Source organism: Nicotiana sylvestris, chromosome 3 (assembly GCF_000393655.2).
Source record: "Nicotiana sylvestris chromosome 3, ASM39365v2, whole genome shotgun sequence".
In the NCBI taxonomy this organism is placed as follows: Eukaryota; Viridiplantae; Streptophyta; class Magnoliopsida; order Solanales; family Solanaceae; genus Nicotiana; species Nicotiana sylvestris.
Window position 1 is genome coordinate 11,668,770 of NC_091059.1, and position 144,179 is coordinate 11,812,948.

A 144,179-nucleotide genomic window follows, 5' to 3' on the forward strand; every position below is an offset into this window, starting at 1 on the left:
TAAAATATTTTAAAACATACATGTTGGTTAAATAATTAGTTTGGATGATTAAATCATCATAAAAATAATTTGAAGGATAATTATTGAATATGTATACAATAAAAATGCAGAAAGAAATTAATTTAGGGCTTCTAAAAATTATGGAAAATTATGTAAAATGCTTGTATAGGTTTTTAAACTAAATGATGCTGCAAATATACTATTTTGAAAGTATATATGTACAATTTAAAAATATGAGGAAAACATTGGGTATCAACAACGGTACAATCGGAGCAGCTCTAGGATTCCCTCATCCTGAACTAGGAGTTGTGGCCCTCCCTCGACCTCTGCCTCGTCCTCTAACAACAAAGGGAACCACTCGTCTGCCACCGGGTACAGCCGTAACACACCTTCTCACCATCTGTGAGAGAATAGAAGATACTTAGTGCTCTGATACCAAGCTGTCACGACCCCGAGCCCACAATAGGCCGTGATGGTGCCAAACATCGCTGTTAGGCAATCCAACGGTGAACTATATAATTAATTACTCATTTTATTGCTTTTGAAATCATAATTTTTTAATTAATAAAGAAATTATTTATAAAAGATCATGGTGATTGTATACGGCTAAAATCGGAGAGTCCGATTTTGGGATCATCATGGCATTCCATAGCTCATTGCCAGAAGCCTCGAGGCACAACTCGAGGTTTGATGAACCAGAAGGCTCGAGGCAAAGCTCGACCTCGGGGCAGTACAAATCGGTGGCTATGATGAAAAACTGGGAGATTTCCAAGGTGAGTGGTTAGAGCTGACCAAGTCCATAAGAATACTACAAGCCTGTACCATGGCATTAAATGGATGTACCAACCGCATAACTTTGTAATAAATGCATATGTAATATGTTGGGATTCCCTCTCCTATATAAAGGGGACCCTTGTTAGTTTTTGCACACATGATATTCAATACATGAACAAGAACATTCTCTGCTCTCTAACTTAAACACTCTCTATTGTCTTTCCTTTGATTTGTTGCTTATATTTATTGTGTTTCATTGATTGTTATTCATTTATTACTCATCATTGATCACAAAGAGCCCTCATTAAAGCTCTTAACACTATTAGTCCTTCATCGACTACCCACAGTCTAACGTTTAGCTCGACCTCGAGGCACAGTATAGGCTAGCTCGAGACCCCAATTCTCGGCTACTCGGTTTGCACATATTTCGACCTTCAAGCTCTCATCTTATTTTCTAGTCTCACACTTAGCATCTACTGCCTAAAAATTAGAATAAAAATAAATTACATATTTTTAGAACCACGAAATCAAATCTAATTGTAATTACCATATTTGAGGTAAATAGTTTGGCGCCCACCATGGGGCTAAAAATAATAGTGACTGTTTTCGTGCTGGTTTACTGAAAGCACAAAGTTATTCTTTACACTTTTCTTGCCCAAGAATCATTGAATTCAGGTCAAAATGTCTAACTCAGTGAATGCACATGAAAACAACTATCTTGAACACCATGGAGAGAATGATGTAGCTGTTCCAAGCGTCGGTGTACCACTGTGAAACCCTGAGGATGCACCAGAGCCAATCCCCGTGGATGTGGTCTCACGCAATGCTCAACATGTCGATATAAGCTCCCACATTAACATGAGTATACGCCAAGAAAACCAACAAGAAGCTCAGAAAACCCCATCTCGGGGGGAACAAGAGATTAGCCTTCACGTCATTTTTGAGATGTTGCAAGCACAACAACTAGCGATTGCTCAACTGCAAAGCTACCAAAAAACTCCAAGCACAACAGCACCAGAAACGGCCCCTTAATCCGAACAGGTGCTGAAAAAATAGAGCAACAACGGGTCAACAACTGACTCCACTATTATAAAGATGCTCGAGGACCTCACAAAGAGGATTGAATCGGGCGAAAAGAAGATAGAAGCTAATGATAAAAAGGTGGAGACCTACAATTCAAGGGTCGATAAGATCCCGAGCACACCCCCAATCCTGAAGGGTGTCGATTCAAAGAAATTCATACAAAATCCATTCCCATCAAGTGCGGCTCCGAAGCCCATCCAGAAGAAATTCAGAATGCCCGATCTCCCGAAGTACAACGGAACCTCAGATCGCAACGAGCACGTCACTGCCTATACTTGTGCCGTAAAGAAAAATGACATGAAGGTTAACGAAATTGAATCTGTCCTGTTGAAGAAATTAGGGGAAACACTTTCAAAAGGGGCCATGATGTGGTATCACATCCTGTCCCCGAATTCGATAGACTCATTCGCCATGTTGGCAGATTCTTTTATTAAGGCACATTTCGGTGCCATCAAAGTTGCTACAAGGAAGTCAGACGTCTTCAAAATCAAACAGAGAGAAAACGAGATGTTACGGGAGTTTGTATATCGCTTTCATATGGAGCGAATGGATTTACCACCAGTCTATGATGACTGGACAGTGTAGGTGATAATACGCAAAATCTAGGTGATTTAGCTATTGTTTATGCTTCCGCTTGATTATATTCCAATGACATATTATGGTTAATAGATGAAAAATAGGCTCTAATTGTGATATGTATACATTGCAGGATGAGGAGCCTATATGCTGCTTTCAAGAGGATATTGGAATGATTTATCAGCAAGAACAACCCCTCGGAGTCGAGTGTGCGCAAGGACGAGACGAAAAATGGACGAAATCAAGTGTCAGACGCGCGAAGAAACGCGTGAAGTCGCGCAGTAGTTCGCGCATAAGAAGAGTTGAGGCAGAATCATGCGCGAAGAAACGCGCGAAGTTGTGCGCGAGCTCGCGTGTGTTCGATCCGAAAAAGGTTATTTAGGGGTAAAATTGGAAATCTGGGGAGAAACCCACTTAACCTATATAAAGTCAAGCTCGCCCAAGGTTAAAAGAGGAAGTTTTTCATAGTTTAGTGGAGGAGATAGAGAGGCAAGAGGCAAGGAGGACGTTTTTAAGAGAAAAACACAAGCATAGAGCCACCGTGGAGGCCGGAATTCATCGGGTTTCATCTTTATTCCTCCAAACTTAGTAATTTTTATGTTTCTTTGTCTGAGTTGATGTTTTGCTACCATGTCTATGTAGAGCTAAACTTCACATTCTAGGGTTGTGGTTCTTTCATGACTATTGTTATTCGGATATTGAGTTTGATTTCTTAGTTTATAATATTGGTTTATTTATTCAATCATGCACTTAGTTATTTGATTGCTTGATCACCAATTGAATACTATCTACGAATCTTGAATTGAACTCAAAAGTGGGAATTCTAGATTGCATATAAGATTGAATAGATCAAGTTCTTGAACTTGGTCATCAAGGAATGGATTCGCGGTTAGGATAGACATTTACCTAATTGTCTTGCTTGGTTGATTTACAGGAATTATAAATGCATTCTTGTTGATTCTAACTCCATAGACATATAGGCATTAGGTTTGCTTGAATAGGCGAGTAAGAACTCGACAGATTCTTATGAGTAATATTAACCCTGTCAACCAATAACTAGATAAATTAGTGAGTCAATTCAATAGAAGAATACAATAGGATTGTTAGATAGCCCATAAACCTAGATCATTTTCATTACATTGATGTCATAAAAATCTGCTATCCTTTGGCTCAGAGTTCATTATTTATTTTCTTTTTATTTTAATTAGTTTAGAATCAAATACTTCTAGGTTTCATTCTTGTATAGATAATTAGGATAGTCTAATTTAGTTAATAGTTAATCACAAGTCCTCGTGGGATCAACATCCGACTTTTAGTCACTTTATTACTTGACGACCGCGTATACTTGCGTGTGTGTTTGGTCGCAACAAGTTTTTGGCGCCGTTGCCGGAGAATTAGAAATTAACTATTCTTCTAGATTAGACATTGAATTTTTTTTATTTATTCATTTTTTTGTGTTTTAGTTTAGTTAATATTTTTTATTTATTTTAACATGGAATCTTGGAGTGAAAGTTATTCGAATGATGGTTATTCTTATTTTGATGATCCTTGTCCATATTTTGGAGGACCGCAGTAGTGGAAAAATTGTTAGAATGTTCCCGGAAACGAGTTGTGCGCACAATCTCAATCCTTTGAGTGAAATATTTGTAATATGTGTGGTGGTCAATATGGCCATTGGGATGGTTGTCCTAATTCTTTTCATCCTTCTCTGAGCCCTTATTATGATCATTCTAATAATATTTGTGAGTTCGGTAGGGGCAATGAAGTAAAAGATATGAAACCTGATGCATATATTAAGGATATTTTAAAGCAAGTAGCAGAGCAACAGGATGAACTCAAAAAATATATAAAAAGAATGAGGGCAACAATCACAAGAATGAGGCCAATATAGAAAAATTGAATGAAGATAGTGAGTACCAGCAAGAGGAAAATTTTGAAAAAGAGGAGATTTTGAGTCAAACTTGGCTGGTGCAACAAGCTGAAACATTGGAGATATATGAGGCTCAACGTGAGAAAATTACAGATCGGATACAAGACCTAATAAAAGGAAGAGCTAAAATAAGACAATAGATCGAAAAATTTGGCACTGCTATTCATGACTTGGGAGCTCAATTGATTGAAAAGGTTGATGCGTCTAATGCCCAACAAAATAGTTCAGAGTTGTGTGAAACTGAAAAGGAGCTTATACGCCAATTCGAGGAGCTAAAATTGGAGAGTCAATCATTCGAGCGTACTTTTATTAATGATGTCCATGTTGAGGAAAACACTCTAGAGTCATGTGAGGAAGTAGATAATGTTATATTTGAAGACTCTAGTGTGTGTACATATGTGGATGTAACTAGTGATACAATTCTAGAGTTGGGGCGTACTGCTCTTCTTTCCATACATTTTTCAACATTGTGTTTGGATGATGACATGGAAATCGAGTCATCTGAGCCTTTGGGGGAGCCAATGTACGAGGACCTGGGTGCTTATATCCTGGAATTTATCATGCTAGAGAGACATAATTACATACCTCATTTGAAAGCCAAAAAGTGTAGAACACGATATTGGTTGCTTGGCCCTATTAAATTTGTCTCACCACCCCTAGAGCATAGCAAAAAGCTTGAAGCCAAATTGAGGGCTCAATTTATAAGTTCGAGGTGGAGGCAAAAAGTGGTTCACGTCGTGCCGCGATCTTAAATTAGGCGCTTGTTGGGAGGCAACCCAGCTTTACTGCTTTCTTTTATTTTTATTTATTTTTGTTTATTTTAGTTTTCTATCTTTGTAGCATTTTTTTGTAGGATTATGAGCATTGAAGAAAAGCCACTGAAAGTGTGCAAATGCGAGCCAGCTGGTTGGAACTACTGTGAGGTACCCGCACAAAGGACCATCTTCGGGAGAAGTCTGAGTACCCCGTGAGCTGCTAGTGCTTCGGCCTTTGGCCTTTCAAGGAGTTTTTTGTCCACTCTTGTTATTTTTGCTTTATTTGTGCATTTGGGATATTGCACTCTTTTAAGTGTGGGGTGGGAGAATTCTTTTGGATACTTAGCTTTTTAGTAGTTTAGCTTCTTATTTATTTTCTTCGTAGTTGTGTAGTATTTTCGTAGATTAATTTTTTATGTGGAAAACAAGAAAAATCAAAAAAAAATTGAAAAAGGTAGAAAAATTAGACTTTTCCCGACGATGGATCTCTTAGACAGTTTTCTTGAGGGACTGAGTCGAGAAAAAAAACTAAAAAAAATTGTAGGCTCTTCCTGATGACGGATCTTTTAGATGATTTTCTTGAGGGAAGTGAGTCTAAAGAAAACAACAAAAAGATTTTTTATTTTTTCTTAGGTAGTGTAGCAATTTCCCCTTGGTTTTTCTTTAAGCCGCGGTTCTTTTCCAAGGGTTTAGCTTGAATCGGGCATAGGTAGTTTTTATTCTGTTTTCTTTTTGATTTGTAGATTAGGAAAATGGGCTACGAGCTATAAAAATTGAAAGAGAACCCATAGCGTTGACACACCTGAACACAATAGACCCTAGAGTGTAACGCTTAGTCCTAATTGTTGAATCTCACTGAAAACGCCTTAATTTGTATATTTGTACTGAATTGAATGCTCGTAATGGAGCATCTTGGTGAGCTGATATGAATGAGTCATATGCTATGTGTGGTGAGTATTTGTGTAGTCCATGTATGGTACTTGTGTCTAGAACTTGCCCGGTATGTGAGTTGAAGCGAAATTTGAGGTGACGCTCGGTTTGAAAAATGATGTTAGGCTTTCTTTGACCTTTTTGAGCTTAATTGCTTATCACAAAAAAAATTTGTCCCTAGTTAACCCTTTAGACTTTTGTTTGGCACCCGCATTACAAGCCTATACCCTTTTGTTCTTAATTGACATTGTTTTGATCCTTTTACCTCTTAAAGAACTTTGATTGTGAGAGGAGTGCTAAAAGAAGTAAGAAGGAAATAAGGGTGGGGTGGCTTTTGAGTGGAACCAATAAAAGGATGAAAGGTGCACTTATGTTGTAAACGAATACACCACTAGTAGAGATTGAGTGACAAGAAGAATAAACTAATTAAAAAAAAAGAAAAAAAAAAGAAAAAAGGAAAGATGATTACATTGTGTCTTGTTCCAGCTAGTGGGAATGAATTAATAGAGTGTTTAAAGAAGAAGCGAGTATTTGTGGGATGATATTGTGTGTGAATAAGAAGTGGGTTGAAGAATTTGCGCAAAAACAATTGCTCATGTGATGTGTTAAAGTGCTTAGGGGTTGAGTTACTATTCCTAAATGCATCCTACCCGTCCCTTAGCCCACATTACAACCATGAAAAAGTCCTAATTGATTTTGGATCGAGCTAACCTGCATTAGTAGAGATTTACATTAAGGGCAAGGTTATGGTACCAATTGCATGCATGTGACCTCTTTTGTGAGAGTGAGTGATTTCCTTGATATATGTGAATATATGAATTGAATGTAGTGGATTGAACTCAGTTTCTGTTGGTGTAATTGTGAGGGCATATGATTCGTGATGGAAAAGCAAGTCTTGACTTCTATGTAGAGTACTTTGAGGAAGTGTGAATATTGTGTGGCACTTGAGAGTCGATTTTGGGCTAGGATTGTTCACTGCTAGGCGTAATACATGTACATTGTTGTAGGTGTAATGCGTTAAGGGAAATGGTTGAGTGAAGGATTCTCTAGAGAGTATAGTTGATTGCTCGAGGACTAGCAATGAATTAAGTGTGGGGTGTTGATAATAGGCGAAATCTAGGTGATTTAGCTATTGTTTATGCTTCCGCTTGATTATATTCCAATGACATATTATGGTAAACTGATGAAAAATAGGCTCTAATTGTGATATGTATACATTGCAGGATAAGGAGCCTATATGCTGCTTTCAAGAGGATATTGGAATGATTTATGAGCAAGAACAACCCCTCAGAGTTGAGTGTGCGCAAGGACGAGACGAAAAATGGACGAAATCAAGCGTCAGACGCGCAAAGAAACGCGCGAAGTCGCGCAGTAGTTCACGCGTAAGAAGAGCTGAGGCAGAATCACGCGCGAAGTTGTGTGCGAGCTCGCGCGTGTCCGATCCGAAAAAAAGTTATTTAGGGGTAAAATTGGAAATCTGGGGAGAAACCCACTTAACCTCTATAAAGTCAAGCTCGCCCAAGGTTAAAAGAGGAAGTTTTTCATAGTTTAGTGGAGGAGATAGAGAGGCAAGAGGCAAGGAGGACGTTTTTAAGAGAAAAACACAAGCATAGAGCCGTCGTGGAGGCCGGAATTCATCGGGTTTTATCTTTCTTCCTCCAAACTTAGTAATTTTTATGTTTCTTTGTATGAGTTGTTGTTTTTCTACCATGTCTATGTGGATCTAAACTTCACGTCCTAGGGTTGTCGTTTTTTCATGACTATTGTTATTCGGATATTGAGTTTGATTTCTTAGTTTATAATATTGGTTTATTTATTCATTCATGCACTTAGTTATTTGATTGCTTGATCACCAATTGAATACTATCTACGAATCTTGAATTGAACTCGAAAGTGGGAAATCTAGATTGCATATAGGATTGAATAGAGCAAGTTCTTGAACTTGGGCATCGGGGAACGGATTCGCGGTTAGGATAGACATATACCTAATTGCCTTGCTTGGTTGATTTACAGGAATTATAAAGGCATTCTTGTTGATTCTAACTCCATAGACATATAGGCGTTAGGTTATCTTGAATAGACGAGTAAGAACTCGACAGATATTTATGAGCAATATTAACCCTGTCAACCAATAAACTAGATAAATTAGTTAGTCAATTCAATAGAAGAATACAATAGGATTGTTAGATAGCCCATAACCCTAGATCGTTTTCATTACATTGATATCATAAAAATATGCTATCCTTTGGCTCAGAGTTCATTATTTATTTTCTTTTTATTTTAATTAGTTTAGAATCAAATACTTCTAGGTTTCATTCTTGTATAGATGATTAGGATAGTCTAATTTAGTTAATAGTTAATCACAAGTCCTCGTGGGATCGACATCCGACTTTTAGTCACTTTATTACTTGACGACCGCGTATACTTGCGTGTGTGTTTGGTCGCAACAGTAGGCCTTCACCCAAGGCTTGAATGAACAAAGCTCGGTTGCTTCAAAGAAGCTAAATCAGAACTTGGTTGAATATCCCGCCATGACTTAGGCGGATGTCCACAACCGATATCAATCAAAGATTAGGGAATGTTCCCGATGGCCCTGAACATTGGGCGGCTTCTCTAATGTAAAGTTCCTCCTTGATACAAAGCATCTCAAGGTTAGCCCACCGGACGCCGGCGGTGTACCACCGAACGAGCGGGAAGCAGAGGCGGAACTCTCCTCTTCTTGGTGGACAAATTTGGGCATAGCAGCCATAACTATGGTGAAATAAGAAGAAGGAGATGAAAACTTAAACGAAAACTTTGAAGTAAAACGATGGAAGCACTAATGCAAGGAAGAAAGGCTCTACAAAAATAGCAAAGTCCTCAAAAAAGGAAAGTAAGCTCATATATAGAGCAAGCGGCAACTAATCGCGTACCGTAAAGGCCAATTAATTCTGACTAGGCCATTATTGCTTTTGGGGAAGTGTACCCGCGGGACCACCTCGGCTACTTCATGGTCATGTAATACGAACGACGCTGTCATATGGCATTCGAGGGGTCAAGATTCCCGTATCAATCTAACCTCGAGATGGTGCCAAACTCGAGGAGCTCTGTCACTACAACTATAGGCTCTAAGGAGCCATCAATATCAATCTAAGCCTCTAGATGGTTCCCGATCTCGAGGATCTCTGTCAAAATGAAAACAAGCTCAAAGGAGCTATCAACATCAATCTAGTCTCGGGATGGTGCTCGATCTCGAGGGTCCCTATTATACCAAGTATGGTCTCTAAAGAGCCGAACATCAAAATTCAAAAGACTAGCTTTGCATAAGCACTGAAAAATAAAATAATTGAAACAAAAGGGTCTCTTTGCATTTCCAAAAAGTATATTTACAAATTGTATCTTTACAAAACATCCCCGAGGAGCCCATACACAACAGGAAGAAAAGAGGAAGCAGAAAGGACAATGTGAGACTATTCCTCACCCTCACTACCATCTAAATCACTTCCAGAGTCCTGATCCGAAGTAGTTGAATGTGCTAATCTTAACTTTAAAGTCCTGGCCTTCTCAATCTAAGTAGAGATATCGACACCTTCGGCATTTTCTTCCTCGAAAACCTGCCTCCGAGCTTGCAGACGAGCATAAGCAACGGCCTGAGCCAACTTCTGCCTGGCCTTCTCGTATATCTCCCTGGCTCGAGTGTTTGTAGTGGCGGCATCTATCTTGTATGAGGATGCATTTTCATCGGCCCAGGCCTTGGCCGCAGATAATGTAGTGAACTCCTTCTGAACAGTTCGAAGAAGATCCTAGGTCGAGGCCAACTCTCCTTGTAAAATATCTCTCTCCGAGGTCACGATCTCATTCTGCCTCTTCAGGTCGAGGATCTCTGGGTCTCTGGATGCAACCTCTTCCTGAAGTTGCCCTACCAGGGCATCCTTTTGCCCAATCTGCAAAGGCAGAACAAGATAGTAAGCATGAAGTCATAAGAATGTAAAATATGAAAATACGAATGTCGTATTACCTGCTCGACAAAGCTAGTCCTTCCTTGGTGTACCCTCTCCAGGCTTGCTCGAAGATCACCTAATTCCTCTTCCTTTTGGGCGGAGGAAGCCTCCGACTTATTTAGCTCCAAGGTGAGCCTCTCAAGTTCCTTCTCATGGCATGAAAGCTCTTCATGGAGCTTAGAAAAGGCATGGTAATACAACTTCTTGACCTACAATAAAAGCAGAAAAGTTGAGAAGATTAGCTAAAACCTTGAAGAGCAAATGGTATATCTAGAATATTACCTACTGTTAAAGCTTCTCGGCCTCCTGTAGAGCAATGGGGGCATCGAGGTATGTGTCGATGTCGATGCCGACGAAGTAGTCCTCAAGCATATCTTCCTCTCCATGAGAGGCCCCCACACTGGGAGTACCCGTATCCTGGGGATCCCTAATTTCCCTTGGTGAAAATGAAGGGCCCAATTTAAAGCCACCCAGGGCATCTATTTATGTAAGGGTTTCGTATCGACCCCGAGAAACTTCGGGTCCAGGCCCTCCGAATTGCCAGTCGACATTTCATCAGTACGGGTTGTACCATGTCTGGCTTGAGGCTCGGGAACTGCGCCCAAACCCTCCTCGAGTGTCTTTCTAATACGAGTTTGGTCCACATCAACCATTCCTGACCTAGAGGCTTTCTGACCAACAACTTGTGGAGCATCAACACTCTGTCTTGACCTTTGTACCAAAGGGTGATCATCATCATCATCATCCTCACAAAGACTTGCCGCAGTTGTCGAAGTCAGGACCACAGCCTCAGTCTTAGTTGGAGACTCGGTCGAAGCCTTCTTCTTCCTCTTCTTACCCTTGTCGGGTTTCGAGGTTCCTTCTTCACCAGGAGGAGGTGGCCTCATCGACACACCTTTCTCAAGGACTACACAAGTATGATGTATTACACTTACTGCCACAATGAGTACTTATAAAAAATGGCAACGATAGTAAGAAGTGCTTACCATGGTTCTTATCCTGCCACCACGTCTTGGCCAAATCACGCCAAGCACGCTCGCTGTAAAGAAAGGTAGAGTCTAGCTGTCCGGTCCACCCCGAAAGGTTCTAAGCCACGTCAGGGTACCAAATAGTAGTTGTATAGTCAAAAGAAGATGATTTCAGAAGGGGAAAGAAGGAGCAATAAAATGTACTCGAGGTAGGGACACTTACACTTCATGTTCCATTCCTTAGGGAATGGCATCCTATCAGCCGTGATAATGTTCGATGGACTTACTCTGATAAACCGACTTATCCACACCCGGTCCTTGTCCTTATCGATGCTTGAAAAGAACATCTTCATGGATCAAGGATGAAGCTTGATCAAACCTCAGAAGACACGAGGGCTATACAACCTGACCAAGTGATCGAGGGTGAAGGTCATTCCCTCGACCCGATTGGAGAAATATCATAGCATGTAAACAATCCACCAAAAAGAGGGATAGATTTGACCGAGTGTCACTCGGTACTCACGGAAAAAATCAAGAATCACCGGATCTATCTTCGGGGAAGAAGGATCTACGGGACCTAGAGTGAATGGGTATGTATATACATTGAGGAAGCTATCTTCGTGGTCTACAATGCTTTACTCAGGTTTGGGGATCTCTACTTGCACTGCCTCCCCCCATCGACAATCTTCCTTTACCCTCTTCGTGTTGGTCACCACCCTGATGTACCAAGCCACGAGCTCGCATCGGCCCGGTGTAGAAGGGGAGTTTTCTATGGTGAAATCGAACACAGTATCGAAGTGGTCAGGGGTACACTATTCGATGCTCGGAGGTACTTTTGGTTTGCCCCTAGACGGGCGTGATAATTAAGCAGCTCCCTCTTTCTGAGGTACCGTTCTGGAGGTTCTAGCCATAACTATAAAAAAAAGTTTATAAGAAAAAGGATGAAGAGGCAAGCACATAAAGTAGATGAATGCAGAAGATGGTGAACTTAGCCCTAAAAACTTGATGTTGTTAAAGTGTGAATGGCTAAACAAATTCAAGTATTTATAGAAGCCATTTGGGCAATGTTTGAGGAGCGGAAAGGTCGAACCAATGATGGCTTGTGGGATTCTCAATAATCATGCTAGTAGCAACCTCTGTGCAGCCTTTGAGTCATGGCATTTAATGCTCTAATGGGCTAACGTCATAGTGGGAATATCGAAGAGGCAAAAATTCAAGACCGTTTCTTATCATTTCACTATAAGAAACTCGGGGACTATCTGTATATGGCTAAAATCGGAGAGTCCGATTTTAGGATCATCATGGCATTTCACAACTCGTTGCCAGAAGGCTCGAGGTATAGCTGGAGGTTTGATGAACCAGAAGGCTCGAGGCACAGCTCGACCTCAGGGTAGTACAAATTGGTGGCTATGATGAACGAGTGGGAGATTCCCAATGAGAGTGGTTAGAGATAACCAAGTCCATAAGAATAGTACAAGCCTGTACCATGACATTAAATGGTTGTACCAGCCGCATACCTTTGTAATAAATGCATATGCACTATGTTGGGATTCCCCCTCCTATATAAATAGGACCCTTGTTATTTTTTGCACACATGATATTCAATACAAGAACAATAACATTCTCTGCTCTCTAACTTAAACACTCTCTATTGTCTTTCCTTTGATTTGTTGCTTATATTTATTGTGTTTCATTGATTGTTCTTCATTTATTACTCATCATTGATCACAAAGAGCCCTCATCAAAGCTCTTAGCACTATTAGTCTTTCATCGACTACCCACAGCCTAACGCTTAGCTCGACCTCGAGGCATAGTATAGGCTAGCTCGAGACCCCGATTCTCGGCTACTTGGTTTGCACAGAGTTCGACCTTCAAGCTCTCATCTTATTTTCTAGTCTCACACTTAGCATCTACTTCCTAACAACTAGCATAAAAAATAAGTCGCGTATTTTTTAACCACAAAATCAAATCTAATTGTAATTACTATTTTTTGAGGTAAACAGTGATATAACGCGTAAACAAGAAAAAAAAGGAAATGAAATGGTAACAATGTTAGGCAAAACCATAAACCTCTACTAGCAATTCCTAAAACCTGGTGTCACAAGTGCATAAGTAATCTAGTAGAATATACAAAATTCCTATAACTAGTGTTTGAAATAAAATAGACAAAAATAGTAAATACAACAAGGAGGAGACTCCGGGTGCTGCAGAATGGGGCACGGGAAGAATCTCACCACTAGGTCTCTAGATAATATGGATGATCCCCCAAGCGGATACCAGATGTACCTGCCTTTATACCTGGATAATTTGTGCCGAAGTGTAGCATGAGTACATAAATCAACGTGTACCTAGTAAATATCTAGTTTAACCTCGAAGAGTTAGTGATGAGGGATTGACATCGACACTTACTAGTGATCAATAAATAAAGTGCAGGAATTATAAAAAGTCATGAAATACAACAATAACAAAGGAATAAGAAACAATACATAAGTAATTCTTTCACAAAATATCAATTTAAAATTTCTAATTATCATGCCAATTTCAACAAATAAGAGTCATCAAGTAATTATCAATTCTCAAGTAATGAAGGAATATCAAGTATAATCGGACTCCTAGCAATATTACGCATGCGTTATGCCGAGGTTGTACGGCCTGATCCATGGATGCATTGTTTGGCGGTGAATGACATGAGGACCCATAGGACAAGAATGTTCGTTGTGGGGATCGACTGCATAATATGGGAGTATTGGAGTCTAACTGGGTGGACTTCACCGCATTTCAGTTAGAGGGCAAGGCCTATAGATGGTGGCAGCCTTATCTCTGTAGCAGGCCAGAAAGTTTACCTTCCTTGTCTTGGGACTAGTTCACACATCTCTTTTTTGAGAGATATATTCCACCCTCTGAAAGGGAATAGTTACAGGATCAGTTCGAGCAACTCCAGAAGGGTCAGATGTCGGTGACCGATTATGAGGCGAGATTCTTTGAGTTGTCTCGCCACACACTTATGATGCTCCTCGCAAATGCAGAGAGAGTTCAGAGGTTTATTGAAGGCTTGCATTATGGTATTCAGGTTACTATGGCCCGAGAGGTTGAGATGGGACCTCTTGCAGGTTATAGAGATAGCTTGGAAAATTAAGGGTATCTGTAGCCAGGGCAAATTGTATATGATGGGAGAGAAGTAGCCTCAGCATTTTGGTAGATTCAATGGCACCCTATCTGGGGGCAAAGGTTAGTTCATGAGGGACCAACCTTGTAGGCTTGCGTATTCAGCATAATCGCTTGCTCGGAGTGCTCCAGCACGACCCTACTTCAGTGCCATTCCAGAAAGTACTACCGTCCATTAACTATTCAGGGTTCCTCCAGTAGGTATTCAGGTCATCAGGGTTAGACTCAGGGTCAGCAGTCTTCCGCACCGAGAGGTTGTTGCGAGTGCGGGGAGCTTGGACATATGAGGAGGTTTTGCCCCAGGCTTTGGGGCAAGGCAGTACAATAGGGCTATCATCCCATGATCACCACACCAGCTGTTGCACTGCCCGTCCGACTAGCTAGAGCCTGAGGACAAGTGGGTAGGGGTCACCTTAGAAGTGGAGGCTATCTAGATGGCACTCCAGCTAGGTTCTATGCCTTTACATCCAGACCAGATGTAGTAGCTTCAGACGCTTTGATCACAAGTATTATTTCTATCTGCAGTTAGGATGTTTTGGTACTATTCAATCCAGGGTATACATATTAATATGTGTCTTCTCTATTTGATCCTCTCATAAGTCTTTGGATGTTCATGTCTATATGTCCACGCTAGTGGGTGATTTTGTTGTTGTGGATCAGGTTTACCAGTCTTGTGTAGTGAATTTCTATGGCTATGAGACCTGAGCAGATCTTATGTTGCTTTATATGACTGACTTTGAGTTTATCTTGGGCATGGACTAGTTATCTCCGTACCATGTCATTCTTGATTGCCATGCCAAGACCGTTACCTTGGCGATGCTAGAGTTTCCTAGATTTGAGTGGAGGGGTTCATCTATCACTACATCCAGTTAGGTTATATGTTTCTTAAATGCTTGACATATGGTCGAGCAAGGTTGTTTGGCCTATTTGGCTGATATTTGGGTTACTGGTGTGAAGACTCCTATGACTGATTCAATGTCCGTGGTGCGGGAGTTCTCCAATGTTTTTCCTGCTGATCTACCAGGCATGCGACCAGATCGTGATATTGATTTCAGTACTAATTTGGCACCAGGCACCCAGCCTATCTCTATTCCACTGTATCGCATGGTTTCTAAAGAGTTAAGGGAACAACTTGAGGAGTTGCTCACGAAGGGGTTCATCTGGCCGAACGTGTCACCTTGGGGTACACCAGTATTGTTTGTGAAGAAGAAGGATGGGAGTATGCAGATGTGCATTGATTACCACCAGTTGAACAAATTCACTATCAAGAATAAGTACTTGTTGTTGTCCATTGGTGATATGTTTGATCAGTTACATGGTGCTAGAGTGTTCTCTAAGATCGACCTAAGGTCAGGGTATCACCAACTAATGATTCGTGCTTTGGATGTTCCGAAGACGACTTTACGGACTAGATAGCATTATGAGTTTCTAGTGATGTCCTTCGGCTTGACTAACACCTCAGTGACATTTATGGATTTGATTAATTGGGTGCTCAGGCCATATCTTGACTCATTTGTTTTCATTGATGACATAATGATCTACTCGCGTAGTAGGGAGGAGCATGAGCAACATTTGAGGATTGTGCTTCAAACATTGCGGGAACATAAGCTATATGTTATGTTCTCTAAGTGCGAGTTCTGGTTAGATCCTTTGGCGTTCTTGGGGCATGTTATATCAGGTGAGGTTACTAAGGTATATCCCGGGAAGATCGAGGCAGTTTAGAGTTGGCCTAGTCCTACCACAGCAACCCAGATCAGGAGTTTCTTGGGGTTGGTAGGATACTATTATCAATTTGTGAAAGGTTTCTCATCCATTGCAGCTCCTTTGACTAGATTGGCCCAAAAGAGTGCTCCATTCAGATTGTCTGATGATTGCTAGGCAAGCTTTCAGAAGACTGAATTGTTTACAACACCGATGTTAGTGTTGCCCTCCAGTTCAAGGATGTATTCTGTTTATTGTGATGCTTTACGTGTTGTCTTGGGTAGTGTATTGATGTAGGAGGGGCGATCTATTGCATATTCTTCACATCAGCTGAAGCCCCATGAAACAAATTACACCGTACATGATTTAGAGTTCGCCATGATAGTTCATGCTCTCAAGGTCTGAAGGCATTATCTTTTTAAGGTGTCGTTTGAGGTCTACATCGATCATTACAGTTTGTAGCTTCTGTTTAATTAGAGGGACCTTAATTTGCGGTAGCGCATGTGGCTTGACTTACTGAAGTATTATGGTATTACTATCCTCTATCATTCACGCAAGGCAAATGTGGTTGCGGATGCATTGAGCAGAAAGGCCGAGAGTATGGGTAGTTTGGCATCATTTCAGTAGAGGAGAGGCCATTGGATTTGGACATTCAGTACTTAGCTAACAGACTTATGAGGTTGGATATTTCCAAGCTCATTCGAGTTCTTCCATGTGTTGTGGCTCATTCTTCTTTATTTGAGCGTATCAACGCCTGTAAGTATGATGATACACGCTTGTTGGTTCTTAGAGAGACAGTGCTTTGGGGTGGTACAAAAGAGGTCGCTATCGGTGATGATGGTGTACTACGACTCCAAGGTCGCCTATGTGTTCCTAATGTTGATAGCCTAAGGGAAACGATTCTAGAGGAGGAACACAGTTCATGGTATTATATCCATCTAGGTGCTACAAAGATGTATTGTGACCTGTGGCAGCATTACTGGTGGTGGCAGCTGAAGAAAGACATATTTGAGTATGTGGCAAGATGTCTAAATTGCTAGCAAGTTAAGTATGAGCACTAGAGGTCGGGTGGATTACTTCAACAGATGGTTATACCGAAGTGGAAGTGGAACCGCATCACTATGGACTTCGTAGTTGGGTTACCACGGACGTTGAGGAAATTTGATGTTGTTTGGGTCGTTGTCGGTACACTAACCAAGTCAACACACTTTATTCCAGTAATGACTACGTACTCTTCAGAGAGGTTGGCCCAGATTTATATTCAGGAGATTGTCTGGTTGCATGGTATGCCTATTTCTATCATTTCTAAAAGAGGCCCTCAGTTCACTTCACATTTCTAGAGAGCAGTACAGAATGAGTTGGGTACTTAGGTAGAGCTCAGCATAGCATTTCATTCCTAAACCGACGGGCAGTCAGAGCGAAGAGTTCACATTTTGGAAGACATGCTCATGGCATGTGTGATTGAGTTCGGAGGGCAGTGGGATCGATTCTTACCTTGGTCGAGTTTGCTTATAACAATAGTTATCAGTCCAGCATCGAGATGGCTCCATTTGAGGTCTTGTATGGCCGACAATGTCGTTCCACCATTGGTTGGTTTGAGTTTGACGAGGCTAAATTATATTGGTATAGAATGCCTTGGATGAGGTAAAGTTGATACGGGCGACTTCTCACAGCTCAGTCCAGTCATAAGAGTTACGCGGATCAGAAAGTGCGTGACTTATCATTTATGGTGGTAGAGAAGGTTTCATAAAAGTCTCGCCGATGATGGGTATCATTAGTGTTTACCATGAAAATAGTAACAACAATTAGATTTTTAAATGGGATTCTAAAAATACGTGATATATTCTTGAGCTAGTTTTAGAGCAGTTGATGCTAATAATGTGAAGTTTAACGATGAAATGCAAGCTAAAACGAGGCAGTAATCAAACCGAGGGGCCTCTTACCCGGATGCAGGACTGGTCGATGGAAGATATCGGGGTCGATGTTCGGGTTGAGCTCGAGCTATCGGGGACGGCTGGGAATGAGATAACAATTAAGATATGATTAAATAAAGCTCTTTATGGCCAATACCGAGCGATAAGATGAAGAACAAGTAAGAGAACGATGAATACTAAAGTGGCCTCGGGCCAGTGAGAATGAGCAATTTAGAAAGAAGAGAGAGAGAGAGAGATTATTTCACTTGTGGAAAAAATGGAGCAACATCAGCCCTTTACAAAGTGGCATAGATTCCCCTTATATAGGAGAGGGAATACCATATAGTACAAAGCGCATTGAATGTAAAGATACGGGGATGGGACGGCTAGGCATGGTACTAGTGTTTACTGATTCTAGCTGCTCGCCTCGGGAATCCCCCAACCTCGGAATCTTCGTTGGGTCGCAGACAAATTCCCTATCCTCAAAATCTTTGCGGGGTAGCGGACAAACCCCAAGGTACGGAGCTCGATTGTAATCCTGCATACTCGATATGCCGATATGACTTCCCGAATGCACCTTAACGGTGAGAAATAGACTTCCCTGATTTCATCGCATATAGATAGTCTCCGCATTTCCTAGAATGAAGTAATAGGAAATGATATTGAACCGTCATCTCGAGGCCATTATTTCCATGACGTCAACCGTCTAAGAGCATGAAATGCCATGCCCTAGAGAACCATGCAGGGCCGCCGTCAGATGCGGTAATCGAGAAACCCACAAACTGTCATCGGCTTGTCTCTTCTGCTTCCCTAGTGATTCCTATAAATGAACCGGTTGGTAGATACTTCCCATCTTCACCCTACTTACAAGCCCGCGAGTCAGAATTTTGTATTTGACATTCTTTCCTCTTTTCACAGAAGGGTTTTTACCATTTTACATGGCTAGCACTTCTAGGATGGTTCCCCTACTGGAACAACACTACATCGCCGTCCCGATTACTTGAGGAAGAAACCAGATCTGTTCCCACTTTGGAACAATGTACCCCACCCGATCTTGACACGTCGAAGGATTTTGACATCGAGACTCCCTCGTCTATGCCAGACTGGTGTAAGCACGTGTCTCAATACGTTAGCATCGTGACCGATGTTAGAAAGGTGAGGGAGGACTATCGATGAACCAAGGCATTAGAAATGGAGATTCCCAACCCCAACAATAATATTACTGACTTCAAGGCTGGCTTCCTTTATGTATACACTTACCCATTCACCATGGGCCTTGATAAATCCATCGAATCTCCTCCCTTGGAAACCGACACGGTTATTCTTGACTTCTGCGACCGATATCAGGTGACACTTGGTCAGATCTACCATTCTTTTTGGAGGATAGTGTTGATGCTTAGACATTTCACCGAAGGGGTTGAAGGTGAGGTTTTTACCCTTAATCATCTGATCAGACTGTACCTCCCTCGGCTGTATCGATGCTTAACCAAGCTCCACCATCTGTCCAAAAAATCATTTTTCACGAGCATTGATGAGGGGAAGGACCGAGGATGGATGAACAGGTTTATCCAAGTTAAGACCTTGGAAATCATCCCGGCCCGGAGAATGCCCTTTTCGGAGCAGCGGAACGCCCGACGTAAACGATTTTCCTTTTAGCCGCTTTTCGACTACTATTTCGTTCGTCATAATAACCTCTTTGTGCTTTCTGAAGCCGTTGCTTGGCATCCGAAGGTGGTCCCAGATTTTTCGGGATGGATTAGGCGGCTGAGAGAGAAATTCCCGTACTACGTTCGGTCTTGGACCGTCCTGTCTAAGAAGCGTTGGGTGGCCAAGAATCATGGTGAGGTTCCTTTACCGCCCGTGCTTCGCATTTTGTGTTTCCTTCTGAGCTCTTAGCGAAATAGTATCGTGGTTATTGTGTTGGTGCATGTCTTAGTGAGAATATGCAAATGAGGCCGCACCCTGATGGTGAAGTAGAGGCCTTGGAGCCTGGCATGAACAAGAAGAGGAAAAGCAGGGCAACTGTTGCCCGTCCTAATGGGACTCTGCTCTAACCTCCAGATCGAATCCTGATACAGAAAAGGAGGGCAATGATGGAAGTCTGTTAAGAAGGAGAACAAGGTCCAGTGCGAGAGATTTGCAGGCACCTCGGTCGGAGGCTGCTGAGTCCGGAACTGCTGGCTCTGGCAGGGCTCGTGAGTCGGGGATCCTTGAAGAGGATGCTGATATAGCTTTGAATTGCATGGCCGAATTCAGTGTAGCTTCTTCTAGGAAGATCGTTGGCATTGATCCTGAGGGATCGGAGCTCGGGGCCTTCCAAGAATGTGGGTTGCCACTTGGAGAAATTGATGAACTGAACGACTTCATTTTGAACTTTCCAGTTTCATCAAGGGAACTGAGGGATGCCGAAGGGATGATTGGCGCCACATCTGGGACTCCTCCCAAAGGGGGAAACTTTATTGCCAACATTTTTGATGGTGTAATCGACAGGGCTGATCTCGATATTTCTGGCGCTGTCAGAGCGGCGGAGAAGTCCATGCATCAGGTGATAGTTTTCCCTCGCATATTTCTTTCGTTCTCAAGCATTTTTCGTTGTCTTTCTAACTTTTCCATTATGCTGCAGTGCAAGGAGATGTATGACCATGCCATTCTTCAGCTCCCCGGGGAACATTATTGCCATAACAAGGAGCGTAAGAAAATTGCTTCGAAGCTACAGGATTCGGAGGCTCGCTCTTCCCGAAGGGATAAAAATCTGGGAGAACTTTGGGTCGCCTTGGAGACGGCGCTCCGGGAGAAGGCCAATCTTGCTGATCATGTATTCTACCTCGCTCATACTCGACCTTTTACCCCGTATTCACATATGTTTTTGGATTCATATATTCATCGACTTGCCCTTCTCCTGTAGGTCGAGCAGAGTAACTCGCGGATTAGTCAGTTGAAAGTGGAGATCTCCGGGCTGAAAGAGCAAAACGAGATTGTGGCCAGGGAATTGGTGACATCCCAGGATCTTCTATCGGACACTCTTAGGAAGATTGTTGCTTTCGCCGTAGCTAAGTCTGAGGCCGAACGAGATGCTGCCACTTATCAGGAGGATGCAACCATAGCACATATAATGGTTCGTGACATATCCATGGTAGTTGAGTAGAAACTAACCCGAGCTGTAGAGCATGCCAAAGCGGAGGCAAAGAGGGTGACCCTGGAAGAGCTCGAGGCCAGAGCTGTGAGTTATCTGCTGATTTGAAGGAGGCTCGTGTGGCAGAGGAAAGATTGGCGCTCTTGATTGCCCCTGACAAGGGAGAAGATGATAGTGAAAAGGAGTAGTCTCGAGTCCTTTTTGTATGCTTTCCTTTTTGCTTCAAGTATTCCCCCCATCGGGAAACAAATAGTGTAAAGATGTTTTTTCTCTTTGTCAATGTATAAAAGGAGATTTTATTCTGTCAACCCTTCTTCCTGCTTTTTTGATTTTGCGTTCCGGCATCGGCCTTTCGGGGCCTTTTTGTAGGACAAAATGGGGGCCCCGAGACTGGCCAGATCCCGAGGTTGAATTAATAGCTACTCCCGAACCGATATTTATGACGTCGGGGATTTCCTGAGGTCTCACGGTTTTTTGAGTTATGTGGGAGCCTAGAGTGATTCTACCAGTACACTCCCCAAGGAGAGGGTGACGTTAACACAACCAGAATTGATTGGCCCTTGGGCAAACGAGCAGTTGTCGCTTAGCCTCTATATATTTGCTCATCCGCCTCTTAAGCGGCGATTTTGCAGTTCTTGATAAGCCTATCTCCTCTGCAGAGCCTGGCGCTTTGTGCTAGTCCTTCCGTTTCCCTGTTTCAGAAAGTTTTTTCCTGCATCCTCATCCTCTTCCCCTTACTCTGCCGTAATCATGGTCATCGCTTCGATGCCTGATCCTCGGACAAAAGGGAGTCCCTCCTGTGTTTTGCCTTTGGTCGGTACCAGCGGCTCGCCTATGATAGCGGGAGAGCAAGGCTCGGGCGCCCTTCCTTGAAGAGGGCTGTCATACGGGGGAGGCCTCCAAATGTTCTGGGCCATCGAGAGCATGTGTCGAGGATTATTTCATCAGTGAAGGAGGAAAACCTCGAGATGATCAGGAAAGAATGCAGATTAGAGGAAGGCATGAGTTTGCAAGCACCTTCCCCCGAGGAGTGTGTCATGAAATACGTTGAGGGATTCTTGAGTGTGTATATTCATGTTCTTGCGCCGGGTTCTCCGGACTGGGCCATGCTTGATTTCTGTAGAAGATATCAAGTAACCTTGGTGCAGGTTCATCACTTTCTTTGGAGAATAGTGCAGTCGATGAGATATTTTGCTGACAAGGCAGGGACAGAATTCACCCTCAGCCACCTCGTGAGGTTGTGCTGCCATTGTTCTATTGGGGCCTGATTGCTCTTCAGCGTAGATCCACCCGAGCTCCTGTGATCGGCAGCAAGGAGAATGAGGAGTGTGGATGGATGAATCGGTTCGTTCGAATCCGGACGACCGATGTTATCCCTGGAGAATTTTCGCCGTTTCTTGAGAAATGGAACATCACATGTAAGTGCTCCGTTCGAACTGTCTTTATCTTAACATGAGGTTGGCCCCCTAATGATATCTTTCTGTTCTTTGTTTATAACAACTCATTGGTTTCTCGGCGAGGTCCCTGATTTAGCCAAATGGTCTCATAAGCTGGCAGCTTGTTCAACTTACGATAGGCACCGGTGGCGAGATCTATCAAAAGGGAGATGGGAGGCGTAGCATCACGGTAGGTGGATGGCGTTCTGCCCCCATAAGAGATGGCTTCCTTCTTGCTGGCTCATCTGATTTATCTATTGTAGGTGCTGGGAGTCCTTTCGAAGCGAGGTCGAGTTCCCCGAGGGAGGAGGAGAGATTGTTGGCCCCAGTGTTAAGGAGCGATTGCTCCGGAGTGCGAGAAGGCTTGTGGTGAGGTGACTTCTTCGTAGCGGTTAAGGGGAAGCGATTTGGTCGACCGACAACCTTCAGGGATTGGTGCACCGTCGGACGTTGCTTCGGCCTTCGGCGAGGCTCAGTGCTTTGGCCTTATGGTGAGTTTCAGCCGCTGTAAGGATGTTCTGGCCCTACGCTCCTCTCTTTTCTTCTTATTTACCTGGATTTCTTTCTCAGGCTTTTGATAGGCTCAAAGACAAACTACTTCATTGTGAGGCCCAGTTGCGGGAGGCTCGAGATAGGGAGAAAGCCCTCAAACTTCTTTGTGCGGCAAAGGAAAGCGAGCTCGTCTCTTTACGGCGTGAGGTGGACTAGACCCTAGCGCAGGAGGCCTTTTTGGAGAAGCAGGTATCCTGTATTTCGCACTACCCTGTATTCCCTTTTTGTCTCGCCGCCTTGACGTATTGCTGTTTTAGTTGAAGGATAAGGCAGATGAGCTGGGACAACTCTGGGGAGAGGTTGGAAAAGCCAAGCGTGAATTCACCGAGCTGTAGGAACATGTGAATGCCCATTCTGTGGCCAAAGAGAGGGCTCAGGCCGGGGCTTCCACTCTTGAGGTGAAAATTCAGGCCGCACGTGTGAAGATGATCGTAAGACTCTCATCTGAGCTTTCAAGGGCAAAAACCGAGGTGGTGAATGTCGGGCCGAGATTGTGATGAATAACACCAGGGCGGGAAAGAAAATGGCGGCTTATTCAAGAAGTGCTGCCGCTGCTAAAACTGAGCTGAAGAAGACCTTCGATCGTGCAAACAATAGCAAGGAGTACGTGAGTTGCAGATCTCTGAGGGAAATCCTCGAGGAGATTCATGCCAGGGGCTTTGATCTCTCCAGGGAGATTGAGCAAGACAAAGGAGAGGAGTACGATGCCAAGTTCCTACTGTCCGCAACTGAGGACGATGAGGAGGAGACTGCCGGACTATAGTTGTTGGAAAAAGGAGGAATGGCTACTCCCTACCTTCTTTGTTGTGTATATAGCTTTCATTATATGACGTAGGCTGAGATTGCGCTCCATCGTCAATATATAGAAATAAGAGGGGGAACCCCGCAATTTGTATCTTCTGTATTTCTACTTGTTGAGTTTCAACTGGGTGGATTCGACCTCAGATTTGCCCTTAGGCTTGCGTTCTTTAACCGTCTTCAAGTTTAGTCTCCGAGTCGGGATCCTACTCGAGCTTAATTTACCCTCAAGTTTTGCATTTGTATGGGCTGGCGATGACGGTTTTTATTTCTCGCCCTTGGATGTTTTTTTAGTCCAGTCTCTGAGTCGTGTTGCGACTCGAGCTTCAATTGACCCTCAAGTTTTTTCGATCTTCAAATTGGCGATAGTGGCCCTTATGCTGTTTGGTTGTAGAGACCTTTTGATATGTGGCCCTGAGGCTTTTATAGTTAACTATTTTGAATTCGATCTCCGAATCGGGTTACGACTCGAGCTCATTTTAATCCTCAAATTGCCAATTTTCAAGTTGGTGACAGTGGCTCTTACGCTGTTTTGGTCATTGAGACCTTTTAGTGTGTGGCCCGGAGGCTTGTTTTGGTTGGCGACAATGGCTCTTAAGTTTTTGCCCATGAGCTTTTTGTAGGCTTTGTTTTCCACTCGTTAAGGTCTTTTGAAATAATTTTGCCTGACCCATTGTCGGTTCCAGAAGAACCTCGATTTAAAGTCGTTGTCAGCGATGTTTGAGCACCTTGAAAGGTTTTTCGCTCGTAGGTCGAGTACATCGATGCATTGCAATTTAGAGTCGATATGGTTGAAGCTCATTTTTTGCCTGTTGAGGGAAGCCTATTTTAACCGGTTCTTTCCGAAGTATATGCGAAGTAGTGGCCTGCGATTTTGTTTAGCGACGATCGGGCGTACCTGAGTTGCATTAATTTGGTTGTATCAGCCATTTTGACCGTAGTCATATGTGTTTGGCAAGAGCCATTTTTTATCTTGACTGATAGTTTAGGCGTCTACACCGAGGGTATGCCCTTTTGGGATTCTTACAAATGCGATGTATATCCTAAACTTCGGGATTTTCATGCATGATGAGGTCTTACAGTTTGTCATGCCTGTTGAGGTCTTACAGTTTGTCATGCTTGTTGAGGTCTTACAGTTTTTGTTGTAATTTAGAATAGATCTGTTTATGCCGAGTCAGTCTGTTAGGGGTCTTATAGTGTCGTGTGGGTGCTGAATTGTTGACGCTAAGTCTCCGAGTATCTCGAGATGCGTGTGGTAGAGAGACCTTCGCCATGAGCATGTCGAAATCCCCCTTTTTAGAGTACAAGATGCCGAAAGATATTCTTTATTGCTTGGCATAGATATATGCTGTAAATACATGTCATTTTGCTGTTGCGAGCTCGACCCGCGTGGGCGCGACTCCTTGGATAATCCGGTCTGGTGCATTATTCTCTATTGGGGCTTCGTTCGTCATTTTCCAGCGCGGGGCCGGTTGTAAAGAAAGTCCCATAGTCTTGTTGAATACTTCTTGGGAAGTGCGTCAATGTTGCCTCGGTAAAAACCTTTGCTGGTAAAAACCCGTTTCGGGATAAAAAAATCCGATCAAAGGAAAAGAGTGGAACAGACACTTTGAAGCCTCAAAATCTTTGAGGCGGGGTATCGTTTGGATTACCTTGGTCGTTGTCCTGCACAAGAGTAGCCGTGAAGTAGAAGATAGAAGTGAGATGGGCAATTATACCTTGGTGGCGACATCTCTTCTTGAGTTTTGGCGCTTATTTGGCGGTTGCTAAGTGGTCCTTTCTTTGAATGCGTTCGGAGCGATTATCAAAAAATCGTGTAAACGACATGTTGAGGCTCATATGTTTTGTTCCCTTTTGCTATCTCTCTTTCTCGCAATTGATTTTTAGCCCGGCTGCTGAGAAGTTCCCGAAGGTACCCGTTGTTGAGCAATCGGGCCACTTCTTCTCAGAGCTGCCTGCAATCTTCGGTTCGGTGCCCGTGCGAGTAATGAAACTCGCAAATCAAATTGTAGTTCCTATGGGAAGGATCTGAATGTAACGTTCTGGGCCATCTAGCATCTCTGATTTTACTAATGGCGAACACAATGTCTGATGTCACACATCCTTTTTGCGCGCCCTTCCCAGAGGGTAAGATGCGCGAGGGGAGTTTTTCCAATTTAAGTGACAATATTCGAAATGGGATTATTTATTTAATTCAGAGTCGCCACTTGGGAAAGGTTTGGCTTTTTGGTGTCCCAAGTCACCGGTTTTATCTTGAATCCCAAATCGAGGAAATTTTCGACTTTTCCAAATGAAGTCTGTGAACCAGAAATTCTAAGTAAGGAATTCTGTTGACCCGAGGGAAGGTGTTAGGCACCCTCGAATCCCGTGGTTCTAGCACGGTCGCTTAAATTGTTATAATGGCTAAATATCTGATTTAAATACAGGTTGTGACTTATGTGCTTTTATTAAGTTTAAACCGCTTTTATTATTATCATTTATTTTATAGAATTACAACGTCGTGAAAATGCATCTCGAACCACGTCACAATCAATGCACCCGTAGTTGTTAACACATTTTGACTCCGTTGGGACTTGGACTTGGGTCACATCAATGTGCACCCGATTTTTAAGAATATAATTTACTAAAAGTCGCGCCTAAAGAATCTAAACGCGTTATTATCTTTGTAGAAGGCCATGAAATTTATTAAATGGCCTATCTTGAATTCTAAATAATTATCATGGTTATTTATTGAGGGCCCCGCAATTTTGCATCTTTATTTGGCGAGGCTCATCTCTATTTTAGAAAAGGATATCCTAAAATGGCTACATTTCTAATGCATTTGTCTCTAAAACTAGAAGAAAAGGTACATGCTAATTCAATTATAGGCTTTGGCCTAATCCGGATTTTTGTCAGTTTCTGATTAACTACTTATAAAGTAAAAACGTCATGCCTTGCGAGGATGTTTCAGTCGAACAAAAGACTACATATGAGATTGATGAAATGCAATACCTAATCCGAACATTTTTGAGTTGAACTTAACTGAACTTATTTGGCCTAGATTAAAGGATAACTGGCAAGTAAAATACTTTAGTTTGGCAAGGAATCATGTACGAGCTAAACGAAATACAACACTTAATCCGAACACTTCTCGAGTCGAACTTAACTAAACTTGTGTGGACTAGTCTTAACTAAACAAAAACCAAATGAAACAAGAACAGTATTGTATAAGGCCGAAATATACATGCCCCTACTGACAAACAACTACAGAGTTAAAATACAACAGGGTAAACTCAGTCAAATATCAATACATACTTTCGAACTGTTGAATCATAAACTAAATCAATTTTCACAGGCCTGTTAATGTACTATGAATATTACAACAAATACTTGAACTTCTTCAACCCTTTTTTCATTTCATGCTTTCCAACTGTTTTAATTACATCAATATGGGACTTGAAATGTGTACCTGGAAATGCTGAAAATGCAAAGGAGAAGAAGAAGAAGATGTGGAAATCAGCAGCAGAAAGAAGCAGGACTAGTAATAGCAGCAGGACAGGGCAGCAACAATAGTGAGCAGAATAGCAACAGCAATCAGAACAGCACAAAAGAAAAGGATTCTGATGCGAGGTGGAACTAGAGTTGAAGGAAAAAAAACAGCCAAACGAAATAGCACACAGTGTGATGGCAACAATGCTCCAGACAATCCAATTCCGGAATATACCAAATGCCACAAAACACTAACAATAATCTCGATTGAATTTTAGGAGGAGCAACACTGCCTAATGTATTGACAATAGATGAAGTTCAGACAAACGAAACCAAATTTCTGATTTCCTAATCTGTTTTATCTCTTTCTTGCTCTCTTTCTATTTCTGTCAACTCTCTCTTTTTCTTTTCTATTCTCACAGTGTATGTATATCTTCTAATCCCTCTGCCTCTAATTCTGTCTCTCTCCTCAGTCAGATGTTTGCCCCTTTTATATGCCTTCCTTAAACCTTTAACAGCCTGTTTTTTAGAGTATCCCAGTACCCTCCCATGTGCCTTTAACCTTTTTCCAGTTCCACTTTAGTTAATTAAGTATTAAAACCCATTCACCTTCCCTGGCAGATTCAACTTTTCCTTTTATTATCTAAAAGCAAGTATGGGCAGTAGAATATATTGACAGCATATGCTGTCAAACCATTTTAAAATTAAACAAGGACTTTTATGCAGGCCCCAGGCTGTGCACAATGCACATGCGGTGCACCAATGCACATGAGGTGCACCAATGCAAATGCTGTGCAAGAGTGCACATGCCCTCCAATTCAGCATTTAAACCAAACATCCCTTTTACATTACTAATCCAAATCAACAGCTATAAGTAAACAAAATTGGTTCTTAATTGATTTAACAAATGTTCAACAGAAGCCAATCGATTTACTATGCTCGGACAGTTGAAACTAATTGACGACTCATGTCGACTCGACTATATTAGCATTAACGTACACAATCGTAGCCAAAAATCAGACATTCAGAAGTATGGGACACATGACTCGACTTATACTGATTAAAATAGAATGGTACTTCGAGGAATCAGTTAGTCAGTACAAATTTGGAATACAACCAATACGCATGCCGTATCAGAATAGGAGGAGAGGGATTCAGACAAACACAGATGTTCAAACAAAGTGGACAAACAAAAGTTGATAAAAAATTAAAACAAATATGAACAGTCTTTTAAAACAGATCATACGGACTAAAAACAAATAAAGGAAAAGAAAGCAGACTTACCTTAAAACTTGAAAAGTTAAAAGTTTGAACTCGGATTGGGACAAACTTTCCTTAAGGCTGAATGGACTTTAATCGAAGTGTTTCTCATATGAGAAACACTTTGATTAAAGTCCATTAGACCTTAATCTCTTCGGTTGAACCGGTATGAACCAGTGACGAAGAACCACACAATTTTTCAAAACTCAGATCCGGGATTCATGCTTCCCTGGTCAGATTCGGACCAAACCAAGTATGGTTTGGTCACGAGGAGGATCTGGGGAGTATCTGGTGTGAAGCTGGGGTTGAACCGTGTAGATCGAGTTTCGACTCGAACCTTCAAATGAAGATTCGATAAGGTGGGGAGGGATTCGAACTACAGGGTTAATGGATTCATGTTCAGGATGGCAAGGGGGTTCTAGGGTGTTAAGGGGAAGGTCACCGGCGTCCATGCCGCCGGTTTTCATGGTGGAGGATACAGGGGCGGCTCTAGGGTTTGATGGGGATGAGGTTGAAGACGGGAGCTGGGGTATCTGATGGGGGGGCAGGGTAAGGTTATAGGCTTATATATGGAATAGGCGGCTGATCTCAGCCATCGGATTAACTGAATCAATGGCTTGGATCTAAAGGCCTCGGGGAAACGATGTCGTTTCAACTAAAGGGGGTTTGGGTTGGTCCGGGTGGAAACGGGTCGGGTTCTGTTCGCGGGTATAGGAAATGTGATCTTGGCCGTTGATCAATCTGAGATCAACGGCCCAGATCAAACTGTATCCATACGACGTCGTTTGGACTCTCTCTAGGCATCATCTGGACTGGACCGGGCAGGCCTGGGTCTTGGGCTGTTTGTTTGGGCCAATTTTGTTAAAATTGGCCCAAATCCGGAAGAATAAAGGGACCCTTTCTTTTTTCCTTTTTTTTTGTTTTATTTTATTTATTTCCTTTTTTTTATTTTAAAACAAAACTAAGCCAAAAATCAAATTAAAATTAAATACACTTAATGCAATTATTTGCACACTAAAATATTTCAAACAAGTAAAGTTAAACAAAATAAAATCACGGACGAAGATGCCTACTCATGATTTTCTAGTTAACGACCGGATTACGGTTTGAATTATGCAGGACACATATATTTTTTGAATTTTATTTTTAATAAAGTAAATAAATAAAAATGGGCCGAAGTCACAAATAAATCAACAAGGTGCCGCACAAAAATTAAAAATTGTACAGCGGGGCCAATTATTATTTTTTATTTCTTTTTGGAGCGATTGTCATGCGAAAAACAAAAATCACGTGCTCACATCTGACACATCGATGTTGAAGATATACTCTGATAGGCGGGGCACCCCCATTGGCCCTGCGTATCCGTTGAAGCCACCCCGATTGAGAGGTCCCCGAGGGTTCTATCCTTGGTTCACCGGTCGGCTGTTGTGGGGTAGATTATGCTTTGGAGCGTTTCTCCTATCATCGGGGTATGGCTGGTACTTTTTTTTATTCGATCTTGACTCCTTCGCAAAAAGCATGTTCGGGTATACTGAGCTTGAAGGGGCTCCCATCTGGTCATCCTCGGCCCTGATCTTTGACTGGTATCAATTGTGGACATCGGACCAGGTTACAGTGGGATACTCGATCGAGTTCTTTTTTATCTGCCTCGATGCCACCGAGCTTCGTTCATTCAGGCCTTGAGTAAAGGCCTGTACTTCCCAGTCGTCGGAGAACGAGGGCAGCTCCATTCGTTCTGTCTAAAAACGAGACACAAATTCTCGCAGTATTTCATTCTCCCTTTGCTTAATCTTGAATACGTCGGAATGCCTTGTTGCTACTTTGATGGTGACAGCGTGCGCCCCTATGAAGGAGTCGTCCAGCACGATGAATGAATCTATGGAATTGGGAGCCAGGATGTTGTACCACATCATGTCCCCCTTCGAGAGCGTTTCTCTAAATTTCTTCAGCAGGACTGACTCGATCTCATAGTTCTTTATGTCGTTGCCCTTCACTGCACACGTGTAAGTGGTGACGTGTTCGTTGGGATCCGTGGTCCCACTGTATTTAGGGAGTTCTGGCATTCTGAACTTCTTTGGAATGGGTTTCGGAGCCGCTTCCTCTGAGAACGGCCATTCCACGAACTTTCTCGAATCTACACCTTTAAGGATTGGGGGTGCTCCCAGGATCTGATCCATTGTAGAGTTGTAGGTCTCGACCTTTTTATCGTTGGCTGCAATCATTTTCTCACCTGATTCGATCCATTTGGTGAGGTCCTCGAGCATCTTCACTATGGCAGGGTCGGCCACTGACCCGTAGTTGCTTGACCTTTCGGGTACTTGCTCGGCAAGGGGAGTTGTCTCTGGTGCTCCTGTGCTGGGAGTCTTCGGATGGCTTTGCAACTGGGCAATGACCAGTTCTTTCGCCTGCAACATTTCAAAATAACATGAAGACTAACTTCCTGTTCTTCCCTAGTCGGGGTTTTTTGAGCTTCCTATCGGTCGCTGCGCTGTGTGCTTCTATCAGTGTGAGCTCGACCTGTTGTGCGTCTTGTGAATCCGCGTCCGCTAGAATTGGTCCGGGCGCATTATTGGGATTCTGTGGTGGTGCTCCAGTGGCCGGGACAACCACGCCATTTTCCCCATGGTTTTCGAGGTTGTCATTCTCGAAAGATAATGTGCGTTTGTGCAATGAAACCAGCAAGAAAATAATCACTATTATTTTTAGCCCCACGATGGGCACCAAACTGTTTACCGTGAAAATGGTAACAACAATTAGATTTGTAAATGGGATTCTAAAAATACGTGATCGATTCTCGAGCTGGTTTTTAGTGAAGTTTATGCTAAGAATGTGAAGTTTAACGATGAAATGCAAGCTAAAACGAGGCAATAATCAAATTGAGGGGCCTGTTACCCGGATGCAGGACTGGTCGATTGGGGACCTTGGGGTCGATGTTCGGGTTGAGCTTGAGCTATCGGGGACCACCGAGAATGGTATAACAATTAAGATATGATTAAATAAAGATCTTTATGGACAATACCGAGCGATAAGATGAAGAACAAGTAAGAGAATGATGAATATTAAAGTGGTCTCGAGTCATATTATTTCACTTGTGGAGAAAATGGAGCAACATCAGCCCTTTACAAAGTGGCATGGATTCCCCTTATATAGGAGAGGGAATACCATACAGTACAAAGCTCATTGAATGTAAAGATACGGGGATGGGATGGCTAGGAATGGTACTAGTGTTTACTGATTCTAGCTGCTTGCCTCTGGAATCCCCCGTCCTTGGAATCTTCGTTAGGTTGCGGACAAATTCCCTGTCCTCAGAATCTTTGCGGGGTCACGGACGAACCCCGAGGGAGGGAGCTCGATCGTAATCCTGTAGCCTCGATATGCCGATATGACTTTTCGAGTGTACCTTAACAGCGAGAAATAGACTCCCCTAATTTCACCGCATACAATTAGGTTTGGAAAGAAGGGTAAGATGAGTTTGAGGTTCATCGGTGCATTTCCAGTGTTGGAGCGTAATAGAGATGTTGCTTAAAGGCTTGCTTTGCATCCCAATCTATCGGGAGTTCATCCTGTTTTCCACGTGTCTATGATCTGGATGTACCAAGCCCACAAGGCACATGTGTTAGATTACAACACAGTTCAGCTAGATAAAAAGCTTGGGTAATGTGAAGGAGCTAGTTGTCATTATTATAAGGTAGGTCTGCTAGTTGAGGTCTATGAAGATTTTAGCTCTAAGGTCCAGGACAACCAGTCGAGGAGGCGTATTGGGAGATTGAAGAGGACAGGCGGAGCAGATATCCACACTTATTCAACACTCCGGATATGATTCTAGACCCATTCGAGGATGAACACTTGTTTAAGAGGTGGAGAATGCAACGACCCCACCGGTTATTTTTCTTAGTAGATCCTCATTACCCTATTTAAGACTTCCTGTATTTAATTTTACTATTTTATGACTTACGAGGATATGTGGTTTGGTTTTGGAAGGGTTCGGGTTGAATTCAGACCACTTAATTCCTTAATAGTGGCCTAAGGTATCCAAGTTTGACTTGATTCAATATTTAGAGTAAACAACCTCGGAACTGGGATTTGATTGTTCCAATAGGTTCGTAAGATGATTTTTGATTTGGGCGTGTGTTCGGATCGAGTTTTGGGTGATCCGGGAGCATTTCGGTGCTTAATGTTAAAAGTTGGCACCTTGACGATTTAGAGCTTCTTACATTTGGTTTGAAGTAGACTTTGGTGTTATTGATGTCTGTTTAGGATTCTGAGCCTGTGAATAGGTTCGTATGGTGATTTTTGACTTGTGCGCAAAATTTAGCATCATTCTGAGTTGTCTATGTATGATTCATCGCGGTCAGAGCTGGTCGAAAAAGTTTGTTCATAAGTTGAATTATTTTTTTAGGGTGTGATTCTTAGTTTTGATGTTGTTTTATGTGTTTGAGGTTTCGAACACCTCCGGATTATGTGTTTGAGCTTATTAGTGCATTTGGATAGGGTTCCGGGTTGCTCGGGTATGTTCCAGGTACTATAATATGTATCGTGACCTGAGGCAGCATTACTGGTGGCGATGAATGAAGAAGGACATAGTTGCGTATGTGGCAAGATGTCAAAATTTCCAACAGGTTAAATATGAGCACCAGAGGCCATGTGGCTTGCTTTATCAAATAGTTATACCATAGTGAAAGTGGGAGCGCGTCATTATGGACTTCATAGTTGGGTTGTAGCGGATGGTGATGAAATTTGATGTTGTTTGGGTCATTGTCGATAGGCTGACCAAGTCGGTATACTTTATTCCAGTAGTGACAACATACTCTTCAAAGAGGTTGCCCCAAATTTATATTCAGGAGACTGTCTGAATGCATGGTATGTCTATTTCTCTCATTTCAAATAGAGTCCCTCAGTTCACATCACATTTCCGAAGAGTAGTACAAAGTGAGTTGGTTACCCGGGTAGAGCTCAGCACGACCTTTCATTTTCAAACCGACGGGCACTCGGAGCGGAGAGTTTACATTCTGGAGGATATGCTCATAGCATGTGTGATTAACTTCGGAGGGTAGTGGGATCGATTCTTACCTTTGGCTGAGTTTGCTTATAACAAAAATTATCAATCCAACATCGAGATTGTAATAACCTGACTGGTCATTTGAGCTTTAAGGTTTTGTTTAGTGGTTCGAGATCTTGAGTAGCTTCATATTTTTTATTATGACTTGCGTGCATGGTCGGATTTTATTTTCGGATGACTCGGAATGAATTTGAATGATAGATTCTCGCTTTATAAGCTTAAGTTAAAAATTTTGATTGAGGTTTCGTGATTTTTGACTTGGGCATATGCCCGGAATTGAATTCGGAGCTTCGTATGTTGATTTGTGTTGTTTTGTCGAAAGTTGGCAATTCAAAGGCTTAGAAGTTTGATAAGTTTGACCATAGGTTGACTTCATAGCTATCATGTTTGGATTTTTTTTTGGGTCTTGGAATAGGTCTTTTTTGTCATTTGAAACTTGTCTGCAAAGTTTGGCATCATTCCGAGTTGATTTGATAGGAATCGGACCCGCGATTGTGTTTTTAGAAGTTCTTAGGTTTCATGTTGATTTTACGTGTTTTGGAGGTTTGTTTCATGGTTTCGTATATTATTTTTATGGTGTGATTGCACGAGCAAGTTCGTGTTATGTTTTTAGACTTGTGTTGATGTTGGGTTTTGAGCCCCTAGGGATCTATTTCGGACGCGTTGCGAAGTATTTGATAGAGTTTAAGTTCTGTTGGTTTTTGCACAGAAGCTTCAGGTCTCGCATTTGCAAGATATGAGTCGCATTTGCGATGTTTGGCTTGAGTATGCTCGGATCGCATTTGCAAACCCTGTGTTCACATTTGCAAAGGGCAGCTGGGCTTAGCAGTGATCGCATTTACGATCATCTTGATCGATTTTGCGATGACAGAAGGGATGTATCGCTTTTGCGATAATTTCTTTGCATTTTCGGGGTTCGCATTTGCGACTGGACAAAAAGCTGAGGGACAGGATTTATAATGTATGCATCGGGTTACATGCTGCAACAATGAGATGTTTTGTATGATTCCTTATAATATTTTATGTGTTTTACTTCCCCTCTGTGGGATAGATTCATATAATTTTATCGGTGGCTATATCCGTCAAGCGTGCAGGATACTTTTATACCTGGGTTTCCTATCCTTAGTGGTCATATTCGTGTTGTGGCTTGCTGGACGAACGAATTGCGTCGTGTGAGATCTTAGATGGAATTTAATGCGGCTTGTTGGACGCACGAATTGTGCCGTGTTAGGTCTTGGATGGAGTTTCATGTAGCTTGTCGGCCAAGCATCTTGTACTGGGAGAGACGAGGTTGTTAGACCTGGAATCAGTTCAATCGAATTTGTATAATATATTTGGAGAGGAAATGTCGCTAATCAGTTCATAATGCTTTAGTGGTTCTTGTCGAACGGAAGAACTCAATGATTTATTGAATTGACGGGTGTTATGAGATTATATACGTCTCTTTCATCGTTGTAGTGTTGCAATGGTTAGAACAGGGCCTCGTGTATTAGGAGGCCCCATGTGTAGGCGTAATATGAATGTATATTTAACACCAGATCGGGTATGATTATTCAGCACAACATTGTCTATGGATGAATCTTCGGGCATGGTGCCTATTATTCCTATCATCATCTATTTCGAGTGTTACTTTCATGCTATGAGGGTTGTGAGGCAACTTTATTATTCACCCGCGCATTGTGGTCCTGTGTAAGTTGTTGTGTTATATGAGCGAGATGGATCTCGAGATGCTTATTGTTTGTTGCACCTTAGTCGTGCTTAGCCTCTTTCTTAGCGCATTATGCTATCCGTCTCCCCTAGATTATGTTTATACACTTGTTGTGCTTGTTATTGATGTACGTGTGTCTAGTGAGTGTGAGCATTTTTGGGTCGATAGGTGTTCCCATATAGATTATTATGTGTGGATCATGTGGCACACCACAACGGGTATGATGTTTGCATCAGGTTGCATGTTCCAACGGTCAGATGTTATGTACGATTCCTTATACTATTTTGTTTGTTTTACTTCTCCTCTGTTGGATAGATTCATAGTATTGTATTCGGTGGTTATATCCGTCAAGCGTGCATGATAGTTTTGTACCTAGGTTTCCTTTCCTTAGTGGTCATATTCGAGTTGTGGCTTGTTGGACACATGAATTGCGTCGTGTGAGATCTTAGATGGAATTTGATATGGCTTGTTGGACGCACGAATTATGCCGTGTGAGATCTTAGATGGAGTTTAATGTGGCTTGTCGGTCGAGCATCCTGTACTGGGTGAGACGAGGTTGTTGGACCTGGAGTTAGTTCAATCGGATTTGTATAATGTATGTTTGGAGAGGAAAATGTCGCTACTCAGTTCAGAATGCGGCACTGGTTCATGTCGAACTGAAGAACTCCATGATTTATTGAGTTGATGGGTGGTTATGAGATTGCAAGGGTTGGAATAGGGCCTCATGTGTCAGGAGATGCATTACCGGATTTGGAAAACTTACAGTTATTATGGTTCGATAATACGATTATAGGCATTTGAGTGATTTGGTACATCGTGGTAACAACGTGAGTGTATATGTATATTTTGGTACAGCTTGTGGAGATTGATACATGTGCATGTATGCAAGAATCAGACCTTATAGGAAATTCCGGATGTTGGAATTTGGTTCCAAGGCTAGCAGGCTAAGGTAGCAGAAAGGATCTTCAGTCTCGGTTGAGCTAATGTGCTCATATGGATTGTGGTGGCAGGGGTAGGTGCACGATGAGTTATACAGTGATCTTGGAAACTTTGGAATGGTTCTTGGCACATTTGAGGATGAACATATGTTTAAGTGGGAGAGAATATAATGACCTAACCGGTCGTTTTCAGCTTTAGCATGTTATTCGGCGGTATGAATCTTGAATAGCTTCACTATATGTATTATTACTTGAACGTGTAGTCGGTTTTGATTTTTGAGAAGTTTAGAGTCGACTTGTAAGAATAATTCTCAATTCGAAAGCTTTAAGTTTGAAGAGTTGACCAGGGTTTGACTTTTGAGTAAACACCCTTGGAATTAGTAATTGAAAGTTTCTATAGGTTCGTAAAGTGATTTTGGACTAGGTCGTATGTCCGAGTGGAGTATTGGATGGTCCGGGAGCGATTCGGCGCTAATTGTTGGATGTTTGAATTTTGGAGGTTTCTGATTTTGCTAAGTTTTACATGGAGTGGACTTTGGTGTTATCGGACTCCGGGCGGTATTTTCAGGACCTTGGACAGGTTTAGTAGATTGGAACTTGTGTGTGAAATTTGGTCGTGATCCGGAATATCTAAGTGTGATGCGGACGTGTTCGGCGAAGTTTGAAGGTTTGAAACATAAGACAAAGATTTTTATCGACGATTCGTGGGTTTAATGTTATTCATGGCATTTTGAGCCCTTGGATAAGTTTAGATAAAGTATGGGAACTTGTTGGTGTGATTGGACGGTCTCTTGGGGGGCCTCTGGTGTGTTTCGAGATGGCTTCGGACCATTTCCCTTTGTTTTGTCATTGCTGGTTTCTAGTGTCATGGGTGTGAATTACAATCGTGGAGAAGGACTCATGATCGCAGAGTGTTGTATGGAGCTGTGAAGAATTTATTCTTTGCGAATGCGGCTGCAGGCTCGTGATCGCGGTGTTTGATCTAGGCGAGTTTCGCATTCGCGTGGTGAGGATCGCGAACATAGTGTATTGTAGGATTATCCTGGTTTGGAAGGATGTTAATCGAGATCACGTAGGAGAGTCCACGATTGCGGAAGGTAAATTTCTGAGGCTGAAGGATTGGCCTTCGTTTTCAGGAGTTGCGCTCGCGTTCGCGTAGGTATGGTTGGATGAGGGTCGCGATCGCAAGAGGACCTCGCGTTCGCGAAGGAGGACTTAGGGCAAGACTGATATGGCCTTCGCGATCGCGAGGTTGCTTCCGCGATCGCATAGAACAAGGCTTGGGCAGAATATAAGTTAGCAAATTGGGAATTTGCTCATTTTCATCTCATTTCTCTTTTGAAGCCGATTTTTACGGAGATATTGGAGAGCTATTTCATCTACCTATTGAGGGTAAGTGTTTCTTACCCACTTCTAATTATATTTCATGAACATGTATGAATTTTAACATGCAAATTGGTAAAAATTGGAGGATTTTGGAAAAAAATCCATAAATGATATTTTTGGATTTTGACCAAGAAATTAGTCATGAAATTGGAATAAATTATATATTTGAATTCGGGGTGTTATAGGTAATATATATCTTAGAGAATTTTCGAAAGTCGGGCGCTTGGGTCCGGGGTTAACTCTGATGGCTTTTCATATGGAGTTGGGAATTTTTTCTAATTGTTAAATTACGAGTCTTTGAGTGTATCTTGATTGGCTTACATGTTATTTTTGACTATTTTTGGATCGTTTTGCTTTGGTTTGACGTGCTAGAGAGGCATTGGAACCGGTTATCAGACTCGGAGCGAGGTAAGTCTCTTATCTAACCTTGTGAGGAGGAAATTATCCCCTAGGTTTTTTACTTGTTATATGCTATGTGTAATGGGAGCTACGTACGTATAAGATGACGAGTATCTGTGCGTATGATAGAATTTCTGATTATGATCGGGCAGACTTAGACTCACACCATGCATTAATTGTATTATTTTAGTTATTCTTACCTGTTTACATGCCTTAATTATTATGTTTAGCCTGAGACTGGATTTGTATAGAGTATCGAACCTTGCTATTTTAGATAATTGACGTGCTACTTGTTTAGTCGTGGAAATTATACTTCTATTTATGAATTTCTCTAGTGTTGTGCGTATCCGTTCGAAATTTTCTTAAATTTCATAACTCATACGTATATTCGTAAATGGGGCCAAAGACCCATCAAAGTGATAACAACACAATAGTGGTCCAAAACTACTAAAGAAAAATAAAAAAATCAAGAAACGTGCGGAAGCTAAAAAAATAGGTAAACAAAAAAAAAAGACAGAGATTAAAGATAGATTGAATTCAAGAAAAAGTTTCTTGAATTCAAAAAATCTATTCCAGAAGACAAAAATTAAAGATAGATTGAATTCAAAAAAGAGTTTCTTGAATTCAAGAAGTATATTCTTAAAGTTGAATCCTAAAAACAACAATAGGTAACGAAGAACTAATCGCCTTTGATAGAGAATTAAAAACAAGAGATAGATTGTGAAACCCGACTCTTTAAAATAACATGAACAACAATAAGCCAAAACTTATCACCTTTCTTGAATACCTAGAAATTATCTAAGATTTCGAAAAGAGTTTAAACTTACCACCTTAAGTTGAGTCTTGAAAGTTGAAGAATAAATCCAAGAGTAGCCACACACAAGAGTGCAAGAAAAATCTCACAATTTATATTGATAATAATTTGCAATAATCTAAGCCTAAAAACAAAGAATAAACCCCTTATATGTAGGAAGGGGTCACGAAATGAAAGCTAAAAAATAAGGAAATAAAGTCCTAAACTAATTTGGACAACAAGTCCAACTACCTTAAGAAAAGGAAAAATACTAGGAAATAGAAACCAAGTCAATCTTGATAAGTAATTCCAACTATCTTAGGAAAAGGAAAACACAACCTTAACTAATTAGGAAAACAATAAATCTAGTACCAAAATATATGAAAATAAGTTAAAACTAATCTAGGATAAAATCTTGCAAGTCCCAAAATATCTTGGATAGGTTCTTGGAAATCTTGAAGGCAACTTGCAAGCAACTTGGCACCAACTTGCACCAACTTCTAGCACGCCTATTATACCCTTCTTGGATATCAAGTAAGTTCTTTTTATGTTATAAAAATATGGCTTAATGTAGGACTTCTTGGGATGAAAGTTTGGACACATTTTAGCTGCCAAATAGGTCCAATAGTGGTCTGATTTGGACCATCTTCATAGGATGCTTCTTGGGATCTAATACATCTTTTCGTGGACATGAATTTGTGCTATAAAATAATTATAACACCTAGATAACTCATATCCTTTATCCTTGAGCTTTTCCTCCCAACTAACAACTTCTTTGTTCGCTCCTGAAATCCAATAACCTTGTTTTGTAACTCTTTAGCTTGACATCTTGTTAAAGGCCCTCTTTGAGATTCCAAAGCTTCATCTTTTTCCTTGAATTAGAGTTGAGCTTCCTAAAATGCTATCAATTTTCTTTTAGCTTCAACACGTTTCTTGATTTTCTTGTTTTCTTTAGTAATTCTTCGACTCCTATCATGTTGTTAGCACAAAGTTTCATATTCTTATGCGATCGGGCTAAATGCCTCAGTAGTATTCTTATGGGATTGGGTCGTTCGTCTCGGCATTATATGTAACACACTCTTATGGGATCGGGTCATTCGCCTAGGCAGTATATGTAACACACTCTTATACGATCAGGTCGTTCGCCTAGGCAGTATCATGTAATATATTATTATAGGATCGGGCAGTACACCATGACATGATATTGTACTACCACTCTTATAGGATCAGGTCTTTCGCCTCGGCAAAATCGTGCATGATATTCGATAAAAACTTTGCATACGTATGAGTCTTTTTGACTTGAGATATGATATTTTATTTGGTATTGATCCTCATGTACCCCTTACGAGGTAGTATCTGAATTTTTTATGAGGTTTTAGTATTTTCTGGGTCATGTTATATACATACATTTGCTTTATTATTTTTACTTACTATACTTCATATATGTCTACTTTCATTTTACTTGATTATCTTACCACTAGCAAGTGTCGATGTCGATTCCACATTACTACTTCGTCGAGGTTAGTCTAGATACATACTAGGTACGCGTTGATTTATTTACTCATACTATATTTATGCACTAATTGTTCAGGTACTAAGACGGTATATTTGGTGGTCATCTGGGTGCGTGGGCGTGGTTGCTGACAAGACTTTGTGGTGAGTTGCTCTCTATGTTACGATCCACAGCACACAGAGTCCCCCTTCTATTCATTATTGTATGCTATCTATTTTCTATTCTAGACAATTGTTGTTGTAGTATTGTATATTCTAGTAAATGCTCATTCACTTGTGACACTGTATATTTTGGGTTTCTAGTAGATGCTCATAGATGTACCTAATATTATTATCACTTCGTTATATGTATTGTTCATACTTGGTAATTTGGTAAAGAAGAACGTATGTTTCCATGAGTTTATTTAATTTAATTTATTTAATAAAATTCCTAATTTTCAAAGTTAAAATGGATAATTAAGTTGAAGGTTCATGTGTTGGTTTGCCCAACGGTATTGTTGTATGCCATTACGGCCTATTATGGGAATTGGGCCGCGACAATCTTTTTCGTTGTCACTGCTATTACTACAGTAATACACGCTAGCCAAGCTTTTCCCTTTCCGTTTTGGGAACTTACACAAATGTCCCAAATAAATCTCAACTTACCAACCTCTAGCCATTAATCATAGACTTACCAAAACTAGCCAACAAAAATTGAAAAACCAAATAAGAGGGTTCTTTCTCTCAAAGAATAACATGCAAAAATCACCTTCCATATTTTTAAGCGTGATTAGTAATACTAGATACAAGACATAAAGGAAATTTTATGAATGAGGTAGAAAATAAGGTGATGAAATACAAAAAATATATATAATATTCCAAATCTAAACAAAAAAAGGAACTTTTTCAATGGGTATGGTTGAAATTCATCGAAAATATATAGATAAGTCAATATACATAATTTGAGGAAGATTGGAGGTGATTTGGACTGCTTTTGTATCAAAATTCGTAATTAAATCGAGTTCAAAAAAGTCTTTTGTGACACATGTATCAAACATGTATCACACATGTATCTCACACACAGGTATACTTGGATATACATGTGATACACAATAGATACAAATATGATACATATGTGATACATAAATGATACATAGTGTGATACACATATCATTTTTTTCATGTTCAGTTTTTACCGAATTTTCAATTCAAACCACCTCAAAACTTCATCTAATCATCCCACAACTGAGATTCAAGCTTCTTAAGTTGTGCCCAATCTATTCTAATAACACTCACTCAAAACAAAACAAAAATTTGATAACTTTTTGCTACAAATAACTAATTGACTAATTTGGATAATATTAGTAATATTTTATCAATTGGCCAATTTTTGTAATGAGCTACCTATAAATGGACATAGCTGGTAATTTCCCTTCCTTTTTCTCTCGTGTCACAAGCGAAACCCCTCTTTATCTCCCTCCTTCCTCCCGTTCGAAACTATTATCATATTTGGTGATATAATTTTTTGCACTGCTGAAAAATATCCCATTGAAACTCTTATTTAGTGGAGTCTAAATTTCAAACCCAATAATAACACTTATAAAATAACAAAGGAATTTTGAATAAACAAAAGAACTATGAAGAAGTTATGGCTGATAAAAGAAGCAAAATTGAAGGAGTGGTTGGGGGATAAATTTCACAAATGGTTATATAATTATGATTTTTTTTATCAAAGTTATCTAACTATGTTATCTAACACAAAAATTATAAAATTTTCACCTACTCACAAAAAAATTAGAACAGGGGCGGCCCGACGAGTTTTGTAGCCTAAAGCTAAACTTTACTAGGGGCCTTAACTTATATATTTTTTTTAAAATTATTTATTTATTTGAAATCTATTTTTCTAACGTTTCTTAGATACAGAGTTATTAATAATTTTCTAATAATCAATAACTCCTAATAAATCTTTCTTAATTGACTATATAGTTAATCCATCTAACCTTTATTAAGACATTGTTGATCTTCGGTGAGATTTTATCAATTTTAATTTTGAAAATTTCTTTCCACTAAAACGACGAAAACAAGAGTTATTAATATTATTCCATATGTAATATAGACATTGGGAAAAGAATCGAACTTTTTTTTGACAGAGTGTATCAATTAAACTGCTATTTCTAATTGTACTATTTTTCTTAATATTTTAATTCTGAAAATAAGTCTAAACTATCAATATCAAATTGATTATTATGCTTTAGGGAACATTCAACATTAAGGTAGTATTTTATCAAATTTTCATCATCTAGTGATCTTAATTTTTATCGCTAAATAGAAAACCAAAAATATTTAAATATGCTTCGAATTTGTTCAAATCTATTTTGAAGTGAAAAAAATAGTCTTGTCTATTATGTATTTTATTATCAACATTCTCATCAAATTGTTATTTCCTATATATCATACGTTTCTTACGAAATTTGGGTTCGATACACATTTTAAGTGCAATTTTTTGGCAGAAATTGTGCCAATTGCAAATCCTTCTTCTCTCTACTTGCTAAAGAAAGAAATCAAATTTTTTCACTTCACATAACTTTTTTTTAAACTTATACATAGCATATAAGGTGTAACAAAAAATGGGCCCCCCATAAATATAGGGCCTAAAATAGTTGTTTTACTTGTTTTATGGAAGGACCGCCCCTAATTCAGAATTACAGGAAAACCTAACTTGTGAAGCAATATTTTTTATACCACTTTCTTTATTTTTTATCTTTAGTCTAATAAGTATTGACCCAATGAATAGAGGACCGACCCCACGCAACCCAACATGAATGATACTTTTTTTTTACGGAATAGTCTAAATGACACTTATACTAGTGCTGCTTTGTCATCCTTGTCCCAAAACTTAGCATTTTGTCAATTGAACACTTATACTCGTTCAAATCGTATATAATAGACGAAGCCACGCATTTTGTCAATGCGTGTAATACAATCTCCTATACGTACGATGTTACGTTGCCACATAGAAAAATAAACTATTGACTTTGTCTTTATTTTTTTCCCTACTCCACCATCACTTCTCCTTAACGTCAACAACTCTACCATTGCCATCGCCGAAAAATTCCTCCGGCCACCGGAGAACACCATTAAAATTTGGAGATCACTCTTCATTCTCCATTGATTTCTTATTATTGACAAAAAGCACACTTCATTCCTAAATAAACTGAACAATTTCTTTTGGCGCTGAAGATGAAGTACTCAGACCCGACATTTTCCATTTCAAAATTCATTACAGATATTAGATCCCACCCACGACTACTCTATACTTTACGATTTCTAGGTATTTACTTTGTTATATTTTTCTACCATGCTATCCCTTCTCCCTTTCTCTAAATACAGTACTTATAACTCATAGATTTGAGCCTTGCCCAACATTTTAATCTTGGAAAATAGTACATTAACTGAACAATTTTTTATTTTTATTTTTTCAAAAAAGCAGATTCACTTATCCATTGAAATCGAAACCATCCTTTGCCCTTTAGAAAAGTGTTATCTAGAAATTATAATAATTTTTGTTGGATGAGAATATATAGGTTCAAGGTAAAATAATTGGGAAATTGGGAGGGAGAACGGGAAAGGGAAGGGGGTGCAGGTGTGGTGGGGTGGGGTGGGGGGAGGGTGCAAAAAGGGAAAGAAAGAGAAAAAGAAATAGAAATGGGAAATGGGTTTTGGGGAAGAACGGGAAGGGGAGTAGTTATAGAAGCGGGGGAACGGGAAGGGTAAGAAAGAAATAAAAATAGGAGATCGGTTTTGGGGATGAACGGGAAGGGGTTTAATTTACTTTCTTTAAATTTAACTATTTTTTTCATTTTATTATTTTTTTCTCCTTAGTTCAATCATTTCTTAGGCTAATTTTTTATGTTCACGCTAGTTGCAGTGGCGGACCCAGGATTTTTATCAAGCGGGTTCAAAAAAAAAATTAGAGGTATATGTGAATAGCTGGTTTCGAACTCAAGATCATGTGGAAAATTTGAACCCTCTTTACCAACATGTTAGACATTTTACTTGTTTCAAGTGGGTTCAAAATTATATTTATACCTTTACTTGTCTGAAAACAACAAAAATATACCTATATATACAGTGTTATTTTTCGATGAAGCGGGTTCATATGAACCCACTTGACTCCACGTGGGTCCGCCCCTGGCTAGTTGTACGCGTGAATTACATGGTGTCACACCTCCTTTTTGCGCGCCCCGCCCCGAGGGGTAAGATGCGCGGGTGGAGTTTTTCCAATTTAAGTGACAATATTCGAAATGGGATTATTTATTTAATTCAGAGTCGCCACTTGGGAAAGGTTTGGCTTTTGGTGTCCCAAGTCACCGGTTTATCTTGAATCCCAAATCGAGGAAATTTTCGACTTTTCCAAATGAAGTCTGCGAACCAGAAATTCTAAGTAAGGAATTCTGTTGACCCGAGGGAAGGTGTTAGGCACCCTCGAATCCCGTGGTTCTAGCACGGTCGCTTAAATTGTTATAATGGCTAAATATCTGATTTAAATACAGGTTGTGACTTATGTGCTTTTATTAAGTTTAAACCGCTTTTATTATTATCATTTATTTTATAGAATTACAACGTCGTGAAAATGCATCTCGAACCACGTCACAATCAATGCACCCGTAGTTGTTAACACATTTTGACTCCGTTGGGACTTGGACTTGGGTCACATCAATGTGCACCCGATTTTTAAGAATATAATTTACTAAAGTCGCGCCTAAAGAATCTAAACGCGTTATTATCTTTGTAGAAGGCCATGAAATTTATTAAATGGCCTATCTGGAATTCTAAATAATTATCAATGGTTATTTATTGAGGGCCCCGCAATTTTTGCATCTTTATTTGGCGAGGCTCATCTCTATTTTAGAAAAGGAACCCTACAGTGGCTACATTTCTATTACGTTTGTTCCTAAAACTAAAAGAAAAAGAACATGCTAATTTAACTATATGCTTTTGCCTAATCCGGATTCTTATCAATTTCTGATTAATTATTTACAAAGTAGAGAAAACACTACACTTCAATGGAAAATTGCTTTAGTTTGACAGAAGAAATCCGCTTAGTCTAATGAAACACGACACTTAATCCGAACAAACATTTTTAGGCCAAAGTTAGATTAACTTGTTTAAACAGGGTTGATAGAATTCCTTAGTGAGGAATACCCCCGATAACATTCAAAACTAATCCTATAAAGGCCTAAAGAAATCGAAAACCGGGCAGTTCAAAACCACATTATGTTTGGCTAGGTTTCATAGCCATTTGCCCTTACTTATTCAATACATGCTGAAAAAGTGAATTTAATTTTAACAATCACATTAAATAATTTCTCATTTCAAGAGTTCTGTTTACATCCTGTATGCCACTAAACGAATCGAACACCACAGTTCAAATCAGCATAGTACAAGCTTAACAATGTATTCCCTATCAGCTATAAACTACAATTTACATAAACTTGACAACATTTATGAAAAGGCAGTCAGTAAACGGGTGATTATAACTCTTTCAAATCTTTCTATTCATGCTTTTTCAATGTTACATTCAGCTACACCAATGTGAGACTTGAGATGTGTACCTGGAAACAACTGAAAATGCCAAAGAGAAGAGGAAGAAGATAGGGAAATCAGCAACAGCAGGAAACAAAATAGCAGCAAGCAGCAGGGCAGGATAGCAGCAGACAAAACAATACAGCAAGAACAGGCTCGAGTGCAGAAATGCAACTATGGCCAATAGAAAGCAGTAGCCAAATGACAGCAACACCCAGTGGAGTAGAATCAGGACTCCAGACAGACCAAACTAGTAGTAAACCAATGAAAACACTCGACTAGTAAACACAACTGGAACTTCAAAGAATCAGAATTGTTTTTGAACAAATTGAACAGCTGAAACCCAAACAATAATAGGAGGAAACAGTTTCTGATTGTTGACTGTACACCTTCTATCCCTTAACCTCTCTCTATCTGTGTTTGTGTTTTTCTTTTTCAGCTCTTCAGGTTCAATCTCTATCCCCCTCTGTGTATCTATTTGTATTTCAGCTCTCTCTTTCAGAAATTCCTCACAGTCTGTCAATTTTCTTTTTTCTCTCCCTCTCTGATTCTGTATCTATATCCTCTCTTCTCCTTCATTCTGTATATCTCCCTCCCTTTATAACCTCAAAACTATCTCTTTTAATAGCCTGTTTTCAGAAATCACAGTACCCCTCCCATGTGCCTTCCATTTTCAATTCCAACTTTAGCTAATTAAGTATTAAACCCCATCAACATTCCCTGGCAGATTCAACTTTTTCATTTTATTATCTAAAAGCAAGTATGAGCAGTAGAATATATCTGACAGCATATGTTGTCAACCCATTTTGAAATTGAAAACCCTTTTATGTAGGAAAACAGGATGTGCACAATGCACATGCTGTGCACAAGTGCACATGCCACCAACTCAGATTTCGGTTACAGACCAAACCTTAGGTTTCTGAAACCATATTCACGACTATAAGTAACAGGGCTTGGTTCTTAATTGATTCAGGCAAATGTTCAACAGAGGCAAGTTGATTTGTTATTGTTCGGACAGTTGAAACTAATTGACGACACATGTCGACTCGACTATATTAGCATTAACATACACAATCGTAGCCAAAAATCAAACATTTAAACAGTATCGATACATGGTTTGAATTATACTGACTAACAGAAATGCACTCGAGGAGTTAACTAGTCAGTCCAAACTCGGAACACAACCAATACACATGCCTTATCAGAATAGGAGGGGGGGATTTAGACAAACACAGAGGTTTAAGTAAAGTGGACAAACAAAAGTTGATAAAATCAAAACAAATATGAACAGACTTTTTAAACAATCACACGGACTAAAACAATAAAGGAAAGAAAGCAGACTTACCTTAAAACTTGAAAAGTTTAACAGTTTGAACTCGGATTTGGACAAACTTTTCTTAAGGCTGAATGGACTTTAATCGAAGTGTTTCTCAGATGAGAAACACTTTGATTGAAGTCCATTAGACCTTAATCTCTTCGGTTGAACCGGTATGAACCAGTGATGACCTGGTTAGATTCGGACCAAACCAAGTATGGTTTGGTCACGGGGAGGGTCCGGGGAGTGTCTGGTATGAAGCTGGGGTTGGTTGGTGTAGATCGAGTTTTGACTCGAATCTTCAAATGAAGATTCGAGGACCTGGGGGGTGATTCGAAGTGTGTGGTTGGTAGATTTAGGTTCAGGATGGCATGGGGGTTCTATGGTGTTCAGGTGGAGGTCACCGGCGTTCAGGCCGCCGGGTTTCTGGTGAAGGTGTGCAGGGGCGGCTAGGGTTTGAAGGGGATGGGTTTGGTGAAGACGAAGGCGGGGGTGTTGGCTAGGGGGGGCAGGGTATGGTGAATGGTTTATATAGTTAGTGGGTGGGTGAACCTCGACCGTTAGATCAATCTAGATCTACGGTTTGGATCTGATGGTCTTAAATGAAACGGTGTCGTTTTGAGGGTTGAGGGTTGGGGTCGGTCCGGGTGAGACGGGTCGGGTTTATTGGTGGGTTATGGGGAATTGATCTTGGCCGTTGATCAATTTGAGATCAACGGCCCAGATCAGGCACGACTCAAACGACGTCGTTTGGACACCCTGGGTATCAGGTGGTCTGGACCGGGCAGGCCTGGGTCTTGGGCTGTTCGTTTGGGCCAATTTTGTTATCCTCTTTATTTTTTTTATTTATTTATTTCTTTTTCTCTTTTTTTTTCTCATTTATTTTAAAACAAAACTAAGCCAAAAAATCAAATTAAAATTAAATACACACTCAATACAATTATTTGCACACACACTAAAATATTTCAAAACAGGTAAAGTCAAACAAAATAAAATCACGGACGAAGATGCCTATTCATGATTTTCTATTTAACGACCGGATTACGGTTCGAATTATGCAGGACACATATTTTTTAAATTTTGTTTTAATAAAGTAAATAAATAAAAACGGGCCGAAGTCACAAACAAATCAACAAGGTGCCGCACAGAAATCCAAAAATTGTGCAGCAGGGCCAATTATTATTATTTTTATTTCTTTTTGGAGCGATTGTCGTGCGAAACAAAAATCACGTGCTCACAGCTGCCCCTCTTTGTTCGGAAACACGAAGAGTTTTCGTGCAAAGATAAAGTGAGCGTGTATGAGCGATTTTTGCCTATGGACCACTCCGTATGAAGCATTTTTTTTTGAAAGATCTGACCGAATCTTGCTTCAAAGATTTCCTACATATCCTGGGCTAAACAGGAATCAGGTCAATGTAGTTCGAGAAGTTTTGGTAGCTGGGACTACCATGGGACTGCAATGCTTGCTGCTACTGCTGCTGCTGTTGTCACTGCTACGTCACTGACCGCCTTATTACAACCAAACGAAAATTAGAAACTGAACTAACTACTTATATGTATGTCAACTGCTAGTTACAAGATTCCTATCTATGATTCTTTTACGACTTGATCTTGGGTCTTAGCTGATTCTGCTTGTAGACTCCGATCTGAATCTTGATGCTTGCGAGTTGCGGCGACTTGTGTAACCTCTGGGATACTGAGTGAGACGCGATTGGCAAGGTTCAGGCCCTTAATTAAACGTTGGAGTCAATCCGCTCTCTATTCACTCTGATATCCGGAATGTCTTCTTTTGTCTTTTTCTTCTTTGATTCTGAGTTGAGATTCATCTCGTAGGTCATTTCGATCCGTGTGGCTCGAGGTTAGACCTGCGGGAAAAAACAAACAAACGAACGAAATTTTCTGCCCCAGTTTCACTAGGAAAATTTCGTTAATTATTCACCAGGAAGTTCATAAAATTGATGAAAGAGGATATGCATGCTCAGTTCAGGGTTGGAGCCCTAACACCGGCTAGCTGGGGAGAGGTTCGGTTTGGGGTTTAAAACCCTAACGCCGAACAAAGGAAGAATTCAGTTTAGGGTTTAAAACCCTAATGCTGATTGCATGGAAAAGCTCAGTTTAGAGTTTAAAACTCTAATGCTGGCTGAAAAGGAAAAAGTTCAGTTTAGGGTTTAAAACCCTAATGCTGACTAAAAGGAAAATTCAGTTTAGGGTTTAAAACCCTAATGCTGATTGCATGGGAAAGCTCAGTTTAGAGTTTAAAACTCTAATGCTGGCTGAAAGGAAAAAGTTCAGTTTAGGGTTTAAAACCCTAATGCTGACTAAAAGGAAAATTCAGTTTAGGGTTTAAAACCCTAATGCCGATTGCATGGAAAAGCTCAGTTTAGAGTTTAAAACTCTAATGCTGGCTGAAAGGAAAAAGTTCAGTTTAGGGTTTAAAACCCTAATGCTGACTAAAGGAAAATTCAGTTTAGGGTTTAAAACCCTAATGCTGATTGCATGGAAAAGCTCAGTTTAGAGTTTAAAACTCTAATGCTGGCTGAAAGGAAAAAGTTCAGTTTAGGGTTTAAAACCCTAATGCTGATTGCATGGAAAAGCTCAGTTTAGAGTTTAAAACTCTAATGCTGGCTGAAAGGAAAATTCAGTTTAGGGTTTAAAACCCTAATGCTGATTGCATGGAAAAGCTCAGTTTAGAGTTTAAAACTCTAATGCTGGCTGAAAGGAAAATTCAGTTTAGGGTTTAAAACCCTAATGCTGATTGCATGGAAAAGCTCAGTTTAGAGTTTAAAACTCTAATGCTGGCTGAAAGGAAAATTCAGTTTAGGGTTTAAAACCCTAATGCTGATTGCATGGAAAAGCTCAGTTTAGAGTTTAAAACTCTAATGCTGGCTGAAAGGAAAATTCAGTTTAGGGTTTAAAACCCTAATGCTGATTGCATGGAAAAGCTCAGTTTAGAGTTTAAAACTCTAATGCTGGCTGAAAGGAAAATTCAGTTTAGGGTTTAAAACCCTAATGCTGATTGCATGGAAAAGCTCAGTTTAGAGTTTAAAACTCTAATGCTGGCTGAAAGGAAAATTCAGTTTAGGGTTTAAAACCCTAATGCTGATTGCATGAAAAAGCTCAGTTTAGAGTTTAAAACTCTAATGCTGGCTGAAAGGAAAATTCAGTTTAGGGTTTAAAACCCTAATGCTGATTGCATGGAAAAGCTCAGTTTAGAGTTTAAAACTCTAATGCTGGCTGAAAGGAAAATTCAGTTTAGGGTTTAAAACCCTAATGCTGATTGCATGGAAAAGCTCAGTTTAGAGTTTAAAACTCTAATGCTGGCTGAAAGGAAAATTCAGTTTAGGGTTTAAAACCCTAATGCTGATTGCATGGAAAAGCTCAGTTTAGAGTTTAAAACTCTAATGCTGGCTGAAAGGAAAATTCAGTTTAGGGTTTAAAACCCTAATGCTGATTGCATGGAAAAGCTCAGTTTAGAGTTTAAAACTCTAATGCTGGCTGAAAGGAAAATTCAGTTTAGGGTTTAAAACCCTAATGCTGATTGCATGGAAAAGCTCAGTTTAGAGTTTAAAACTCTAATGCTGACTAAAAGGAAAATTCAGTTTAGGGTTTAAAACCCTAATGCTGATTGCATGGAAAAGCTCAGTTTAGAGTTTAAAACTCTAATGCTGGCTGAAAGGAAAAAGTTCAGTTTAGGGTTTAAAACCCTAATGCTGACTAAAAAGAAAATTCAGTTTAGGGTTTAAAACCCTAATGCTGATTGCATGGAAAAGCTCAGTTTAGAGTTTAAAACTCTAATGCTGGCTGAAACCTGCTTCTTGCATGGTTGTCTTGGATCAATCCTGTTTCAACTTTTCAGACAAAGAAAATTTGTTAGTTCGGAAACGACGGTTGGTTCGGTGACCTTGATCGTTCCCAATTGCTTTGTTGCGTCTCTATTTCTGTTGCGAAGTCCCGCCATTGATTTGATTCGAATGGCGAAACCTTTAGACTGCTCAGGCTTGTATTTCCGGATTCTGTGATGATTTGCCTCGTAAGGCCTCTTTTTTCTTTTGTCCCGTTTTGATTGAAGGTTCTCAACGGGGATTTTATTGGAGGTGTTCTGTGGGAACTTGTACAAAAGGAAGCTATGTGGGGGGGGGAATATTTACAAAGTGGATTCTTTGTGCGGATTCCGTACAATGGGGTGTGCTGGGTTTTTGTTTCAAAATGGGTTTCCCAGGGTTTGTTAGGGTAAGCTTGTTGGGGAATATTTACAAAAGGACTCGCCGGGGATGTGCTGATGAAATTCCAACGGGGATTTTTTTTTTTTTTTTACTGGGGAGACTTTGTGGGAGATTGTACAAAAGGAGAAACTCTGTGGGGATTTGTACAGGGGGAGACTCTGTGGGGATTTTTCTGAAGGTGGACTTGCTGGGGAAGACTTCAAGATTTCTCTCTTTCCTCTTTACTCCGGAACAACATCAAACGTCATGATTCATCATGCTTGGGTAATCATATCAACGAGATGAGGCGCTTTCCTTCATGAGATGGGATTCCGTGCAAACAAACCATGCCACCTGTCCTTTCCGGCGTGTCCTGAACTCGGGGTTAAAATGCGAAAGGGATTCGAAAAGAAACAAAGAAAGGGGAAAATAAAATCAGAAAAGGAACACTCTTTTTGGGACGAGAAAAACTTATCTGAGGAAGATAACGCTGGCTTTAAATGACATGACATGCTCTTTGGACTGGACGTCTGACCTTCTAAGAGCTTGCGTTTTCCTGAACCAGAACGGATCTGTGATTCCAAACTGGTGGCACTCCGCCGAAACTTTCTTGGGATGGAGTCATTCTTTTCGGCCAACAGCGCCCTTTTGCGGGTTTTCGCTGGCTGACCTCTCTCATTTCTCTTCCTGTCATCGCTTGATAGCACTCTTTGCGAGTTTTTACTAAACAAGCTCTCTCATTTTGGTTTCTCTACTCCCGTCGCCTCAGGGTGCCCGAAGGTTTTCACCGCCGAGGCTCTCTCATTTTATCTCTCTCAATTCAAAGTGTGCTGGTCTCCATTCGTGACGCTTATTGGTTCCCCATCATATTTGGTAATTGATTTGAAGTCTTGTGCTTGGTAAAGAGAGGTAGATGATACTAACTTCTAAACTGTTCGACGTGCCCCAGTTTCAATTTCAGGGTGAATGGGATTTTATTGTTGGTGTGACTGAACCTCAGGGAGAGGCTGCCTACGTATCCTTTCGGAATCAAGTCAAACGTAGTTCAGGCTTCAATCAATTTTTTTTTGTTTTCTTTTTTGTTTTCTTTTTGTGGAGAGGGTTGGGTAGTGTTTGGGGAGTAGTGGGGAATAAACACCTTCGCCCTTTTCAACGTGTCAGGACCACTTGGAGTATGATCTAGACGTAGTACCTCTTGACTGCATCTGCATTCACCGCTGTGTCAGGGTCATTTCCTTCGATATCACCTAAATACAATGCTCCTCTTGGCAATATTTTCCTTACGATGTATGGGCCTTTCCAATTTGGGGCAAACTTTCCTTTTGCTTCTTCATGATGCGGCAGAATACGCCTCAGTACCAGCTGACCTACTTCGAAATTCCGGGGTCGGACTTTCTTGTTGTAAGCACGGGCCATCCTTCGTTGGTATAACTGTCCGTGACAAACTGCAGCCATCCGCTTTTCATCAATCAACGTCAATTGCTCTAACCGAGTCTTAACCCACTCGCTGTCCTCGATTTCTGCTTCGACAATGATTCGAAGCGAAGGAATTTCTACCTCTGCCGGTATTACAGCCTCGGTCCCATAAACCAAAAGATAAGGAGTCGCTCCCACCGATGTGCGTACCGTAGTGCGGTACCCCAATAATGCAAAAGGTAACTGCTCATGCCACTGTCGGGAACTTTGTATTGTTTTCCTCAAAATCTTCTTGATGTTTTTATTTGCAGCTTCCACAGCACCATTGGCTTTTGGCCGATAAGGAGTGGAATTCCTGTGTGTTATCTTGAATTGCTCGCACACATCTCCCATCAAGTGACTGTTCAAGTTTGCTGCATTATCTGTAATGATAGTCGCAGGAATACCGAAGCGACAGATAAGATTTGAGTGTACAAAATCCACTACAGCTTTCTTGGTGACCGACTTGAGAGTGACAGCCTCTACCCATTTTGTGAAGTAATCGATGGCAACCAGTATAAACCTGTGTCCATTCGAAGCCTTTGGTTCAATGAGTCCAATGACGTCCATGCCCCAAGCAACAAATGGCCAAGGCGCAGACATGGGATGCAGTTCTGTGGGAGGTGCATGAATCAAATCACCGTGCACCTGACACTGATGACATTTCCGAACGAAGCTAAAGCAATCCTTTTCCATGGTCATCCAGTAATAACCTGCTCTAAGGATTTTCTTCGCTAAGACATACCCGTTCATGTGAGGTCCGCACACACCTGCGTGTACTTCGTGCATGATCTTTCTCGCTTCCTCGATATCGACACATCTTAGGAGATTGAGGTCCGGAGTCCTCTTATATAACAAATCACCGCTCAAAAAGAAACCACTTGCATGTCGCCTAATGGTCCTCTTTTGATCTCCAGTAGCGTGCTCGGGGTATTCTTGTGTCTTCAGGAATTTCTTGATGTCATGGTACCAAGGCTGCGTATTTGATCCCGCCTCGATTACACTGCAGTAACCGTGTCTTTCCTTGATTTGGATTTCCAAAGGATCGACGTGGGCGTTGCCCGGGTAGGGTAGCATTGAAGCCAAAGTAGCAAGTGCATCTGCCAGTTCATTGTGACACCTCGGAATGTACCTGAATTCTATTGATGTAAAGCGCTTGCTGAGGTCCTCCACATGTTGTCGGTACGGGATAAGTTTGACATCCCGAGTTTCCCATTCGCCTTGAGCTTGCCGGATGATCAGGTCAGAATCTCCCATAATCAGTAAGTTTTCGACATCCTGATCGATTGCCATATGCATGCCCATAATGCAGGCTTCATACTCAGCTGTATTGTTTGTGCAAAAGAAACGCAGTCTAGCTGTGGCGGGATAATGCTGACCGGAAGGCGAGATCAAAATTGCCCCAATCCCTACACCCTTGGCGTTCACGGCTCCGTCAAAGAACATTTTCCAAACATGCGCTTCCTCCGAGATTACTTCTACGGTGTTTACCTCTTCGTCTGGAAAGTAGGTATCCAATGGCTGGTATTCCTCATCAACCGGATTTTCGGCCAAATGATCTGCTAACACCTGGGCTTTCATTGCCGTGCGGGTGACATAAACTATGTCGAATTCCGTAAGCAAGATTTGCCATTTAGCCAGTCTCCCAGTAGGCATTGGTTTCTGAAATATATACTTCAAAGGATCCAACCTGCTTATGAGGAATGTAGTGTGGGCTTGGAGATAATGTCTCAGCTTTTGAGCAACCCATGTGAGAGCGCAGCATGTCCTTTCCAGCAGAGTGTATTTGGCCTCGTAGCTGGTGAATTTCTTGCTCAGGTAGTAGATTGCTTGTTCCTTCTTTCCGGTTATGTCGTGTTGCCCGAGGACGCAACCGAAAGAGTTCTCCAAGACTGTCAGATACAAGAAAAGTGGCCTCCCTGGTTCTGGAGGGACCAAGACTGGGGGATTCGAAAGGTATTCTTTGACTTTATCAAAGGCTTCTTGACACTCCGTTGTCCACTTAATCGCCGCATCTTTCCTTAACAGCTTGAATATGGGCTCACACGTGCTTGTCAGCTGGGCAATAAACCGACTGATGTAGTTCAACCTGCCCAACAGACTCATTACGTCTTTCTTCGTTCTCGGGGGAGGTAGATCTCTGATGGATTTTATCTTAGTTGGATCTAGCTCGATACCTCTCCTGCTTACGATGAAACCCAAAAGTTTGCCCGACGGAACTCCGAAAGCGCATTTGGCTGGATTTAGCTTCAAGTCATACTTCCTTAGCCTCTCGAAGAATTTCCTCAAGTCTTGGATGTGATTATCCTGCGTCCTGGACTTGACTATCACATCGTCCACGTACACCTCTATTTCCTGGTGCATCATGTCATGGAAAATGGCAGTCATGGCCCTCATGTAAGTAGCCCCAGCATTCTTCAGACCAAATGGCATGACCCGGTAACAGTAGGTGCCCCAAGGCGTGGTGAAGGCGGTTTTCTCGGCGTCCTCTTCATCCATCAGTACCTGATGATACCCAGCATAACAATCTACAAAAGACTGTATCTCGTGTTTGGCACAATTATCAACGAGGATGTGGATGTTGGGCAGCGGGAAATTATCTTTGGGACTTGCTCTGTTCAGATCTCGGTAATCTACGCATACTCGAGTTTTCCCGTCCTTCTTTGGTACTGGAACCACATTCGCCAACCATGTTGTATATTGGACTACCCGGATCACTCCTGTTTTCAGTTGCTTGGTGATCTCCTCTTTAATTTTGTCACTGACCTCGGTTTTGAACTTTCGTTGCTTTTGTTGAACCGGAGGACAATCAGGATGAATCGGCAATTTGTGAACCACTAGATCGACACCTAGTCCCGGCATGTCATCATATGACCAAGCAAACACGTCTTTAAATTCAAGAAGAAGTTGAATTATCGCCTCTCGCGTTTTCTTGTCCGTGTGAATGCTTATCTTGGTCTCCCGGATTTCTTCCGGGGTTCCTAAATTTACCGGTTCAGTGTCATTCAGATTTGGCTTAGGTTTATTCTCGAAATATTCCAACTCTCGGTTTATCTCCCTAAAAGCCTCTTCCGCATCATATTCTGGTTCTGGGTTCATTAATTCGCAGTTAAATAGCTCATTGTGATCTGGGCGTGAAGTCCGCAAGCATGTCATATTTAAAGCCGCATTATTAGGACTGAAAAGGAAGATGAAAGGAAAAGTAACAAAAATCAGAACAAAAGAAAGAATAGGAAAGCAAAGATGATTTTTTTTCGTATATTTTCTTTGGAAAGTTGGAAGACAACAATGTTTACAACTAGGAATTCAAAAACAACAATTGAAAAGAAGAAAACGTTCAAGTTATGCCCCGGAGATAACTTGTGATACAGGAAAGGTGGCAGGACAGGTCTACCCGGACTTTCGTCTAGTCGGGAATGGCGTGGCCTCCCAGTTTTGGAGTTTGGCGTTTGGCCCCATGTACATCATCTCAGCAGTGCTTGTGCCTTCGCCTGGTTGAACCATGTGGACCTCGTAGAGCATTTCCCTCATTGCTCCACATATTTCCTCGATTTCCTCAGCTGTGAAGACCTCATCATCTTCTTCTTCAGCGTACCTTGGCCTGACGAAAGTCGCATATAAACCCGGCAGTGGTTGAGGCAACTTCCAACCCTCATTTCTCCTTTTCTTTGCCCATTTTTCGTCTGTCGGAGTAGGTTTGAAACCTAGTCCAAAAGGTTTCTTGACGACTGGTAAAGTAATGGGCTCTGTTATTCCCTGAAGGGTTCGTCCAAGTCCCTTCCCTGGCCTAAATCCGTGCCGGATCATCTCTTTGGCCACCATGACCGAAGCGTTAGACAAGAAAGGCTGGGGGCAAGGTACTCCCTCTTCGTGCTGCTCTGCCAGTACCACCTCGAAAGCTTGATAGACCGTATGTTCGCTCCCTTCTCTCGGTTCAAGATACGGGATGGATGGGTCCCGATAAATGGCATGTTCGTCTTCCCCATGGACCACGATCTCTTGGTCTTCGTACTCGAACTTCACCATCTGGTGAAGAGTGGAAGGCACGGCTCCTGCCGCATGGATCCAAGGTTTGCCAAGGAGGAAATTGTAGGATGTGTCCATGTCGATCACTTGGAAGGTTACTCGAAATTCGACTGGTCCTATGACCAGCAGCAGGTCTATCTCTCCCATGGTATCTCTTTTGATGCCGTCGAAAGCTCTTACGCAGATGTTGTTGGGTCGGATTCTTCCTGCCCCAATTTCCATTCTTTGTAGCGTGGAGAACGGGCAAATGTCAACACCTGATCCCCCATCCAGCATTACCCGCTTGACATAGTAGTCCTCGCATTTAACTGTTAAGTGCAAGGCCTTGTTGTGTGCTGCTCCTTCCGAGGGTAAATCATTCTTGCTGAAAGAGATTTGGTTGACGGCGAAGAATCTTTCTGTCATCCGCTCTAGTTGTTCCACCGAGGTTTCGACCGGTACATATGCTTCATTCAGGGTTTTCAGCAGGATCTTTTGATGCTCGGTTGACCTTATTAATAATGACAGCATGGATACTTGCTCAGGGTGCTTGCGCAGCTGATCTATCACTTCGTAATCCGGCATCTTCATTTGTTGGAAGAACACTTCCGCTTCTTCAACACTCACAGGCTTCTTTGGAGGGAAGCGCCTTTGTGTGGCGTTGTTCAGTTCTTGGGTATTTGAGTACCCTCCAATGAAAGTATTTTCTGGAAGTTCTCCCATGACCTCTTTACCTTTGTACATTACCAAAGTCTTTTGATAATTCCACGGCACTGTGGACGGGTTGGTCATTGGCTTTTGTGGCACGCGTCCGATAACCACTGGCTCATTCAGCCGAGGTGGTTGAATCGTCCCCCGGACCACATAGGCCCCTTTCGGCACGTACTTAGGTTTTGTCTTTTTGATCCCGAAGTTTTGCGCCTTCTCAGCTCCACCTCGTGGTATGTAAAGAACTTCATTTTTTACAGGTACCACTTTCTTCTCTTCCTTCTTTTCGGGCTTGTTCTTTATAGCCTTGACCACTTCCCCCATTTCTGGTTTCTGGTCCATTTCGGGCCTTTTCCCCGTGTCGACAATGGCGATTATAGCTTTCAAAGCAGGATCGAACTCTTTGTCTTCACAAATCATTCCGATCAGCGGCCCATTATTGTGAGCAGGTAATGGATTGTTAGTTACGTTCGGGACTTCCTCGTCCCTTAGCACTATTTTCCCTTGCTCGATCAAATTTTCGACCACTCTTTTCAATGACCAGCAGTCGTTTGTATCATGTCCCTCGGCCCCTGAATGATAGGCGCATCTGACTCCGGCTTTGTAAGAAGGCGATGTTGGGTTTTGCCTCGTTTGGGGAATTGGTTGCAAGAAACCCAACTGGACTAGCTTAGGGAACAAAGTAGAGTATTGTTCACCGATGGGCGTGAAAGTCCGCCGTCGAGGTGGCTCCTGGGGGCGGTAGTTATTCTGCGGGGGTTGTGGGTTATAGTGGTTGCGGTAAGGAGGCTGATTTCTGGGAGGTGGAGCTGGGCCTCGGTTGGCTTGTTGTGGTGGATGGTTATAAGGTTGGGCATTCATGACCATATAAGGTTGATGAGCATATGCCAAATTTGAGTGGGGGTAGTAGTGTTGTGGGGCTCTTTCCGGAAAATGGGGCCTGGGATGACGATACTCCCTTGCTTCAGAGGCTGCCATAGCCGTTTCTTCCTTCTTCTTCCCCCTTGTCGTTCCTCCAGACCCGCTTTGGACGGCCTGAGAGGTTGCCCTTATGGCTGCTTGACTCAAAATCCTTCCCGTTTTCAACCCATTTTCCACCATCTCTCCAATCTTGATCGCTTCCGCGAATGGCTTACCCATGGCCGACATCATGTTTTGGAAATAGTCAGACTCTTGAGCCTGGAGAAAGGTAGTGACCATTTCCACTTCATCCATGGGAGGCTTCACTCTCGAGCGAACCTGGTTGGTTCCATTGAGAATGACGGGGCTTGGAATGTAAAAGATGATGAGTCAAAGCTTGGCTTGTATGTGGTAGGTTGTGCCGTAACCGGGCAAGGCGATGCAGTAAAGATGTTCATGCTTGCATCAGTGGCCGACATTCGGGGATGAGGTTCAGAAGGCGATCCAGCGGAGAAGGCTGAGGTGGCTGGGTACCCGAATGGGGTAGCAGGATAATTTATGGGGACATTAGAAGTCCCACTTGACCTGGAGAATAATTCAGGGAATCCGGGGACGACACTTGGCGGTTCTTTCCCATTGTTCCAGTCGTCCAGCATTTCCAACATGCGGAGCCGTAGGATTCTATTTTCCTCCGCGGTTGCGGATTCAGGTGTGAGGACGGCTGAGATTGAGCTTTCCTCAGAAACAGGGATCGTTTGCAATGGAATTTCTGAAGACATTTCCACACTTCCTTTTGACCTGGTGAAGTAAGTGTGAGTACTGCTTCTGGCCCTAACAACAGGTAGTTGAACACTTCTCCTTGACCTCGTGAAATATGAGTGCGAGGCCAGACTTTCACCAAACCAACCGTCCTTTCAAAACCCTGGATATACTCAACGACAAACGCACGGTTAATTTGTAGCAAATAACAGATAGTTAATCTCACGTTGGGCATGATGCACCTATACAGTTAAGTGGATTACTATATGTTTGCTACGAGAGCATGCGTCATTCCGGCATTTTTCCTTTTATTAGTTTTTCCTTTCTTTCCTTTTCCTTTTTTTTCTTTTTTTTTTTATGTTTTTTTTTATTTTGCAGTAAAAGAAATGCGACCGGATCCGATGAGGATTGCCTACGTATCACGATGCCTACGTGAATCAGATCATTACGTAGTTCGAAAAACACAAATGAGCGTGAAAGAAGCAAACTCTTTATTATTGAAGCAGTCTATTACAAACTACATTTTGCAAAAGAAAAAGCAAACTTTGAAAATAAACCTAGACTCAAAAAATAGACTAAAAATCACCCTGATGAAAAAACAGGCAGAAGATGCTAAGATACAGATTTGACCTATGAATGCATTATGGTTTTAAAAATTGGTTTCCGCGGGGCGTCGTTCGGCCTCGCCGCGGTCCTAGGCGTGAGATCCCTCTCAAGTTGCTCTAGCTCGTGCATAGTCTGCTTGACATAAACCATTACTGCCGAGAGGAAGGTAACACTAGACATGTTCTCACATCGTAGACATCGTCTGGTGATGGCGTGGGCAACGGCTTTGATCCTATCTCTGGTTTGCTTCTTCTCTACAAGCAGGTGCTTTATCTGATCGCTGCATATCTTGAAGACTTGAACATCTTGCACGTGTTGATGCTTCAATCGCCGTACTTCCAATTTCATATGGGCTATTGTGTCATACCAGTATCTGCTTTCCATTTGGAAATCCTTGGCCTGACTAACTGCTTTGATCTCAAGTGAAGCCATATCTCTCTTTATCTTAGCAACAGTCTTCTCGTGGTCGCCTTCCAATTGATTCAGGTATCGACGATGCTTATCTGCTCTTGTATCCCACCGTGCTCTGAGCTCTGCTATGACGTTTTCAGATTTCTCCAAACCATCTTGCCATTCTCTGATCTCGCCTTTCAGCCTTTTTATCAGGTGCTCGTCTGATCGACGCCTTGGCTGTTTATCTGCATTCAACCTTATCTGTTTGATCTGGGCTCTGAGCATTTCATTTTCTTGAATTAACCTGTTCCGCTCTCCCAGATTGGTAGCATCTTGCACGTTGTGCTCATATTTCAAACTTTCCACTTGTTGCTTTAACCTGTTGATTTCGGCGCAATAGCCTCTTTCCTTTGCTAACCAATCCCAATGCCTTTGCGATGACTCGGTGAAATCCCGGATGTGGGGTCTCTTAGCTGGCCTTTCATGCTCGAGTTCCCTTCTATACCATGCAAGGTAACCTGGCGCCGTTTCTCCCTTGGCTCGATCCCGCACGCAAGTATCTGATTTCAAATATTGACCCTCATTCCAGATTTGGCGAATCTTCGCTTCTGGGAACTGTCCGTTAGGACTTATCTCAACTGTTTGAGCGCTGAGATCTTCTTCATGAGGTACTGTCTGGCACCTTCCGAACTGTCTCAACACTCGTCCGGGTGCGTAAGGTTGAATGCTCTTAAGCCCCATCAGCAAGAAATGAGTTTTAGCCGCCGACATATATAAGATCTCATCAACAGGCAACCATCCCAACGTCCATTGTATTTGGCTGGCAGTAAGAGCTTGCAAGAACGAGGTCCATGCCAGGACTCCTTTGGGCCAAATGATCTCTCTGGTTCTCGTGTAAGATTCTTCTACGCGGGTCTTTTCATATGCACATGCTGTGCACAAGTGCACATGCCACCAACTCAGATTTCGGTTACAGACCAAACCTTAGGTTTCTGAAACCATATTCACGACTATAAGTAACAGGGCTTGGTTCTTAATTGATTCAGGCAAATGTTCAACAGAGGCAAGTTGATTTGTTATTGTTCGGACAGTTGAAACTAATTGACGACACATGTCGACTCGACTATATTAGCATTAACATACACAATCGTAGCCAAAAATCAAACATTTAAACAGTATCGATACATGGTTTGAATTATACTGACTAACAGAAATGCACTCGAGGAGTTAACTAGTCAGTCCAAACTCGGAACACAACCAATACACATGCCTTATCAGAATAGGAGGGGGGGATTTAGACAAACACAGAGGTTTAAGTAAAGTGGACAAACAAAAGTTGATAAAATCAAAACAAATATGAACAGACTTTTTAAACAATCACACAGACTAAAACAATAAAGGAAAGAAAGCAGACTTACCTTAAAACTTGAAAAGTTTAACAGTTTGAACTCGGATTTGGACAAACTTTCTTAAGGCTGAATGGACTTTAATCGAAGTGTTTCTCAGATGAGAAACACTTTGATTGAAGTCCATTAGACCTTAATCTCTTCGGTTTGAACCGTTTTGAACCAGTGACGAGGGACCTTGTGGTTTCAAAACTCAGATCTAATATTCGTGCTTCCCTGGTTAGCTTCGGACCAAACCAAGTATGGTTTGGTCACGGGGAGGGTCCGGGGAGTGTCTGGTATGAAGCTGGGGTTGGTTGGTGTAGATCGAGTTTTGACTCGAATCTTCAAATGAAGATTCGAGGACCTGGGGGTGATTCGAAGTGTGTGGTTGGTAGATTTAGGTTCAGGATGGCATGAGGGTTCTATGGTGTTCAGGTGGAGGTCACCGGCGTTCAGGCCGCCGGGTTTCTGGTGAAGGTGTGCAGGGGCGGCTAGGGTTTGAAGGGGATGGATTTGGTGAAGACGAAGGCGGGGGTGTTGGCTAGGGGGGGCAGGGTAAGGATCTAGGCTTATATAGTTAGTGGGTGGGTTGATCTCAACCGTTAGATCAGTCTAGATCTACGGTTTGGATCTGATGGTCTTAAATGAAACGATGTCGTTTTGAGGGTTGAGGGTTGGGGTCGGTCCGGGTGAGACGGGTCGGGTTTATTGGTGGGTTATGGGGAATTGATCTTGGCCGTTGATCAATTTGAGATCAACGGCCCAGATCAGGCACGACTCAAACGACGTCGTTTGGACACCCTGGGTATCAGGTGGTCTGGACCGGGCAGGCCTGGGTCTTGGGCTGTTCGTTTGGGCCAATTTTGTTAAAATTGGCCCAAGTCCGGAAGGGAAGGGGTCCTCTTTTTTTATTTATTTATTTCTTTTTCTCTTTTTTTTTTCTCATTTATTTTAAAACAAAACTAAGCAAAAAAATCAAATTAAAATTAAATACACACTCAATACAATTATTTGCACACACACTAAAATATTTCAAAACAGGTAAAGTCAAACAAAATAAAATCACGGACGAAGATGCCTATTCATGATTTTCTATTTAACGACCGGATTACGGTTCGAATTATGCAGGACACATATTTTTTAAATTTTGTTTTAATAAAGTAAATAAATAAAAACGGGCCGAAGTCACAAACAAATCAACAAGGTGCCGCACAGAAATCCAAAAATTGTGCAGCAGGGCCAATTATTATTTTTTTTATTTCTTTTTGGAGCGATTGTCGTGCGAAACAAAAATCACGTGCTCATACATGGTTGTTGTCCAACTCAGTCATAATATTGCCACATATGATCGGTCAACGGTAAGAGAGTTTTAAAATATAAGTTTTGATAAAGTAAAAGAGTTTGGATAAAAACAAATTAAGTAAAAGGACCGGAATGACAAAGTAACACAAGTATAAGTGTCATTTAGGCTATTCTGCCTTTTTTTTTGTTGTGAAAGTTATGTCTCTCAGTAGAGCTTTGCTTCTGCCATTATTTATTATCTTTGTACTAAAAAATACAAATCTTAGAAGAGAGAATTTAATAGTAAGGGAAACATAAGAGAAAGAGTTCTTTACTAGAGAGAGAGAGAGCTGACTTTGATGGTTTTGATATCTAAGCATGCTTTACAAGCTTACCCTTTCCAACAAGTAAATTGGAATGTATATAAATATTATTATTTTTGTCATCAACTGAATGGGAAAATTTAATGAGCAAGATTTACTTCTATATAAAAAAATTGTTATCTCTTGAATATCATCATAGGTAGAAATGAGAATTCCAACTTATATGGAAAGTTGTCAAGTGGCCAACGTGGAATTGTTTACTACATAGATTCAAAAATTAAAATAAATAATACGTAAAGAAAATTAGAATGAACCCCTTTCGGCCCTATCGATGGTAGGAATTCTAACTAGATAGATTATTCTCATTACTAAAATCCTGACCATTATTTGTTTCCAATAAAAATGCTCAGTATTTTTTCTGCTCCCTGATAGATATAATTGTAGATGTTAATTGTTTAGGAAAACAATATGAATGTTAGAATGGGATACTTAATATTCTCTCTATTTAATTTAGTGTTTTACTTTTCTTTTTAGTTTATTTTAAAAAGAATGGTACTTTCTATATTTAGTAACTCTTTAATTCGAGCAACCCATATGACATGTTTAATACCACAAGTTTTAAGGATATTTTTGTATATTACACATATCTTTAATTTAAGACCACAAAATTCAAAAATCTTTTTAAATTTTTTTAAATTTCGTGCCTAGTCAAATTAAGACACATAAAATAACATGGAGAAAGTACCTTTCATGAGCAAGACTAGTCAACAATAATATTGCTAACACATACTAACTAAAAAAAAATAGTAGAATAATGCATGAAATAGTATATATATATGTATGTATGTGTGTGTACTAAATACAGAATACATAGACGACCCTTAAACTTATCAAAACAATTTTATTCAGATATTTTCAGTTCTTGCCATAACTTATTAGCCATTGAACCTCTGCTCAAAAGAGAAAATGCGTAAAAAAGAACAAGAGTTTGTAGAATGAAAACGGTAAAAATACAAATATAAATTACTCAAGGGAGTTATAAAGATCCCCTTCTGTAATGACCCGACCACTCATTTTGATCTTTAGAATTCTGTTAGATGATTTGAGTTCTTGAGGCTTCATATTATGTATTATGACTTGCGTACATGGTCGGTTGTTTTCGAGTGATTCAGGGATTGATTTCGAAGAACAGTTCTCATTTTAGAAGCTTTAAGTTGGGAGAATTGGCCAAGTTTGACTTTTACGTATTTAAACTTGAAACGGTATTTTGATGGATCCAATAGGTTCGTAATGTAATTTTGGACTTGGGCGTATGCCCGAAATTTAATTTGGAGGTCCCTAGGTTGATTTGACTTGTTTTGGCGAAAGTTGGCAATTTGAAGGTTTAGAAATTCCTTAGTGTAACGACCCGACTGGTTATTTTATGTATTTTAATCTCGTTTCCCTATTTATTGCCTCCTCAATGTTATATTATGGTTATGTGACTTACCGAGGTAGTTGTCTCAGTTTCGGTTGAGTTTCGGAGTGAAATAGGACACTTAGTCCTAAAGTTGGAGGCTTTAATCGAAAGGGTTGATCGGAGTTTGACTTATGTGAAGATAATCCCAGAATAGAGTTTTGACTATTCCGATAGCTTTGTATGGTGATTTTACACTTAGGAGCGTATTCGGATATTGATTTGGAAGTCTGTAGATCGTTTTGGCTTGAACTGGCAAAAGCTAAAATGTTAAAGGTTTGGAAGGTTGAGAAGTTTGACCGATAGTTGATTTTAGTGATATCAAGGTCGGATTCCAATTCTGAAATTTGGAATAGGTCTATTATGTCATTTATGACTTGTGTGCAAAATTTGAGGTCATTCGGAGTTGGTTTGGTATGAATCAGCGTTTGTTTTAGAAGTTGGATGTTCATGGTTTCAGTAGGTTTGAATTGGGTTGCGATTCATAGAATCGATATTATTTGATGTGATCTTAGGTTTCAAGAGGTTCGCTATAAGTTTTGGGAATTGTTGTTATGTTCGGAAGGGGTCCCGGGGGCCCCCGATGTGATTCGGATTGAATCCGAAATTTATTTTGGACTTGGAAGAATTTTGTTCAGTTATGGTTCGGGTGCAATCGCACCTGCGCACTTTGGGCCGCAACTGTGGTACCGCATAAGCGGACAATGAGCCGCAGAAGCGTGGGTTAGGCTGGCAAGCTGGGACCGCAGGTGCAGTCGTGCACTGCAGAAGCATGCTCGCAGGAGAGGTCGATGCTCTATAGAAGCGGTATCGCATGAGCGAATTTGGTCCGCAGAAGTGGAAGTCTCTGGGTCTTAGTGGAGGCCACATCTACGATGAAATTTTCGCAGATGCGGAGTAGCAGAAGCGAAAAATTGGCCGCAGAAGCAGTAATCGCTGGGCAGAAATAGTGAAATCGAGGGTTTTATTTCATTATACATATTTTGAGTTAGAGAGCTCAGTTTTGGACGATTTTGAGAGAGATTCTCAAGGAGTTGATCGGGGTAACTGATTCTAACTTGTATTTGTTTATTATACATGAATCCATCATTGTTTTTACTATTTGATTAGTGTTTTGAGTTGGAAAAATTGAGAATATTTGTGATAACTTCATAGGCTATATTTTTGGGATTTGAAAGTCAATTTTAGGCTGGAATTGAATAATTTTAGTATGGTTGGATTCATTATTGAATGAGCGTACGGATTTTGTAAGTTTGGTCGGGTTTCGAGACGCAAGCTCGCGGTTGACTTTTTGATTTTCTTTAAAGATTACAATTTTATTATCCGAAATAGTTTCTTATGGTTTGTATTTATGGTATAAAATTATTTTGCCTAAATTCGAGCCGTTCAGAGTTGGATATTCGCGGAAAAGACTTACTAGTGGATTGAGTTAGCGTGTTTGAGGTAAGTATCTTGCTTAACTTTGTATGGAAAAATTTTCCCTTAGGATATTAGTGTTGTTTTGTGTTAATTGTTGTATGTGAAAGCAGTGTACGCAAGGTGACGAGTGGGTACACAGGTTATACGTGGTAATTGACCGATTTAGGCTATTTAACTTCTTTTCATGCCTTTAATCATATTGTCATAATATGTTATATCTTTCATCATTAATTATTCCTTACATATTATTTGACATTGTTAAACGCTTGTCCCATCTCTAACTTGTTATTTTCTCTTACATGCTTAGTTGAAATTACTGTTTCCTTATTGCCTTGTTAAATATTTAAATATTGAGTTACCTTACTAGAAGTTGTTATTCTTGGAATATCTTATTGTTGAGTTTTGGTGTTAAAGTTGTAAAAGTCGTGGTCACATTGAGGCAAAGTTGTAAATTGTTGAAATATTATTCTTGTTGAGCTATTCACTTTCAATTGCTATTGTTGAGACTTTTATGTTGTTGTTGAGTCATGGGCTATTTGTTGTGGAAACATTGTTAATATTGATTCTTTTGGCAAGTTGTGGTATTTGGGCACTTGAGGTGCGAGTCATGCTATGTTATGATATTGATATGCATACAATGGTATATGAATAGGGGTTGATATACATGTGTTGAGATAAGATGAGCTTGTTACGCGTGTTGCTAGTAGGAAAATTACTTGAAGCCATGCGATATGATAAGGTAGGCTAAACTGCGGGTAGCTAGTTTGGAAAAATGATTTTCAAAATTAAATGTAAGGCTCCCGCGGTGATATAAGGAAACATTGTGATTTTGATAGTGAAATGAGACTACGAGGCGGTACCTCGGTAGTGATCCTTATTGTTATCCTTCATAACATCACTTGTGTTTTGTCTGCATCGTTTCTTTGGTATTCCTATTATGTGTTCCTTCCGTGATGCCTTTATTGCCTTACTTTCAATGTAGTTATTCGTGTTGTATTTCTTTATTGTATTATTTCCTTGTTTCCATTATTATACTATACCATACCTGTTCAACTTCATTATTTATTCTAGTAGGTATCTTGACCTGATCTCGTCACTACTCTACCGAGGTTAGGCTTGATACTTATTGGGTCTGTTGTTGTATACTCATATTATGCTTTTGCACATCTTTTTATGCAGATCTAGGTACCTCATACCAGGCTAGGAACCAGTGAGTTGAGCTTTCGGATTGGAGACTTCAAGGTATACCAGCCGGTGTTCATAGGCCTCAAAGTCACCCTTTATTTGTCACGACCCGGATTTTCTACCCTCGGGAGTCGTGATGGTGCCTACTAATGTGAGCTAGGCAAGCCATCTATTTGAACAAATTACTTCTTTATCCATTTTATACTCTTTAACAATCATAAAGCCAAAGCGTGTAGACAGCGAAAATTTCAATAAGCGGAAGAAATGCAGTAAATTATCTGAATATGTATATCTAATACAACTGTTTGAACCTCGACCACCCATAACTGGTGTCACAGTACCACAGACGATCTAAGAAGGCTGCATACAAAGTCTGAAAATAAACAATACACTGTTTCTGAATTAAGGAAATGAAACAGGAATAAAGGGATATAGGGAGACATCAGGACCTGCGGACGCCTGCAGGTCTACCTTGGATCTCCGCGTGGACTGAAGGCAGCCACCCAATCTACGGTCCAAATGCCACTGCTCCGGGATCTGCACATAGTGCAGAGTGTAGTATCAGTACAACCGGTCTCATGTGCTGGTAAGTGCCTAGTCTAACCTCAGCGAAGTAGTGACGAGGCTAGGACCAGGCTACCAAGTAAACCTGTGCAATTTAACTATATACAACGGAAAGAAAAACAGTAATATACAGTCAAGTATGGGAGGGGTAACATGCTGCGGGGAAGCTATCAATTTAGATCAGAAAGACAATAGGTAATTTCAAGAAACAACATATCTCAGATATCAGCAAGGAACCAGAAATCAATAAGTGCACGACATCACCCTTCGTGCTTTTACTCTCGTCCTCACCAAAGCAATCAAGTAATGAAAATGTGCATGGCATCACCCTTCGTGCTTTTACTCTCGTCCTCACCAAATAATTAATATAGTCATCACAGAATGGTACATCGTACAGCACAACATCACCCTTCGTGCTTTACACTCTTTCCTCACAAATCATACACGATATCACCCTTCATGCTTAAACACTATCTCACAAAAACAATACACGATATCACCCTTCGTACTTTAACACTCTTCTTCACCCAAACAACAATCACAAATAATGGGGCAAGGGAATAAATGAAATTACAATAAGAATCCCGGAAAAGGAACAATAGTTCAACAATCAAGTTCCGGCAAGGGAATAACATCAAAAGAAGCATCAACATCCCGGCTAGGGAGATAATATCTTCCACCAACAAATTCCCTGAAAGGGAGATAATATAATGATTCTATTCTCTTTTTCACTTTTACTTCATGACTCACTTCATAACTTATACTTTCACATTTCATTGTACAACTCGAGTCAATGCTCCTCAATGTTCAGATGTCACAATTACTTCCACAAACTTTGCCCAACAATAGAGATCATCATCAAAGCATGAATAATACAACGACGCCATAATAATTACAATATAAGACTCACGTGCATGCTTGACAACGTATAGATACTCGTCACCATGCCTATAGGTCGTACTCGACAAATACCACATAGCAATTAGGACTCGACTCCTAATCCCTCAAGCTAAGGTTAGACCAAACACTTACCTCGATGCCACGAACACAATTCAACCCTCTACTATCGCTTTACCTAGTGATTCCACCACCAATTCGCTCGTATCTAGCCACAAGTTACTTAATTACATCAATAAACGCTAAATGAATCAACTCCAATGCATGAAAATGAGTTTTCAAAAGTTTTACCCAAAACGTTAAAAATCGCCCTCGAGCCCATATGGTCAAAACCTAAGGTTCGATCCAAAACCCGATTACCCATTCCCCCACGAACCCAAATATATAATTTGTTTTGAAATCGGACCTCAAATCGAGGTCCAAATCCCCAATTTTTGAAAAAACTATCTGATTCACGTCGTTTCAAGTCCGTTTCTTACCAAATTTCACAGACTTGCCTTAAATCACATATAAGACCTGTATCGAGCGCCAGAACAAAAATACGGGCCCGATACCACCAAGTTTTAAACACTTTTCATTTCCAAAACTCAGAAATAATTTCAGAAAATAATTTTCTTTAAAAATTCATTTCTCGGGCTTTGGACCTCGAAATTCGATTTCTGGCATACGCCCAAGTTCCATATTTTCCTACGGACCCTCCGCAACCGGCAAATCACGGGTCCGGGTCCGTTTACCCAAAATGTTGACGGAAGTCAACTTAAATCCATTTTACAGTCAAAATTCATCATTTTTCACAGATTTTGACAAAATACCTTTTCGAACACGCGCCCGAACTGTGCACGCAAATCGAGATGATGCCAAAAGAGGTTTTTAAGGCCTCAAAACGCAGAATTCACTTTTAAAATAACTGATGACCTAAGGTCATCGCATTATCCTAGTTTCTATTGCATAATCCTATTATAGATATTAATGTATTAAGAATGTTTTAGTATACTGGTGCAGAGCTTATGACTCGGTCTCACCATATTTTGGAGTTATTGTCGGATGTGTTGTGGAATTATTTTACGATAGGCTGTTGATTTAGATTGATGTTCTTTTATTATTACTGTTACTTCTTCAAGTATGCCAGGCTCACCTAGTCTTAGAGACTAGGCACCATCACGACATCTTATGGAGGGAGATTTGGGTCCGTGACACTTTGGTTTGACCTTAGGGTGACTTTATGGCTATCGAGTTCGAATTTTGGTTTCGGGACTTGGAATAGGTCCGTTTTGTCATTTGTGACATGTCTGTAAGATTTAATGTAACGACCTGACTAGTCGTTTTGCTTTACAGATTCCATGTTTCCCTATTTATGACTTCCCATATGTGCTTTTTTTATTTTATGTATTGTGGGGATGGTTGGTTTGGCTTTGGAAGGGTTCAGGTTGAAATCGGAACACTTAGTTCAATAATAGTGGCCTAAGGTGGCCCAAGTTTGACTTGAGTTAACATTTTTAGTAAACGGCCTTAGAGTCAAGATTTGAAGGTTCCAATAGTTTCATATGATGATTTTGGACTTGGGCGTATGTTCAAATTAAGCTTCGGGTGGGCGGGAAGTATTTCGGCGCTTATTGTTGAAAGTTGGCATGTTGAAGGTTTAGAATTTCCTAAGTTTGACTTGAAGTGGATTTTGAGGTTATCGATATGAGTTTGGGATTCTGAACCTTGGAATAGGTTTGTATTGTAATTTATGACTTGTGCGTAAAAGTTAGCGTCATTCTCAGTTGTCTAAGTATGTTTCGACGTGTTCGTAGTTGGTTGAAATGAGTTTGAAGCTTAGAAGTTGAATAATGAGGTTTTGAGGTACGATTCTTGACTCAAGTGATGTTTTATGTGTTTCAAGGCTTTGAGTAAGTACACAATAGGTTTATGAACTTATTGGTGCATTTGGACAGGATCCCGGGTGGCTCAGGTGCGTTTCGGACCAGCCGGAGCATATTTGAACTTGGCTAAAAAGTGTGGTTGTGCTGGTGTGCTTAGCGATCGCAAAGATAGTCCTGCGATCGTGAAGAAGGGATTGGGAGGGGTAGCTGATTGCTCATGGGGAACACGAAGAGGGTTTGCGATCACGACGGTGGTGTTCATGCCCAATTTTTCCCTATAATATTTTTAAATGCATATACACCTTTAAAACTATGCATTAATATCAATTGATATTTTTCCATAATTTCTATATTTTTTAAATTAATTTACCCTAATATTTTATTTATAGAAATAATTATAAAATTGCATCACAAATGACTTTATAACATTTCATGATTTAATATTACTATTTATGGTCATATTAAGTTCAAATTATTTTACAAAAATGGCCAGATTTCAATCTTTTGGTTACAATTGGAATTATTTTGGCAATTATAGTCCATGCATACATTATTGCATTATTTTACCAAAAAATGGCTCATTATATTTTTAAAATGTTAAGTAATTATTTTAATATATTTCTATGCATGAAAATTATTTTTTATAAATAGTTAAGTATTTTATAAAATATTTTTTTATAAATTACCTGGGTATTTAATAAATAGCTCCTTTTTCATTTTCAGAATTAACCCAAGAGACCAGCCTAAAACCCCTTTTTAATTTGGCCCAATCCCCTTAGGCCCAAACATAAACCTGTCCGACCAAATACCCCCATCAATCCTGACCGTTGATCATTTTGATCAACGGTCCACAACCCTCATTCCTAGATTAAACCTAAACGACCTCCCCAAACCCTCTCATTTCTCACCTCTCACCCGCCGTCACAAATCCCCCTTCTCTCAACTCTCTCTACCTAACCCTAGTTCTAACATGCCGTCACCGGCGTAAACCTTCTCCTTATGAAGCTTCCATGGCTTCTCCGGTCAGTCTTGGCCTTCTACGCGCCATGGATTTTTGATTTCGTAAAACCTTGAGACGATCTCAAGGGAACCCAAGAGGTTCTGGGTTCAAACTTTGCTCAATAGCCTGTCTCAGGACATTTTCTCGACTGTGAGTAAGAGATTTCTCTTTATTTTATTACAAATCTGTGGTTTCTAAACCTATTATCTCATCTCTGCTATTTTTTTTGAAAAACCCTAGTCTATTGCCTTCGATCTTTCTCAGATCTGTATAGTTCTGAGATGAATCAAGCACTATTACGTTGTTCTTTGAAGAAAACTTCTGGTTTTAACTAATTATTTCGATTTTTTCCTAACTGGGGTTCATTACAAATTGTTTTCCAAAGGTCTTTCTGACTTCTAAGTACTTAATCGACTCTCCTTTTATCTTCTTGACTGATTTTTACTAGAGTGTTCAAACCTTAGTTGATTTTTGTGATTTTTCTAACCTTTGTTTTGATTTTGGGTACTTTCTATGTTACCAGTCATATTACTTTGCCCTATTTCTAGGACTTAAATGTTTTCTGTGTCAAATCCCGTATCCTATGATTTTTTCCCTAATTAATCTCTATTAGGGTTCACATATGTTTTCCGGCTAATTTCTGTATTTTTGTGAAGTTTACTTAGCATATTTCCTATTTATGGGAGCTGATATTTCTTTCCAGAAATTAGTATTATTTTGAAATTTGGCTGCCTGATTTTCTCTGTTAGAAATTCGTGTGCATAATCCTTGATTATTTCCTTGTTTATGACCTTAATGGGTCATTACTGCCTTATTTGATTGCCTGTATAAGTTGTGGATTCTTACTGATTCTTTACATGGCATGATTAGGATTCTTTCCTTAATTAATCCCTATTATTACCGTTTGGCTAATTGCCCTTAATTAAGGGAGGTCTATATTGAACTCCTTTGTATGATTGGATTCTGTGACCCCTTAATTACTGGTTTCTAATTCCTTTACCTTGTTTGCTCTACTCTTGAACTTCTATATAAGCACTTCTATTTTACCTCTCAAGACACGAACTCTAAGTTCAGAACATACACTCACACTCAAACTCTCGCTTCTTTCTCTACTACTTGTGATAACTATTGGTCTAGCCGGCTGAAAGCCAATGCTAGACATTGGAACTACACCTGCTTTACATTCTGTACTTTCTTCTTTAACTGGTATGTCTCTAGTTAAATTTTGAAGCTCAAACTCCATGTGTTCCATTCCTGCACTAGTTCAATTGGCTATGTATTCAATTTGTTTCCCTATTTATTGTTTTATTCAACATGTCTAAATTCTGTTTTATCTTGTTCAATGTGTGATCAGCATGTCTAAACTTCACTTGGTTATTTGATACTTGTCCAGCATGTTTACTTAGTCCCTTCTTACCCCCCCTAACTTGTGTGATCATGTTAGTTACTTAGTCTCCTAATGCATTCGATTGGCCCTAATTGTATGCCCACTTATGTCCAATACACCCTTGTCTTCAACATGATTTTGCTACATCCTTACCCTATGTATTGCCTGCCTATTATCATGGCTAACCTGTTAAGTCTCTAAGACTCCTAAGTGTTCTGTGCACTTTGTTGTCTATATGCCTCCCCTGTACCTTGTTCATGTGCCCCCTAATGTGACCTTTATGTGTTCCTAACCCCCTACATCCTTGTGTGTAACGCTGCCTATTAAGTGGTTGTAATTCTGGGCTTTCTATGTCTGTGTGATTGTATGTTGAATACTAGCTATTCTCAATTGATTTCAAAACTGTTTTTCCACTCTTAGTAGTTCTTTAAAATTGCTTCTATTCCTGAAAATCTTTTCACTTCTAAAATTGTCTCTATACTGTTTTTACTAAGTCTCTCAAACTATGTCAAACAGTCTCACTCTACTCTTAGACTATTAAGTTCTACCCCTCTGGTGTGTGTGTTGCTTAGGGATCCTTGAGATTCCTCTGAACTCTGGCACACCAGGGCTGGCCCTTCCACACTGCACATAACCAGTCCTCTATTTTAAGGGTCTTGGTGTGAGCATTGCCCGGGATCCTTGAGGTCCATAGAGAAATTTGACACACTAGGACACCCGTCTATAAGACTTTTGGCTTTTGAGACTGTATTGAAGGCCTGACATTCCAGGTTTACTTTGGGCCTGATTTAGGCTCCCTATAGTATAGTTTCATTTATTTATGTAATTTATTCAATCCTGGTCTGTAATAATATTCTTTGTAAATAGATATTAGGGTAATTAGTAAAAAGGGGATGGTTCTTATATGATATTTGTGGGGAAACTGGGTAGAAATTATGCTTTAGGTTTATATATGTTGATTTGCAGTAGAAATCATGCTTTAGATTTATATTATATTTATATTTATATTATGCAATAGATATCATGCCTCTAGGTTTGCTATGCCTATTTGTATTAAAAATCATGCCATAAATTTATGAATTAGATATCTTACCTTAGGATAATCATGTTTACTGCTTTTGCATATTAGGAAACATGTTATAGTTGATCATTTTATTTCTGATTCTGCCTAAGTCATAGTCACCTAGAAATTCTATCATTAAGTTATTACTGTAATAATGCTTAATAAAATGTCCATCTCTCTGTACATTAGAAATCCAGCCTTAGGGCTCTGTTTGCATTTGCTCTAAATCGTATCTATGTCGCTTAAATGAATAACTATTTATAAAGAGGTTTAAAAATAGCCCCAACACATAGATATCATGTTCTAGTATAAATAAGCATGAAATCACCTTTTGTAACATTAATCGTCTAGATCAGCATGCCTATAGGACTGAATAACTTCAAGTTATTTTAATTAGTCCCCAGAATTATGATTGCATACAGACCCACACCTAGGCAAGCCTTAGGTAATTAATAGTCTAAAAACTGTGAAATTATACTCTGCTTATTTGTAAAATTGTCCAGGTTTAACAGGCTATAAAATCCGTAGGCAAACTGATTAGGATTCTGTCACTTCGCCTTTAAACAAATGCTGCATATTCTATGTTTGTGATGCTCACCTAGATATCCTATTCTAGGACCTTCTGAAATTCATTAAAAAACTGTTGTTTGAGACGTGCTAATTGTTTGTTTATGTGTGAAGGTAAATATGAGCCCCTTAATTGCTTCCCTATTTGACAGTCATATATGTTATTTGTTGTCGCTTAGATTTTACATTTTAAACACTTTAGGAGTATCTAGAATTATCCCAAGTCTAGAGGTCCTAAACACCCCCGAGACGGGTAAAGCACACTTAGAGTTCGTTAATTAAACTCGTTTATATAACCTCTAAGGGGAGGGTAATAGGTAGTAAAAGGATATGATGACCTGTGCGCTAATGCCACGTGTAACCCCTCTATTTGAGGAAGACTTACCGAGTATTGTACAGATGTGATCCTATAGGCTAACCAACTTAGGACTTCCCTTCCTTTATTTACATATGTGTGCTTAGACTGCCTAAATTTTCTTTATTTATATATGTGTGCTTAGACTGCCTAAACTTCCTTTATTTGTAAATGTGTGCTTAGACTGCTTACCTATTAAATGACTAATTCACATAACTGAGTTCGGCCGGGACCCACCGTTGTGGACCGCGAGAGGTGCCTCACACCTTCCCCTCGAGGTTATTTCGAGCCCTTACCCTAATCTCTGGTAATGCAAACTAGTTACATGAGTTAACTGCTCTAGGTGCCCTAACGCACCTTAACCCGTTAGGTGTTGACTCTTTAAATACCCAATTCCCAAAAGAAAACGAGTTGTTCCCAATGAATGTCGAAACTCGGACTCCGTGAGGAAAAAGGGGGTGCGACAACATGGCTACTCTGTTGGGGATATTTTAGGCTCTTACCATAATGAACTTATTTTTGTGAATTAGTCTTAAGCATGCTTTATCGCGTGCACCCTCCCCTCATTTGGATTTAACTGCTTATTTATAATTTCCCTTATTTCTTGAAACAAACTTGTCTCTTTGTTTTCTTTTTGTAACTATCTGTCAATTATTTAAATACAACATTTATCATTTTTTTAAAACGTACAAATACTTGACAACATGCTATTTATTGTTGCATAAATCATGCTCAACATCATATTTCACTCGTGTGTAATCAATACTATTGTTAGCCATGATGAGTGCTTGCACTCTTCCTATATATCACCCTTTAAATTTGGAAAAGGCATATTTGCGGTAAAACTAGTCGATCAGCGGTGCGTTCGGCAGTTTCGTGCCTTTCCCTCTCAAGTTGTCCGCTTGAGGGTCCCAGTCTAGACCTCTATAGCAACCTTACTCTAATTAATTGTACATGCATCATGGTCAAACCTAGCAGGTTTAATATGTTGTCCACATAATAACCCTTTAAGACAAGCCTCACCTAAACGTCCATCGGGTTTCTATATTCCCAAAGGACACAACAACGACTATGTGCATTAATTTGGAGAAATACGTGTCAATATGCTAATCGTTGTCGTATAAATAGACGAACCTGGAGGGGGAAAAGGCCTAAACATCTTTTGTTTTGCAGAAAATGAGGCACGAAGTCCCCAAATTTTGTATGGTCAGTAGCATACCTTCACTTTTGCTAGATTGGTGGAGGGATCTTCCTTTATGTGACCAAAATTATGTGAAACGAGTCATAGGAAATTTGCCTTCTCTGTAGGATCTTCAGCCAAACAAAATGTTGATCGAGGCTGCCACCATGTTCTGGGACAAAGAAAGGGCCGTGTTCCGCTTTGGAAGTATAGAAACCATCCCTCTCTTGGAAGAAATTGGGGGATTCGCTTGGTTGCCTTGGGATAGCCCCGGTTTATTAGCGCATAAAAATCGCACCACTAGGGGATTTCTAAAGATGATGGGGTTAAAGAAGAATAATGACTTGAAATGCCTGAAAGATTCCTACATACCTTTCGACTTCCTCTATGAACGATACAGTCACAGTAGCTCTTACCGTATTTTTGATGATGAGTTCTCAATCACCTCCTTGGGTTGGATTCATCGTAAGGTCTTTGTGTTTATTGTGTATTTTTTGGGCATACTAGTGTTCCCGATCCAAGGGGACAGAATCCACACCAGGCTGGCCATGGTGTCCAAAGCTTTAATGGACGGGATCGAGGGGAAGACATACACCATTGTTCCTATGATCATTGCAGAAATATACCGGGCCTTGGAACACTGTCAGAGGAGGTTCAGATTCTTCAAGGGTTGCAATTTGTTGCTGCAAGTTTGGCTGCTAGAACATCTCCAAAAGGGTCAATACCGTCAGGAAATTTCTTGAAGGCCGTGGAATGATCACATAGCCTTCCATCATCCCAAAAGAATGACCTATATCCCAGACATGTTTGTTCAACTGGAGGATGCAGTAAGATGGGTACAGTTCTTCAATAATTTGACCGAGGACAAGGTTCAATGGATGTTCGAGTGGTTACCTACCAACGAGTTCATCATCAGATCTAGGGATGCTCCACACTTGGTACTGATTGGGTTAAGGGGCATACACCCTTATGCTCCCCTCAGGGTTATGAGACAGGCAGGTAGAAGACAGTTCATACCACGAGTCGCTAAGATGAAACACTTCATAGCCGTCTTTCAGTGTGACGCCATCACATATAAAGATAAAGCACAACACATGTGGAGCTTAAAGATTATCGTGGAAAAGGATACCATCGAGCCAGACCGATATCACGTGGGACACACATACTTCTACCCCTCATGGTTGGATGATAACATGGCAAGAATCTTTGAGCCAATGGTTGGTCCAGGAAACAGGGTCATAGACGAGGTTGTCGAAGCACAAGTGAAGTATAACAAGCTGCATAAAAGAATTTGTGATTCCAAAGCTGAGCATATGGAGCAACATAAAGGCGACATGGAAATGATCAACGAGTGGAAAGAGAGAGCTACTAAATCCAGCAAAAGGCTGGACTATCTAGAGTATAGTCTGATGGAATTGGAAGGGAAAATGAGGAAAAGGGTCACCAATTGCAAGAACGCTGAGGGAAATTAAGGAGGACATTTAACAAGGGCTTTCTTACTACTGAACTTGCGCGAGCTGGGGGAACTGATCGACAAGAGCATCCAGTCTGGGGAGGGTCCTTCTGGGACCAAGTAGATTAAGTTTACTTGCTTTCTTTTAAAATATAATAAGGCCAAGTGTCATTAGTAACATTATTTTATTTAGTGTATTTTGGGGTCATTTATTTTTACATTAATGAAATGAGGCAATTATTGACACTAAATTTCTCCAAATCTATTTGTCGCTAGGCCTACCTCGGTCATAACGAGGCTCCAAAATTAAGACGCGAATCTACATTCCCGCAATATGTGTTTAAATACTGCAAACATTTCAGAATCCTTACTGGCTGGTTTACCCTTTTGTTTTTCTTTATTATTTGTTATTCCCATCCCCTAAGGTTGGTTCGCACATACTGACATCATCTGCATATCACACCAGATCTAGAGGCCCTCCTCCTCCTCCTCTTCCAAGTAATACAAGAAGCAAAGGGAATACTAAAATGGATGACTTAAGTGGTATTCGAAAGGAAAATGCTGAGAATGTGGAAACTTCATACGGTCGGAGTACTCCAGCACCAAATGACTTGGTTTTGCGATTGGAACAAAAGATACTGAAGTTACAAGGGGAACTTGAGCAGGTCCGCAACTCAGCAAATCTATCCCTCACCCTGAACGTCCCCAATATCAACCAATAGAATACCAAAAACCCAATGCCTCCCCAAAATACACCAAACCATCATCCACAAAACCCTTCCGCACCGCATCAATATGTAACTCCACCTCAAAATCTCAATCCTTTACTGATACCAACTCCACCAAAACATCATCATTAAATAATCCACTACCTATCATACGCCTTAGAATACACCACAATCCATTCCCGATCCTCAAAATTCAATCAATGACCACCACTACACCCAGGTCCTAGGCACTCACCAAAACAACCCTTTATATGCGGAAACCGTACCTCACTCTACTCAACCAATCTGTTATACACCAGAATAGGCTGAGAAGGACCTGCTCATCAAGAACATAGCTGAGGAACTCAAGAAATTGACAAGTCGAGTTCAGGGTGTCGAAGGATGCAAAGAGATAGAGGGTTTGAATTATGAAGACTTATGTATAAAACCAGACTTAGAACTGCCAGAGGGTGACAAACCTCCCAAGTTCGAGATGTTTGATGGTACAGGTGATCCCAGGGTTTATCTAAGGACCTATTGTGACAAACTTGTCGGGGTCGGAAAGGATAAAAAGATCCAGATAAAGCTTTTTATGAGAAGTCTTACGGGAGATGCTTTGTCCTGGTACATCAGCCATGATGAGTATGACGTCTGATTTCATGGACCGATTCAAATTCGACACAAAATATGCGCCAGATGTTTTCTACATTCAGAACCTCAAGAAGAAGCCCACCGAGATTTTTTGCGAGTATGCTACCCGTTGGAGGTCAGAAGCGGCCAAGGTCAGACCAGCACTAGAAGAAGAACAAATGAACAAGTTCTTCGTCAAGGCACATGATCCATAGTATTATGAGAGATTAATTGCTACGCCCCGCAATATTACACCGATGATGTTATGCCTTGAAGTATTAAACTACAATGATGTTACACTTCGCAATATTAAATTACGACGATGTTGCACCTTGTAGTATTGTACGTTGAATTTGTCGTAAGGTAATGTATATCAGTCTAAGGAAATGATTATTTGGAGATTATAAGGATTATGCTATTTCAAACAAGTGATGAGTAAATTCGTGAAGTTGAGATGGGAAGCAAGTCAAAGAAAATAAATTTTCGTCCACGTTTGGCATGTTGGGATAAAATACGGGCCGAGCGTTAATACCCGATATTTATGGACTAATGCATACAAGGTACCACATGGCCATAATAATAAGGTGTATAAGGTATGTTAAAACTGAGTAGTATTTTAAGTAATTGGAGATAATTCTAAATTACGTGGGTAATTGGTTAATTATTAGTTAGTGAAAGATTAATAAATTATTAATTAATTAAAAAAATTGGATAAGTTTGAAGATCCTTACCTTTAACGTGGCATCAAGTGAATTCCTAACCAAATGAATTTTAGTCATTTTGGTTAGGTGGAAAAATACTATAAAACACTTCTTTCTTATATATATCTTGAATACAAGACCTTATAAACAAAATTCCTACAATTTTTTACGATCCAAAGTGAGTTCGTATAAGTTTTAAATAAAGTTCATTCTAAAAAATGCCACTATATTAGAAAATCTCATAAGTTTCAACAAAAACTTCTTGCCACCAATTCCTACAAAATAATCCAACAAGAATTATTAGAATCTTAACAACGTAAAATTTTTTATGGTTCTAAAGGAGTATGGTACAACCTTTTTCAAGAATATCATATGGATTTTTCCCTACTCCAAGTATGTTAAGGCTATCCCTTCTTTCTTTTTGGCATGATCCAAATTATACAAAAGAAACGAGCAAATACACGGTTTTCATAAATTACTCTATTCATAGAAATACTAGGGGTATCTATATTCTTGATTCCCCATTTGAATTATTATTATTTTCTATTCATGGGTCTCAGAAAAATACGTATTTGATAAAGTTTATCCAAAAAGCATATTGAGTTTTATGGCATTCCGAGAAAATCTTATTGACGTATTTCTTATGCATTTCATGCATTTATACTTGTACATTGACCCATGACTCAGACAGCGTTATATACACGTGTATATATATATGTATGGGATATGGAAAAAGGTTACGACGTTATATATGCACCACCACCTGATCAGCTGGTATACGTTGATGATTTTTCCCACAGTGGCTGAGATAATACGATGGGATGCCCTCAGAAGCTTGATGATGTTATGAACACATGTACCTATGCACGACATGACATTCGTACACATATGCATGACACTATAATTATTTCATTATTTCTAGAGTTATCCAAACTTACAGGTTGAGTCATTTACTCTATATTTCTTCCATGTCTGTTATGTACTTATTCATGTGCCTTACATACTCGGTATATTTTTCGTACTGACATCCCTTTTGCATGGGGACACTGCGTTTCATGCCTGCAGGTCCCGATAGATAGGTCGAGAGCCCTCCAAGTAGGCTATAGCTTAGCGGAAGATGTTGGTGCGCTCCATTTTCTTCAGAGTTGCTTGTTTGGTTAGTATGATTTAGACGTGTATTTTTTGGTATAGCGGGACTCTGTCCCGACCTTTATGACATTTATGTACTCTTAGAGGCTTGTAGACATATGTCATGTACGTGAAAGATTGTATGGCCTTATCGGCCTATGTTTTGAGTGTATAAATAATCATGTTGGCCTATTAGGCCCATATGTCACGTGTATATGATAATGTAATAAGAAAGATACATTACGTCAATACTCGGTTGAGTAAGGTATAGGGTGCCCGTCGCAGCCCATCGGTTTGGGTCGTGACAAAAGTGGTATCAAAGCAGTTCTATCCTAGGGAGTCTACAAGCCGTGTCTAGTAGAGTCATGTTTATGGGTGTGTCATGCACCACACTTACAAGCAGGAGACTACAAGGCATTTAGGACTGTCACTCTTTCTTCTTACTCTATATCATGTGGTAGAGATCACTTATAAGAATTCAAATCCTGAACTTCTATTCGTAATAAGACGATGCCTACACTCAGAAAGACGATCGATAAGAGATATAGTTGTGGAAGTGTTGATTTAGAGGAACTTGATTTTGCATCTTGCTTATGATTAGTAAATGTGAGGTCTTCAACAGATCATACGTGTACTAAAAGGTGTAAAGTTCTTGGTAAAGAGCTTTTAGGAAAGGATACTTATTCACTATTACGGTAAAAAGGAATCGGAAGATAGACACAAGTTTTAGCAAGCAAAAGAAGCAAGGTGAAGAAGGGTACGAGGTACCCAGTTAATAAAGATTATCACTATTTACCATTAAGTAAGGGTTATATAAGCATTTTGAGTTACCTTCAACAGTAACATATGTACATACAATCGGCCACACCTATCTCAGTTATGCCCTATGGGAGCTAACAGATATGGTTTAAGAAAAGGACAGGATAGTAGGATCCGGCTGGGGTTAGAGTAACCCAAGATGATGGTGGGATTGCTTGCGTTAGTTGACATTTCTGAAGGATATTGTAAATGTACTAACAAAATCTCCCTGCGAGACACCCAAATGATACACTCTGAAATAATACAGCTAGATATGAGTACTATAAAGATGGGCACTGGAAACCTTGAAAGGATAAATGTTACCTTAGTATGGCTCCTGTTCCTAGTAAAGAAAGAATGTTAGACAACCCGAAGAGTCAGTATATGGAGCAAGGGAGCTAAAAGCAAAGGAATGTCCTATGGAAATCTTCAAAATAAAGTGTTAGACAGAAATGTTAGCAAAAAATGAGAAGAGAGTTAATGAAGCATTAAGAGTAAGATGTGATGTATGGATGACAACGGAAAAAAATGAATGATGGTATTATAGGATATATAGTTAAGTGAAGGAAAAGGCGAGAGGAGTCAGGCCTTGAGATAACAAAAGGATATAGGCCATAAAGTTATATCCTCATTTCGAGACATAAGTTCATGACTCCAATGTGACTACCCGAAGGGAGAGTTAGACCTCAGAGTAATAAAAATCAGTATGGGCTGGTGAACAAGGTAAACTAAACATGAATTAAGGACTGAGTGACTTGATAATGGTCGCCTTCATGAGAATTTCAGATTGCGTTCCGACCATAATAGAATGACAACAGAAGAAGATTCATAAGAAATTCTGAGAAAGGTCATTCAGGAAGACGCTTTCCTAAAGCAAGCAATCCGAGCAAAGTTAAGCTTAAGGGACTGCATGTGCCAGTTACGATAAGTGTCACCATCGCGAGTAAGGAAATTTGTTATCCCTGGTATAGAAGGATTGCCTCAAGGCAAGTAACGATCATTAATATTGTGAAACGACGCTAAAGATGAAGAGGTAAAACATCTATAGGTAGATCCTCGTGGCTTCAGCTCTTAGTACTCCCCTAAAAGGGGGAATATGGAATGATGTGTCATTAAATCAGAACTAAGTGGTTCTAGTGAATGGTAAAGGAAGAATGCAATAAAAATAAAAAAGGAATGAGATGACATTTATCCAAAATCCTATAGATACGCTACGATTCCAAAATATTGTGCAAGAACGACATTAAGGAGAGGAAGTAAAGGTTCCCACCCGAGTTGTTATTAATAAATAAGGAGCGAATGTAAGATGTAAGTTAAGACAAAGGAAATAACCCACGAAAGATTACACAGAATATTGATATGAGAACGGGCCAACGAGTAGTTAGTAATTCCCCAGGAAGAGCCCAGTTATGGATAAACGGGAGGTTACAGACGAGTCAACAGATTGTGTAAGATTAACATAGTAAAATCCAACATGGAGAATTCAGCCCCGATAATGTCATTATAATACTTAAGATATATTCAAATAGGAGTCAGGTTATTTAAAGATATCGTATGAGTGTTACGGGGATAAAAGAAAGTTCCACTGGAAAGACAGTCAAAATATCAGTTCCGGAGCAACCCTACAAGCACAAGGGTATGGATGTAAGCAACTATAGATGAGTATAGGCAAGGAAGGACATCAAAAGGTCTGTAATAAGTGTACACATGTGATTTTTGACCCTCCCCAATATTTTTCATATTTTAGCACGTAAATATTTAATTTAGGCATAATATAGCTATTTCAACTCATTTTTACTTTTTTACTTTTATTTTATTACAAGAAAACGAATACGTTCACTAATGTTTTGTTAGTCCTTTTTTAATCTTGAAAATACCAAAATAGTTTTATTTTAACGGTCAGTCTTATTTTAATAGTTATTTTGCTTACGTAGGATTAATTAATAAATGAGGTCGCATTTTTAATCTCGTTCGCAGGGAAAGAATAAAACTTGGGCTCGAGCAACTCATCTTTATGCCTAAGTTTTGGACATAGTCCATAATTACCAAGCCCATAATTCCTAGGCCTATACCCCTAACCTAATCCCTACCCCTATATAATAGTACCTACACCTAAAACATACTAGGAGACCAAAAATTGTAATCCGCCATTTCTTCTCCAAAAAATCAAGGAAAAATACAACAAAGAAAAAAGGGCTTCATTTTTCTAAAGAGAGGAACAACCTCCTTCACCTTAACAACACCTGACCCCTCCCAATCTGTCGATGGACATCTCCAATTTCCCCAAGTCACATACCTTCGAAGTGTAATTCCCCAATTTCCAAACACACGCACTTTACTCGACTGATAACTTCTTTCGTCAGTGTATGGCTTAAGTACTGGAGTTTGGTCGTTAAACCTCCATGACCATAAAAAGTCAATTGTTTTAGCTCCAAAAGCAGTCTCGAAAATCAGATCTAAAACAACCCAAACCACCTCTGAAACTATTGGAGCTTGGTCGAGTTTCTTGAGTCGGGTTCGGGTTCGGGGCGACAAGCGGGTTTCGCTATAACTGTAGTTGATCGCTTGAGGTTTCCGCGATCCGATAGGCTCCGTTTGAAAGTTGTCCGATAATTGAGCTGCTGTAATTAAAGTTCACAGTCATCTATATAAAGGTTCATCTTCTTTCTATTTTATTTCCTCTTCAATAATTTGAGTCATCGTATTTTGGTTTAACTTCAAGTTTTAGAGGATTGAATTTTGTTTGTGAGTGTTTATGTTTGGTTCATCATTTTACTTGGCGTTGTTGAAAATCTTGAATGAGTATTGAGTGTTTGTTTTAAATTTGTGGATCACAGAACTTTCATTTTGGGTTTGTATATATTTATTTACTTTTTTTGTTGGGTTAAAAATGACAATATACACTTATCATAAAGCTTGCAAGAAATTAGCTATGTTTGTTGCACATTTTTGTAATTGTACTCGATTTTGATTCTTCTAGGCAACATAGATATACAAACTTTTTTGTTAGATGTTGATCCAAGTCTGTGTTACTCGCAATTTGAGATTGTTGAAAACTTGACATTTAATAACCACGTTATTCACAGGTTATAGTTAGCTTAACTTGCTTCCTGCTTTTAGTCATGCATTCCAATGTTTTGTTTGAGCACTTTGTCTGTGGACTTTTAATTGATTTTTGTATGCATTCATCGTGATTGTGTATGCGTTCGCGTGACACGAGTATGATTTAAAAAATGAACATCGTAGTTTGCTTTAGGCACATTAATTAAATAATTATCATGACTACGGGTATGGTTCCTGTGACGTAGTTGTGATTTATAATTGTTATAAATCCGGGTGTGCATTTCATGTGGCCCGATTCTAATTTCCAACAAGGTTAAATAGAACGTGTTGTGAACTGCATGTGCATTTCATGTAGCGTGGCTTACGATATATTTTAAATAATCTTTAAGTTTCCCGAAATATTAAAAGCGATTAAAAAGTTAAAAATGCACAATAGGTTTAAAACATGTAATTAAATCAGATAATTGAGCCAATAATAATAGTTGAGCGACCGTGCTAGAACCACAGAACTTGGGAAAGCCTAACACCTTCTCCCGGGTTAACAGAATTTCTTACCCGGATTTCTGTGTTCGGAGACAATAAAACAGAGTCAATCTTTCCTTGATTCGGGATTTGAAACCGGTGACTTGGGACACCATAAATTATCCCAAGTGGCGAATCTGAATTTTAAATAAATAATCCCGTTTCGATTGTCACTTATATTGGAAAAAACTCCCTTAATACCCCTTTACGGGGGTGTAGGTAAAAAGAAGGTGTGACAGCTCTAGCGACTCTGCTGGGGAATAAGAACCCAGAATCACTGGTTCAGGGTTCAAGAATTCGAGCTTAGAATAATTGTTATATTTAGCTTCATTTATTATCTGATTTTATTTACATGTTTGGGCCTAATGTGATAAATGATGCTTTTTACTGCTTTGATATTGTTGAACTGTATATAAATTATTGCGAAACCCTCCTCTCTTTGAGTCTTCTATATCATCTGGGAAGTGTGCACTTCGTGTGACTTCTTTTCTGTTAGAGTCATATTCCAATTTTAGAACGAGGTTCGGACAAGTTGCAAAGCCGGTGAAGCTTCTGTATTCCTGGTACGCTGTCCCCCCGGCTCGAGCTATTCGCTCAGGTAAGCCAGGTCTAGGACAAATAAACCCATATTTTTAAACCTAGAATAACATAGCCTCATGCCGGATCCCTAGTAGGAACGCTTGTTTGCATTACGTGCATTTGACTTAGGGGACTCAACGCAGGGGTTGGGTCCGTCTAGGACAGGTGTACCCAAAAAAATAAATAAAAGACCATCCTGATGCATCCTATGTGCTACATATTGCAATTTTCAAGGGTAAAAAGGTCATTTATCGGACCAATGATAGTTGAGGGCAAATGAAAAAAAGAAGAAGAGAGGGCGTGAAGTGTGAAAATAAAGCAAGGAGAGACCAATTATATTTTCTATCACATTTTTGTTAAGGAAAAAAAGAGCTTGGAAAAAAAAGATTTTGCACTTTTTTTATCATTTTCCAAAAATAAAAAAATCCAAAAAAAAGAGAAAAGAAAATCCAAAAGATTTTACATGTTTCGTCATTTTTCGAAAAAAAGACAAAAAATGTGTTTTCTATAAATTAGTTATTTTTTTAATTCTCGGTCGTATCCAATCTGCCCGAACTACGCATACCTGATTCTCGTCTTTCGGGGCGGGATACGTAGGCAACCCACATAGGGTCCGGTCTTCCTAATAAATCTTAGGTTCTTGGCTTCGCGGGGTCATAGCCAAATCTTTCATGTTTAGCCACTTTTAGCCACATAGGTTAATTTTTGAAAAATAGTCACAACCATGTTTTGCATGTGTCTAGTAGGGAATGTTATTGTCTCACATAGTGTTGGTTTCAATTTTCTCATACAGGTGTGGATCTACTTACCGGAGTTTGAGCATGACAGATACCCTCAGGACCACTGCATTCAGGAGCTGCCTAAGGAGCCTTTTTATGTTTTTGAGTCTATTGTTCATGTTTTATTTTCTAGTCTTGTATAGTAGTATTCAGTCATTTAGTTGATTCTAGAGTCTGTCATAGTCTAGTTAAGTTTGTCACTCATTTGTTAGTATTTCCTATTTTGTATTTGAAAAAAGATGTGTTATAAATCAAAAATCTAAAAAATAAGATTTTCGCTTATATTTCTGTTAGATGTTTTCTTTAGAATACCAACTTTAGAAGTTCAAAAAAAAACCTTTTGTGGTTTTCCTTAGGAAATTAATGTTTAGAACTCAGAACAAATTTTTTTATACTTCCTTTTGGTAGATTAAGACTAAAAATTTAAAAAAAAAGAGAATTTTCTTTTATTACCTCTTTTAAAAGTTTTCTTTAAGGTATTAATTCCAAAAATCCAAAAAGATTTTCTTTTGAGGTGCTTCTTTGGGAAATTAATGAAAAATAAAACAAAAACTTTTCTTATTTTCATTAGAACTTTAGGATATTGTACATAGAAGAAAAAAAACATACTTTTTTCTTTGGTTTATTTTCAAAGTTTCTTCCTTAGGTAATCAAAAACTGAAATCCAACAATATTTTTTTTATCTTGTTCATTTCTCGTTTTGAAATCTTTCTTGAGGGATATCAAATGAAATTCAAAATATATTTCTTTGGGTTATTTTTTTTAGATTTCCTTCCTAAAAAAAGGGTCAGAAAATATTTTTCTCTTCTAGGATTCTTCCTTAATAGAGAATTGGTTTCAAAAGAAAAAAAATCTGTTAAGCTTGAGTTAGAATAGGTTATAGAACATTCAGTCTAGGAAATTCAAAAAAAAGGATTTGCTTCTTTTATTTCTTTTTCTCATAAGAGTAGTCATTAAGGTAATAAACAAAAAGGAAGAAAGAAAAATGAGAACGTTAGTTTGTTTACTTTATTCTCGATCTTCCAGAACTACGCAAAGATCTGATTCATACGGCGTCATGATACGTAGGCAACTTACATAGGGTTCGATCGAATCATTTTTTTTAAAGGAAAAGAAAAGAAAAAAGAAAAAAAGAGGTGAAATTAGGGGATGTGAGAAATGAGAGGAAAGAAAAGAGTGATAACTAGAAAAAGAAAAACAAAGAAGGAAAATGAGCAAACCAAGAAGTGTTAGAAAAAAAAGAAAAGAGAAGATTGAAATGAACAAAATTGGGATGATGCCAAGTGACCTTGTGACCCTAGAAGTCATTCTAGAACCGTTAATTATTTCTAGGTGCATTGCACGTAATATGATATTCTTAGTTGTTAAATGTCTTAATGCTAACGTGATGGCCTTATTTTGTTATATTCATAGCAAGAAGGGTGGTTGGGTTGTAGTTATTAAAGTGGTAACTCCTCTCTACAACATAAAGTCAAAAGGCAATGGCAGATAACAACAGAATTGGGTTGGTTGATACCGGTGCCCGAAAGCAGTTGGTTGAACAGGACACTGGTTTGGCTGATAAGGTAAGGATGTTAAGACAACACATTGCGGACATGTATCAGGCTTGGATGACTGAGAAGGCACCACCCCCGCCACCACTTACCTTCCTGGATGCTACCCTTACCCAAACTCTGGTTATAGTGCCAGATGATTCCCCATACTCTCCATATTTTCCCGCTTATCACAGCTTTCTCAACCATCCTAGTAGCTCCATCATTCATCCTCCAATTACCTTTCCCAAAAATTTCCCTCCTGTCTTATCCACTATCCCCAACAATGAACACCCACTCAAAGTTCATGATGCCCAATATTACCCCTCAAAGGTTGCCCACAAGGTTCCTAACTCATACAATCAGAGCCCTCAGAATGAGCTTCACGTTGAAAATGAGAGGTCAACAGGAAAAGGAGGGCGAGATGAAATATCCAGGAGGCTAAAAGTCATAGAACAGTCCTTAAATAACAAGCAAGGAATGGGAGACCAAGGTAGCATGGATTACAAAGAACTATCTGTGTCCCCTAACGTTCGCCTTCCCGCGGGATTTAAAGTACCAAAATATAACTTGTATGATAGGTGTGGAGATCCGGTAGCAAACTGAGGGTTTATTGCAGTGAAATGAGAAGTGTTGGAGAGAAAGATGACTTGTTGATGGCCTATTTCAGTAAGAGCTTGACTGGGGCAGCTTTGGAATGACATAATCGTCAAGATGTTGGTAAGTGGCCTACATTGGGTGACATGGATCAAGATTTTGTTCGATACTTTCAATACAAATCAGGCGTTACCCCAGACCGCTCCTCCCTATCTAAAATATAAAAAAAAGTCGGAGGAAAGTTTTACGGAGTTTGGGCTCAGGTGGAGGGAGCAAGCAGCTCGACTCAGTACCCCGATTGATGAAGAAGAAATGGTTGAGCTTTTCCTACAATCCCAGGGGCCCACCTACTTCAGTCATTTGATCCCGGCCTTGGGAAAGCCTCTTAATGATGTGTTAAAAATGGGGGAGATGTTAGAAGAGGGAATCAAGTCCGGCAAAATCATGAGTTGTACGGCATTGAAAGATACTACGAAAGACATTCAAAACATCCCAGTAAGTTTGGGTGGAAGAAAGAGAAATAGAAAAGATGATTCACTAGGCGTTCCTGCTCAACACTTTCAGCCTCGACATCGGCCCTATGGATATCCTTGTGCACCAGATGATCCTCCCCAATGCTACTTTTCCCCACAGAAACCCCAAAGTCATACGTCACTTTCCCAGTACCCTATCCACAATACACCACCATATGCTCCACAGCCACGAGGCCCGCGATGGCCCGCACCAAATGTCTTACCCGCCCTCTCAAGCATATCAGCCACCTGCCCGCAAAAGGTTTCAACCGAGGCCAGAATACAAATGAAAAGACTACTAAAAAAAGAAAAGGCTTTCAACCCTATTGGAGAATCATATGCCAATTTGTTCCAAAGGTTGAGGCAATTGGATATGTTGAAGCCGATTTAGATAAAAATGTCAAAACCTCTGCCAAAGAAGTTTGATTTTTCTCAAAGGTGTGCATATTGCTCCGATGCCTCGAGTCAAAGTACAGAAAAGTGTTGGCACCTAAAAAATACAATTCAGAAGCTTATTGATGCAGGTGATATTGTCGTGCAAAATCCAGATGCAACAGACACTAGCCAAAGTTCATCGCCTGTTTGTAATGAGACGCATATAGTGGGTATGATTTATTTTGAAAAGGAATATGATAATTCTTCTAAGCTCCTCGGAGGTCCACACGCTGCAAAGCTTTCAGCGCTATCAGAGGTTGATCTTAAGAATGAACAGGCAAAGGGAACCCAAAAGCAATTTGTTAAGAACAATGTGTTGAAGACTTGTGAAGGTCCTAGTATTGTTGATGCGAAATTCAGTGGATAAGATGTTGAGCTTGGTGATTGGAAATATGCTCTTTTCTTGGTTAGCTAGGGTGGAGTCGTGGAGGTTTATTTTGTTGTCATATTTGTTATCCGGTTTATTTAAGGATTGTAATCCAGATATGGTCTTGTGACTCAAACCCTTCTATCCTTTTATTTTGCTTAGTTCCTTTAGTCGTAGCAACTCATTTAGTGTTACCTAGTTTTGTTCCGGGGTTGGACCCCAGTTTGTTTTACTTGTTTTGTTATTCGAACCGTTTCACCGTCTGTCTAATGCAATTTCCTGTCTTTTGTTATTTCCAGTCATTTTCTTTGTTTAGTTCTCTTCTATCCTTTCATTTTGTCTTTTGTCTAATGCTGGTTCTAGTGACATGACATGCATGCAAAATTCTAGGCCTGGTCTTAAAGTCAGTTTAGTCATGAAGCAATGAAACAATTTTGAAGATGATAGGGACATTTGAGGGAAATAAGTAGACATTTTGAGATCACTTCAAGCCCGCATTGTGTGAAACTGGGGCAGATAGAACATAAAGAAACCCTATTAAAATGCATCATGCTGCATCGGGTTGAAGCTAAAGGCAAGTTTGCCCAAATTGACAGGGACCGTTTGTGGTAATGAGAGTGAGAGTGTTGTCTAATGGTGCTTTGTATTTAATAGATATAGAAGGCAAATGTGTGGATATGGCTATCAATTCTAATGCAGTCAAAAGATATTATGTGTGATTTCTTTGGTTTGTTTAATTGTGTCATTTGCATCTGGCATGCTTTGAAGATTGGAATGACGAAGGCATTTTATTCTGCTATCTAAACACTTTATCATTTGTTACCCCTTTAAGCCTTATTTATTTTATTTCATACCCCTCTTTTGGAATCAGTAGCAAAGTTCAGAAATGCAAGCGCAAAGGATAAGTAAAGGAAAAAGAGAAAAAGAAAAAGAAAAGAATGAAAAGAAAAAGAAAAAAAGAAAAAGAGAAGAAAAACAATAAAAAGAAAAACAAAAAGAAGAAAAGAATAGAAAGAAAAAGAGAAGAAAAATCACAGCAAACAAAGTAATTCCTAGGACATGAACTACGTTTGACCTGATTCCTTTTAAGGATACGTAGGCAGCCTCACGACTCGGTCCCATCAAAATAAAAATCCAAAAGTCCCCAAGCAAAGAAACTGGGCCAGAAGTTGTGGTTGTTGTAAGAAATCTTATTCCAAAAGTTGTAACTTTGAACCTACTTGAGTTGTTTTTGAACCTTTATACTTTCTTTCTAACCCCATCCAAAAGCCCGCATTACGGTCCAAAGAAAGACCTTCCGATCAATCTTTGAGTTGTTCCAGGTCAAGTGAGTTAGAGGTATGATTCACATCAGGGGTAACACTCTGTTCTGCACAAGGAAAATACAAATCAGAGAGTCTTATCGGTAAAAACCTTCCCAGGCACCATAAGGCGATAATAAGTTGAGAGAAAGAACAAAATGAGAGAGACTTGATGGTAAAAACCCTTCGGGCACTACAAGTCGAATAAGGATCGTGAATAAGATTAGATAATCAGAGCATTTAAGCCCAGCTTCACGGTTTAGGGGTATAACAAGAGTTGAACATCAGACTTGTTTGACAGGTTAGACCACTTAATCAACATGTGCATGTAATGGTCATTAGAGTTGGTATCCACATCTGATAGGTTTCTACTTTGTAGTTTTCTTGTTAGGAATCATCTCTTTCCATTGTCCTTTATTTTGTTCCTTTTGTCCTGTTTACTTCCTCTTCCTGAGTCTGTTTGGGCAAAATAAGTGAGAAATGACTTCAAAATCTACCACCAGCTTTCCAATTGCACAAAACGGGATCTGGCTAGCACATCAAAGTGGCATAAGTCAGGAAAGAACAACGTGCGCACTGAGTTGGTAACAATCAACATGATTTGGGGTTCATGTAAAATGCAAAGGTTTGATATGTATCAAATCATGAACAATGCAACCAATGGAGGGTGTAGGGTGAACAGATCAAAGGTATTTTCTGTGATAAGATTGACAAAGAAAGTGATTAACCAGTGACAAGCAAGGTCGTCCAAGCAGAAATCAAAGTTATCATGGCAAGTGAAGGAGCAATAGACCTCAAGGCCAAGGCCAGTTATTTATATCAGGAAAGAACAACGTGCACATTGAGTTGGTAACAATCAATATGCTTTGGGGTTCATCTGAAACACAAAGGTTTGGTAAATGTCGGTTTATGAACAATGCAACATATAAAGGGTATTGGGTTGAACGGAGAAAAGGTATTTTCTGTGATAAGGATGACAAAGAAAGTGGTTAGTCAATAAACAAGCAAGGTCTTCGAGTGGAAATCAATTATCATGGGAAGTGAAGGAGCAATCGCCCTCAAAGTCAAGGCCATAAATCAACTACCATATTTTTAAATTGACAATATTTTTTCTTTGATTGAAACAGGGGCAGAAATTTCGGTTGTTTCAGAGAAATCCTCCGTAAAGAAAGGCAAACACCAGACAGGTTAGACCATAAATTTTCAGGACCCTCCTAGATAATGAGATTTAATTTGAAGTTTTCAGGACCCTCTTGGAAAATGGGATCTAGTTTAAAATTCAAAATAATCATCTAGCATAACTGTACCCCAAAGGAATATAAGTTGGTTTCATAGTTTTCATTCTTGAGATAGGATTCAATTAGGAGTTGTCAGGACCCTCCTGAATAATGGGACTTAGATTTAAGATTTCTATTAGATAACAAGATTTAGCATAAGTTCTGTTGTAGGGTAGTATAATTCGACCATAAAAGTTATCACTCTTAAGATAAGACTTGATTTTTGATTTGCAGGACCCTCCTAGATAATGGGATGTAGTTTTAAGACCTTCTTAAATAACAAGATTTAGCGGAAGTCATACCTTTAGAAAATATAATTTAGCTTTTAAAACTGTCATTTAACTAGGAGTTTTTAGGACCCTCCTGGATAATGGGATTTAGCTTTCAAATTCTTAGAATATCTAGTAATATGATTCAGTTTAACACTCACAAATGTGCCCAATTACCAAACTGAGGCAAAAACTTTTCTTTGTTTTGTCTATTTTGTTGGCAATCAGGAGCCCACCTGGAGAGCACGGGAATACAGTTCAAGTTCAGCAATCAGGAGCCCACCTTGAGAGGACGGGAATACATTTCAAGTTCAGCAATCAGGCGCCCACCTGGAGAGCACGAGAATACAGTTCAAGTTCAACAATTAGGCGCCCACATGGAGAGCACGGGAATACAATTCAAGTTCAGCAATCAGGCGCCCATCTGGAGAGCACGGGAATACAATTCAAGTTTTGGCAATCAGGCGCCCACCTGGAGAGCACGAGAATACAATTCAAGTTTTGGCAATCAGGTGCCCACCTAGAAAGCACGGGAATAAAGTTCAAGTTTTGGCAATCAGGCACCCACCTGGAGAGCAAGGGAGAACAACCTCAGTTTTAAGGAAGGGAAAGAATTTAAGTGTCGGTAATCAGGCGTCCACCTGGAGAAAAGGAAAGCATCTTAGATTACAATTCAAGTCAGCAACAAAAGAAGCTCGTGGAAAGAATACGAGTCATTAGTCCGGGGTGATCGACAGAAGTTAGTCACAATAAGGGAAAAAGAGAGAAAGGCAAGAAGTTAATCCAAATGCAGAAGTTGATGAAAGATGTGGGCTGCTCAAGACATGACTGAGGTCACAAGCACTGCATGCCCGGTTTTGATCCGAAAAGCTGAAGAAGAATGAGCTAGCACCTGCAACTAGCAAGAGTCAAGGTTCAAATCCAAAGTCTGCATGAAAAACCATTCAAGACTCAAGATCAAACTTCAGAAGACTTATAGATAGGAATCTTGTAACTCGTAGTTGACAGGCTTAGCAAGTCTTTTTCATTTTTGATTTTTGATGTAATAACAGGACCGCAAACCGGAACCTCGACGGAACGGCACCTCGACCAGCTCTCTACCTCGGTATACTCCATCATCCCACTCACCTCTGAACTACACGTGGCCTGATTCCTTTATAGCCAAGGATATGTAGGCAGCTCAAATACCAAGGCTCGGTCACACTCCCTCTCCCTTAGTTTTAGTCTCTCCAAATAAGGGTCGGGTCAAAAAACCTTTCTAGTCGTTCTTTGTCTAAAAATACTTCATCTTTCCAGTCAAAGAGGGGCAGCTGTAGACATGTGATTTTTGACTCTCCCCAAGATTTTTTATATTTTAGCACGTAAATATTTAATTTAGGCCTAATATAGCTATTTCAGCTCATTTTTACTTTTTTACTTTTATTTTATTATAAGAAAACGAAAATTACAAAAAATACGTTCACTAATGTTTTGTTAGTCCTTTTTTAATCTTGAAAATACCAAAAATAGTTTTGTTTTAACGGCCAGTCTTATTTTAATAGTCATTTTGCTTATGTAGGATTAATTAATAAAAGAGGTCGCATTTTTAATCTCGTTCACAGGGAAAGAATAAAACTTGGGCTCGAGCAACTCATCTTTAGGCCTAATTTTTGGACCTAGTCCATAATTACCAAGCCCATAATTTCTAGGCCCATACCCCTAACCTAATCCCTACCCCTATATAATAGTACCTACACCTAAAACATATGGGGAGACCAAAAATTGTAATCTGTCGTTTCTTCTCCAAAAAATCAAGGAAAAATACAACAAAGAAAAAAGGACTTCATTTTTCTGAAGAGAGGAACAACCTCCATCACCTTAACGGCACCTGACCCCTCCCAATCTGTCTATGGACATCTCCAATATCCCTAAGTCAAAAACCTTCGAAGTGTAATTCCCCAATTTCCAAACACACGCACTTCACTCGACTGATAACTTCTTTCGTCAGCATATGGCTTAAGTATTGGAGTTTGGTCGTTAAACCTCCATGACCATAAAAAGTTAATTGTTTTAGCTCCAAATAAAGTTTCAAAAATAAGATCTAAAACACCCCAAAGCACCTCTGAAACTACTGGAGCTTGGTCGAGTTTCTTGAGTCAGGTTCGAGTTCGGGGCGACAAGCGGGTTTCGCTAGAACTGTGGTTGATCGCCTGAGGTTTCCGCGATCCGAAAGGCTCCGTTTGAAAGTTGTCCGATAATTGAGCTGCTGTAATTAAAGTTCACAGTCATCTATATAAAGGTTCATCTTCTTTCTATTTTATTTCCTCTTCAATCATTTGAGTCATCGTATTTTGGTTTAACTTCAAGTTTTAGAGGATTGAATTTTGTTTGTGAGTGTTTATGTTTGGTTCATCATTTTACTTGGCGTCGTTGAAAATCTTGAATGAGTATTGAGTGTTTGTTTTAAATTTTTGGATCACAGAACTTTCATTTTGGTTTTGTATATATTTATTAACCTTTTTTGTTGGGTTAAAAATGACAATATACACTTATCATAAATCTTGCAAGAAATTAGCTATGTTTGTTGCACATTTTTGTAATTGTACTCGATTTTGATTCTTCTAGGCAACATAGATAAACAAGTATTTTTGTTAGATGTTGATCCAAGTCTGTGTTACTCGCAATTTGAGATTGTTGAAAACTTGACATTTGATAACCACGTTATTCACAGGTTATAGTTAGCTTAACTTGCTTCCTGCTTTTAGTCATGCATTCCAATGTTTTGTTTGAGCACTTTGTCTGTGGACTTTTAATTTATTTTTGTGTGCATTCATCGTGATTGCGTACACGTTCGCATGACACAAGTATGATTTAAAAAATGAACATCGTAGTTTGCTTTAGGCGCATTAATTAAATAATTATCATGGCTACGGGTAAGGTTCCCGTGACGTAGTTGTGATTTGTAATTATTATAAATCCGGGTTTGTATTTCATGTGACCCGATTCTAATTTCCAGCAAGGTTAAATAGAACGTGTCGTGAACCATGTGTGCATTTCATGTAGCGTGGCTTACGATGTGTTTTAAATAACCTTGAAGTTTTCCGAAATATTAAAAGTGGCTAAAAAGTTAAAAATACACAATAGGTTTAAAACATATAATTAAATCAGATAATTGAGCCAATAATATTAGTTGAGTGACCGTGCTAGAACCACGGAACCCGTGAATGCCTAACACCTTCTCCTGGGTTGACATAATTCCTTACCCGAATTTCTATGTTCGCAGACTATAAAACAGAGTCAATCTTTCCTCGATTCGGGATTTCAAACTGGTGACTTGGGACACCATAAATTATCCCAAGTGGCAACTCTGAATTTTAAATAAATAATCTCGTCTAGATTGTCACTTAAATTGGAAAAAACTCCCTTAATACCCTTTTACGGGGGTGTAGGTAAAAAGGAGGTGTGACAATAAGCTCACAACTTTACAAGATTCAAGGGTTCTCCCTAAGTACTACAACAAAAGACTAGCTGAGGAAATAAGGAAGAAGGCTGCAACCTAAGCAAAATAACCTAAAGAGGAAATGGTCGTGTAACAATAGTCTCATAACAACATTGTAAGTACTCCGAAGGAAAGTGGCACCTACCGTGGCTAATGAACGAGAAGTAAAATTAAAAGTAGTATTCGAAATCACATGAGTTGTATGAAACCTCCGGCATGCGTGGGAACTAAGACAAGATAAGTATGCATGCAACAAGGGGGCAGAAAGACCATGAAAAGTAATATCTTTCGTTAAAGAAAGCTGAGAAGGAACGAAAGGAATTATTCAATCAATGATCCCGAGTTGGTGACATTATGAAAACAATTAAGAGTTTGGAGTTTTATACCTACGTCATATACAGTCGTAGAAGATTTTGGTATATGTTAAAAGAAAGAATTGAGCCCAGGTCATAGATGAATGATTGAATTGTTAAAGAATTATATCATGAATATCCACCAGCGCCTAGGAAAGTCTAAATTAATAACTAATACCAAGAGCCACAAATCGGAAGATAACTTAAGCATAAAGTCCGATCAAAAGGAGAAGGAAACTATAGAGTTACATCAATAAAGTAAATCAAGAATTTGATTATTGAACCCATAAAATTATGGCCATAGTGATTGAGAACATTACACGATCACTCTTGTATCAGAGGTACAAGTCAAATAGTACAACAACTATATTCTATAACGACTCCATGATAAAGCCAGCTAGAAGAGTACCAACCTTGTAGAAAGTCAGTATGAAGCTCCCACCGGATTGTGTATGCACCAAACATGCAAGTGTTATAATAAGAGCTTCAAGTTGTGGATGTAAATTATACCTATGTGGAAGGGAGGTCATGAAAGAAATAGAAGATATGATGCAAGATTTTAAGGCAAAGGTAGACAATGTACGAGATACTCAACTGTAGAAGGTTGTGAATAGTCCATACTTCGAATAGAAGACCAGAAGCATAGGGATTCAATATCCAGGAATGATAGCGGCATCGTCAGTGGCATACCTTCTAGACTATGGTTTCTAAGTACCGAAAGGTCTAATTAGAGAGTAAAAGAAGAGTTAGAGATGATGTGATATCTCGCTTGATTTTCCAGAATAACATAAGAAAATCTATGGTGCAAGCAATTTGAGGGAAGGTTGCGAACAAGTATGAATAGGTATGTGTAGGTCGCAAGCTAAAGTATGGTAGATCGACAAGGTTATAGGAAGATATGAGTAAGGATAAGAAAAGGTGAGTGAAAAGGTGAAAAGAATGGATAAGTTCTTGGGAATAAGCTCATGAAAATAAGAGAGCTGATGGATTCTCTGAGTTATAGAAGGCTCAGTATATCCAGAATAAACTCAAAGGAGTCTAAGACTAGTAGCATTTAGAAGGGATGGAATGCTGCTCTGGTAGTGGAATAAGGGCGTAATTATGATAGATAAAGGATGGCATTTGGTCCTTCAATTGAGTAATGACTTGAAGAGGATTGCATGAATTGCAAGGGGCTAAAATGCCCATATAAGGTGAGTCACGTTGGGATGCTATAAAGTACGGTTATGGAAGTATAGTATCACCCCTAGGTGGATCAATCTAATTACTCCGGATGTCCTTATGAGACGCGAGACCCAGCGGCGGTGTTACATAAGAGATCAAGTTATCGGTGGTAGATGATGGATTAACCTTATGGTAAATCGACAATAGATGGATAAAAGTTTAACAGTATGAGATGAGATTAGACCATCTGTCTTAAGGATAAGCAATGAGAGTAACCTGAAGTTAGTTGTAGACCTCAGTAACGATAAATCGAAGTAAGGATTATGGTATAGTATGACCTATGTAGATGCAGTAAAGTCATACGGATGGATAACTAGGTCAAAGAAATAAGATATAGCTATATTCGCAAGTTCTACAAAGTATCGAGTGAAGAACTTCAATACACCTATAGATGCCCGGAGAGGCATCCTATTAAGCCTTGTATATGTTTACAAAGCAAGGCCTAGAGATTGGCTAAAAGCTGGAGGAAAAAGGAGAGAAGAGTTGCATAGGCACACTAACAAGGTCAGTATCGTTGAGGCTGCATGGTAGGAGGTAGCAACAGTTACGTGAATGGAAGGAATTCGATCACAAGTCATGGCATGGGAAAGAGGCCTAAAAGGGGGAATGCCCTGACCTTTGGATTTATTCACAAAACAACTACCTAAATGGCAAGGTGAGTATTAAGGTATCCACATGAGCTATAAGTTATGAAAATGATAAGAGCATCAGTCAACATTCGATGACGAATGTACCAAAAGGGAGAATGATGTTATGCCCCACAATATTACGTCGATGATGTTATGCCTTGAAGTATTACACTACGATGATGTTACTCTTCACGGTATTAAATTACGACGATGTTGCACCTTGTAGTATTGTATGTTGAATTTGTCGTAAGGTAATGTACATCAATCCAAGGAAACGATTATTTGGAGATAATAAGGATTATGCTATTTCAAACAAGTGATGAGTAAATTCGTGAAGGTGAGATGGGAAGCAAGTCAAAGAAAATAAATTTTCATCCACGTTTGACATGTTGGGATAAAATACGGGCCGAGTGTTAATACCCGATATTTATGGACTAATTCATACAAGGTACCATATGACCATGAGAGTAAGGTGTATAAGGTATGTTAAAAGTGAGTAGTATTTTAAGCAAGTTGAGATAATTCTCAATTACGTGGGTAATTGGTTTATTATTGGTTAGTGGGAGATTAATAAATTATTAATTAATTAAAAAAATTGGATAAATTTGAAAATCTTTACCTTTAACGTGGCATCTAGCCAATTCCTAACCAAATGACTCTTAGTCATTTCGGTTAGGTGGAAAAATACTACAAAACACTTCTTTCTTATATATATCTTGAATACAAGACCTTATAAACAAAATTCCTTCAATTCCTTATGATCAGAAGTGAGTTCTTATAAGTTTTAAACAAAGTTCATTCTCAAAAATTCTACTATCTTAGCAAATCTCATAAGTTTCAACAAAAACTTCTTGCCACCAAATTTATACAAAAAAATCCAACAAGAATTATTAGAATCTTAACAACAAAAAAATTTGCAGTTCCAAAGGAGTACGATGTAAATTTTTTCAAGAATATCATACGGATTTTTCCCTACTCCAGGTATGTTAAGGCTATCCCTTCATTCGTTTTGGCATAATCTAAATTATACAAAAGAAACGGGCAAACACACGGTTTCTATAAATTACTCTATTCATAGAAATACTAGGGGTATCTATATTCTTGATTCCCCATGTGAAGTATTATTATCTTCTGTTCATGGGTCTCAGAAAAATAAGTATTTGATAAAGTTTATCCGAAAGGCATATTGAGTTTTATGGCATTCCGAGAAATCTTATTAACATATTTCTTATGCATTTCATGCATTTATGCATGTACATTGACCCATGACTCAGACAGTATTATATACGCGTATATACATATATATATGTATGTATATGGGATATGAAAAAAGGTTAAGGCGTTATATACGCACCACCACCTGATCAGCTAGTATACGTTGATGATTTTTCCCACAGTGGCCGAGATAATATGATGGGATGCCCTCACAGGCTTGATGATGTTATGAACAAATGTACCTATGCATGACATGACATTCATATGTATATGCATGACACTATAATTATTTCATGATTTACAGAGTTATCCAAACTTAGAGGTTGAGTCATTTACTCTATATTTCTTCCATGTTTGTTGTGTACTTATTCATGAGCCTTACATACTCGGTACATTTTTCGTACTGACGTCCCTTTGGCCTGGGGACGCTGCGTTTTATGCCCGCAGGTCCCGATAGACTGGTCGAGTGTCACGACCCCAAACCGGCCCAGTCATGATAGAGCCTCTCGTGAAGACAAGGCCAGCCGACACAACACTCACCTTAACCCTTTAAGCATTAAGAGTCATTTTTAAGTCTTTAAATTAAACAATGTTTCATAATAAAATCCTGGAATAACAGTGCGGAATAAAATACCAGCCCGACATCGGGGTGTCACTAGTCATGAGCAACTATCAAGGTCTGAATACAACAAAAGTCTAAAAATATACTAAATATAGTAACAACAATGAGGGGAAGGAAGCAGTGCTACGAACGTCATGCAACCACCTTGCCAACTCTGATGACTCCGCGACTGAGCTATCAACACCCGCTACCGGGTTCCGATATACCTGAATCTGCACACGAGGTGCAGGGAGTAATGTGAGTACTCCAACCCAGTAAGTAATAAGAGTAAATAAAGGTTGAGCAGTAGGAAACAATGAATCCACATTTACGCTGGGTTCAATAAACACAACAAGCTTTCAAATCATAATACGAGTCAATCTTCCCTTTTAAAATCCAGCTTTTAGTAAAAATCATCTTTGAAATACCTTCCAACAGTTTCAGTAGGGGTTCAATACCATTTAAAATAATAATAGAGATTAAAGTCATAATCGGCCCCTCGGGCAAAACATAGTTCTTAAAACAGCCCCTCGAGCAAAACAGTAATCACAAACACTTCATAACTTGAAAATCTCAGTGGAAATAACCGATGTCAAATCAGTGATTCATTTCTGAACATCTCATAAACCCCAGTTTAAATAAAAGTTGTTTTAAAACATTTGTGCAACTTTCCGACAGAGGCTCAATATAAATATGAGTGAAAATAGTCAGTAAATCAACATATTCGATAGAAACTCATTTTAAGAGGAGTGAAATCAATAAGTCCATAAACAGACCTCTGAGGCAAAACACCACTCATATGCATGTATATATCTATCGCCCCTCGGGATAGCCTCTCTGTCACTCATGACTCAACTCTTACCAATCAGTACTCGCACTCAGCATTCACGCTCAATTGGTACCATATAGTAACCGCTGCGGCGTGCAGCCCAATCCGTATATCTCTCACAATAACTGAAATCAAAGTAACCGTTGCGGCGTGTAGCCCGATCCATGCATCGCTGTGGCGCACAACCCGTTCCATATAAATAGTCCACTGCGCTCACTGGGGGTGTGCAGACTCCGGAGGGGCTCCTACAGCCCAAGCGCTATATTGTTGTGGCGCACAGCCCGATCCATATAGGTATTGCTGCGGCGTGCAGCCCGATCCATATACATACATACATATATATATATATATATATATATATATATATATATATTGCTGCGGCGTGCAGCCCGATCCAAAGATATATAATCCTCACAACTAGGCCCTCGGCTTCTCTCAGTCATTAACCTCACTATCAGACTCTCAGTCTATCTCAGTCATCAATCCCACAATCAGACCCTCGGTCTATCTCAGTAAAACAGGGAACTCTACCCAAAACAATTTCCACATGTTTAGAATATGGTGATAAATCCAGATTTGAGCAGTAAACAGGTAAAACATGACTGAGAATATGCTTTCAAACAAATAGAGTGAGGAAAGATAGTAAAAATGACCCTAAGGGTCTCAACAAGTCGGCACAAGGCCCCAAACATGGCATACAACCCAAAAATATTATAATGTCAAACAATTAACTATCAAATACGCATTAAAATATTCGTTCGGGATGGACTAGGTCACAATCCCCAGCGGTGATCTACCTCACGCTCGTCATCCATCGTGCAAGTCACCTCAAAGTAACACAACGACGTATAATCCGGGGTTTCAAACCCTCAGGACAATATTTACAATAGTTACTTACCTCGATCCGGTCCAAAATCTAGCCTGCGATGCCTCACCCGCACGAATCGACCTCCGGATGCTCCAAATCTAGCCACAATCAGTACATAATCATTAAAATATGCTAAGGGGGCGAAGCTCACTCCAAAATATCCAATTTAACATCAAAATCCCAAAATGGCTCAAACTCGAGCCCCGGGCCCACTTCTCGAAACTCAGAAATTTTTACATCAACGGGTTCCTTATCCTTCCACGAGTTTAATTATACGAATTTTACCAAAATCCGACAACAATTCGGCCTCCAAATCTAAAATTTTTGTTTTTGAAAAGTTTACAAATTTTCTCCAATTTCTTCTATTTGATTTACTAATTCTTGATGAAAATAACCATGGAATTATTAAATATAATCACTTTTGGATATAGAACACTTACTCTAATCCATATGGTGAAAATCGCTTCAATCCGAGCTCCATAGCTCCTGTACACGGGTATATATACTGTACATGGATATTGTACATGGGTACCCTTTTGGATACAGTACTGCTCATATATATTGTACATGGGTACTGTACACGGATACTGTTCATACTTACTGTACATGGTACTGTTCACGGATACTGTTCACGCATACGCGATTACTGTTCACACGTGTGAAAAATGCAGAAACTGTCCAGAAAATTGCAGCAGCTTTTCTTTTCAATAAAAAGGCTCTAACTCCATCATACAAACTCGGAATTCAATGATTCATGTTCCTATGAGTCACAAATAATAATACGAACATAGCCCTTCAGTCGAAACTCAATTCGGAGCTCATTTGCTCAGTTCAATACCTATTTCGCTTGTTAAACAATTAACTCATGTTTCATGTCAAAAACCCAATCGCGACTTGATGAAATTAGACCATACTTTCCAAATCAGTCCTATAATTCATTACCAAAATTCTGGAAATATCGAAATCAAATTTCGATCTCTAGAGCTAAAAATGGACCTTTGGATCATTACATGCTTATAATCAAAACGCCAAAATCTTCCAAAAACTCTTCCAAAACATATCCGAGCCTCATGGGACCCCGACCAAACTTGCCAACATAATTCATAATATCATTAAAACCTGTTCCAATCATCAAAATACCTCAAACAACATCAGAATACCCAAAATTCATCGAATTCAAGCCTAAGTTTCCAAAAACTTCCCAAATACACTTTCGATCAAAAACTCGACCAAACAACGTCCAAATGACTTGAAATTTTGCACACACATCACAAATGTCATAACAAAGCTACATGAACTCTCGTAATTCTATTCCGACCCTCAGATCAAAATCTCACCTATCAACCGGAATTCGCCAAAATATTAACTTTGCCAATTCAAGCCAAATCCTTCCACGGACTTCCAAAATGCATTCTGATCGCGCTCCTAAGTCATAAATCACCCAACGAAGCTATCCAAATCATAAAATTTCTGATCCGAGCTCATATAAAAATAAGTCAACTCTTAGTCAAACCTTTCAAATTCAAAGCTTTCAATGAGTCTGTTCCTTCAAATTCATTCTGATTTTTCCTGAAAACCAAAACCAACGATCTACATCAGTCATAATACGTTACACGGGGCAAGTCATGCCCGGGAACTGGCGATCAAAGTGCAAAATTTCAAAACGACCGGTCGAGTCGTTACAGACTCCCCCACTTAAACACACGTTCGTCCTCGAACGTACCAGAGCTGTTCTAAAAGCCCACCAATCGCTGAATAACCTTACCGTGCATATAGCCGGGGGTGATCCCACGTCACCCTATCTCATATAGGTCTGATAACACCATTTAACTAAAATTACACAATCCAATCTAGCCCATAAACCATAGAACCACATTTTCACTTCTGAAACGATCAATACGATCAAAACCTCACACCTGTACTTTGAATAGACCCGAACTAGCTGTAGTAAACCATGCTTGAAACCTTGGGAGCAATACCATGATATACCATATAACGCTAACACTCACAGCAATAACTTCTATTCACAGCAGCTACCCATAACAACCAAATACCGATAGAAAACCTCTTATCAACTAAAGTCTCATTCCAACACTTTCATATACTGCCAACGATAAATGAAACGCAATAAACCATAACCATTTCTCAGATCAACAATTCATGAAACCATTTCTCCTCTGGCAATTACCATAGCAAATTTTGTTTTGAACCGAACCTCGATGTTTACCCATCAAACATGCTGAAATCGAATCTGTTTATTTTCATTAATGATCCCAATGATCTCTTATGACCCAACACACTACCCTGGTGATATGTCACACCAATAGAGTCCTAAGCCACATCTAGCATAATACGCGCACCAATAAGTAATGGTCTGAACATACTCAAATCAAGAAAATAACTCAAATGAAAGAGTTGTACCTCAAGCTCACCAGTACTATCACAATGTAGGGCTAAGAACCCGTCTCACATCATAGAATAGGACACACGAATCTAACCCGCAAGGTCATATCTCCACAGAGCTTCGCTACAATGCGCGATCATATCCAAACACTGCTCCACATAGGACACCTCAAGTCACTATGCTCAAAATTGACAACCACACACAATTTGATGTCTGGAACCAAAGAAAATCATTACACCAACGGTGAAACAAGTAACATATACCACGCAAACCCGATAGGACATAACCGTTACACCATTCACCGAGTAACACCCGATTACTCTTCCCGCTCGACTTCCATTATGAACCCCATTAGAACTGCACCATATGTTCCTATAACCAACAAATCATAACGCCTCGCAACACAGAAAGGTAACTCATAGGTCTCCCCAGATTACTAATAAGCTCAATAACAGACGAATTAACACACACCTCACCATTGGCAACTCGAAGTCAACCAAGCCGTCGTGATACAAAACACACATTCATATAGGTCTACCAATGATGGAATCATAGTACATACTAATATCTGACTAACCTACCCACATCTTGCCATTCACAACCACAAGCTAACCTGTATATGAGAGCTCCCAGTCTCCAAGTCCATAAAATACACGAATTACCATATCCGATCCCAATTCCGCCACTCTCATATATAACTCACCTCTAGTACCCAATCATCCCACGAGAGATACTCTATGATTTTTCTGTGTTGCTAAGCAAATTTGAATATCAACAGCCGATCTGACGAAAAGTGTTGCAATACTACCGAAGTACCATCAACTTAATCACATTGCCTCTTACGGGAACACATACCCTCGTCAATCACCTCAATTAGCATTACCATTTCTTAATCATCTTTAGATCATTTCTCAAATCATCTGAAGCTCATTTCTCTAATTATCTAAAAGTGTCCGTGAAACACCCAACTCATTATCTCATAAGCATCCAAAGAGTTAATCATATCCTCACCATACCAACTCGGCCTACTACCAAGCTATCCTAGCTATCTGAATTCCCTTCTGATTTACCTTCAACTTGATACTCATTCTTTCTATAACATTACAATTCTTTCAACCCAGACTTACCACACGGAACCCAAGCGTAAAACCACATTGTCTAAGGCTCATAAGCTGCCGAATACTTTCTCAGATATTCCCACGAGCACCATGATCAAAATACTTTATCCTGAAGAGACTTTATGCGAATCTAAATCCGCTACCTTTACTTCATGATATTTATACATAGAATCCCATAATTACATAGAAGTTCCACAAGTCTTGAACCCTTCCAATGAAAACTCGATTTCTAGCCACATATACTACTTTGAGATACCCAATTGTTACATGTAGAATCTTGAACACATTAGAACCTTTCTCGAGAGTCATTCACACTATTCCAACTGCAATTAGCCTAATCAAATGAACAGACCACCCGTACATCATTAGCAATCTGACACCGCAAGATGTAGCCTTATCTCAATACAACCAAGCAACCTCCTGCTCTATGCACCGAGCACCCTTTACCAACGATAACTCAAGACATCCCGTAATTCTCTTTCTCCGTAAAAGTATAACCTTTGTCAAAATCTTCCTTTACTCGAGCCATTCTCGGTCTCAATTTTCGCAAGTCATAGCTAATTCACTCGTAAGCCTCAAACTGAAACCAACATAGCATCTAACCGTGCAATCAACTACTCACAGCAGACTCCCCCACTTGGCTCGAATGTATAGATCAAGATACCCTCAATAACTCATAACACTTTTACTTTATTGATGCCACAATACCATAATGAGATTAAACTCAAATCATTTGTAAGCTTGTGAAAACACAGATCATCAGTACTATAAACCTTCTGCAAATCTAGCATTCATCCCCACAACAGTTAAGCCCACTCTCTTAAGCGACCCGAAATTTCAAATTTCAACACGTACTTTTCACTTACACATGAGATCTTCTAATATACACATAAGGATCACACCACTTCAGAACACTCCACAGGAGATAACCCGCCTGCTTTGCCTCAATATAACATTTCTGTATACCTTCCACCGTTATACACATTACACAGTCACTTAGTATTCCTAAGTCTGAACTCATACCACAACATGAAATATACTTCACTCCAACTAGGGGACATGAAAAGATTTTTCACATGCCCATAACTCGGGGCTACCCATCCAATCACAATAGAAATCAAACACTTAATAGTTCATCTATCATCCAGCAAACCTTCTTCGTCACTTTCAAGTCATATAGATACATCTCGCAGTACTAACATACTCGCCACATACCTATCCAATCATCATTCCCACTAATAGGGACAATACCGAACATATAAGTTCAAAACACTTGCTCACACAATCAGCACCTCGATGCTCAATCCCTAAGCAAAGATCCGGCCTCAAGTCCTTCAGACTGGCCCAACCTCAACTCAAAGAGATCACATCTCGCCCCTGGATTAGGGGATCACAAGCTAACAAGGCACATCTGATACTGAGCGTGCATGCGCGTATGCGAACAATGGAAGGAATTTAAAGAGTTACTTCCCAAGCTGAATCAAAGACGCACGATAAGAATTCCAAGAATGTGAAGTTTTTCCTAAAGGTTCTGCAGCCTCTCGAGGATAAATACAGACGTCTCTGTACCGATCTGCAAGACTCTACTAAACCTGCTCATAACTCGTGAGACCGATGTAACCTAGGCTCTGATACCAACTTGTCACGGCCCCAAACCGACCCGGTCGTGATGGCACCTCTCGCGAAGACAAGGCCAGCCAACAGAACACTCACCTTAACCCTTTAAGCATTAAGAGTCATTTTTAAGTCTTTAAATTAAACAATGTTTCATAATAAAATCCTGGAATAACAGTGCGGAATAAAATACCAGCCCGACATCGGGGTGTCACTAGTCATGAGCAACTATCAAGGTCTGAATACAACAAAAGTCTAAAAATGTACTAAATACAGTGACAACAATGAGGGGAAGGAAGCGGTGCTGCGAACGTCATGCAGCCACCTTGCTAACTCTGATGACTCCGCGGCTGAGCTATCAACACCCGCTACCGGGTTCCGATATACCTGAATCTGCACACGAGGTGCAGGGAGTAATGTGAGTACTCCAACCCAATAAGTAATAAAAGTAAATAAAGGCTGAGCAGTAGGAAACAATGAATCCACATATACGCTGGGTTCAATAAACACAACAGGCTTTCAAATCATAATATGAGTCAATCTTCCCTTTTAAAATCCAGCTTTTAGTAAAAATCATCTTTCAAATACCTTCCAACAGTTTCAGTAGGGGTTCAATACCATTTAAAATAATAATAGATATTAAAGTCATAATTGTAAGCACGTGATTTTTGCCCTATATGAGAATTACTCCCAAAAAATTCAAAAATAAAGTAATTTTTCTTGGTGTGCAATTTTGTGATAATTTGAATAATTATTTGTATTTGTCTGTGCATGTTTATTTGTTAAATTAATAAAAATACAAAAAAATGTCGCATTTTGCATGTAGGATTTAATTCTACAATTTTTAGTAATTGAATTTGTTTTACAAAAAATAAAATTTCAAAAATAGGCATCATTTGCATTTTTAGCATTTAATATCCAAATATACAATTTTATGCTTAATTATTACTTAATTGTGCGTTAATTGTTATTGGGAGTTAATATGCGCTTTTATAACTTAATTTAGTTCTTGAATAATAGTTGAAGTATTTTTATAATTTAGTTTTAGAAAAATAAAAGAAGAAAAGAGAGCAAAAATATAAAGAAAGTCGGAATTGGGCCTCTTCTTCGATTTCAAGCCACAGGCCCAAAAAATGGCCCAATCTTCCCTACGACCCAGTCCATTTCGAACTGGGTCGACCCAGTCCATAACCCAACATCCTTTGTCTTTCATTTTTTACAAAAAAAAAACAAAAACAAAATCAAGAAAACCCTAACCTAAACACTAAACTACCCCCCCCCCTTTTCTATCTTTCTTCTTCTTCTTCCTCAAGAAAGACAAGCTCCATCAATGGCTACTTCACTATCTCCACCACAACCACCCCTTCACCACATAACCATGGCTGCCCTCAAGCTTCACCATTGTCGTTTTTTTTGCGCCATGGTTGCCCGCGTTTGCTTTCATCTTCTTCGTCGAGCTCAAGCTTGAGCTCGACATCCATGGACGACCACTGCTTCCCAAGCAGCCATGGCTGCGTTCCTCGTCATCGACCAGCGTAGCCACTCCAACCCTCAACCCCAGTCACGCCGGAAAATACCCTCGACCAACGAAGGAGGAACCCCATCGCTGCGGCTTCCCTTCCTCCTTCCAGCTGCCTCGCGACTGCTGCTGCCATGGTCTCCACTGCTGCTGCTGTTCGGCGTCGATCAACTGCTACTCCTTCACCAAAGTACGTTGACAAAGCTTCTCCGTTGCCGCAACGCTGCCAGCCCGTCCGTTGTTGCCTTATCTGTTGTTTCAACGACTTCCATGGCCATGTTTCGGTTCTTTCGTTGCCATGGACACAGCTAGATTGCTGCGCACGTTGCCGTTTCTGCTATTCCTTCATCTTCTTCGTGTTTCATAGTTGTTTTGAACCAGTTAGTTTGGTTTTGAGTCTATTTCGTTTTTATATTTTTCGAAGTAAAAGTCGATAAATGTTCAATCCTTGCTTTGTTCATGTCTATCGTTTGAATTAATTTTTTGTTCATGTTCATGTGCTTTGTTAAATTAATTTTCAGATTTCAAAATAGAAGTTTAATTAGTTGTTTTCATATTCATTTCATGTTTGTATTATTGTTTAAGTGAATATTTGTTAGTTTGATGTTTGTTAGATTCAAATTGAAATTTAATTAACTATTTCTTCAATTTGTTTCATGTGTTTATGTATTGTTAGAAATTGTTAATATTGTTAAGTTCAAGCTTAAGTTCATAATTGTTTATTCGTCGATCTTGTTATTTGTCTAAAAAGAATTTAGTTGTGTTAAAGGAAATATATTGATTTAATCGTTTTAATCCGTCATGTTTGTTGTGTTAAAATAGATTCATTCATGTTCATACTTTGTTTGGATGATCTTGAATCCGAATTTTGTATAGTTTGATTTCTTGTTTACCATTTGTGATTATTTCTTGAATTTGTCTCATAAAGTTTAATATAGGAATTGTTGTTGTAATGTTGTTAGAGTAGTTGATTTTAAGTTCAATATTATTGAATTTAGAAATCAAAATATACTTGTTTGTTGTTGTTGTTGAATCCGAAAATAGGATTGTTTGTTGCTAAAATATTGTTCAATCAAATTTTAGTTGTTCTTTGTTGTTCAATTTGTGTTCATGTGATTTGTTGTTGAAATGTTGTTGAAATCATGTTCATGTGATTTGTTGTTGAAATGTTGAAGAAATCATGTTCATGAATTTTGTTGTTTGAACATTGTTAGAAATTAATCATATTGTCTATATTTTGGTTAAGTTATTGATGTGTTATAGCTGATGGGTAGTTTGGTAATTTATAGTACTTTCGGGGGTAAAATAGTAATTTGCAATAGGGTCGGAGGGTTAGTTTAGGAATTGTACATTTTGTAATTGTTTATATGAAGCATGGGGGACAAAATGAAATGGGGTGGGTTGTGATATAGTTATTTAATATAAAGGGGGGACAAGACAAAATTTAGTGGGGGGAATCTTGTATTATTTTATGTTAGGCATGGGGGACAAAATATAATGGGGTGGTGTGATATATTTATTTAATGTAATGGGGATGAGTGAGAAGATAATGGGTTGGGTAGAGAAAAAGTATTGATTTTAATTGATTGAAAGATTTATGAGATGGGTTATATATAGGAAGTCTTGAAATCAGATTTTAGAGAACACAGGAGAGAGAGATACGAGACAAGAAAAAATACACATACAGATAGAGAGAAAAAACGGACAGAGAATAGAAGAGAGAAAAAAGGGCTGAACATTTAAGAGAAAGAAAAATTCCGAAAAATATTTAAGCTTTCAAAAATAAAATAAAAACTAAAAAATTCTTTTGCTTTCTTTCTTTGTTTGAAATTAGTATTAATGGTTGTTGTTTCATTCAAAGCTTGAAGCTTTTGTTTTTTTTGGGATTACTGTTCTACTGGTTTGCAAACTCTGTTCCTGGGTTGTTTCTGCTGCTGGACTATTGTTGCTGTATTGTTATTACTGTCGCTGATTCTTATCATCATTTTCTTTTGCTTCCAATATCAGGTACATATCTGTAAACTCATATTGCGAAAAGCTTCAACGTTGCCAAATAAATGAAGTTTGGAGTTATATTCACTTAAGTCTATTAGTTTAAATTTCAGTTTGTTTCAGTTGGTTAACAAAGTAGTATGCTTGACATGAAGACTATTATCTAATCGTTTTCTTTTAAAAGTTTGCATAAGTTTTGTAATAATGTTGTCCATTTCGAAATCTCATTAGTATAGTTATATTTGAATTGTCAAAATAGGGAATATGACATAAAAATGGGCCATTGATTACATCTCGTAACATTGTTAGCTAAATGTAAAGTAGAAAAGAAATATCAAGAAAACTACATTACTAACCTCTGTTGTTGAATAAGGTTAAAATGATGTTGATTGTATTTTTTCATATACGGTAAGATAACGGGTATATGTATAACCATAAGAAAGGTGAATTGATTAGCTTGTTACGAAGTTAGAATATTATGAATGGTTCAGACGAACAACTACGTTGTATATAAAGCAATTTTATTGAATCAATTTGTAATATTTCTTTTTCTTATCAACTTGACTCTTATCTTCCATTGCAAACATTAACCAAACCATTGTAACTTTGGACTAAAACAAATACATGAGAAGGACCTGAGATTTATAAACGAATCGTGGTATTTTATGTAAAAGATATATAGAAGAAGAGTTCGCCTTAAATGAAACAATGAAGATTCTGCGGAAACTATTAATTTGTTTATCATTTTAAGTTCTTTCCCAATTTTATACACGATTCGATTTATGGACATCCAAATGTTGTATCCACGAAAAAATGTTAGTTTTAGATACATATTGTCTGTTTTCTTTTTCACGTCATTAATTCTTTAAAATTTGAGGTATATGATTCATATGTGTAAAACAAGGCTCGCGGTCAACACATAATAACAATTTGTAGAGAACCTTATCAAGAATATTTTTGTGATTAGGGATACGTTCGCGTAACCTTGATTATACTTCTAAAGGCGATTCGGATTATGCGTTCGCGCAACTTCGAGCAAATTTTTACTAAAAAGAGATTTCTCGGAGAATATCATTATTAATTTCATAAAAACCCGAGATGTGATGTTCACTACTTAATTATACCAAAGGGCGAATGTTCTTGATTTTATTTAAAGCATAATTTCGAAAATGATTATTTTAATAAAAATATTATCTATATTATTGTGTACACGTGCGCGTGACACAACTCCGCATGTTTTAAAAATATAATTTATAACACGAATATACGTACGCGTGATTCGATTCAAAGAAGGGTCTTTAAATCTAAATAGAAGCGGTAACAATAAAATCATGCAATAAAAATGTATTTAACAAATCAAAATAATCAAGCCGAATATAACAGTTGAGCGACCGTGCTAGAACCACGGAACTCGGGAATGCCTAACACCTTCTCCCGGGTTAACAGAATTCCTTATCCGGATTTCTGGTGCGCAGACTGTTAAATAGAGTCATTCTTTTCCTCGATTCGGGATTAAACTGGTGACTTGGGACACCCTAAATCTCCCAAGTGGTGACTCTGAAACAAACAAACAAATCCCGTTTCGACTGTCCTTTAATTGGAGAAAACTCCCTACGCACCCTCGCGGGCGCGGAAAAAGGAGGTGTGACAATAATCGGCCTCTCGGGCAAAGCATAGTTCGTAATAAAGCCCCTCGGGCAAAACAGTAATCACAAACACTTCATAACTTGAAAATCTTAGTGGAAATAACCAATGTCAAATCAGTGATTAATTTCTGAACATCTCATAAACCCCAGTTTAAATAAAAGTTGTTTTAAAACATTTGTGCAACTTTCCGACAGAGGCTCAATATAAAGATGAGTGAAAACAGTCAATAAATCAACATATTCGATAGAAACTCATTTTAAGAGGAGTGAAATCAATAAGTCTATAAACAGGTCTCTCAGGCAAAACACCACTCATATGCATGTATATATCTATCGCCCCTCGGGATGGCCTCTCTGTCACTCGTGACTCAACTCTTACCAATCAGTACTCGCACTCAGCATTCACGCTCAATTGGTACCATATAGTAACCGCTGTGGCGTACAACCCAATCCGTATATCTCTCACAATAACTAAAATCAAAGTAACCGCTGCGGCGTGCAGCCCGATCCATGTATCGCTGTGGCGCACAGCCCGATCCATATAAATAGTCGACTGTGCTCATTGGGTGTGTGCAGACTCCGGAGGGGCTCCTACAGCCCAAGCGCTATATTGATGTGGCGCGCAGCCCGATCCATATAGGTATTACTGCGGCGTGCAGCCCAATCCATATACATATATAAATATATATATATATATATATTTATATATCCATTGTTGCAGCGTGCAGCCCGTTCCATAGATATATAATCCTCACCACTAGGCCATCGGCCTCTCTCAGTGATTAACCTCACCATCAAACTCTCAGTCTGTCTCAATCATCAATCTCACAATCAGACCCTCGGTCTATCTCAGTAAAACAGGGAACTCAGCCCAAAATAATTTCCACATGTTAAGAATATAGTGATAAAGCCAGATTTGAGCAGTAAACAGGTAAAACATGACTGAGAATATGCTTTCAAACAAATAGAGTGAGTAAAGATAGTAAAAATGCCCCTAAGAGTCTCAACAAGTCGGCACAAGGCCCCAAACATGGCATACAACCCAAAAATATAATAATGTCAAACAATTAACTATCAAATACGCATTCAAATGATCATTCGGGATGGACTAGGTCACAATCCCGAGTGGTGCTTTACCCTACGGTCGTCATCCAGCGTGCACGTCACCTCAAAGTAACACAACGACGTATAATCCAGGGTTTCAAACCCTCAGGACAGTATTTACAATCATTACTTACCTTGATCCGGTCCAAAATCTAGCCCGCGATGCCTTGCCCGCACGAATCGACCTCCGGATGCTCCAAATCTAGCCATAGTTAGTACATAATCTATAAAATATTCTAAGGGAGCGAAGCTCACTCGAAAATATCCAATTTAACATCAAAATCCCGAAATTGCTCAAATCCGAGCCCCGGGCCCACTTCTCGAAACTCAGAAATTTTTACATCAACGGGTTCCTTAACCTTCCACGAGTTTAATTATACGAATTTTACCAAAATCCGACAACAATTCGGCCTCCAAATCTAGAATTTTCGTTTTTGAAAAGTTTACAAATTTTCTCCAATTTCTTCTATTTGATTCACTAATTCTTGATGAAAATAACCATAGAATTATTAAATATAATCACTTTAGGATATAGAACACTTACCCCAATCCATATGGTGAAAATCGCTTCGAATATCGCTTCAATCCGAGCTCTATTGCTCCAAAAATGAGATATTGTTCATGCTTACTGTACATGGTACTGTACACAAATACTGTTCACGCAGGTGCGGTTACTGTTTACACGTGCGAAAAATGCAGAAACTTCCTAGAAAATTGTAGCAACTTTTCTTTTCACTAAAAAGGCTCTAACTCCATCATACGAACTCGGAATTCGATGATTCGTGTTCCTATGAGTCACAAATAATAATACGAACATAGCCCTTTAGTCGAAACTCAGTTGGAGCTCATTTGCTCAGTTCAATACCCATTTCGCTCGTTAAACAATTAACTCATGTTTCGTGTCAAAAACCCAATCGCGACTTGATGAAATTAGACCATACTTTCCAGATCAGTCCTATATTTCATTATCAAAATTCTGAAAGTCTCGAAATCAAATTTCGATTTCTAGAACTAAAAATCGACATTTGGATCATTACATGCTTATAATCAAAACGCCAAAATCTTCCAAAAACTCTTCCAAAACATATCCGAGCCTCATGGGACCCCGACCAAACTTGCCAACATAATTCATAACATCATTAAAACCTGTTCCAATCATTAAAATACCTCAAACAATATCAGAATACCCAAAACTCATCGAATTCAAGCCTAAGTTTCCAAAAACTTCCGAAATACACTTTCGATCAAAAAGTCGACCAAACGACGTCCAAATGACCTGAAATTTTGCACACACATCACAAATGTCATAACAAAGTTACAGCAACTCTCGGAATTCTATTCCGACCATCGGATCAAAATCTCACCTATCAATCGGAATTCGCCAAAATATTAACTTTGCCAATTCAAGCCAAATCCTTCCACGGACTTCCAAAATGCATTCCGATCGCGCTCCTAAGTCATAAATCACCCAACGAAGATATCCAAATCATAAAATTTCTGATCCGAGCTCATATGCAAATATGTCAACTCTTAGTCAAACCTTTCAAATTCAAAGCTTTCAACTGAGACTGTTCCTTCAAATTCATTCTGATTTTTCCTGAAAACCAAAACCAACGATCTACATCAGTCATAATACGTTACACGGGGCAAGTCATGCCCGGGAACTGGAGATCAAAGTAGAAAAGTTTAAAACGACCGGTCGGGTCGTTACATCGAGAGCCCTCCAAGTAGGCTATCAGCTCAGCGGAAGATGTTGGTGCGCTCCATTTGCTTCCGAGTTACTTGTTTGGTTAGTATGATTTAGACGTGTATTGTTTGGTATGGTGGGACTCTGTGCCAACCTTTATGACATTTATGTACTCTTTAGGCTTGTAGATATATGTCGTGTACGTGAAAGATTGTATGGCCTTGTCAGCCTATGTTTTGAGTTTGTAAATAATCATGTTTGCCTATTAGGCCCGAATGCCACGTGTATATGATGATGTAATAAGAAAGATAAGTTATGTTGGTACTCGGTTGAGTAAGGTACCGGGTGCCCGTCGCGGCCTATTGGTTTGGGTCGTGACATTAATGGTCATTGAGAATCAAAAATTCTCCGATATCATCAAACTTGGTAAAAGTGTCGAAGAAGGCATCAAGAGCGGGATGGTAACAAAATTTTAGGCACTACAGACCACAAACAAAGCATTACAATCAGGCAACATATCAAATAAGAAAGATGAGGGGGCAGTAATGGTGGCTCAAGGCCCAAAATCTCCACTCACATATCAAACACCTCCACCTACATACCAAACACCTCCACTCACATACCAACCCTCATCTCCCAGATATTCCCAACCAGCCACTGCCTATCACACCTATAATTCTCAAACATCTCATTTTCAGTCACCTCCGACTCGCCAAAACTACCCAAGACCCCGCCCTAACTTTGATCGCAAACTATCTAGATAATACACTGCTATTGCTGAACCCATCGACCAACTATATGAAAGGTTGAAGGCCGCTGGTTACGTCACTCCTATTCCCGCTGTGGCACTGGAGAACCCGTCTCAATGGGTCAATGTTACACCCCGCACTATTACGATAATGTTACGTCCTACAGTATTATATTATGATGATATTACGCCTCGCAGTATTATATTACGATGATATTATGCCTTGTAGTATTATATTACGATGATGTTACGCTTCGCAGTATTAAGTTACGACGATGTTGCACCCTGTAGTATTGTACGTTGAATTTGTCGTAAGGTAATTGACATCAGTCCAAGGAAAAGATTATTTGGAGATTATAAGGATTATAAGTGATGAGTAAATTTGTGAAGGTGAGAGGGGAAGCAAGTCGAAGAAAATGAATTTCATTGAAATTTGGCATTTTGGGATAAAATACGACCCGAGCTAAAATACCCGGTATTTTTGGACAAGTACATACAAGGTACCACATGGCCATGATAGTAAGGTATGTGAAAAGTGAGTAATATTTTAAGTAAGTGGAAATAATTTTTAATTATACGGGTAATTGGTTAATTACCGGGTAACGGGACATTACTTAGTTAACTAATAAGTGGATAAAATTTAATAAGTTTCACCCCCTCTAACGTGGCAGCTAGACACATTGTAAAGAAGTGACTAAGTCATTTCTTTTATAGGAGGCAATTAAATAACAAAGGAATAGACACTACATGTCTTGTGAATTATTTTACAATTCAAAGACATTAAAGTTTGGCAAAAACACAAAAAAGTTAGCCTTCTTGTTCATGTCTTGAAGACATTAGTTTTCTTTAGCTATTTCAAAAACTTTCATCAATCAGAACCTTATGACTTTTACAATTCCAAAGGGCATTAGCATTTTACAATCCAAAGAACATTAGCTACTTCAAAGCTTTCAACAATTAAAACGTTAGAACAGTGATGATTCAAGCTCCCACAAAGAATATTATACGGACTTTTTCCTACTCCAGGTATGTTAAGGCTATCCCTTCTTTCTTTTGACATGATCTATATGACACAAATGAAAAGATCAAATGCACAAATTCCATAAATGACTCGATTCATAGAAGTATTAGAGATATCTATGTTCTTGAACTTCCATGTGTCATAATATTCTATCATCTGTTCATGAGTCTCAGAAAATACAAAAGTTGAAAAGAGTTTACTTTATGATATTACTCAAAGGCAAAATGGTCTTATGACTGTGAGCACGTGATTTTTGTTTACGCGACAATCACTCCAAAAGAAATAAAATAATAGCAAATGGTCTTGCTATACAATTTTGGATTTTTACGTGGCACTTTGTTAATTATTTGTGATTTTCGCCCATTTTTATTTTTTATTGAAAACAAAATACAAAAACAATGTGTCGTGTGTAGTTGAACCGTAATCCAGTTATTAAAAGGAAAAATTGCAAAAAATGCATCTTTCATTTTTGTCATTAAGTGATGTTATTTTAATTAAATGTTAATTATGTGTTAATTTTTGTTTTTATAGTATTATTTTTGACAAATTATTTAAGAGATTTAAGAAGAAGAGGGTTTTCGGATTGGGCCAATCCAATTTAAATAGGAACAAGCCCAAACCAAAACGACCCAGTCCAACCAGGCCCTCTGCAAGACGCCCCAAACGACGCCGTATAGGCATCATCTCTTTGAGCAGTTGATTGATTCAAAGGAACGGCCCAGATCAGGCCAATCCTTTACCCAAACGACGCCGTATAAGGCCGTCTAATCTCAGCCGTTCAAACCAGGCCGATCTAACAGCCCTCGTCCCATCTCCTTTACCCGTTACCAGACCCGACCCAATGAAACCCGGTCTGATCCATCCCAGCATGAGAACAAATGACACCATTTCTTTTAGTGGAAAGATCACAACCGTTGATCAGTGGCAATCCAACTGCCAATATTAGATCACTTACCCCGTATATAAACCTTCCCCCTTCACCCCGCGCCTAAGCCAAACCCCCCCTGCCTTAGTCATCCCCTTCACAAACCCAAAAACCCCGGAACCCTAGAGCAGCCTCCTTTCCCTTCACCACTAAATCCGGCGGCAAGGACGCCAGTGACCCCCACCTTAACACCCTAGGACCGCCTCACCGCCCTGAACATAGATCTATTATCCTTTTGTCTCGAATCAAACCCTAGGTTCTCGAATCTTCATTTGAAGATTCGCGCAAAATTCGATCTACACCGATCTACCCTAGGTTCATACCAGACACTCCCTTGACCTCCCCCGTGACCAAACCATGCTTGGTTTGGTCCGAATCAAACCAGGGAAACCCAAATCCCAAATCTGCCCTCTAGGAACCCTAGAAGTCCTCATGTCCGATCTGTGTCCGTTGAACCAGATGATTAGGGTCTAATGGACCTTAATCGAAGTGTTCTCGTTAGAGAACACTTCGATTAAAGTCCATTCAACCCCAAGAAAGGTCGATTTCAAATCCGAGCTGGGGTTTTCTGATTTTTCAAGGCTTTAAGGTAATTTTTGTTTTCTTTATCAGTTTATTTTGTTTGTTGTAATTGAATGTCTGTTCATATGTCCAAATGTTTTGTTTAATTTATGTTATTGAATTTTTGTCGACTGTTGTTGTCCACCTTGCCCGTGCCTCTGTATTTGGACAAGTTCTTTCCATTTACTGATCATGTGTATGTGTGTAAGCTGTACAATTAATTGAACTTAAATTTGATTGATTAATTCCCCAGTACAACTTTTGCTTAGTCAGTACAATTTGAATCGCATGTTGATACTGTTAGATTTCTGATCATTGGCTATTGGTAGTATATGTTATAACTAGTATAGTCGATTCGATACGTGTCGTCGATTGGTTTCAGCTGTTTGAACGATAACAATTTGATCTATTTCTTGCTGAACTTTGTTTGAATCAAATTGAGAATCGAGTATAGCTACTTATAGTTGTTGATTTGAATCAGAAATTTAAGGATTTGGTTTGTTTAGCTGCAGTTTGAATTGGTGGCATGTGCACTTGTGCACAACATGTGCATTAAGGCCCTTTTAGAGATTAAAAATAATTTGACAGCATGTGCTGTCAGGGCATATTCAGGCTGCCCACACCCTGAGTTGTTTAAGAAATATTAAACCATATCTAAGTAAAAGGCTTTCAGGGAATATCATGGGAGGGTTCTACTTTTAAAAGATGAGTGGAAAGACAGCAGAAAAAGGGGGGGGGGGGGTTCTGATGTGTTTAACAGACTGTAAAGGGCTGATGATAGGCTATAAAAAGAGGCAGAACTTCCATTAGTTAGGGGACTGAATTTGAAAAAAAGAGGGATACCACAAAAACAGAAATACAGTAATACACATATACAAAGAGAACACACACAAACAGATAAGAGGGGAGAGATAAAAAACACAGAGACAAATCAGAAACTGTTCTTCCCTTTGCTGGTCTTGATTTCACCTGTTCAACCTGTTTTAATCAATACTGATCTTCCCAAGTTCCCAACTGAGTTTATTGGTTGTGTGTTTCATTGGTTTGTTCTTGGATTTGGTCTAGTTGGGATTATGATTCTACTCCAATTGTTCTGCTGTTATTTGTTGCTACTGCTGTTGCTCGTCGCTTTTACTTGTGATCACTACTGTCCCTTGAGTTTGTTGCTGACTTGTTGCTTCCATTTTCCTCTTTGCATTTCAGCATCCAGGTACACATTTTGAATCTCATAATGATGTAACAATAGCAATGAGTTGAAATGAAAGACGCAAAGAATTTTCAGTCCTTCAGTATTGCACCTATAGTCTTATAAAGTGTTAATAAATTCACGCAAATCTTTAGATTGCAAACTCGATTGGAAGATACAGCAGGTAGTTTTGTATTTAATTGAAAACTGGGTCTTTTTAACTGCCTTAACTTACAATGGTTTATCTTGTTTAATTGTATGTGTGATGTGATTACGCAATTCGTGGAATGCACGAGTAATTGGTATATGCACATAAGTCATTCTTAGTTATATCCTACATGTATAAAATGGATTGCTATTAACCTGGACAGATGCAACATTGGTTTCAAACTGTTCAATTTAACTCCGCTACATACAAACTTCATTAGGCAGTTTTGAATTCAATTATTAGTAGTTTTTTTTCTAATAAATAGCCGACTTCATTAATCAAGCCCAAACAAGCTAGTTTTAAATTCAAATTTGAAGGTCGTTTAGTGTAAGTTTAGTATATGTAATTAGTTTGCTTGCAATCTCCCTTAGCAAATTAACAAGCGTATTCACTCGTTGAAGATAAGGCATGAGACAATTCTCACCTTATAAACAACCAATCAGGTAATTAAACAAAATTCGGATTCGGCGAACATAGTAGAGATTTAGTATGTAGTCTCCAAACCAGCAAAATTCGGCATCATCCTTTTCTTTAAAGATAAATGTAGTAAAGACGTAGTCATTGTAGGGTACCCTTCTAAAATAATGAGACGAGCCTCGCCGAATAAAAAGGCAAATTGCGGGGCCCTCAATAATTGGTCATAATAAATACTTAGAATTTGGGATGGACTGTTTAGTGAATTCCACTGCCTTCCCCAAAGATAATAACGCGTTAGACTTTTTAGGCGCGACTTAATTAAATTACATTCTTAAATTCGGGTGCGCATTTATGTGACCCAAATTCAAATCTCAACGGAGTCGAAATGTGTTAACAACTACGGGTGCATTGATTGTGACGTGGTTCGAGATGCATTTTCACGACGTTGCAATTCTATAAAAATAAATGATAATAATAAAAGCGGTTTAAACTTAATAAAAGCACATAAGTCACGACATGTATTTAAATCAGATATTTAGCCATTATAACAATTTAAGCGACCGTGCTAGAACCACGGGATTCGAGGGTGCCTAACACCTTCCCTCGGGTCAACAGAATTCCTTACTTAGAATTTTTGGTTCGCAGACTTCATTTGGAAAAGTCGAAAATTTCCTCGATTTGGGATTCAAGATAAACCGGTGACTTGGGACACCAAAAACCAAACCTTTCCCAAGTGGCAACTCTGAATTAAATAAATAATCCCATTTTGAATATTGTCACTTAAATTGGATAAACTCCCCTCGCGCATCTTACCCTTCGGGGCGGGCACGCAAAAAGGAGGTGTGACAGCTCTGACGACTCTGCTGGGGAATCGACCCAGAACCACTGGTTCAGGGTTCAAGAATTCGAGCTTAGAATAATTGTTATATTTGACTTTATTATCTGATTTTTATTACATGTTTTGGCATAACGTGTTAAATGTTGTCTTTTACCGCTTTGATATTATTTGAACTGTATATAAATTGTGCCGAAACCTTTCTCTTCTTACCTCCGGGGAGAAGCTCGCTGGTCGAGGCTCCCTATTCTGTTAGTGTCAATACCTGAAATAAGAAAGATGACAGATAAGTTACGAAGCCGGATGGCCTTTTGGTTCCCGGTAAGTTGCCCCCTCCTCGACTCGAGTTGTCCGCTCGGGTACACAGTCTAGAACATCTACCCAGGTTATAAACCTAGTATAACGAAACCTCATGCCGGATCCTTAGTAGGAACGCTTATCTGCATCATGTTGCATCTGACATAGGGGACTCAACACAGGGGTTGGGTCCGTCTAGGACAGGCAACCTGAAATGAAAAAAACCGTCCTGCTGCATCCCGTTTGTTTTGCGTATCTATTTGCTTCGGATCTGCATGCTGACCGGTTTCCGAAAAAATTTCAAAAAAAAGGAACAATAGGGTAGGGAGATAATTACTTATTTTTTGGAAAAAATAAAACCAATGTCCAAGTAATGTCAAAATCTCACCGGAATTTTCTTAAAAATATATATATATATATATATATATATATATAAAATGAAAACAAAGCTTGTCTTTTAGTTTGATTTATTCCTTTTAATCACTTTCGAAATCCAAAATATATATAAATAAAAAGAAAAAAAAAATTCAAAATTTTTTATTGTTTCATTTGTAGTATCTCTTTAAAAGATTTTTCGAAATTTCAAAAAAATGAAAAAAGAAGAAGTTTAAAATGTATAAATATTTCCTTGTTCTCTTTTCAAAAATAATAAAGAAAAATAAAATAAAAATATATATAAAATTCCAGAAAAATAGTTATTCCTCTTTTCTTTAAAAGATTTTTTTTTGTTTCCCCTATTTCTGATCCGCCCGAACTACGCCGGTTTGATTCTCACAGGGCGTGAGATACGTAAACAACTCTCATCGGGTCCAACCTCCCATTTTGCAAAAGGGAATCTTGAAAAAAGATCTAGATAATTTTATTTTTGAGTCTAATAAAAGTTTTTTTTGGCATAATCACCCTAATAAATGTGCAGGATGAGCACGACACAAAACGAACCCTTTTCAATAATGACCAAGATCCCTTTTGAGTTGCGATTATGGTGGAACGACTTAGGCAAGGAGGGGCAAGACAAAGTAAGGAAATATCTGAAAGATCTCCCAGATTTACTAGACATTCAGCCTCGGGGTGATATTATCAGATCACTGGTCACTTACTGGGATTCAACGCACAATGTATTTCATTTCTCAGACTTTGAGCTCACCCTAACGTTGGAAGAAATAGCGGGACACATTGGGGGTGATGAAGCACCGTTACGGTTCAAATACCTGATTGCACCTAGGGCCGTCACGGTACACCGGTTTCTGGATTTCCTAAAAATACCCCGAACGTTTCACCATCCAGATCTTGCCAAAGGTTTCTGTAGTCTCCACCTCATGTATGCTAGATACGGCCACGAGAGCGGGTTCAATAAACCGGATTTCAAACTATGTAGTAGAGGCAACCGACAAAAGTGGGACGAACACATGCTGTTAGCTTTTATGACTGCCTTTTTGGGTCTTATAGTGTTCCCAAGGAAAGACGGAAACATCGATCTAAAAGTAACTAGGGTCGTCAGTACTTTCCTCACCCAAGATAAAAGTACTCTGGCACCTATGATTATGGATGACATTTTCCGGGCTCTCACTGCTTGCCGAGCCAGGGCCGACTTTTTCGAAGGATGTAACCTACTGTTGCAACTGTGGATGACCGATCACTTATGCCACCACTCCTCGCTCTTGGGTTACGGTTCGCCCGAGAAAACTTGTATTGGAGAATTCTACACAAGAATCAAAGGATTCAATCTACCCGAGGGAGTCACAGCATGGACCTCGTTTCTCCGAACTCTCACTGCCAACCAAATCCAGTGGATGCGCGGATGGTTGCCCGTTGAGGAAATCTTATACATGCCGGCAACCAGGCCCCACTTTCTGTTAATGGGACTTAAAAGCATCCAACCCTATGCACCATATTGGGTTTTGAGGCAACTCGGGAGGTATCAAGTAGTACCAAAAGATGAAGATCTGAGTACTCAAGTGATTGAAATCAGCCCGGACGGTCATTTCCCCGAAGAGTAAGTTCGCCAAATCTGGAGTGAGTGCCAACATCTGATAGCAAACACTTGTGTGAGGTATACATCAAAAGGGGAAGTTGCCCCAGGGTATCACGCTTGGTTCAGAGGAGACCTGTCCTGCGAGATACCAGCTAAGAGACCTCATCTCAAAGATTTCGTTGAGTCATCCCAAGGGCAATGGAACTAGTTAGCAAGAGAAAAGGGGTATCGGGCAGAGATCGGTGATTTGAAGCTACAAATTGACAGTTTGAAATTCAATAACAGCATACAAATCGTTGTGGATCGAAGCGAAAAGAATAGATTGATCCAAGAGAATGAAGAACTTAAGGCCCAAATCCAGGAATTGAGATTGGCTCTTGATGAACAGCCCAGAAGTCGATCAGACAAGCAGTTGATAAAAGGTTTGAAAAGAGAAGTCAGGGAATGGCGAGATGGTTTAGAAGAGTCTGAAAATGTCATGGCTAAGCTCAAAGCACAGTGGGGTACAAGAACGGATAAGCATCATCGATACTTGAACCAACTGAAACGTGACCACGAGAAATTTGTTGCTAAAATGAAGAGAGAGATGGCTACACTTGAGGTTAAAGCAGCTAAACGGGCCGAGGATTTCCAATTTGAGAATAGATACTATTACGACTTGTTAGCCCAAATGAAGACAGAAGTGCGGCAACTGAAGAATCAACATATACAAGATTCTCACGTTTTGGAAACATGCAGTGATTAGATAAAACGCCTGCTCATAGAGAAGAAACAAACCAGAGATAGGATCAGGACCATTGCCCACACCATCATCAGACGATGTCTACGGTGTGAGAACATGACTAGCGTTGTCGTCCTCTCGGCAATGATGGGTTACGTCAAGCAGACCATGCATGAGTTGGAACAACTCGAAAGGGATCTCACACCCAAGACCGCAGCGAGGCCGAATGATGTCCCGCGAGCACCAATTTTCAAAACCATAATGTACTCATAAGTCGAGTCTGTATCTTAGCATCTTCTGTCTGTTTTTCCATCAGGGTGTTTTAGTCTATTTAAGTCTGGGTTTATTTTCAAGGTTTGCTCTTCCTTTTTTTGCAAAATGTAGTTTGTAATAGACTGTTTCAGCAATAAAAGGTGTGTTTCTTCTACGCCCATTTGTGTTTTGAACTACGTAATGATCTGATTCATGTGGCATCGTGATACGTAGGCAATCCTCATCGGATTTGGTCGCTTTTTAACCACAAAAATTGAAGACAGTAACAATAAAAAAAACATAATAAAAAAAAAGAGAAAAAAAAAGAATCCTAAAAGGAAGCCGGAATGATGCATGCTTTCGTCGCAAACATGTAGGAATCCATTTAACTGTATAGGTGCATCATGCCCCAACGTGAGATTACCTATCTGTTATTTGTTTTGAATTAACCATTCGTTTGTCGTTGAGTTCCTCCAGGTTTTTGGAAAAGGCGGTTGGTTTGGTGAAAGTCTGGCCTCGCACTCATACTTCACGAGGTCGAAAGGGAGTGTTCAATTACCTGTTATTAAGTCAGGAGGCGGTGCTCACACTTATTTCAGAAGGTCAAAAGGAAGCATAGAAATGTCTGCAGAAATTTCTTTACCAACAGTTCCTGTTTCCGAGGAGAGTTCGATCTCGGCCGTCCTCACGCCCGAGTCCGCAACTGCGGAGGAAAATAGAATCCTGCGGCTCCGCATGTTGGAAATTCTAGATGACTGGAATAACGGAAAAGAGACGCCAAGTGTCGTCCCTGGATTCCCTGAGTTATTCTCTAGAACAAGCGGGACTTCTAATGTCCCCAAAAGCTATCCTGCTACCCCGTTCGGATACCCAGCCATCTCGACCTTCTCTACTGGAATGCCCTCTGATTCTCATCCCCGGATATCAGCAATAGATGCAAACACAAACATCTTTACTGCACCACCCTGCCCGATCGCGGCACAACCGGCTACGTACAAGCCGAATTTTGACTCGTCCTCGTTTACATTCCAAGCACCATCTTTCTCAATGGAACCAACTAGGTTCACCACCAGCACTCATCCTCCACAGCCTCAGTGCGAGCTTGCACCTGGGCAGGATCAGAATCCCAGAATTGCTGAACAAAATGAGATGGCCAAAAGAATGAGAAGCCTTGAACAGAGTTTGAAGAAAATGCAAGGTTTGAGCGGACAGAAAAGCGTCTCCTACACCGATCTATGCATTTTCCCTCACGTGCACCTACCAGTGGGTTTCAAGACCCCAAAATTTGAGAAGTACGACGGGCACGGTGACCCCATCGCTCATCTCAAGAAATATTGCAACCAATTGCGGGGAGCCGGCGGAAAAGAGGAACTACTAATGGCATATTTTGGGGAATGTCTGGTAGGGATAGCCTAAGAATGGTATATGGACCAGGAAATGTCCCGATGGCATATATGGGATGATCTCGCCAGAGATTTTGTGAGACAATTCCAGTATAACATCGACATTGCACCAGACCGAAATTCTCTGTCGAACTTGAAGAAGAAACCTTCAGAAAGCTTCAGAGAATATGCTATTAAGTGGCGCGAGCAGGCGTCGAGGGTGAAGCCTCCCATGGATGAGGTAGAAATGGTCACTACTTTTCTTCAGGCTCAAGAGTCCGACTATTTCCAAAACATGATGTCAGCCATTTGTAGAAGCGATTAAGATTGGAGAGATGGTGGAGAATGGTCTGAAAACGGGTAGGATTCTGAGTCAAGCAGCCATAAGGGAAACCTCCCAAGCTGTCCAAAGCGGGTCCGGAGGAATGACAAGAGGGAAGAAAAAGAAAGAAACGCCCATGGAAGCATATTAGTGGAAGTAATGATGGGATGCCTATGTGGTGAGTATGATGCGACTACGAGATGTGTTTATATGAATTGAATGTGACGAGAAGGGTTTGCTTGAGGATAGAAAGAACTATTAGGTGTTTGATTTCCATCTTGATTTGATGTATAGCCCCGAGTTATGTGTGTGTGAAAGATCTTTTCATATGGTCTAGTTGGGGAATGAAGTAGATTTCATGTTACGATATGAGTTCAGACTTAGGAAGATTTGGTGATTGCGTGATGTTTATGGCGGTGGAAGGGGTATAAAGAGAAGTTAGTTTGAGGTGGAGCAGGTGGGTTATCTCCTGCGAAGTTTTCTGAAGTGGTGTGAACCCTATGTTGTTTGTAGAAAGTCCTCTTTTACCAGTGAATTATTTTGTTGCAGTTCGAGTTTAGATCGCGTATGCGAGTTGTCTTAACTGTTACGAGAGTGAATGCGAGATTTGCAGATGATTTGAAGTACTAGATGGTTTGTGTTGCACGAGCTTATGAAGGATTTAGTTAAACCTCACTATGGTATTATGGCAGAAATAGAGTGTGGGCATTGTGTGTTTTTGGGTGTTTTGGTCTATGGCTTCGAGCTAAGTGGGGGAGTCCGCTATTGATTAGTTAATTGCACAATTATGTGTTGTATTGGTTTCAGTTTGAGGTATATTAGTGAATCAGTTGTGGCTTGCAGGGGTTGAGATCAAGGATGGCTCGTGTAAAGGAAAATTTGGATAAGGGTTATGTTATACTTTGTGGTTATATGAGAAATGTTGGATGAATTAGTTGTTATTATAAGGGATGTAATGGGTATGGAGTAGGATATCACTCGATTGCTTAGAAGGATGGGTTACTTCTTTAGGTATTACTGATGAGGCACAAGTCGTTCGATTTGTTTGATCAGTGTAATTGAAACCTGAAACTGAGGTTTACATTGGAGAGTGTTAAGACTTGTAGCATTTCTATATCATTATGGATTCTACACATCAATATCAGAAAGGTGAAGGTAATGGCTTTCGATTTGCACGAAGTGCTTTTGGGAATATTTAAGATAGTATTCAGCGGCTAGGAGCCTTAGACAGTGCAGTTTCATGCTTGAGTCTCGTGTGGTGAGTCTAAGTTAAGGGTTGCGGTATTATGGCAAGGGGAAATATCAATTTGAAAGAAATTTAGAAGTAACTTGGATAAATAGGACAACTTGGTAGTAGGCCGGATCGACATAGTAAAGAATATGATTAGTTCTTTGGGTGCTTATGAGGTAATGAGTTTCTACAGGTGTTTCGTGGCAATGCTCTTGGGTTTTTGGTGGCTTGCGTGGATTGGTTGAGTTAAAAGGATTTAGTTCTGACGGTTTAGTTTTGTGCAAATGGGATTCGGGGAATTCTTGATGGTTTCTACCATGGTTAGAGATGTATAATTTCTACTGGCTTGAGGAGCATGTGATGTATCACAATTTTCTTCTAGATTGGATCAAATGGAAATTTCTTGGCTAGTAGAGTACATAGTTGCTTGTGACTCGGAATGAATTATGAAGTTCTCATATTTGTCATAGGATGGCATGGTATATGCGGTATGTTGTGTAGGGTTGAGATTGGCATGTGAAAGGTCATAGTTCAGTTATGAAAGGAAGATCATAAATTCTTTGGCAGCACGTGCAGTTTCAGATGATTAGGCAAATGATATTGCTAATTGGTATGGCTTGATGAGGGCATGCATTTCAGAAAGGCAATGTGATTGAGTTAATAATACATCATTGGTATTGCAACACTCTCCTATTTGATTGACTACTGATATGCGAGTTTTCCTGGTGGCATAAAAGAATTTTAGGAGTATCCCTCGTGGAATGATTAGGTATTAAAGGTGTATTATAAATTCGGGCGGTGGAATTGGGATTGGATATGGTGATTCGTGTTATGTATGGATTTAGAGACTGGGAGTTCTCATAACAGGTTGTGTTGTGGTTATGGGTCGCATGTATCGGCCTTGTATGGTGACTATCAGGGGTTTGGAGGCCTGGGTTGATCCATTGTTGCTTAGTATGTCAGATTTTGATGTGATATTAGGGACGAACTGGTTGTCTCTGTGTTCTGTTATTCCGGACTGTTGCGCCAAGACGGCGACGTTGGCTATCCTGGGGATGCCACTGATTGATTGGCGAGATTCGACGGATTATGTTCCTAGTAGGGTGATTTTTCATTTTGAAGACCCAACGGATGGTTGGGAAGAATTGTCTTTCTTATTTGGTCTTTGTGAGGATGTCAGTGCCGAGACTCTTACCATTGATTCAGTTCCGATGATAAGGGATTTTTCCGGATGTGTTTCCTACTGCCAGACATGTCGCCAGACAGTGTTATTGATTTTGGTATTGATTTGGTGGCCGGACACCGTATCGTATGGCACCGGCAGAGTTAAAGGAGTTGAAGGAGAAACTTTAGGAACTCCTTGATAAGGGGTTCATTGGTAGGTCAATATGGATGTGCGTTCTACATCGAGTCGGCCTTGTTGACTCCGAGTTTCTATTGATGAGGGATGTATTGATTCGATTGTTATTGAGCTTATTGGTGTTCTGGGTAATCTATAAGTTACCTTTCCGTGTTATAGGACGTTATGATTTGTTGGTTATAGGCACATATGGTGTGGTTCTATTGGTGTCTTATAGCGGAATTCGAGCGGGAAAAGTATTGAGTATTGCTCGGTGGATGGCGTATCAGTTGTGTCCTTTCGGGTTTGTGTGGTGTTATGTCATTTGCTTCACCATGGTTATGATGATTTGCTTTTGGTTCTGGACATCAAATTGCGTGTGGTTGTTGATTTTGAGCATAGTGACTTGAGGTGTTTCATGTGCACCGGTGTTCGGATAAGGTCGCGCATTGTAGCGAGGTTATGTGGAGGTATGATCCTTTGGGTTAGATTCGTGTGTTCTGGTTCTACGATGTTTGATGGGTTCTCAGCATTGCGTAGGGGTGGTACTGGTGAGCTTGTGGTACAACTCTCTCATTTGAGTCATCTTTCCATGATTTGAGTACATTTGGAATGTTGCTTATTGGTGCGCGGGTCACACGAGTTGTGGATTTAGATTGTATTGATGTGTCATGTTACTAGAGTAGTCATATTGGATGAGATGAGGTCATTGGGATCTAGGATGAATACTATCGGATTCGATTTTCAGCATGTTGGTAGGATAATATCCGGATTCGGTTTAGAAATTTACTATGGTCCTTACTGAAGGAGAGGGAGCTCCCCGACTAGTTGATCTGAGGAATGGTTATGATTTTCCGTGTGTTTCATTCATTGTTGGCAGTACGAAAGTGTTGGAATGAGGCCTTATTTGATAAGAGGTTTATTATCGATATTCGGTTGTTTTAAGCAGTTGCTATGATTTGAAGCCTTCGCTATGAGTGTTCGAGTTTTATGGTATATCCTGTGGTTTCCATCTTGAATTGTGGTTATGGCTTGCTACAGTATGTTCAGATTTATTCGGTGTGCGGATGTGAGATTCTGATCTTATAGATAATTTTGAAAGTGGAAATTTGGTTCTAAGGTTTATGGGCTAGGTTGGATTGTGAAATTTCAGTTACGTTGTGCTATTGGACCTATATGCGATAGGGTGACGTAGGACCACCCTCGGGTATGTGCATGGTAAGGCTATACAACGATATGATGGTTTTCGGAACAATTCTGGGCATGTTCGAGGGCGATCTTATGTTTAAGTGGGGGAGGATGTAACGACCCAGTCGGTCATTTTATGAATTTTAGCCCCGTTTCCGCTATTTATGCTTCTTTATGTCTTGTTCAGCTATATTATGTGGTATCAGGTTGGTTGGTTTGGGTTTGGAGAGGTTTTGGAGTGGTATGAGACACTTAGCCTCTTTTGAGTAAGCTTAAAATGAAAAAGTCAACCGGATGCTGACTTATGTGTAGGAGGTCTCGAATGTGAATTCTGATGGTTCAGATAGGCCTGTGAGGTAATTTTAGGCTTAGGAGCTTGTTCAGAATGTGGTTTGGAGATCCATGGTTGATTTAGGTGTGAATTGGCAAAATTGGAACTTTGGCGTTTTCCGGTCGGAAGTGGAAATCTTGATATAGAGGTCAAAATGGAATTCCGGAAATTGGAGTAGGTCCATAGTATCATTTGTGACGTGTGTGCAATATTTCAGGTCATTCGGAGTTGATTTGATATGTTTTGGCATCATTTGTGGAATTTGAAAGTTTCTAAGTTATTAGGCTTGAATCCGAGGTTGATTTGGTGTTTTAGTGTTGTTTTGAGTGATTCGAAGGCTCGACTAAGTTTGAATGATGCTATGGGATGTGTTGGCGTGTTTGGTTGAGGTCCCTTAGGCCTTGGGTGAGATTCGAGAGGTTATTAGACCAAGTTCGTGGTTTATGAGAATTGCAGATTTTTCCTTCTGTTTTGTTGCAGAGGTTTCTTCTTCGCGATCGCATGAGGAGGCTCGCAATCGTATAGAAATTTTTGGGAGGCAGTCAAGTTTGTTCTTCGCATTCGCGTAATAAGGTTTGCGATCGCGATAGGTGATCAGGTGAAGCATCGAGAACGCGTGGGTTAAGTCGTGTTCGGGTAAGGTTAAGAGGACCAAAGCTGGACCACACGTTTGTTCATTGCGAACGCGGTCCGTGGTCCGCGATCGCGCAAGTGTAAGGGGGCTGAGCATCGCGTTCGTGTGGAGGGCGACATGTTCACGTAGGGTTATTTTTGGAGCTAGCAAGATTTGTTCTTCGCGATCGCGATTAAGTAATAATACCTGGGCAGAATGTTTAAATAACTATCTTCGCGATTTTTAAGCCATTTCTCACCATTGTTGGCCTGAATTTGAAGTTTTTTGAGAGGGATTGAAGAGGGATTCGAAGGGAAACGCTTGGAGGTAAGGTTTTTGATCTCAATACTCGATTCTATGGTGATTTCTAACTAATTATACATGAAATTAGTGGGATTTAAAGCCTAAAATTGGGGAAGTAGGGCTTGAAATTGGAGAGTGTAAATTGGGGATTTGAGGGACTATTTGAGATCCGATTTTGATGTTCTTGGTATGTACGGACTCGTGGGAGGATAAAGGTTCTATTGATTTAATTTTTGTCGAATTCCGAGATGTGGGCCCTAGGGTCGGGTTTGACCAATTTCGGGATTTTTGATGTAATTTGATTATTTTCGCGTGGGCTTTGTTTCCTTAGCATATTTTGATGTTATGGTTCTGATTTTGATTAGATTCGGGGCATTTGGAGGCCGAATCGAGAGGCAAGGGCGTCGCGGGCTAGAGTTTGGCTTGGCTTGAGGTATGTAATGCTTCCAAACTTGGTTCTGAGGGTTCGAAACCCCGAACTATGTGTTCTAGGATTACTATTGAGGTGATGCAAATGCCAAGTGACGGGCGTGTGGGCGTGCACTGTGATAATTGCGGCCTATATCATTCCATGGCACCCCTTAGTGGCTCTTTCTTGCTGATATCTGTGTTGTGATTATGCGACTAAGATAATGAGCTGTAAATCATGTTAATTATCATGTTAAGGCTTTACGCCGATACTGTTGAGACCCGAGAGGTTGTTTCTTGCTGTCAACTCATTACATTCATTGATATTCTGTACTCAGTCTTGTTCATGCATATTATATCATTGTCGAAGTCTCAGTTATTATTACTTGTCATATCATATCATTATTTCGAGCTAGTTTCATAACATTGTGAGCCCGTGTGTGTGATACTAGAGAGTGAGGTCGAGAGTCTGATTATGAGTGATAGTTATGGGATCAAGCTGCACACTACGACGGTTTATTTATATATGCCTTCGTTGGCTTGTGATAACGCTTGGGCTGTAAGAGCCTCTCCAGAGTCTGTAACACACCCCCAGTGAGCGCAGTTGATTATATTTAGGGATGGATCTTCCCTTGGTATTGAGATGGATCTTCTACATGAGGCTGGATTGGCCTGTTCCTTGGTACTGGAGACTTCCCTAGGCCTTGTGAGCCATATACAGAACCGAGTGGTTGTGAGGTTGTTATTGTTATTATCTGGAGATGGATCTTCTCCATAGGCTGGAATGGCCTTCCTCAATACTGAGTGACTATTGGCAGAGATGTATATATTCCGGGACAGATCTTCCCTAGGTCGTACGAGCCATATATAGTACTAAGTGGACGGGCATTTGAGATTGTGGGAACATGAGGCACTCGAAATGGTGCATTTCATACAGCATGTGCATTGACATGTAGATGTAGCAGAGTTACACTTCTTTACCTTGTTCATACTTGCTCTGTTTTACTATTCGAGCTGTTTATTTAACTGAAAGCATGCCTACGTTTCTGTACATTATTTTAGTTATCCTTGAGGTGGTTGAGTTCGTCACTACCTATTAGTCCAAAGGTTGGACTTGTTACTTACTGAGTTGGTGTACTCAGGTTACCCCCTGCACCTCGTGTGCAGATTCAGGAACTTTGGATCCTGTGGCGGTGGTTGATCGAAGCTTCTGACTTAGGAGATTATTGAGGTACCTACACGGCGTTCGCAGGCCTTGTCTCTCCACCTTACTTTTCAGTTGTATTTCAGTTGTTCCCTTAGACATTATATTAGGCTATGTATTTTCCTTAGACGCTCATGTACTTAGTGACACCCCGGTTTTAGGCTAAATTGTACTTATTCCTGGAATTTCTTATGTTTCAAATAGTTATTTACTGTTAAAAGCTTCCGTAAATGTTTTCAAACTTATTATTATTGTGTTGATTGTTAAGTTGAGGCTGACATAGTTTCACGATAGGCGCCATCATGATGGGTCGGGCTTTGGATCATCACAACAATCCTTATATGCTTCACCAAAAAATCAATGGATAAATACTTATCAAACTGCAGGAATTCCCACAAAATGTTCCAAGGCATTAGCTGCCTCCTCCGATATGATAACAAAAATAGTTGATTTAGAATTTTTATTTCACACAATACCTGCACTTCCACAAGCATTGAAGCCCTCAAATAGTCCAAGATAAACTGGATGTTGTTTGTCAAATGTCTAACCTGAAAAAAGAAACCATAAAGTAATCCCTATATGAAGATTAATTTTATTATAGAATTTAAAAGCCTAATGTATAAGACTAAAGACTTACGCGAGGAGTAACTAGTAAGGTCTATGAAGAATGAAGATGAAGAAACTGAAGAGTACGACTGAAAAAAAATAGGAGAGAATGAACTGAAGCCCTAGAATATACATGCATACATACATATATATATACACACACACACTCAAGGGTGAAGTCATAATTTTATTAATTCTTATTGGGTTATCGGTTAACGCATTAACAAAATTGGCAAACCGAGGCCCGAACCGATAACCTAATAGTGAAAAAAATTCTAAACTGTTACCGAACCATAAACCCAATAACCCGATTCCTATAACCCAATAAATAATTAACGGTTCAGGTTATCGATTTTACCCGATATATGCCCAGCCCTACTCCCAATATCGGGGTGTCACTAAGCCATGAGTATCTATACATAATCAGTCTAGAAATGAAACGACTATAACAGTTTGGATCCAAATACAACGAATCAAATGATAAGGAAGGAGAAAACAAGGTCTGCAAACGCCAGACAACTACCTCGTTATGTCCAACGGTCAGCTACGAGAACTATCAACACCCTCTGCATCTAGCAACTCTTGGATCTACACATGAAGTGCAGGGTGTAGCATGAGTACAACCAACTCAGTAAGTAACATTAATAAATAAGGAACTGAAAGATAGTGACGAGCTACATAGTTATAATTCATTTTTAGTAGTCTCAACAAAGAAAATAGATATGCTTCCCCAATTTGGCAAATCAAGTCAAATCAGATGATTATGACAAATTCAAGTAAAACCGGATAAAAATATCTTTTAGAAGTTTTCAAAACAGTGATATAAGGAAACTATGTGCAACCACAATGAAATCATATACAACCTCTCAAGGCAACAGTCACTCAGTCCTCCCATTCACTCTAACCTCATAATCACTCATTCCTCATGATCACTCAGCACTCGCACTTAGTAGGTATTTGTGCTTACTGGGGGTATGTACATACTCTAGAGGGGCTCCTACAACCCAAGCGCTATATCAAGCCAATCACATCATAAATCAATAAAACATGCTGCGGCATGCAGCCCAATCCCATAAATATCCTTACAATCAGGTCATTAGCCTCAGTTGGTCATCAATCTGTCCAGTCTCTCGGGCTCTCCGAAATCAGGAAAAATCAGCTCAAAACAGCAATAACATGATGTATCAATAAAAATAACAGAGACTGAGATATGATATGCGAGTAAAAGCTGAGGTTGAGTACAAATAACATTTGGCAGGTAATTTAACAAGTAACACATCCTCTGTGGGTCCCAATAGTACCAACTCTTAGCCTAAACATGATTTCTAACATGATTTACAGTCAAATTTCTATAACACAAAGAGAGCATAAAGCTAACGGCAAGTTATTCAACTTTATAGTTTCACGGAACGGACCAAGTCACAATTCCCATGGTGCATGCCCACATGCCCGTCACCTAGCATGTGTGTCACCTCCAAAACAATCACATAACACAAAATCCAGGGTTTCATTACCTCAGGACCAGATTTAGAGCTGTTACTTACCTCAATCCGAGCAAAACTCTACTCCAAAATGACTTTGCCTCGTAAGTCGGTCACCAAACGTCCTGAATCTAAGTACAATGTAATCAATATAGGCTAAAGGAATCAATTCCACAAGAAAAATATGAAATTATAACCAAAATCCGAATGTGGCTCAAACCCGGTCCCGGGCCTATATCTCAAAATCCGACAAAGTTACAAAATCCGAAAGCCCATTCACTCACGAGTCTAACTGTTCCAAATTTACCAAAATACGACACAAAATAGTCATTCAAATCCCCAAAATTCACTCTCTAATCCCTATCCTCAAACTCCCAATTTACACCTCAAAAACACACAAACTAGGTGGTAAGTCAGTGGGAGAAACATTATTATTGAAGAAAAATGAACACAACGAGCTTACCTAAATAATCCCTTCAAAACCCTCTAAAAACCTCCAAACTCCGAGCTCAAAATGATGAAAATGGTGAAAAATCTCAAAACTTCGTATTTATATGTTCTGCCCAGGTCTTCCACACCTATGGCCAAAAATCCACTTCTGCAGTGAAAGTTCCACTTCTGCAAAAGTCACTCAACCCTCACTGCCTCCGCTTTTGCGATTCCCAGTCCGTATCTACGACTTCGCAGGTGCAGGAAATTCTCTGCACCTGCGACCCCTAATCCTCCTGGCCTTGCCCGCTTCTGCGGTCTTCCTTCTCGCTTCAGCGGGCTCGCACCTGCGGTTCCCACTCCGTAGGTGCGATTACACCAGCAATTACAAACTTCAGTTACTTCTCAAACTCAAAACCAAGTCCGTTAACCACCCGAAATCAACCCCAGGCCTCCGGTGTCACGCCCCAAAATTCGAGGAGTGCGACCAGCGCTCAACCGAGTAAACCTGACTAAGCAAGCCTGTTAGGTTTCATACTACCCAAATTTGTCTTTGAATAAAGAGGAAATGTACACCATTAATCAAATTCTATAAACATGTCATTAACAAGTCCATTTAATTTTCATTAACAACTTCGTTCACAATTTTGAAGATATTACAAGTTTTATACATCATTGCCAAACATCAATATTTCTACTTTAATTCCAATACCCGACACTACCCACAACTTGTTTACGGAGCCTCTAAATACAACTGAAGAATAATATGGAAATGCCGGCATTAAGGCTCCGGCTATACCTCAAATACAAAGTACATGATAAACAGATGAAACAGGACCCGGAAATGAAGTGGGGCTCACCAAGTCAGCTGAAAGGATGATGCGGCACTAGCTGCGACCAACTCTGCCTGCTATAGAAACACCTACATCCATTTAAAGACGTAGCGCCCCGGATAAAAGGAACGTTAGTGCCATCGAATAGTACTAGTATGTATAACTAAACACTATCCCATTAGAAAGAACAACCATACAAGGACAAAGAAATCATAAGGATTCAACAAAAGCTTTAAACAATCACTACATCATCAAATCAAAGGAATCACATAGGTTTTACATAATTTCCATAGCATTAGTTTGGGGATTTTAATATTGTTCATCATCATTCACAATACCACCACTTTCTTGAGCGGAGTCCGATCACGGCCCGATCGGCTAAGCCGTCTTACAAGACATTACCCTTATTTCAGTCTCACTTTCCAGTTTCAATTATCATTGCATTACCACCATGTGTGTATAACATGGCATCCGATCATGGCCCGATAGGCTAACCCGTCTTACAAGACATTACCCTTTTCCGTTAATAATCCCACTTCAATCTTTGGATTCACATGAATTAGTTTCTCGGTACTTGGGGACACAATTACCATATTCCATAGCACACATAACTCACTTTGGAGTGCACACTCAAATCACACATTTCACATTATTCAACATTTTCAACATAAATAGCTTCAGGAGTGCACACTCAAATCACACATAATATCTCCTGATCTGATCGAAAATATTGCATATTAGATAAGGGGAGAAAGTCTCCTTATATGAAGAGAACAGAATCCGGATAAAAGATAATGTTAGAGTTTGAGATCTTTATGAACTCTTCTACGATAGAAGATCAGCAATTAAGCCCCAATCAAACTCCGATTACTAACCTATTAAGTTCTCTTTTACAGGTAATGCACATAAGCAGAAGTTAAACTAAATTGACAGCAAAAGAGCAAGGTGATTTTGCAAGCAATTTATGTGTGATTTGAGTGTGCACTCCTGAAGCTACTTGAACGAGATAGAAGAATCAGTTCCATTGTGTCTATCTTTTATTCTAGTTCAATTGTAGTAGGTGGTTTAAAGATGTACCTTTTAGCTTTCATAGAAGCAATTGTATTAGGTACCTAGAATGTTCAAGTTATAGCTAACTTGAAGTTGTCGCAATAGTGGATGTTGTGTGCCACAACGGGATTAGAGTTAATCCTTAGGTTTACAAAGAGTTTTTGTAAATGTTGTTTTGGTTCAGTGATTTTTGTGGAAGTTTGGGAAAATCCTACTGAGTAGTAGGTCGTGGTTTTTTCACCTTTTGAGCTAGGTGTTTTCCACGTAAAAATCTCTGTGTTCTTTATTTTATGTACTTATTATTCCGCAAACAGTAGTATTTAGAACACCTAGAAGAACCAAGTTCTTCTATAGCGAAAATTGAATACCATACAAATCACCCCTTCTTGTGTGGTATTGACGCTTAAAATATCACCTCCTGGATGTGTGAGTATAGCAGTACATTATCAATGAATACTATGACAACGGAATCAAGATAGGTCTAGAATACACTATTTATCAAATGCATGAATGTTGCTGGGCCATTGGTTAGCACAAAAGATATCACAAGAAACTCGTATTGACCATAACGGGTCCTGAATGGCGTATTTAGAATATCCAAATCTCAAATCTTCAGCTGGTGATAACCAAACGTCAAATCAATCTTCGAAAACACTCTAGCTCCCTGAAGTTGGTCAAATAAGTCATCAATGCGCGGTAGTGGATAGTTGTTCTTAATTGCAAATTTTTCAACTATCGATAATCAATGCACATCTGCATAGTACCATCCTTATTATTCACAAAAAGAACTAGTGCACCCCAAGGCGACATACTAGGCCTAATGAATCCCTTATCAAGTAGCTCCTGAAGTTGTTCTTTCAATTCTTTCAACTCTGCTGGTGCCATACGATATAGAGGAATGGAGATGGGCTGAGTGCCTGACACCAAGTCAATACCAAAATCAATGTCCCTATCGAGTGGCATGCCCGACAGGTCTTTAGAAACTCCAAAAAGTCTCGCACTACAGGAAGGTTAGAGTATCAGCACAAACATCCCTCACATAGGCCAAATATGCCAAACATCCCTTCTCAACTATCGCTTGTGCCCTCAAGTATGAAATCACTATACTAGGAATATAATCCTGGGAATCTCTCCACTCAACCCTAAGCAATCTCGGCATCACCAACGTCATGGTCTTAACATGACAATCTAGAATAGCATGACATGTTGACAACCAATCCATGTCTAAAATCATGTCAAAATCAACCATACTAAGCAGTAAAAGATCAACTCTCGTCTTCAATCTCCCAATAGTCACCACACACGACTGATACACACGGTCCATAACAATAGAATCACCAACCAGTGTAGATACATGAACAAGCATAACTAAGGAATCACGGGGCATATCCAAATAGCGAGAAAGTACGATGATGCATATGAATAAGTGGAACCAGGGTCAAATAATATGGAAGCATCCTCGTGGCACACTGAAACAATACATGTGATTACTAGAACTCCTCAAATGATGCCGAGAACTACGAAACTGATCAAAAGTCTTATTAACTAATTAATATATGTTCAAAAGTTCAAAATTTAGATATTAAAATACTTTCCCAACCAAATTCGGGAAGTCCATAAAAATCACCCCGGGTTCACGTGCTCGGATTCTGAAATCTTTTGAAGATAAATGTTACACATGACCTCACAAATTCAAATATATAATTCATTCACAATTCCATAATCAATTTTGTGGTCAAATCTCATTTCTACCAAACCCTAGGTTCCAACAATATCCCACAAATTTTCCCTTAATTCCATGTTAAATCTACCCATAATCTGTGTATTTAACTCAAGAATTGATAGGGATCACTTATCTCTTGATGTTGATTAAAATCCCCCACAAAATGATCTCAAATTCGTCCAAGACAAAGTGGAAAATAAGAGAAAAGAGACTAAGTCCCGTAATAAATTCAAGTCTGCCAGTGATTCATTCATCGCGATCGCGGAAAATACCTTGTGATTGCGAAGACCAAATTCTGCCATTGCCAAAAAAAATTTGCGTTTGCGACCTTGTGGTCGCGCTTGCGTTCGCGATTCATCACTGCCCAGCCTTCTACGTCTGCGATCCCTAGGTCATATTCGCATAGGCCAAAGGCCTCCATGCCCAACTCCCCTATTTCCTCTTTGCAATCGCGGTTAGGCCTCCGCATTCGCGAAGAACTTCTAGGCCCACCTGTCGTGCCCCCTTTTTCCTCGCGGAGTCCGGATTTCGACATTCATTAGGAACAACTCGTTTCCTTCTGGGAATTGGGTATTTGAAGAGCCGCCACCTAACGGATTAAGGTGTGTTAGGGAACCTAGAGCAGTTTACTCATGTAATTAGTTTGCATTACCAGAGATTAGGGTAAGGGATCGAAATAACCTCGAGGGGAAGGTGTGAGACACCCCTTGCGGTCATCAACGATGGGTCCCGGCCGAACTCAATTATGTGAATTAGTCATTTAATAGGTAAGCGGTCTAAGCACACATTTGCAAATAAAGGAAGTTTAGGCAGTCTAAGCACACATATGTAAATAAAGGAAGGGAAGTCCTAAGTTGGTTAGCCTATAGGATCACATCTGTACAATACCCGGTAATCCTTCCTCAAAAAGAGGAATTACATGTGGCATTAGCGCACATATCATCATATCTTTTTACTACCCATTACCCTCCCCTTAGTGGTTATATAAGCGAGTTTAATTAATGAACTCTAAGTGTGCTTTACCCGTCCCTTCATTGTGGTCCCGGAAGTGTTTAGGACCTCTAGACTTGGGGAAATTTTAGACACTTCTAAGGTGTTTAAAAGGTAAAATCTAAGCGACAACAAATAACATATAGGACTCTCAAATAGGTTAGCAATTAAGGGGCTCATGTTTACCTACACACATAAACAAATAAGTAGCACGTCTCAAACAACAGATTTTAAAGAATTTCAGAAGGTCCTAGAACAAGATATCTAGGTGAGCATCACAAACATAGAATATGCACCATTTGTTTTAAGGCGAATTGATAGAATCTTAATCAGTTTGCCTACTGATTTTAAAGCCTATTAAACCTAGACAATTTTACAAATAAGCAGAGTATAATTTCACAGTTTTTAGACCATTAATTACTTAAGGCTTGCCTAGGCATGGGTCTGTATGCAATTATAATTCTGTGACTAATTAAAACAACTTGAAGCTATTCAGTCCTATAGGCATGCTGATCTAGGCGATTAATGTTACAAAAGGTGATTTCATGCTTATTTATACTAGAACATGATATCTATGTGTTGGGGCTGTTTTTAAACCTCTTTATCGACAGTTATTCATTTAAGCGATATAGATACGATTTAGAGCAAATGAAAACAGAGTCCTAAGGCAAGATTTCTAATGCACAGAGAGATGATCATTTTATTAAGCATGATTATAGTAATAACTTAATGATAGGATTTCTAGGTGACTATGACTTAGGCAGAATCAGAAATAAAATGATGAACTATAACATGTTTCCAATTATGCAAAAGCAGTAAACATGATTATCCTAAGCCAGGATATCTAATGCACAGATTTATGGCATGGTTTTTAATACAAATAGGCATAGAAAACCTAGAGGCATGATATCTATTGCATAATATAAACATAATATAAATCTAAAGCATGATTTCTACTGCAAATCAACATATATAAACTTAAAGCATGATTTCTACCCGGTTTCCCCACAAAAATCATATAGGAACCATCCCTTTTTTACTAATTACCCCAACATCTGTTTACAAAGAATATTATTACAGACCATGATTGAATAAATTACATAAATAAATAAAACTATACTATAGGAAGCCTAAATCAGGCCCAAAGTAAACCTGGAAATACCAGACCTTCAATACAGTCTCAGAAGCCAAAAGTCTCATAGCCAACAGGGTGTCCTAGTGTGTCAAAGTTCCCTAAGGACCTCAAGGATCCCGGGCAATGCTCATACCAAGACCCTTGAAATAGAGGACTGGTTATGTGCAGTGTGGAAGGGCCAGCCCTGGTGTGCCAGAGTTTAAAGGAATCTCAAGGATCCCTAAGCAGTATACACTCCAGAGGGGCAGAACTTAATAGTCTAAGAGTAAAGTGAGACTACTTGACATAGTTTGAGAGACTTAGTAAAAACAGTATAGAGACAATTTTAGAAGTGAAAAGATTTTCAGGAATATAAACAATTTTAAAGAAATACTAAGAGTGGAAAAATAGTTTTGAAATCAATTGAGAAGAGCCAGTATTCAACATACAGTCACGCAGACTTAGAAAGCCCAGAATTACAACCACTTAATAGGCAGCTTTACACACAGGGATGAAGGGGTTGGGAACACATAGAGTTCACATTAGGGGGCACATGAACATGGTACATGGGAGGCATATAGACAACAAAATGCACAAAACACTTAGGAGTCTTAGAGACTTAACAGGTTAGCCATGATAATAGGCAGTCAAGACATAGGGTAAGGATGTAGCAAAATCATGTTGAAGACAAGGGTGTATTAGACAGAATTGGACATACAATTAGGGTCAATCGAATACACTAGGAGACTAAGTAACTAACATGATCACACCAGCTGGGGGAGGGGGGGGGGTTAAGTAGGGACTAAGTAAACATGCTGGACAAGTATCAAATAACCAAGTGAAGTTTAGACATGCTGATTACACATTGATCAAGAGAAGAAAGAATTTAGACATGCTGAATAAAGCAGTAAACAGGGAAATAAATTGAATACATAGCCAATTGAACTAGTGCAGGAATGGAACACATGGAGTTTGAATTTCAAAATTTAACTAGAGACATACTAATTAAAGAAGAAAGTGCAGAATGTAAAGCAAGTATAGTTCCAATGTCTAGCCTTGACTTTCACCCGGCTAGACCAATATTCATCACAAGTAGTAGAGAAAGAAGAGAGTGTTTGAGTGTGAGTGTGTGTTATGAACTTAGTGTTCGTGTATTGAAAGGTAAAATAAGAGTGCTTATATAGTAGTTCAAGAGTAGAGCAAATAAAGTAAAGGAATCAGAAACCAACAATTAAGGGGTCACAGAATCCAATCATACAAAGGAGTTCGGCATAGACCTCCCTTAATTCAGGGCAATTAGCCAAACGATAATAATATGGATTAATTAAGGAAAGATTCCTAATCATACCATGTAAAGAATCAGTAAGAATCCATAACTTATACGGGCAATCAAGTAAGGCAGGGATGACCCATTCAGGTTATAAACAAGGAAACAATCAAGGATTATGCACGCAAATTTCTAACAGAGCAAATCAGGCAGCCAAAATTTCAAAATAATACTGATTTCTGGAAAGAAATATCAACTCCCATAAATAAAAAATAGGTTAAGTAAACTTCACAAAAATTCAAAAATTAGCCAGAAAACATATGTGAACCCTAATAGAGATTAATTAGGGCAAAAATCATAGGATAAATGATTTGACAAATAAAACGTTTAAGTCCCAGAAATAGGGCAAAGTAATATGACTGGTAACAAAGAAAGTACCCAAAATCGAAACAAAGGTTATAAAAATCACAAAAAACAATTAAGGTTTGAACACTCTGGTAAAAATCATTCAAGAAGATAAAATGAGAGTCGATTAAGTACTTAAAAGTCAGAAAGACCTTTGGAAAACAATTTGTAATGAACCCAGTTAGGGAAAAATCGGAATAATTAGTTAAAACTAGAAGTTTCTTCAAAGAAAAACGTAATAGTGTTTGATTCATCTCAGATCTATGCAGATCTGAGAAGGATCGAAGGCAATAGACTAGGGTTGTTCAGAAAAATAGCAGAGATGAGATAATAGGTTAAGAATTCACATATTTGTAATAAAATAAAGAGAAATATCTTACTCATAGTCGAGAAAATGGCCTGAGACATGAGCAAAGTTTCAGCCCAGAACCGCTTGGGTTCCCTTGAGACCGTCTCAAGGTTTTACAAAATCATAGAGCCATGGCGCGTAAAAGGCCAAGACTGACCGGAGAAGCCATAGAAGCTTCATAAGGAGAAGGTTTATGCCGCTGACAGTGTATTAGAACTAGATTTAGGTAGAGAGAGTTGAGAGAAGGGGTAGTGGTAACAGCGGATGAGAGGTGAGAAATGAGAGGGTTTAGGGGAGGGGGGGTCGTTTAGGTTTAATTTAGGAATGGGGGTTGTGGACCGTTGATAAAAATGATCAACAATCAGGATTGGACGGGGGAATTGGCTCAGGAAGGTTTATGTTTGGGCCAAATTAAAAAGTGTTTTTGGGCTGGTCTCTTGGGTTAAGTCTGAAAACGAAAAAGGGGCAATTTATTTAATACCCAGGTAATTTATAAAAAAATATTTTATAAAATACTTAACTATTTATAAAAAATAATTTTCATACATAGAAATATTTTAAAATAACGCAATAATGTATGCATCGGCTATAATTGCAAAATTATAACCAAAAGGTGTAAATCTGGTAAGTTGTGAAATAATTTAAACTTAATATGACCATAAATAGTAATATTAAATCATGAAATGTTATAAATTCACTTGTAATGCAGTTTTGTAATTATTTATATAAATAAAATATTAGGGTAAATTAATTTTATAAATATAGAAATTGTGAAAAAATATCAATTGATGCTAATGCATAGTTTTAGAGGTATATATGCATTTAAAAATATTATAGGAAAAAATTGGGTATTAACAACTACCCCTCTTTACCGGGAAAGGATAAAAGAGTTGTCGGATAAAGATATGATGACCAATTTTGACCGAGCGAGATGGTCTGAGAGATTTAGGCCACACTCTCGTTTCTGAGCTACCTACATATCCCTGGTTTTATAGGAATCAAGCCGTGTGTAGTTCTGGATTCATCGGCGGAATATACTGATGAAGTCATTGTAAGAACGAATACGAGATTTCGGGATAGATGAAAGAATGGTTGTGGTGAGCGGTCAAGTTTAAGATAGTTGAAGGAATCGGAGTGGGATTGCTCCTATTGGGATGACGGTTGCTTACCAGGTTACCTAAAGAGATGCTACGAGCATATATTTGTGCAGAAAATTAAAACATTATGCAAATTCCCTTCGGACCATGAGAGTTGTCTTGGGACAGTGGAGGATGACGTCCTTAGACCATGATGTCCTGGACCATGATTTGTTGAGTTATGGATTTGCAGGCCATGAAATGATGTTCTCGGGCCATGAAGATGGTGCCTCCGAACCATAACGCTTTTGAATAATGATATGCAAATTTGAGAGATCCTCAGGTCATAGCATGGTGTCTTCTGGCTATGAGGATGATGCCTTTGGACAAGTTGGCGATATTCAGC

At 39.6% G+C, this 144,179-nt stretch overlaps 1 protein-coding gene across 1 annotated transcript; it reads right to left on the minus strand.

Annotated features, from left to right (window-relative positions):
* Window positions 1-30,161: 30,161 nt before the first annotated feature.
* Window positions 30,162-72,755, minus strand: LOC138887043 (uncharacterized). Its single transcript, XM_070168755.1, has 2 exons — window positions 72,585-72,755; window positions 30,162-30,827 (listed from the first exon to the last, which is right to left on the minus strand). The coding sequence occupies exons 1-2, from the start codon at window positions 72,753-72,755 to the stop codon at window positions 30,162-30,164; spliced, it is 837 nt and encodes a 278-aa protein (XP_070024856.1).
* Window positions 72,756-144,179: the final 71,424 nt, after the last annotated feature.

Coding starts and splice junctions, on each gene's coding strand:
- LOC138887043 (XM_070168755.1), bottom strand. CDS start 72,755: ATGGAACACATGGAGTTTGAGCTTCAAAATTTAACTAGAGACATACCA. Junction 30,828..72,584: donor GCGAGAGTTTGAGTGTGAGT/GTATGTTCTGAA, acceptor GAAATGTTGCAG/GCGAAAGAACTGGTCATTGC.